Raw genomic sequence first — 144179 nt, 5'->3', positions numbered from 1 at the left:
AAATTTGTGCACAGGAATGCAACTATAAGCCAAAAAGATTACATGTTCCCCCAAGAGCATACGGTTCATTTACTCCCTCATGTGTAGCTCAGTGCAGCAGTAGTTTCAGGACTCCTAGTTTCGGGATGTAACCTTCTTAGCTTAAAGCTTTGCGCAAAGATATTTTTTCGCCTCCACATTTGAGGATGTAGATTAACCCTTTAAAAAAAAAATGCAAAACCATGTATTTTGGATATGCTCAAAAAATAATATCCTAAGATTGAATAGAGACCGTCGAAGAATCGGATGGTCAGGTCTAAGTTTTCATAAACTCAAAATTAATGTTATTTTTGTTTGAAAATTGTCAAATATGCCATTAGTATGTCAAATGGATCCCATAATTCCAAATCCAAAAAGTCAAACAAAAAATTAATGCAAAATCACAGGCATTATGGACATTGCTCAAAAAAATAATATCTTATGATTGAATAGAGACCGTCGAAGAATTGGATCGTCAGATCTAAGTTTTCATAAACTCAAAATCAATATTATTGTTATTTGAAAAGTCATATAGGCCATTCAAAGAGGATTATATCAAATAGATCCCATTGTTTCAATTCCAAAAGTCAACTAGCTCTTTTGCCTCAGGGAGATAGTGCATGTGCACCAACACCTCAGGGAGATGGTGCATGTGCACCAACAAAAGCATGTCATGCATAAAACATATACTCAGTAGTATTTTTTTCTTTCTCCTTTTTTATATTTTTTAATATTTTAACGGTGGGAATGGAGGGTGGGACATTATGTTGACGCATTCGACCAACCCACAGCGCCGGTACCCCAAACCCCAGTGCCAGTGATTCTTCTTTCTTATCAAAGCACTTTTCAAGTGGACATCAAAATGTTTGTTCACTGACTTTTATCATCAGTCTAGAAAGCACTTTCCCACCCAAATGGTACCCCAAAGCCCAGTACCAGTGATTCTTCTTTCTTATCAAAGCACTTTTCAAGTGGACATCAAAATGTTTGTTCACTGACTTTTATCATCAGTCTAGAAAGCACTTGCCCACCCAAATGGTACCCCAAACCCCAGTACCAATGATTCTTCTTTCTTATCAAAGCACTTTTCAAGTGGATATCAAAATGTTTGTTCACTGACTTTTATCATCAGTCTAGAAAGCACTTTTCACCCAAATGGTACCCCAAACCCCAGTACCAGTGATTCTTCTTTCTTATCAAAGCACTTTTCAAGTGGACATCAAAATGTTTGTTCACTGACTTTTATCATCAGTCTAGAAAGCACTTTCCCACCCAAACGGTACCCCAAACCCCAGTACCAGTGATTCTTCTTTCTTATCAAAGCACTTTTCAAGTGGACATAAAAATGTTTGTTCACTGACTTTTATCATCAGTCTAGAAAGCACTTTACGATGTTTTATCACTGTAGATAAGGGTTTTTTCATCTTCTATACTGCTTTCCCCGAACAACATCATGGGAAAGCTATAGTCTAGAAAGAACTTTCCCTGACAAACAAACGTTGACTCCATTGGTGTGACACTTATTCCCAATAAAATATGACGTGTAGAAGTCAAAACTAGAGTGTAACGTCGGTTTGAGTTCTATATAATCACTCCCATATTTCCTATGCCTTTAAGCTATAGTGAATAGCAAGTTATTGAAAACTTGGGCAATTTTTTATTCAAAATATAAATAAAAGAGGCATTTCATCTATTCCTCTTGACAAATTCAATATTTGAAGGAAAAATTTTATATGGAGTCGAGGCTCTAAACCATCAAATTAGGGCCCACAGAAATTTTCACTAGAAGATGTTGTTTTGATGCTCAAATATTCTCAAATTGATTATCTCAATATCAAGATGCACGAACGTGTGAAAAAAATAAATTTCAAGTTTTCAAATAGTGCATCTTGTAACACATTTTTGGACCGTCAATATTCAAGATTTTTAAAGTTCCATAGATCTGCTCGAGCTACACTATTTTTTAAGCTTTAAATTTTATAATTAAAAATAAAAATATATTTTAAGACTATCACAAAGATTTCAAATAGTGCATCTTGTAACACATTTTTGGACCATCAATTTTCAAGATTTTTAAAGTTTCATAGATCTGCTCGATCTACACTATATTTTAAGCTTTAAATTTTATAATCAAAAATAAAAATATATTTTAAGACTATCACAAAGATTTCAAATATTGAAACCACGTTTCTCGATACTATTTGAATGTGCGCTTTGCTTGGATTGTTTAGAGAGTCAGCTCTATACACACCGCACCCATATTTGAAACTTATCACTTTTTACTTTAAATTTTCACTAAACACCTTGTGTGTGCATATCTACGTAGAAAACATGTAAATAAATAAATAAAACATTAGACACGAGATTTACGTGGTTCGCCTTTGGGCTACGTCCACCGAAAATACAAATGATTAATCCACTAAAAAATAATGAAGTAATAACTTTCTTCTAAGAGCAAGCTCTCTCTTGGCTTACAAATCTTTTCTTACATCTTCTAGAAGCTCTATTTGTTTCTGTGGGGTTTTTTTATACGACAGGCTTCTTTTATGTTTTGGGTTATCTCTGCCACTTAAATTTTTCTCTGCGTAAGATGATCTAGATCAACCCATAACAATCTCTCTCTTTCAAAGGATTTGCTCTTCTATCTTAGGTTTTCCCTCTTCGTCTTCTTTTTTAACAATATTCCATCATTTTATCAATGAAAAGAGATTACAATGCAATCAAGTAATCAAAACATCCGAAAGAGGCTTCTTTTATGTTTTGGTTATCTCTCCCACTTAAATTTTTTTCTGCGTAAGATGATCTAGATCAAACCATAACAATCTCTCTCTTTCCAAGGATTTGCTCTTCTATCTTAGATTTTCCCTCTTTTTCTTCTTTTTTAACAATATTCCATCATTTTATCAATGAAAAGAGATTACAATGCAATCAAGTAGTCAAAACATCCGAAACAACCAAATCTTGCATCGCACCTCCTCTTTTAGCTAAAGCATACACGATTTCATTTTCATCTTTATAAACATGTTGGAAGGTCACAGTCATACTCCATTACTTCTATCCATTGCAACCTTAACTTCCAAGGAGGTTTAGAGACACAATTATACCAATTAATAACACTTAGGGTTTTCCCTGTGTAAGATGCATCTTCCCTTCCTAAGAGGCCTTTGTCTCTCTCTTGAAAAGAAAAAAAGATCCCTCTCAACCAAGCACCTAACTTGGGTTTAAATAGGCATCCCAATGACTTGCTCCCCAAGTTATTGGGAACTCATCCCAATACGTTGGGGCTAATGCCTACAGGGTCCCTCCCACATGAGACATGATACCCCAACATGAGAAAGCGGAAGGTCTTGCAGTAATGCATTGGCACCACCTCAGCCTCATTCACTATACATTGATTAGTTGGACTGGACAAAGTAAAAATGCATCTCCCAGTACGGTCTCTTAAAAAAACCATCCATTCTAGTTGGTCTTGTATTGCCAAGTGAGCTTCTATCAAAATTCAAGTTTAAAGCACCTATAGGGGGCAGCATCCATGCATTGGATTAGTATCTTTTACGAATATTACTAGTATGGTCCTTTTTCATATATGCCATTGCATCGAGTGTTATCAAAACTGAATTGGTTACTGAACCAAACAATATTTGGTCTAGTTTAATTAGTGGTTCGGCCATTGATCATACTAGAACCAATGAAAATCAAACAAAACAATATTTGTCCCTTATTAATAAAATTAATGTGCATGAGGTTTATCTTTAAGATCAAAGATTTATGCTGAAAAGTCGGAAACCTATTTTGCATGTTGATTTACACAAGAGCAACAAGATCCCTAGAGCACTAGAGTTGTCTTTCCTTTTAGCAAGACATAATGATATGAAAAATATCTCTATCAGCATTTTGCAGGTATTTGTGCCACCAAACAACATGTATGTCATATAGGTCGCATGCTCCACAAAGAGCTTCCCTCCTTTTGCTTCCCTAAACACAAGGGTAAATGATGTTCCTCTAAGTATAATTGACTCTCACTGGACACAACCATAGAAGGGTAATTTGACGAAAACCAAATTTTTACCAGTTTTTTTAAATAACAAATTTTAGTCAAATCGAGATGGAACAGACTTCTAGTCGATTTTTACATCAAATTTGTGTGTAAACACTATCTCATTTTTATTCTTCAATGTGCGACAAAAAAATCACGTCTCTGCCTAGAATAAGATAATATAGCTTTCACATAACTATAAATTTTTAAAGCCATTATTTTGAAATAACTCCCAGTTTTTCTAGAAGAAAAATAGTGACACCACATGCATAGTGTGCATGGTAAAATGTAATTGGAAATAGTATGGCCATAGGGGGACCATCAATATAGCATCTTTGATAAGAAGTTTGAACAATGATGGTTGAAGAGTGGGTCCCACCAAAACACCTTATAAATTCAAAATGCATGGACTACTCACACTCCATCACCGTCCATTCCATTGATGGAAGGGTGATAATCGTGTCTGCCATATGTTTCCATGACCATTGTCTCATAACTCAGACCAAATGTACATAATATGTAGTGCATAGTGCACTCAACTGGCCAATTGTACCATGAACCATCGGATCTGGTCATCATCGTTCCATTATGGGTTTCCGGGTTTGACGACCATGGAGGAAGTGGGTCCCACCAAGCACGCCACCTAGATCATCAACTTGCCACTGTCCCTTCATTACTATCCAACCCATTTGATCGACACTGATGGTCCATGTGGTCTATCATGCCCTTATGGTCCATACTAAAATGGAAAAGAATTTTGCAAGGTCATGGCTTCTAAAGCTTAATGGAAATTGATGCAAATAAATAATAACATCATAAAAATAAAGGGAAAAGATTGAGAGAATATACATTCTCTCAAGGTCTGCAAGGGAATTCATCTCAAAGTTGAGATAATATACTCTCTCTCACGGTTTGAGAGGGAATCCACTTCAAAAATCGATCAAATTTTATTAACTCATCCACTTTTTTTTTACCATGAAGGAAACCTCCATTTAAATAGACTAAAAAATAAGATAAATATTAACAAAAAAAAAAAACTCTGTACATTTTTCCTATTTTCTCTCTTTTTCCCTATTTTCTCTCTCTTAAAATCCCGTGCTAAATTTTTCCTATCTTCTCTATCTTTAATTCACATGCCAAAAATTAGACTTGTTTCTATTCCACGTTTTGCCAAAAATTCTCCCATTGATTATGGTTGATAAGGATAAACTCTCTCTAAACTTAACCTTATCTTATTTATATTCTTAAACTACCTCCTCTAATTTAACCTTATCTATTTATATTCCAAACTAACTAACCCAAATCAACCAATAACTAATTAACCCAAATCTATAATTAATTAACCCAAATCCATAAATATCCAAAATTCTCCCCAACTTTATCAATCCATAATTAATTAACCCAAATCCATAAATCTCCACGTTTTTCCCAAAAGCAACTTTGATTATTGTTGATAAGGATAAACTCTATCTAAACTTAACCTTATCTTATTTATATTCATAAACTACCTCCCCTAATTTAACCTTATCTATTTATATTCCAAACTAACTAACCCAAATCAATCAATAAATAATTAACCCTAATCCATAAATATCAGCTCACACACAAACTCAATGCCCATAAATATCTTTGCACACCTCCTCTCATATTCTTGAAGAGATAAACTAAAGAATAATACAAAATTAAAATAACACTAATATTATTTGCATCATTCTCCTTGGGTTGGGAGAAATTCGACCTCAAGATCAAAAGTTGGTGATGAAGTCCTACCATGAGCCTCGATACTTTTTCTTCGAGTCTAATGCATGCAACTATGTTCTAAGAGTAATTATTGAATAAAAGCTTGGGCTGATTATTCCTAACCAGGAATGGGTACAGCTCCAAAAAAAACAACCAAGTTCAATCGGTAAACACGCTTGACCATGAAACTTTGGAAGATCGATTTTAATGTCTAAATTTCGTGGTCGTTCTAAAGGACGTGGCGAATTTCATGGTCGTTCTATAGGACGTGGCGGATCTGGCTTCTCTATAGAACATGGCGGATCAGGCTTGTAAATTTCTCTATAGAACATGGCGGATCAGGCTTGTAAATTTCTCTATAGAATAGAGCGGATCTGGCTTGTAAATTTCTTCAATATGCTTAAAATCAACGCCCTGAATTTGTCATGGAACTATTGGTGCAAGATGAATGAGGTTGTGAGTACCTTCTTCACGAGGAAGATTGTTCTCCAACAATCTTCTTGATTCATCTCACGTAAGTTCAAAAATTCGAAAATCCTCTAGGACTTTAGTAAAAATTTCTACCCAACGATAATCCATAGCACGAGTAGGATTAAGATTAGCTTGATTGCTTAGATCTAACTTGCTAGCTTGATTGCTTAGATATAACTTGCTCTCAGGATCTAACTTGATCTGGATCTGACTTGCTCTGATCTAACTTGCTCTTGGGATCTGACTTGCTCTGATCTAACTTACTCTTGGGATCTGACTTGCTCTTATACCAATTAGTGCAAATTGATGCAAAGAAATAATAACACCATAAAAATAGGAAAACGTTTAGAGAGGGAATTCATCCCAAATCTCACTGCTGAAAAGTGGAAATTTGTACTCTAAGAAACCTAAGATCATCTAGAGGTCGACCACCATGGATGTGAAATGAAAGAAGGATTTTAAGCCTTAAATATAGTTTATCCTTAAATGTACTTTTTGGACCATCCATTTCAATTGTTTACATGACCTCCAAAATCTATAATATTTAATAGCTTGAACTTCCATGGCAAATACAAAATAGATTTAAAAGGGCATCACAAGGGTCTTCAGCATCGAAAATTCATCTTCCATGGGATTTTGAAGTATTGTTATTACTTATTAAGATTGGACTAGCCACCAAAAGTAGGGAGGGATCTCATGCACTTCAAACCATTCCGACGACTGGTAGAACCAATTGAATTGGATTTTAGAAAAATAAAACAAAATAAAATAATGAAAAAATATCTTCATATCCCTTAATTTTAAGTTTCATTACTTGATAAACCCAAGGTTACAAAAGATATCTTCCAACCTCCTGGCCCTTTTAAACCTATTTTTTAATCTAAATAAATGTGCGAAATACATGTTTTTTTTAAACCCAATCATTTTTCTCTTTACTTATATACCCTAAACTTTTAACTTTCTCTCTTTTCCTACGTCTCTCACTCCCTCTCTCCTCCCGTGTTTTTCCAAACACCTCTCTCTCTCTCGTCCAGGTAACCTCTCACCTGTCTGAAGCCCTTCTCTCTCTCTCTCTCTCTCTCTCTCTCTAGAAGTTTGGGAGGATGGCTTTTAAAAAAAGCATATCTTTTTATATTTGTTTGGCCTAAAAAACAGGTTTAAATTCGCTTAGGAGATTCGAAAAAATAAAATGTACAATTTTGATGCCCCAAGATATCTTTTAAAACTTTGGGTATATTGTGAAATAAAACCTAAAAATAAGGAGTATGGAAATATTTTCTCTAAAATAATAGTTAAAAATGTAAAAATAGTAAATAAAATAAGAAGAAAAAAATTGCCCAACTTCATTTAGTTGATCAGATTGGTCAAAACCGAGTGGTCTGACTAGCAAAACTGATCAACCATTAATTTTTTAACTAATTTTCTGCTAAACTTGATTTTTACTATGGACCATACCAATCAAAGCACATGCCGCGATCGGACCCATTGATGTTGACTATGTTTTTCAAAGTGCATCTTTATTAAGGGTGGCAATGGACCTAGACCTGATCCGAGACTTGTCTGGTATACCCGACACAGATCCGGATATGGATCGAACATTTGGACCCGGCATGTGGGGTCTGGGTCCAAAACCTGGACTCGAACACTATTCAGGTCCGGGTCTGGATCCAAGTCCGAGTCAGATTAGAACCGCCCCGCACCCATAAATTGTTGGAGATAAAATACTTCAAGCCCTATTCATTTTTGTGTAATAAGAATCTTATACAATAAGAACTCGTAGTCATCTTTAGTTATTAGACAACAAATCAGACTGCTTGAAATCTAATGGTGGGTAATTGTGACTTTGTTGTCATTAATATGGGTAGAAAAATGGCAAAAAAAAAAAAGTTCATAGTGTGGGTGGCAATAGACCCGACTAGAACCGCGATCCAGCAGGATCAACCAAGGACATGATGGGTACAGCAACTTTTAGACCCGACTTGTTGCCACCACAAATCTTTACCAAATATTGTAAAGCCTCAGCCCTAAAACCCACCCTTTCTATGTATTTTCTTCTTGTTGTAAGCTAGGTCCTCTTAAAATTCCCATCCCTATAAATTCTTATATGGGAAATGTTTATATAGAGCTGAAGCTCTAAATAATCAACTACCTAAACAATTTCACTTTGAGAGGTTGTTTTGATGCCCAAATATCTTCAGATTGATCATCTCAACATCAAGATGCATGGACATGAGAAAAAATGGATTTTAAGTTTTGGAAATAGCATATTTTGTAATCCATTTTTGGATCATCAATTTTTTAGATTTTCAAGTTTTAATAGATATGTCGATCTGCACCATTTTATAAGCTTTAAACTTTATAAATAAAAATAAAAATCTATTTTAAGGCTATCACAAAAATTTCCAATACTGAAACCACATTTCTCGATACCAATGGTTTAAAAAACGGATCGGTGACCCGGATCGGGCTTCCAAAAAACCTATCCGGATCGGCGAATCAGCGATCCGGATCAGGAATCGGGTGAATCGGTCAGAATAAAGCTTAAAAAAATTTCGAAAAAATTATTAAAATTCATTATAAATATTGTTTTTTAGGAATTCAATAAAAAATGAGGGTACTCCATTAAGAATTTTCATGTTTTTGAATGAATATACGAATATTGATATGTTCTTTCCCTACATGAACCACCATTCAGCATTTAATTTACAGTATTTCGTGCTCATCCCTACACTGTTGCTGTTGGGACTCGATATGTGAATAATATGGCTGGGATAGGGTGGCCTCAGAATCATCATCTATCTCATTTTCTCTTTGAATAATATGGATTAAAAAAAAAAAGAAACGAATTTTCAAAAAAATCGATCATGGATTAAAAAGAAATCACAAATTTTCAAAAAATTCTATCATGGATTACAAAAAAAAATTCGATCATGGATTAAAAAAAAAAAATCACAAATTTTCAAAAAATTCAATCATGGATTACATAAAATTCGATCATGGATTACATAAAATTCGATCATGGATTACAAAAAATTCGATCATGGTTTACATAAAATTCGATCATGGATTACATAAAATTCGATCATGGATTACAAAAAAAAACAAACAAAAAAAAACAAAAAATTCAATCATGGATTACAAAAAAAGAAAAAAACAGTTCGATCATGGATTACAAAAAATTCAATCATGGATTACAAAAAACTCTATCATGGGTTACAAAAAAAGTAAAAAACAAAAAATTCAATCATGGATTACAAAAAAAAAAACAAACATTTCGATCATGGATTACAAAAAAAAAACAAACATTTCGATCATGTATTACAAAACATTCGATCATGGATTACAAAAAAATCTATCATGGGTTACAAAAAAAAAAAAAAAACAAAAAAATCGATCATGGATTGCAAGAAAAGAAAACAAACATTTCGATCATGGATTACAAAAAATTCTATTATGGGTTACAAAAAACCAAAAAATTCGATCATGGATTACAAAAAAACAAAAACAATTCGATCATGGATTACAAAAAAATCGATCAAGTATTACAAAAAATCTATCATGGATTACAAAAAAAAAAAAAAAAAAATTCCGTACGGGACTCGCCGATTCACTGTTCGGACTCGCCGATTCCGTACCGTGAATCGGCGATTCACTGTACAGAATCGTCCGGTTCTCTCTAGAACCGGATGATTTCCGATTTTTTAGGCGATCCGGTCCCCTTTTCACGATTTTCGAGTCGAACCGGGCGAGTCGGCATTTTTTAAAACACTGCTCGATACTATTTGAAGGAAGGCTCTAATTTGATTGTTTAGAGCCTAAGCTCTATACAAACCGCTTCCTTTTTATATTAATTTACGCTATATGATTTATTTTTTATATTTTTAATTACAATTCGGGTCAATTCGGACCCAATCAACATCGTCCATCTAGCGATCAATGGTGGAAAATCCGCCCCAAACAGATCCCAGTTTCAAAACATTGCGCAAGACTTTTCGATCCTTCCAGGAATTTATTCGATTGCCTCGGCACACGCGGCCGCCATAGTCCCATTTCCTCGCCGACAAACCGCGGTGACAAACCGCCGTCGTAACGGTAAACATTTGTTTCCCCAAAAGGATAAAAAGGCTTGACTTAACGGCGTGACTCCTTTTAAGCAACGAACGGCCACAATCGTTTCCTGTTTATGGAAGGAAATAAGATCCACGTCAGCAATAAACGTTCACGGATTTAATGCAGGTGCGTGAATCGACGTCAGCCGTTACGCTGTGGGCTGGTGACGTCAAATTCCGTCACTGCACGCGTGCTATGTCGCTGAGGATTCCACTCTGGCGATTTAATGGGCATTAATCGCCGGTTTATTGAAGCTTCCTAGGTAGATTTTAATATTGATTACCTAAATTAATGAAATGCATTTAATTGGGTAAATTCAAATTTCAGAAAAATCCCTAAAATTTGAGGTTTTAAATCTTGTCATTTTTGTAATATGAGCCTTCTGTTTAAGTAACAATGAGTCATTCTATGTAATATGAGCCTTCTATGTAATATGAGCCTTCTATTTTTAAAATTTATTTATTTTTTTATACTCATGATTTGTAATTAAATAGTAATTTTTTATGTTACCCCTTTTATTTTAATCTTTATTAAGGAGTTTTTCTCAAGGGAAAAGTTTATATAGAGCCGAAGCTCTAAACAATCAAATTTGAGCCTACCTCAAACATTTCAGTAGAAGAGGTTGTTTTGATGCCCAAATATCTTCAAATTGATCATCTCGGCATCAAAAAGCATGGACATGAGAAAAAAATGGATTTCAAGTTTTTAAAATAGTGTATTTTGTAATGCATGTTTTGACCGTCAAGTTTTAAGATTTTTAAGTTTTCATATATCTGTCGATCTACACTATTTTTTAAGCTTTAAAATTTATAAATAAATATAAATTTATATTTTAAATCTATCACAAAGATTTCCAATATTGAAACCACATTTCCCGATACTATTTGAGGGTAGGTTCTAATTTGATTGTTTAGAGCCTAGGCTCTATACAAACCGCACCCTTTTCTTAAAGTGATTTTTGTAATTAAATAGTATTAATTTATGTCACCCATAATGCCGACATGGTTTTTGACCTTTTCCAATAATGTTTTGGTTCATCTTTATTTGATCAATAAACTTTAGGTTTCCTTCTAAAATCAGCTATTTTCTCAAATTAGTCATATGGTTTTTTCAACAATTTGTGTTACCTAGGATCACTTACCTAGTATGGCAAAAAGTACAAAGATAAATTTCCATTTCTCTTTTCCTTTCAAAGAGCCACTGTTGCTCATAACTTTTGGATAGAGATTGGTTAATTGCACCTTAAATATATCAAACTTTGGGTCACACTTGGGAGAGCCTCCAGCTTTTTCCACAAACCCTAACTAATCCAAATTTAGACCCAATTTGACTTTAGGTGTCTAGTAGAGAAAAAAATTTCTCCATTTTTCAGAGCAAAAGGCAATAATGGGTTGTCTTTGGCAAAATTAGGCCAAGATTTTGCCAAACAATTAGTCAGGAGCACCTTATTATTTTTTTAATTTACCGATCATTATCTAATTCCGTTTGGGTTAGGGATTCCGCATACAAACACAAGTGATTCTTAAGTCCGTATGCATCTAATCATATATGTGCCCCAATAATTAAAGAGGATTTTCAATGCAAGATATAAAAACATAATTAGATGAAAAAAACCCACTATTCTCCTTGAAATTTGAGGTAAAACCCAATAATTGGTCATTTAGATGAAAAATCCCAATTTTTTCCTTAAACTTTTTAGGAAGAATGCAACAACCCCTATTTCTAATTCACTACTATCCAATTTCTCAATCCATAATTAAATTTTCACACATTTATGGAAATTCCTAGCCCAAAAAAATTTGTTAAACAAGCAAATGTTGTAATCACATTCAAATTTCAAAAATTTCCCTTAAATGCAAATTGTGGTCTTCTCAATTACTCTTATTAATTTCCTTTTCTGTAACTCCATGCGCGCATGTTTGAGAAGTGTTAATTGCATGTTTATGTCGGCAAACCCTGAATTTAGAGCCTTTGCTCCAAATTTAGCATTTCATTAAGACAGTAATCATAACAAATGGCCATAGGTGGTAACCTACATTTTAAGTGACAGCTAAGAGGTGCTTTTCCCAACATGACCAAAAAATGCCTCCAAGTTTAGGGACAACTAGGAAACCCTAATTTTCATGGGTGACCTTGTGGTTTAGACCTTTTAGAGATAACTAGAAAGCACACTAGTCTAGAGACAACCCTCCAATTGGGAGACAACTAAAAAAGGCATTCAATTTTAAGAATTTGCTTATTTTGATAAAAGGGAAAGCTTTTTATGTTATGCCTGCAATATAGAAGTTCTATTGTCTTTCTATCATCCAGCCCTTTATTTTTTATATAGAGTGATTCACCGTTTGATCTTAGATCCGACGTCTTAAAGTATTTTATTTTTAGTTTTTTAATACAAATTTTCTGAATATTAAATTTGATATGTGTTATATTCTCATTGGGCGTACTTAGAAAAAATATTAACAATAATTTTTCGATACAAAATAATAACCAAAATACTCCTTAAAACTTTCAGATGTATTTTGGTTATTTTATTTTATTGAAATTTTTTTTTTTATAGTACGAGTTTAATAGAGGAATGGATGCTCAAAATTGGGACAATCTTAGACCTCCATTAAAAAATGGATGGTTGGATAAGGGGGAGGATAGAACTTCTATACTGTAGGAGGAACATAGAAAGCATTTTCTCGATAAAAAACTTCTCGTTCTTTTCCTTCTTTTCTTTTTTTTTCTTTTTTTTTTTTTTATTTTTTTATTAGGGGGGGTAGGGTTTCTACTAAGTTCATTATGATTTCAATTTATTTTTTTTAACCCTTTTTAAAATGCTAAAGTAAATGTTAACCCTTTTTAAAATGCTAAACTAAATGTTAGTACATTGATCTTGGGAACATATGAAAAATGGTGGCTCACTACAATTTCTTTGATACATTTTAAATCCATTGAGGCCAACAATTCAGCAAATACCCTTCCTCCTTTCCCTACCATCGTGATCCGTTTTTGCTCCCAAATTTCCACATAGGCCCCACATTCATTGGTAGGACTTTTGGGCATAAGAAGAGTTCAAATGACTGGTCTGCCCCTTGTCTAGAGGAAAGTGATCTAGCTTCATTGAGGAAATGACAATAGTAACCTTTATCTATTGATTATTGCCAATCAATATATTTGCCAAAATGATAATCATGCCCCTTATATGAAGATAATGATTGTTTATTTTTATAGTTTTTTATTATTCAAATTAATTATTTTCATCATCATCATTCGAGCCTTACCCAAACTATTTAAAATTAATTTATACCACTTATTTGGTAATCGTTTTCCCTGCCCTCATCCATCAATTAGCATTACTTGTTGGCCATGTGCCATTCATATGAATCCCCAAGATGTATCTATGGCCTTTATCAGACAATCACATCTACTTTGTGCCCTAATGTCCTTTTCTTCATGACAACTGTCTTCGGTACATCGATATCATCGTTATTTTATCATGATAAATTCTATTGTCAATTATGACCCATTAATGTTTATGTATAAACAAATTTATTAAACTCTTGATTAAAAAGACAAACACGATAATATGTAATAGAACTCCCAAGGAATGATGATAAATTGTCATGAAGGTCCTTCTGATTATCAAAATAGCAAATTTGCTCCCTTATTGATCAATCAAGAGTCAGTTCTTCTCCATGTATCACTGTTCTTGATTGCCGAAATCACAATTATCTCCCTCATCCGATAATCATAGTGATGCAGTTGAAAATTCAAATCTTCATCTGCATCACATAGTGATTTTGTTTTCTTTAGTGGCTCCAAGCCAATTGCCCCAAATAGCAAGTGTACCCTTATCTATTGATTGTGAGTAGCTTATATGCCACTTGTCATGCCAGCTAATCGATATGATGACAATTGAGTCAGGCCAATCCGGGTTTGGACACTCTCCTGATGGTTAGGTCTACGTAGCACAAAACCAATCTAATTCAAGCCTAGGTCATGGTTTAGATCCAAAACTTCAACTAATCAAAATTGGTTTTGATGTAGGTAGACCCACCCTAGATTATCCTGATTCTATACAATCTAGTGCATCATTGTGTTAGCTAGACCTAGGTCCAGTTCTGAACCCTCAGTCTGGACATTGCAAGTCAAGTTCTTGCCCAAATCTTTTGGACCCAATTAGGTCTAGGTCTGGCTTCAGGTCCTGGTTCAAAAAGTACCATAGAGTCAGAATTAACCTGAGTCAGGCCCGACCTATTTATTGCTAAATTCTTGGATATATGTCATTCTAGTTGGTCATTAAGATGACAAATGTGCCGCGATCCTTTGCAATTTTCCCTCGTGTCATTCGGGAAGATTATTGAAATAGCAATCATGCTCCTTGTCCAGTGATAGAAGTCTATTACTGGCCAAGTGCCTATGGAGCTAACCAAAATGATAATTATGCCCATTATCAAACATTATTGGCCACCGGGATTTTCAGCCTTCTATTATTCCATCCGGTTGCCAAAATAGTAATTACCTTCTTATCAATCAATCATAGTCTTTAATTCGCTAATGCGTTATTTACGTCGATCCCAAATGACTATTTTGCCCCTAACACATTGTTTACCAGACTTTCATGCTATGCGCCATCGGATAGGTGACTCTTCGAAAGATGATAATGCCCCTTATCCATCCACCGAGTCAATAATTTCATAAAAGACATATCCTAAATGCTACAAAATGTGCATAGTTAGAGATTAATTACAAAAAAAAAAAATACCAATTATTGCATCATTGAAATTCATCAAAATCACCAATAATTGGTACGGTGGAAGATAAGATCCTTTCCTTTCTAGTTAGTTACACATGTATCTTCCCTTTGCTAGGGAATAACGTCCTTTTAAACCTAGAAATGCTTATGTTGAAGCACATTGAAGCTTAGGCCACTTTAAAAAGTAGCTCCTTGGACCCCAAACTCTCCACATACTTAAATCTTACTCTATTGATGAATGCCAAAAAGAAAAAAAAAATTGAGGGAAATTAATCAAAACTCACTGATGGGAGATAAACTATTTAATATTTTATTTATATAATTAATTGTAATTTCAAAATACCCCTAAAAAGCGACATGAGTATGTGTTGGAATAGCGACAAATGTGTAAAATGCTAAATAGTACATTTCTATTTCATATTTTGATAAATTTCTCTAAAAATGATAAAAAAAAAACTTGTGTTGAGAGGAAAGGGAAAATAGATATGCTGCTGTTTCAGGTAATTGCAAGTCATTATTTTGGTGGACAGTGGATTTAGGCTTTCAAGAACTCAAACATGATATTTGTTACTAAAGTATTTATTTTCTCAAATAAAATATAGTGTAAAAAATTTCAACCAAAAAAATTTATCTCTAGCCATGTGTTTTTTTTAGTAAGGGCGTGGTTTCTATAAGGTTGCGATCGTAAACAATCCAATTAAGGCGCACCTCCAAATTTTATCATAACGTGCAATTTTGGTGTAAACAAATCTTAGGATATCTAAAAATCTATTTTTATATCTAATTATAAAATTTTAGACTCCAAAAGTGGTTATATCGAGTAGATCTATAACTATATGAAAATTTCAAAAATTGACGGTCTAGATAATTTGTTGCAAGATGCACTATTTATGGGACTTAAAATCTTTTTGTTTTCATATTCATACATCTTGATGTCGAGATGATCAACCTATTTCTATGGATTTTTGAGGTGCATCTGTAATTCTACATTTTACGGTTGCAACCTTATATAAACTTTTTCCTTTTAAAGTTTCTATACTTCCCCTATAGCATAGAAGATCTATGCTTCCTCTACCATCCATCCATCCAATTTTGATCAAGAGAGCCACTCACCGTTTGATCTTAGATCCGACGTCTCAAAGTATTTTATTCTTTATTTTTTTATACAAATTGTATGAATATGAAATTTGGTACGTGTGATCTTCTCATTGGGGCGCACCTATAAAAAATATTAAAAATATTTTTTGATAAAATATAATGATCAAAATACCCCTTGAAACTTTCGAGGTATTTTGGTCATTTTATTTTATTGAAAATATGTTTTTAACATTTTTCGCTAGTGCAAGTTTAATAGAGGATTGGATGTCTAAAATTTGGTGTCAAAATAGTTTATAGAAAAAAATCAAAAATAAAATAATATAGAGAAGTAACATTGTGATTGAGACAATTTTAACCCTCCATTCAAAATGGGTTGGATAAAGAAGAAGATATAAATTTTATGCAGTAAGAGAAGCACAAAAAGCTAAAATAATATGTATTATGAGAAATTTCAGCCAAAAAATCATCTCCAACTCTGTGCTTTGGAATTCTAGCTATGTGACTATAAGCTCAGTGACCTGTAAAATCATTTTCCTCAAATATATTTTTTTAATAAAATATTTGGATTTTTTTTTTTTGACAAATAAAATATTTGGATTAAACTGAACACCCAACTGATGGTGACAGCCACTCTGGCGACGCTCAGGTGACATGGAGCATCTCACTACCCTTTATTTCTTATATTTAATTATTTCAAATTAACAAGCACCAATACCATTATTTTAATTTAATTATTTTTAACTTAGTAAGTAAGAATATCAACATCTGGGTCCAGTGTTTACTAAAGACTTCACCCCCAATTTTGTCACGTGGGCTGCTGGTACCACGTGTCAAGCAGACAACGACTCGTTGATAACACTTATAAAGGTCGTTTACATGGGAATCTTGTTATTTATCGATGTCCACACTTTATATTTTTACCAAAAGATTAGATGTTCCCGTGGGAGCATATTATCATTTACTTTCTCGAGCAAAACCCTATCTAGGGTATTTTCACTGTCTTAAATTAACCCAAGGTTTTAAATAGGTCGATTTGGATTGGGATCACATGATCTAGATTAAAAATTAATGGGATCGGTTTGGTTCCCATTATATATTGGAAACAAGCTGATTCTCACTAGAGAAGTAGTTGGTGGAACTAACCGATCCGGTTCTACTTTTTATTTTTATTTTTTTTGAAATTTTTCTTTTGATCCCATTTTTATCTTTTTATTAGCTAATTTACTATGTCTGGTCGTTATCTGCCTATCCATACCAGTTTTCAGATTAACAATCTAGTTCACTAATCCATTTTTTTAAACACCAATGTAACCTACACAGTTTAACGATCGATCTCAAGAAAGAAAAAATAATTATGAACTCTCTATGCATGCATGATATGGAATAATATCTTAAAATTACATAGGAGCTGTAGGATTTTTTACCAATTTGATCTAGTGTTTTAAAACCTGGTGGTCTGGATTAGAAATTGTTGATCCCGATAGGAATTACTAGGTGAGCGATCCAAATCTCCACTCCCATAACTGTCCAATACTATTATTTTTGCCTATTTATTTTTCTGGCTTATGTGATTCGAATAACTGACATGGAGTGATACAATAGGTGAATCATAATCCAATTCCATATTTTAAAATGCTAATATCATATCTAGTTATTTAGAAACTCAAAATTATTTATATTTATATTTATATTTTTTACTTGTTGATTATCCAGGTGGATCTCAAAAACTTCAGGTCGAAAAATCATCAATTTTACTAGAGTAAGTAAGTTAATAGTTTGCTCCGGTGGGAGTATGCTACAATCACTCTTATCAAATCACGATACTTTTTTACCATATTTTTAAGCTTAGTGCCTTTTTGGGCCAATCAGAGAACGGACGGCTCTTCTATTTTGTAAGAAGATAAATTGTATTATTGGACGGTTTTGATGAAAGGAGCCGATTATATTGACCAACTCAATAATATATAATTGGGACCAACACGTGCGTTAAAAATGACGATGATGATTCCAAAGAAAGCGAAAATGGAAGGTAAAAAAAGGTATTGAGTTTAGCCAATTGAGTCTTGGTGCTGTGAAAAAGTGTTGGAGATTGGTCAATTGACTTCCAAAGAGGATGTTGAGAGAGAGAGAGAGATTGATGTTAGATAGAGAGTTGAGAGAGAGAGATTTATGTTAGATAGAGAGAGAGAGGTGAGAGAGATTTATGTTAGAGAGAGAGGAGAAAGAGATTTATGTTAGAGAGAGAGAAGAGAGATTTATGTTAGAGAGAGAGAGGAGAGAGATATATGTTAGAGAGAGGAGAGAGATATATGTTAGAGAGGGAAGAGATATTTGTGTTTAGAGAGAGGAGAGAGAGATTATGTTAGAGAGAGGAGAGAGAGATTTATGTTAGAGAGAGGAAAGAGGTTTATGTTAGAGAGATTTTTTTGGTTGAGAGAGAAATTTTGGATAAAGGGGATTTTTTTAAGAGGGAGATAGAAAGATTTTGGATAAAAGCCTTTTTTTTTTTTTTTTATAGGGGGGTGATTTTGACTAAAGAGATATTTTGGTCAACACATTTTGGGAGGTAAGAGTGTGTAGAAAGTTAAGTAATTTAGAGAGAGAGAGAGATATTAGCTTTCTTCGTCAATATCTGGGGAAGGCAGAAACCTCATGTGCATGTCAAATAGCAGATGAAACTATTAGTTCATTGACCACTTTCATATGAGAGAGAAATAATTTAGAGAGAGAGAGAATTTAGTTTCCATACCTCACTTAGAGGGAGAGAATGAGAGAATTTAGAGAGAGAGAGAATTTAGTTTCCATACCTCACTTAGAGGGAGAGAATGAGAGAATTTAGAGAGAGAAATTAGGTTTTAGACCTCACTAAAGAGAGATGTGAAGAGTGAATTAAAAGCTAGAGAGAGAGAGTTTGGATTTTCATACCCCACTAAGAGAAAGAGATGTGAGGGGTGAATTAAAGTTTCGAACTATACCCAAAAAAGTTACCATTGATATTCATTGAAATATCCCAAAATTAAGAGAGAGAGAAATTGGATTTTTTTCAACTCGTTCGAATGAATGTGGAGGAGTTAAAATAAGTTTATAAGCCCCCACCAAGACTTTGAAAAGCAAAGCCATAGACCAAAAGTACTCTAAAAATCAAAACTGCAAACCCTATAATACATAACTCTAGAGAAGAAAAAAACACACACACATGCAAAAATCTCCTCCCAAAACTGACGTTATCTTCCCTTTATTTAAAAGGCTAGCTTTTTTTCTCGGACTGCACTTGTTCAGAGGTTTACCTGGCTGTCAAACTAACACAACCATTCTCCTTTCATCATCGATTTAAAAAATTTTATGCACTAAACTATTTTCATTACTGATTTAAAAACTACCCATGCAATTGACAATCACTCAGATCAGCTCTGGATCAGGGGATAGGCAATTTAGGTATGAGAAACCCCATAATGGCCCCACTCCCCGCGTTCTATTTCTTTGTTGACTATTTGCCGTTTCGACTCGGGTATCGCTTGAGTCAAACCCAACAGATAAGGCGGCCCGATTCAACTTTTTTAAACTCTGAAAATGCCAAAGAAAATTTATTTTTCCTCTTACTTACTCTTGAATTATTATTTTTAAAATATTAATCAAATTTTTTAAGTTTTAAAATACCTACTTATTTTACAAACAAATAATATACAAAATATATATATTTTTTTTTTTTTGATAGAGAGAAAAAATTGGAAGTAGATTTTAAATAGAGCAAGTTGAGGGTAGAGAGAGAGGGGGGATAGGGTTTGTGCGGTAGTGGTTGAGCGCAGCCCTCACGCACCCATTATTCAAAGAAAAGACGTGGCCTCCACCCATGCTAATGTGGGTCCCTCTCGCCACGTGGCGCTCGGATAGGTCGCGCACATGCTCGTAACCCGGATGTAAAGTCACTCGATTATACGCGTTTAATAGACTCACCCAAAAAATTTATATTGGTTTTTTTTTATTTTTATTTAAAAAATAATTAAAAACTATTTTATTTTTTATTTTAATTTAGAAATGACTACTTCATTTTACGTAGTTTTTCTTTTTTTGCAGGAGAATTTATCGTAGAAAAAAGTTTATATAAGGTTGCAACCTTAAAGTGTAGAATTAAAAAATGTATCTACAAAATCTATCGAAAAATGTTGTTTTAATATTGAAAAAAAGCATCTAATTGGTCATCTCGGCTTTGAGATGTGTGAATATGGAAAAAAAAAAAAGAATTGAGTTCTAAAAATAATGCATCTTGCAACATATTATATAGACCATTGATTTTCAAGATTTTCATATGTTTATAAATCTACTTGATTTTAACCATTTTTGAAGTTTAAAATTTTATAATTATATATGAAAATAGATTTTGAGATAATCCTAATAATTTTTTATACCAAATTACATGTTATAATAAAATTTGGAGGTGTGCTTGTATTGGATTATTTAAGGTTGCAATCTTATAGAAACCGCACCCTTTATCGTGATATAGATTTCCTTTTTTTCAATTTAGATAAGAAAAAAGTTTATCTAAGGTTACAACTTCATACTATTGAAGTAACGTGTACTTCAAAAATCATATAGTAATTGATCATCTTAACCTTAAGATGAATGAACATGAAGAAAAAAAAGAATTTCAAGTCCAAAAAATAATGTATCTTATAACATGTTATCTAGACCGTCTATTTTCATAATTTTTAAGTATTTATTGATTTGATCGATGTGTACTATTTATTAAATTTTATAACTGAAGATAAAAAGAGATTTTGAAAGCATCATAAGGTTTTCCACGCCAAAACGACATCTCTAAGTAAATTTTATTGGTGTACCATATTTCTACAGTATAAAGAGGCAACCCATATATAAACCTCACTCTTTAGATTATGACATTTTGATATTTACCCTACTTTTTTTGTCCAAGGTGAATTCTTAATGTGGGGTCATGTGTCACTAGAGACCCACAAAGGTCCGAGATGACTCGGGTGATTTCGAGTTTGTCATTTTTGTCGGTTAACTATGCAAAAAAGTTAATTTAACAGGGATTGGTCATCAAAGAAGCTGAAAAAATAACTCTAAAAATGATGTAGGTATGTTTTCAACCTTGAATATTTGAATCAGGAATTACCAATCTAGATCATATCAAATGTCTGGGTACTCCAGGTTCTACACCCCCCCCTCCCCACAACCCAAAACGAGCTTTCATTGGTTATATTGATCCATATTGTCGTTCCGGCTAATCCAACTTGCTATTGTGGGTTTGTGGATCCAAATCCAATTTATGGTTCCAAAACATCGGGTCAAAATATTGGATGGCTCAATATTTGTTTTCATACCTTGTAGTGAGTAGTGAAATTAAAAATAGAGCTGGCAATGGGTTGGAAATTAAAAATAGAGCTAGCAATGGGTTGGGTTTGGGTCGGGCCAAACGTGCCACTAGCCTAGTCCTATGCCCCGAAAGGCCAGCTTAGGTCTGGACTTGGCCCTATCAGAGTTAGGCTTAGCCGTGTAAAATTAAAAAAAACAATGAAAAATTAATCACAAATTATTTTGATGCTTAAAAACCTTCAAATTGATTATCTCCATGTCAAATAATGCCAATTTGTTAAGGAAGTGGTGTTGGGGCATTGGTGGCTAGGGGGATTGATGCCTCAATATAACGTCTCATTACTGTTAACATGTCAAAAAAAATATAAATAATGTGAGGGACTTCGGTGGCTTATCAAGCCACATATCCCAATCTTTTAATAATACGTTTTTTATGCGGCCAACCCGCATATGTAGAAGTGCGAGCCTCTTGATAAATCTACTTTTGAGATGGATTTTAAGACTTAATTTTTAAGAACATGTAATCTCTAACATGGAGATCATTAATATAAAAAAACTAAATAAATTTTAAAAATTAAAAACGATAATTTTAATAAAAAAAATATTTAGACAGTTTGTTTTCATTATTTTTAGATGAAGTACCTATTTGCATCGACCTTTAAAATGAATGCTTGATACTTTCTAAACCGCATACGTGAAAATGTGGTTTAGCGCACATGAAACAATTTTCTCTCTTAATAAGGTAGAACAAACTTTTAGGGGCATTTTCGTCTTTTACCGGCTGGCATCCCAGAATATTCCTCAAACTATAGGGACAAAATAGTAAATTCGCTCCAAAACCCCATTAAGCTAATCGAGTTCACCGCCACCAAGGGTAAAATGGTCATTTTCCACTCCTCTATCTAAAAGGGCATCCAAGTAATTTGCAACGTAGGATAAGGTTTTTTGGTCATTAAGGAAAGTGAACCGCTGCGTTTCCAGGAAGCGAGGGCAAGGATTTACGCGATAAGGACTCGATTTAACCACGGTTAATAAGCATTAATGGCTCGGACTTAACCACGGTTAAATCTAACCCCCGACCGTGGTTACCGGTGGTATCGTTTTTTTAACTTTCAGATCACCACCAATGGACCGGTCTTGGACTCACTTTCCCCTCTCTCTCTCTCTCTAAAAAAAACTTCTCGCTCTTCGTTTTCTCCCTCTTTCTCTCTCTAGTTTCAGAGCTTGACAGGAGCTTCAATGGCGAAACCTCTGAGGGAAGTTCCAAATCCAAGGCAAGTTAGGGCGCTCCATGGATTTCCTTTCATCTCTTTCTCTCTCTCTTCACTCCTTTTTGCTTCTGTGATTTATTGCAATGTGTATTTGTTTGAGAAGCTCCGAATCAAAGGCAATTTTGAGAACTCCTTGGATTTCCTTTAATTTTATTTCCTTTAATTTTGGCCTCCTCTTTGTCTCTGTGTTTTTCCTCTCTCTCTCTGCTGATTTCATACACTGCGTATGTGGGAAGCTCCTATCTATAGCAAGTGTGAGCGCTCCATGGATTTCATTTCATTTCTCACTCCATTTGCTCTCGGTTTTTTTGCTCTCTCTCGCTCCTTTTGATTTTTCAAATTTCACAGACACTTTGTGCTTCTTTCTTATCTCCTTCATTTCTCACTCTATTGATTCCATCACTTCAACACTTCGTTTGTCGTTTTCACTCAATTTCCTTGTTTCTGGTCTCTCTCTCTCTCCTTTCTCTCACTGAATTCCTCAGCTCTATTTCTTTATTTTCGATTTCCTTTGCTCGATTCCGTGTTCTTAATTTTCTTCGTGCTCTACACATCTCTATTTGATTTCCTTCATTCGATGTTGTTCTCTTTTTTATTCTGTTCAGTCTCTGTTTCTTTCTTTTTCTGTCTGCTGTTTTGTCACTTGGTTTCCTTTTTCCTATTTACTGTTTCCTATATTTCTTTCCTTTTTTGCTCGATTTTTAATTTTTATGTACCTTTTTTTCTCTTTGATCTCTCTCTGTGTCAGTTTAAGGGTAGATATGGTGGAGAAGTGTTCATTTCCATTGATTTTCAGGTGATATCTGTTTTTTTTTTCTGACACTGTAAAAGCTTAGGACTTTCAAATTTTTATTATTACAATGGGATTTTTTTTGAAAAAAGGGAAACACTTTATTAGAAGGTGAAGTATTTTTCTTTTCTTTTCTTTTTCTAAGTTTTAATGATTTCTATTATGTTTCCTCTCTTATTATTTCTCAGTTTTTTTTTTTAAAAAAAAATGGTTTCAAAGCATATGACTCCCGATATCCAGCAAAGGACTGGAATTTTCCAGAGAAGATCGGACCTTTTATGGCTCTCTATCTCTTATTGTTGCTGGGGATAGTCTCTCTCTCTCTCTCTTTATCTTATTTTGGGATCTTTCTCTTTCAGTGAAGGTAAATTTTATCACGTTTTTCTGGGGATATTATGACATAATCTGGAGCTTTTAATTCACTCTTCGCATTACTTCTCGCGTTTAGGTGTCAGATTTTCTGTTTTTTCAGTGAAGTCAATTTTATTCGAGCATTTTAGGCGGATATGTGACATTCTTTGTTTCTTTCTCCTCTTCAAATATCATGGTTCATGGTTTTCTCTCTCTATCCATTGCCGGTCATAATCTCTCTCTGTCTCTCATTCATTTGGGGATCTTTCAGTGAAGATAGCATTTTTGCCTCTTTTGGATATCTAGACATAATCCAGACCTTTTAATTCACTCCTCACATTTCTCCCCTCCTCTCTCTCTCTCTAGGTGTCAGATTTTCCAATATTTCAGTGAAGATCAATTTTGGAGAATTTTTCTGGATTTTGGACATCTTTGTATCTCTCTCCTCTTTAAACATTTTCTTACGTGGTTTAAGGATCCATTGGTTCTGCAAATTTCTCGGACTTTGTCGGAAATCTGGCATTTTCTTTTAGTTGCTAATTATTACTTAGTCTATGAAGAAGTGTTCTATGTCTGGTTTTTTTTTTTTCTCTTTTACGTTTATGAGTCTTTATTTTTTTGGATAAAGATTCAAGTTTCCGGTGTATTCATAACTTTTCTGGCCAATCTTTGACGGAATCTGGCACATTTTCCAGGGCTTTGGTTTATTTGGTTTTTTCTTTCAGCTTCTTTAGGGGAATAATAAGAAAAAATAGTAAATTTGATTTTGAAACGGGTGACGTTTTTATTCATATTAGCATTTGAGACCAAGTTATTAAAATTGAAAAAAAAAAAAGAAAAGAAAAGAAAAAAAAAAAGGAAGCATTATGACCGGTTTCTATCTCTTTTGAATTTCTTGTAAAAATATTATTTTTCTTATGCCTTCTTACTAATAATTACATAATCTTCTGTTTTTCTAGTGACTTTTCTTGTCTTTTAAGACTATTTGTTGGTGTTCCCTGCACAAGTTTTAAGTGAAATTCAGGTCCCTTTTTTAGATTCATGAAAAAAAATAGGTTTTTTCTTAGGTTTTGTTGGTTTTATGCAAGCATTATGGCTCTTCCTTAGGGTTTTGTTGTTTCAAGCAAAGACTGAAGGCTTTCTCTTTCGAATTTTGTGTAAAAGTTTAGGCTTTTCCTTGGGCTTATGCTATTCCATGAGAAGTTTAGGCCTTCCATTATGGTGCAGCGGTTTCATGCCCAAAAAAAAAAAAGTCTGTTTTTTTTTTTTTTTTTTTTTTCGAGATCCCATAAGATTTCTCGTGTTTTTTTTTTTCTTTTTCAAAAATTTCTATATTTTTGTTTAATGGAACTTCTGAAAATGCATTTATAGCTGTTTAGTATATAGATCTATTGTTGTACTTGACAGATAAGGAAGAAATTTGTGTGCTTAGTCTCTTTTAATTACACATGCCATTTTTTTCCTGCCAAGATTCTGCAGAAAGTACATGTTGATGACAAAAAGTTAAGATCTATAAGAATCTGGTATAAGGTCATCCAAGTACCAAAAAGAATACTCAAATTGAAGGAAATAAGAGGAGAAATGATTAAAAAAGAAAAGGATCCTTTGGGTCTTTAGTGAGAAACATGGTTTTCATGCTAAAAGGTTGCGGAGTAGAAGAAATGCAAAACCCGCTCTTTGACAACTATTTACGTTCTTTTTTTTTTTTTGCTTTGTATTTTTCGTGGTATTCATAAGTTGTTCTTTTTCTATTTTATAATTTAAGTAACATAATTCTTTGTCTTTTTCTAAATTTGGCTGTCCTGTTTGTTTTCCTGTGATTGCAGTGTGGATTCATTACTGAGCTGAGATTATGTCTTCTACCCCTTAAACCAGAGGCTCTTGTTAAGATCTCTCACCAATCATAGCATCTCCTCATCAAACCCAGATTGAAAGCAAGGCTTTCTCAATCCAAATTCCCCCCCTTCTAAAGGAGAAAATTGGTGGTGACTTGTAATATTTACTTGTTGCAATAATTCCAAATTTCCTCTAGTGCTTAGTAGAGATCTACTTGTTGCAATTGTTACCTACAAATTTAGAAAGAGAAGCACTCTTCTCATTATATATCAAGTGGGAGTTGGTTGCCATTGCTTGTCCCATTACTGAAGGTAAAGAGAGAAGCACAGTATTCTCTTCGCATCTGAAGAAGTACTTTTCATTGCTGTGTTTCTATGGGGATTTACGAGGAGATGGGTTTTCCCTGCAATTTCGACATAATGCCCCAACCCACCGAGGTCGATCCAACGGTCGAGAACGAGGGGGAGGCGGCTATGATCCAAGATGATGATGATAGCGAGGATGAGATGATCGACGTTGATGAGCTTGAGAGGAGAATGTGGCGTGACAAACTGAGGCTCCGTCGCCTCAAAGAGCAAAGCAAAGGCAAAGAGGCCATGGGTGGCGACCTGGCCAAGCAAAGGCAATCGCAGGAGCAAGCTCGGAGGAAGAAAATGTCGAGAGCCCAAGATGGTATCCTCAAATACATGCTGAAAATGATGGAGGTTTGCAAAGCTCAAGGCTTCGTCTATGGCATAATACCCGAGAAGGGTAAACCAGTGAGTGGGGCCTCTGATAACCTTCGAGCTTGGTGGAAGGAGAAAGTGAGATTTGATCGGAATGGGCCAGCCGCCATTGCCAAGTACCAAGCTGACAACGCAATCCCTGGCATAAGTGATGAGAATTCGGGTATGGCTTCTACCCCACATACTTTGCAAGAGCTCCAAGATACTACATTGGGCTCTTTGTTGTCAGCTCTTATGCAACACTGTGACCCTCCACAAAGGAGGTACCCATTAGAGAAAGGAATTGCTCCTCCATGGTGGCCTACTGGTAATGAGGAATGGTGGCCTCAATTGGGGCTCCCTAAAGGTCAGGGTCCCCCACCTTACAAGAAGCCCCATGATCTCAAGAAAGCATGGAAAGTTAGTGTCTTGACTGCTGTTATCAAGCACATGTCTCCTGATATTGCAAAGATAAGGAAGCTAGTGAGGCAATCAAAGTGTTTGCAAGATAAGATGACTGCAAAAGAGAGTGCGACTTGGCTCGCTGTTGTGAACCAAGAGGAGGCTCTCTCACGCCAACAAAACCCAGATGCTTGTCCCCCTTCTTCCTCCTCTAATGGGAATGGGGCTCTCACTTTTAGCAGCACCAGTGAGTACGATGTCGAGGGCTTTGATGATGAAGCGACAATGGAGGTTCAAGAGATCAAACCTGATGTTGATCTATTCAACTTGGGTATGGGGAAAGAGAGGCTCTTGCCTCCTATCAAGAGCGAAACCGCTGATTTCGTGCGAAAGAGGAAGCTCCCGACTGAGGTAATTGTTGTGGATCAGAAGATATACACATGTGACAATGTTCAATGCCCGTCGCATCAGTATCAGTTGGGTTTTTTGGACAAAAATTCGAAGAACAATCATCAGTCTAATTGTCCATTTGCTTCGGAGATCCATCAAGGGATGGGGCTTCCATTGCCTAGGCCTGATATTGGCAAGGAAAAACCAGTTTTCCCTCTCCCCAACTTCACTCAACCCCTGCAAGCAATGAGTGGAAATGGAAATGGGTTTTTGGGGAATGACAGTAACAAGTTTTTGACTGGGAATGATGGCAGTAACAACATGACAGCCATGACTCCAGCCATTGTCAACAACTCTGATGATTTACCTGATCTGGGTCTTCCTTTGGATGGCCAGAAAAGGATAAAAGACATCCTTGATTCCTATAACTTCAACCCTTCTTTGCAGCCAAACAGGAACAACCCAAATCATGGTACAGGCATGGAGATCCATAATCAGAGGACCCTTATCGATATAAACATGGATCTCGTGAATCCACCTATTAATGGATTCAGGCCTGCAAATGAAGAGAACATGTTTGGGCATGGAGCTATGATGGGAGGTAACCACAATGGCTTCGATATCTACTTCAGAGACGATCTGCCTCTGGATCCATGTAAGGTGTTTGATCAGGGTTATGAGCAGAACTCGCACGATGTGAATGCTGAATTCAAGTTCGGGGCCCCTTATAACGTGGGAATGGATTTTGGCATTCCTTTTATGAAAACTCCAGAGGCGTTGCGGAAGCCAGAGGCGCCGATCTGGTATTTTACAGGGCCATGAAATTGGCTTGATCCTTCAACAAGGACTTCCTCTGTGATTTAAGGAAGGGCTTCCCTTGCGTTTGGGGAACATACTTTGTTGCAGTTGGGGTTTACATATTAGGACTCCCTTCTTGTTGGGGTTTACAATATCGTTAGGTTGAGTTTCTCTCTCTCTTTCTCTCTCTCTCTCTGCGTGTTTGTGTGTGGTTTTGTTTTTCGGTGGGAGGGTTGGGGTTGGGGTTGGGAGTCTACGTATCAGGACTCTCATGGCAGTCGCATCATTATAATTCACTAGTAAGGGGCTTTCTTTGTGTGGGTCTGTGTTCCTCTCTCTCTCTCTCTTCAGTTCGGAGTCCTGCATACTGGGACTCTCATGGGTTGGTGTTTGCACGTCATTAGATTTCATTAGTAGTGGGTCTTCTCTTCGCCTGTGTGTGCGTGTGTTAGTCTGCTATCAGGGATTAAAATCAGGACCCTCGGGCTGTAGGGGTTTTAAATGTCAGTAGATCTCTCTCTCTCTTTGCCTTTGGGGTGGACATAACTTTACTCTCTTGTAGTTTGGGTTAACATATCTTTAGATTTCATTAGTAGTGACTCCTCTCTCTCCCTCTCTCCCTCCCTCTCTGTGCCTGCCATTGGGATTGAAATATTAGGACTCTCCTGCAGTTGGGGTTTACACATCATTAGATTTCAGTAGTAGGGGAGCTTCTCTCTCTCCCTCTCTCTGGTGTTTTTATGGAGGGGGTTGCCATTAACTGGCCTGGTTAACTTATGATAGATGTTGTTTCCATTCCCTTTATATATTGATATTTAAAAAATTTGGGGTCTCTCTCTCACTCTCTCTACCGTCTTTGTACATATAGGACTCTCTGGTCTCTCCTGAATTGGCTCCTCTCTCTCTCACTCTGCACTCTGTTAGGGATTTGGGTCTCTCTCTCTCTAGAAATTGGGTCTCTCTCTGGGGCAAGTGGGTCACCTTTTCTAGGATTTATGGTGCTGGATCCAATTAGGAAACAAGGAGGAAGAAGGATTCTAGCTGATAAGCCCACTGTTCTTTGAACTTTATTTGCGGTTGTAGCAATAAAACGTATAATATAAATTTTCTTTTTCTCTCTCTTTCTCTGTCTTCATTCATTCTCTCTCTCAGTCTTTATGAGCTTCAGATACAATTGAATATGGATGTCCTTTGATGAATACATTTGTACCTTAGACCTGATGTATGCCCTCAAGTTTTTGAGAATTTGAAGTCAGATGTTTGTGTTGAGAAAGTTCTATCATCTTAGTCATTATTTTTCTTTACCAAAACACACACTCTCTCTCTCTACCCACCAATAACTGCTAGTTTCTCTCTCTACCAATAACTGCTAGTTTCTCTCTCATATTCATTTATTGTCCTTTTTACTGTGTTTTTATAATCAGTTTGGTTTGCACGTGATCAATATATAAATATTGAAGATAGATTCCCTCATATCGTTAATCTTTTCGGTCATTGTTTCTAGGAAAAAGTTTATCTAAAGTTAGAACTATGGATGCACCTCAAAAATTTATTGGAAAAGGTAGTTTTAACGTTGAAAAATCATCTCGAACATCTGACCATGAAAAATAAAAAGATTTTAAATCTAAAAGATAGTACATTTTACAAAATATTATTTACATTGTCAAATCTCAAGATTTTTATATAGATTTACTTGATTTTAATTATTTTTTAAATTTAAAATTTTATAATTAAATATAAAATTAGATTTTGAGATAATATTAAGAATAGTTTACATCAAAATTATATACCATGATAAAATTTGAAGGTACATTTTACCTCTACAGCTACGGATGCATCCGTATGCCAATTGCACCGTTGTTTCTATTTGCTGTTTGATTATTGGGGTTGGTTTTTTGCACATGTTTTATATGAAAATTTAAACTTCATATTATTATATTCTATTCAAGAGAAATATTTTAGCAAATAAGGGCTTTAAACTTCAGATTATTATATTCTATTCAACTTCAGATTATTATATTCTATTCAAGAGAAATATTTTAGCAAATAAGGGCTTAGTGGTTAACAGAAATGGTTGATCAAGAAACAAACAATAATAAAAAATACTAATAACAAAATGGAGATGGGAGCTTGAAATTGTGAGAGTAGTTTGGATGTGACGGGTCAAGAATAAAAGAAGAGGGAAAAATCATTTTAAAGGTCTGGGTAGGTTTTAAAGAGGAATTTAGTTAAAAGGAAAATGGTTTGATAGGGCTGTAGCTCTATCAAAATAAATAAATCTTCCCCTTATACAAGTTCAAGCATTGGAAAACCTCTACATTCATCATCTCTACTTGAACATTATGGTTATGTAAAAAATATTTAAATTTCAAGATCTAAATATTGTTATGGTAACAAATTATTTAGGCTGTTCATTTTACTCTAAAAATAAGTGTTTTCATAACCGTAATATCTGTATGATATTTTTTAGTTTCAAAATTTATTATCGTCTTGAAAAATTGATTTTAAAGCCTATAGTAGAGATTTTTAGGATTTGAGGTGAAGTTTTTTATTTTGTTTTCACAAAACCCAGGTCTTATAAAAACCTCATCATATTGAAGGGGCAGATATTTGAAGACACTTGGATCATTGAGATAGGTTAAAGGGAAGATGTCCCACAAACTGATGGATAGCTGTCCTCTGTAATTATAGCGAATAATGGAACTGTACAACTTCCAATTCTTAGAAAGTGATCTCAGGCTTCTTGAGTTCTGACTCCTAACATCCCTCCCTCTCTCTCTCTCTCTCTCTCTCTCTCACACTAGACATTTGAGCTCTCTCTCTCTCTCTCTAGATAGACATTTGAGCTCTCTCTCTCTCAAGAAAAGAGGCTTTTCATTAAAAGAAGGCTTTTTGAGTTCTCTCTCTCTCTCAAAGGAGACGTTTGAGCTCGCTCTTTCTCCCACACAAAAAAAAGGGCTTTTGAGGGAAAAAAGGGCTTTTAAGGGAAAAAATGGCTTTTGAGTTCTCTCTCTCAAAAAGAGACATTTCATCTCTCTCTCTCAAAAAAAAAAAAAAGAGGAAACATTGCTTTTGAAATCACTCTCTCGAAAGAGACATTTGAGCTTGTTGGCTAGCTCTCTAAAAATTGGCTCTTAACACTTATCTTTCTTTCAAAAAAAGAAAAAAAAAAAAAAAAAAAGCAAGCTTTTTATGCTTCTCCTACCACATAAAATTTATATTCTTCCTCTTATCTAACTGTCCATTTTAATGGAGGACTAAAATTGTTCCTCTTATCTAACCGTCTATTTTGATGGAGGGCTAAAATTATTCCAATCACAATGTCACGTCTCTAAACTATTTTTATTTTTTTCTATTAACTATTTTAACACCAAATTTTGTGCGTTCAACCCTCTATTAAACTCGCACTAGAGAAAAATATAAAAAAAATAAGATTTTCAATAATATAAAATGATCAAAATACCTTTAAGAGTTTCAAAAGGTATTTTGATCATTATATCTTATCGAAAAATTACATTTAATATTTTTATAGGCGCGTGCCCCAATGAATGGATAACATGTACCCAATTTCATATTCATACAATTTTTATAAAAAAGTAAAAAAATAAAATAATTTAAAACATCATATCTAAGATAAAAAAGTGAGTGACTCACTTGATCAAAATTGGACAGCTGGATGGTAAGAGAAAGGGAAGTACAAAAACCTTTCCCAAAAAAAAAAAAAGTAATGATCTTGAGCTCTCTCTCTATAAAGAAAGTTTTTTAGACCTATCCTCTCTCTCGCCCTTTTTGTCTTGGGAAAAGACTTTTTTGAACCCGACCGTCTCTCTCACTAGTTCGGCAAAGGGGAAGCGATAAAAGTTTCTGGTTTGATAAGAGAAATAGCATGTCATGACTTTACCTCTCTCAAAATCAAAATCAAACGTATCAATCAAAAAAGTATGACAGCATCCAGAATCATGTAATCTTCGATCAAGATGCCTTTTTTTTTTTTTTTCTTTGTCCTTGTCTATGTTGGTCTTTTCTCTTAAATATCTTGAACTACGTTATCTGATGAAATTTATCCCTGCTCTTAATCAGCCCAAAAACCATCTCTCTCTCTCTCCCTTGAACAACCTTAAACTAAATTATCTAATGAATTTTTTTTTTTCACAATTATCTAATGAAAATTATCACTGCACTTAATCAACCCAAAAACCGTCTCTCTCTCTCTCTCTAAAATGCCATATTTATCAATTTGGTCTATGTTAATGTTTTATCTTTTCCCTTAAAGAAGAAAAAGTTTATCTAGAGCTAAGCTTCTAAACAATCAAATTAGAGCCCACCTAAAACCTTTTACTAGAAAAGATTGTTTTGATGTCCAAATATCCTCAAATTGATCATCTCAACATCAAGATGTATGAACATAAGAAAAAAATAGATTTCAAGTTTTAGAAATAATGCATCTTGCAATGTATTTTTGAATCGTCAATTTGCAAGATTTTTAAGTTTTTCATATATATGCTTGACCTACACTATTTTTTAAGCTTTACATTTTGTAATTAAAGATGAAAATATATTTTAAAGCTACTACAAAGATTTTCAGTATGGAAACCACATTTGTTTTTGACAATGAAGGCATGCTTTAGTTTGATTGTTTAGAGCCTCGGTTCTGTACAAACTGCACCCCTAAACTAAGTTATCTAATCAACTTTATCCTACTCGAAAACCATTTCCTCTCTCTCTCAATTACTCAAAAAACCATTTCCTCTCTTCTCTAAGCTTGAAACATGACATCTCTCTCTCTCTCTAGCAAAGCTTGAAACATGACATCTCTCTCTCTCTAGCAAAGCTTGAAACATGACATCTCTCTCTCTCTAGCAAAGCTTGAAACATGACATCTCTCTCTCACACACACACACCCACAAACACACAGTTCACATTCATCTCTCTCTCACACACACATACACCCGCAAACACAGTTCACTGCACATTTCACAACTACAAAGCCCAGAATTGAGCCAATATCAAGAAAAACAAATTCCTCAATTATCCTTGCAAATATGAAAAAAATTTCAGCCAAATCCATGATCATATTTTAAATCTATACAGGGTTGAATAACAAAAATATAAAGAATTACTTTCTTTTCTTTTATTTCTTATTTTATATCAAAACCAAAACGGTTTTTCTTTTATAGAACATGAACCTTTTGTGTTCATTTCTAAACTTCGCAAAGAATTCAAAAATTACATCAATATCGAAGATCTTTGTTTCTTTCTCAGAAGAAACCGCAAAAAATGCACAAAAAAGAGATAATTGGTAATTTCGCTCATCTTTTGATCAATAGGAAAAACAAAACAAAAGAAAATAAGTAATTTTACCTCTGTAACTTGTGCGCCCATCTTAATTAAATCTTCGTATAATGTTGTATACTCAGTATGTTATTTTGTATATTTCAAAAAACAAATCCACCAATTTCGCATTTAATACCTGAAAAATGGAAGACCCAAAAAAATCTATAATCAAATAAAGGGTGTAATTCAATATGGCACCAAAGTTAAGAACATAACATGATTTTCAATACAATTTAAAGGGCATATGGGATTGTATACTAGGAGACCCATTTATTTTTGGTACATGGAGGTCACAATCACAATTAGTCATTAGATGTGAAATCCAATATATTAAAGTGTGTTACAACAATCGAGAAATTTGTGCCTAAGCATTGACACATCTTCAACCACCCCATTTTAGTCAATGATGATTATGCCTCCTTGATCAAAAGTAAATGGTCCCATTGTATACATTTCCTTATGAAGTTCTTCTTTTGAACAATGAATGGAAGTCAAAGAGTTGTATATGAAAGATGGGAAATGAAAATTCCCCAAAGAGTAGAGAAGGAGCCATATAATAAAAATGGGAAATACAAATTCTCAATTGACCTTGAGTGAGACAGAGTATGATGTAGTGAAGTCCTTGGGTAAATGGTGTGATAGTGTATGATGTAGTGAAGTCCTTGTGTAGATGGTGTGATAGAGTATGATGTAGTTAAATCCTTGTGTAAATGGTGTGGTTAAGAGAGTTCTGTATAGATTTCCCATTGTAGAAATTGTACTATAGAATGACTAGCTACCTTTGTAAAATTTTCTCATAAATTAATACAACAGCTGGGTTTCCCATGCAACCCCCGTGAGCTTAACAATAAATTTTTTTTCAACAATATGCAGATTCCAAAACAGGCATAACACTGTCATTTTGTGAATTCAGTATCCCATGCATGGGCACATGTGCTAAATAAAGCACATGAGTGAGCAAAGCACACAGGTTTTGGTCCATCATGGAAAATCTCCCTCTGCCTGCGCACACACAGGCATAAATGGGGTTCGAGTGCATGCATAAACACGCACAAATGAGCTCTCACATGTGTGTGGCTTGTTCAAGTAGTAAGAGAATACTTACAAAGTCAAGTTCTTGAGGGCATAGTATCTAGGAGAGGGACACAAGAGCTCTTCTGAATCAAGTCTAGAAGGGGCAGAGATGAGCAAGCTTCTCTGTGATCTGAGATCAGACACCTCAACGTCTACCGTGAATACCGCACACACTGGCCTGTGGTCAGAGAAGCGAGACTCACAACGAACATACGACAACTGTCCTATCCCATCACCATGCCATAAAATCCTATCACACCTGAAGCAAGGGGAAAAGCATTCCTTCAACTGGAGCAATAAGAGGAAAAGTCTACAATAAGACCACTTGCCTTTAGTATGAAAAAGTCACAATCACTCCTAGCTGCTAGCTGTGAAATAGGTAGCTAGGGGTGTACCATCGACCGTGCCCAAAATTTGAGAAATTTTTTCTGTGACTTTGTGCAGAGAAATGACATTCCAGCCATCCAGCTTTATATCTGAGAGCTTAGGGTGTTTGTGACCTTTGTTTGTGAAAGGGAATGGTCTTATTTTTATACTTCACTCAAAACAAATAATAGTCCATTGAAACTTGCTTTTAAGATTAGTATTGCTGACAAGTTAGAGTAGAATCCGCAACATCTGCTATGATAAATATGGATACACCAACAATAAATATTACATCTCAACATGGTATATAATTTAGGGATGGTATAAAATAAGATCATTACTTATCATATACAATGGACACAAATACCTAAATCCATATGTGTAAAATCACATGTCTGGAGCGTCTCATTTCTTCACACAAAGTTCGAGGAATTTTTTTTTTTTGTTTTTTTTTTGCACTTTCAGCATGTTCAATGGATGGTATGCACCCAGCCTCCCAAATACAGTGGGGAATGTGACCTTTATGTAAGGTAAACAGTCTTGTTTTAGTAATTGCTTTACTAGAGAATATGACCATAATGGTGAACCCCATTCTCTCCATCACCATCCATCATTACACACTGATGAGACTGTCGCTTATGGGCACACCATAATTCACTGGATCTTCATAACTAGATTGCTTTACTTATTTCTCTTCTCTCTTCTACAACACTCAAACCTTGACGCTTCAACTCAACCAAAAATTATAGAACATACCATGCAGGAGTTCTTCGCTTTTTCTTTGAAATCAAAGTTTCTCCAAAGTAAGCATCAGAATTGTTTGAGTACTTGTAAGTGGGAGCAAAGAAGATTTTCCCCTCCTTCCATCCCTTGAAAACTCGCCCAGCTTCTCGCTCAATCTTGAGCTATCATAAAACCAAGGGCTCAGTCATGAGTACATAAAGTAATCAAAGATCAAGAGAAACAACTGAATATGCTGTCGTTTAGACATTTCAATAGGCATATCTACATGATTTATTTGAATTTTAGAATTTCTTGAGACACAAACAGCAAATAGTAACAAGGAGAAAGTAGCAAATAATTATTCCGAATTATGTTTCATGTATTAATTCATGAATGATGCACAGGCACTACTCGGTATGTGGTCATCACTTTTGGATACAAGTAGCAATTACTCTTCCACAACGGTTACCATGCAAGAAACATGGTGCACCTGGAGCGCTTAAGCCACCAGTCACTCAAGGATATCTGATGAACTCTAGGATCCTGCTAGCTAATTATAGATGTCCTAGACTTGCTCTCTAAATGGTCATGCATGGTTGGTTAGCTCATTTTAGGATATTCAGTAGCACAATCTATTGACAAGCTACAATTCTAGCATAGAAAGTACAGGCGCATCAGTTCAGAATGTGCAAGGCCCAAATAGTGTTAGGAAAGGTAAAAACCTCATTTGAAGCCCCCGTTTGACTGCCCAAGTATACTGATTGAGAAGAAAAAGAGAAGTACAAGAGAACTCCTATAATGCGAACCTTTTGAAGCTAAATGTATCTTGAAAGCAAACATGTGTAAAGATTTTGGGGATGAATGAAAAACTCTCATATGTTTCATTTCATCACTAAGAGGATACATAAAGGAGCCCTCATTATAGATAATGTACAATAGAACCTTTGAAAATGAAATGCCAAACAATAGCATATACATATTTACATCAAATGTATTTTATAAATATCATTACACTACTCCTCAAGCTGAGTGGTCACATGGAAAGCTTGTCTATCTTAATATTTGCAAATTGATTTGAAAAGTGTACATGCTTTACAGAAATTTAATTATCACAAACCATATCTCTTATGTAGTCATGATCAACACACAAATGTATGATCTTCCCATGTTTTACTGAAATATTAGACATCTTGATGCCATTTTTGTTATCGCAATACACACTGGCTGGCTTCTTTAAATAGATACTCATTTCTGAGAATATGCACGTTGGCTCACTTCTTTAAATGGATACTCATTCCTGAGAATATATGGGATGACCTTGTAACTTCTAAAGTTGCACTAGATATAGATCTACACTCTACTTCAGGAATTGATTTAGCCATATTTTTTTGCTTTTCTTGACTACATGATACAAGATTCTTCCTAAGAATATACAAAAGGCCTCAAATGATCTTCCATCATCAAGAGAGCTTGCCCAATGAGTATCAGAAAAAGTTGTTGATTTTAGTCCACCTTGTGAGACAAAGGACAACCGGTGCTTGGTGTTCCATTGACATGTGTCAATATTCTCTTTGCAGCCCCAATATGTGGCTTTCTTCCATAAATTGGCATACTTATTGATTGCATGAGCAATGAAGGTCAAGTATTGAAAACCTCCAACTAAACTTCCATAGAGTAGAATTTGGAAGTATCTCCCCTTGTGTGGCTAGGAGTGTTGGATTTACTTGAGCTGGGTTTCCCATTAGTTTGCGGTCCAACATGCAAATTTCACAAGCAATTCTATTGCACATTTTGTTGAGATAGAACCAAACTTGAGAATTTATGCACTTTCTAAGATCTTAACCTTCCAAGGTCCCTCATGTAACTTTGTTTTTAGTTTCACATATCCAACTTCTTAATCATCATGTCATCAACCTATAAGAGTATGAGGTTTATATGTGATCACCATTTGTTGATGAAGGGAGAATTATGCTCAGAACTTTGAATGAACCCCTCTGTTTTGATGACTTAGGGATTTATCAGACCAAGCTCTTAGAGCTTGTTTAGTTCCATTTTTTTTTTTCTTGGTCCACATACGTGGTGGGTAATTTGTTATCAACAAAATCAACAGGTCGTGACATATAGACTACTTCCATTAATGTTTCATGCATAAATGCATGTTTGACATCCATATGGTTGAGCTCCCATACATTTATGGCCACCACAACAATAGCAGCCCTTATGGTTGCAGTTTTGATTATAAAACTAAAAACGTTTGTTGTAGTGTGTAATCCATACTATCCTGGGGTTACCAAAGCGTGCAGTGAATCTTTCTACACTTCCATCTTGTTTAACTTTTATTTTATAAACCAATACAGAATCCACATATTTATTTGGACATACTAGAACTAGCTCCCATGTTTCATTTCGTTATATGGCATCAATTTCTTCCTCCATAGCATTCCCCAATTGCTGATCTTAAATTGCTAATTTGTCTAACATGAGTTCTTATACTCTTAATGCCTATCATAAAATTCCATCATCATCATCTGTATCTTATCCTAACTATTTGGGTCGGCTACACGAACCTATTCCATTATTCCACTCTATCAAGGGTCATACCCTTAGTCAGACCGTAAGCCAGCATATTTCTTTTCACTACTTCCATCCATATCCTTTTGGGCCTTCCCCTTGCCCTCTTAGAGCCTTTCACTTGAACCAAATTGCCCTTCCGAATCGGTGATGTTCTAGGTTAATTGAGTCACCCCTAAGTCCACTTTCTAATCATCTTATCGCCTAATTGAGTCACCCCTAAGTTCCCTCGGATGTATTCATTACAAATTCTATCCTTGCTTATCTTGTCACTCATCCATGACAACATCATCATCTCAGCTACACTCATTATATGGATAACATGATTATAAGAGAAATTAGCAAAGGAGACATATCAATCCACTGGATAACATCAACTAAGGTGTCGAGTATGATCTGAGCTCGTGAGGCAGACAAGTGAAGAAGGCATTGATGTGGAGATGCAAGGAGTTGGTATATTGTTGTCTAAGGTAGGTTCTTGTCTGACATCTTGACTCCCTTATATATGACCCTTTGATATATAAATCGAATAGGAGTAGGACTAGGATGTCTCTTCGGTGGTGCATGGCTTGCATTAGTAGAAACCATTGAGGCATCAAAATCAGACCTCTTTGGTGGTGAGGTGCTTGCCTTCATTGGGATATGGCTGCGGTATATGTCTCTACAATAGGAAGAGGTTAAAGAGGTTCTGGTACTCATCTTTCCATATTCTCCCCTTGCACAAGAGCCTCTACATGTTGAAATCAATCATTCAATAAGAAATAAGTCCAAGTTAGTATCAACAAAATAGTATGGATCCCTTGCACAAGAGCCTCTACATTTTGAAATCAATCATTAAAAAAGAAATAAGTCCAAATTAGTATCAACAAAATAGTATGGATTAGCCTCATCAAAGGTAACATGGCGCAAAGTAATCAATTAGGAAATATAACATCTGTAAGCGTTCATTATCATCATTAAAATCCTTTTCCCAACTAATTGGGGTCGGGAACATGAATCCTATTCGGACATTCTGCTCTATTAAGGCCCATACCCTCAGTGAGGCTATAAGTCCCCATATCTTCTCTCACTACTTCCAACCATGTCCTTTTGGGCCTACCCCTTGCCTTTTTTTAGCATTCCACTTGAACTAACTGGTACCTTGTAATAGGTGTTGTAATAGGTATGCACCATACATCACCTGCCTACTTAAGTCTACTTTCTCTCATCTTATCGCCTATTAGTGCCACACCTAAATTCTCCCGAATGTGTTCATTTTTTATTTTATCCCTTCTTGTCTTGTCACTCATCCATCTCAATATCCTTGTCTCTCTATTATTTTTGGTATTTCTTAGCTGTCAATCTTAACTACCTTCCGCGTCTCTACTCCTATTAGTAAACTTGCATTCAATTTACTATGTCTTAGTTCAGTTAATTTTAAAACATTTAAATTCTAAAGCATTCTTTCGAAGTTCTAACATTGTGTTGACATTATTTTGGGTCTCATCTGTTAGAGAAAATTGTGTCTCCAAATATTTACAAAATAAGGGCCCAAAAAATTTAATTTACTTATTTACTTTTCTACCCTACTTAATCCTAATTAAAATATATTTTAAGATAAGCTAGTGCTTTGTGTAGAGAATAAGAAAGACTCATGTGAAGAGAGGGACAAGTGGCTATTGAAAGGCAACACTTGTCATTTCACTCTACATGTGTCTCTCTATTTTTTCCTTTTTTGTAGCTATATTTATGGAAATGGGTTTTGGGAAGCTGAGCACTAAGCACGAGCTCTCTTTATCTCCCTAAAACCTCTTGCTCTCCCTAAAACCTCTTTCTCTCTCTTATGCTTCCTTGTGAGCTAGGTACAAAGGACGTGCCTCCTATCTCTGTGAGAGCCCTCTAGTGTCACAGGATCAATTCCAACACCGTGTTGCATCTCGAAGAAGTTTTTTCTCTTTAGATTATTTGTTAACAACTATTTTGTAGGAAACTTGTGTTCTATTTTGTGCTATATATTGCTGAAAACTCATTTTCAGCCACATTCTCTCTCTAGAAAAGCTATCAAACTGTGCCTACAAATTCATACGAATTTGGTGAGTTTGTTCCAACTTTCTTCTTCATCTTTTGCATCTATAAATACTACAAGAACGTTGGGAAATATTGTTTGAGGAAGGGAAAAGGTATTGGGCATTGCCTTTTATTGTTGGAATAGTTTATGATGGGTTTTTGATGAGTGCATGCTTGCTGGAAATTCTATTGGGATTGCTTAGAAGAGCTTATCAATAGTTGCAATTGATTTTTGGTTGAGATTCTTTAGTGGGTTACAAAGTTAGTGATATTTGTACATCCTCTTGAGTTCCAAATAATTTACAGCAACTTTTTGTGGGTATTTTGATAAGAGTTGCATGCCATATGTTTGTGGATATTTTTTATTGAGTTCAAAACCCATCTTGCATGTTGATATAGCTCTATTTACTTCTGGAAATCTTAAAGATCCACTGGATTTGGGCTTACATCATCAATCAAACTTATGTCATCCGAAAACAACATGCACCACAACACCTCATCTTGTAGGTGCCTAACAAAAATTTCATAACTAAGACAAAGAGGTAGGGGCTCAATGTTGTCCCTGATATAGATCTAGGGTTACTGAAAAATCACTCGTCTCGCCACTAGTTGTTTGTATACTAGTTAGTGCTCCCTTGTACATCTCTCACCAAGTCGATGTAGTGCCTTGAGACTCATTTCTTTTCCAACACCCACCAAATCAAACATCTAGGTACTTTATCATAAGCTTTCTCTAGATCAATAAAAACCATGTAGAGGTCTTTTCCCTTCTCCCTAAACTTCTCAATCAGTTGTCTAAGTAGGAAAATAGCCTCGGTTGTTGACCTCCCTAGCACAAAACTGAATTGGTTTTTTGATACACTCGTTTCATGCCTTAATCGTTGCTCAGTCACTCTCTCCCACAACTTCATAGTGTGGCTTATAAGTTATTAAGTTTGATCCCTTGATAGTTCGCACAATTCTGTATGTGTTCTTTGTTCTTGTAAATCAGTATCACAATACTTTTCCTCCATTCGTTTGGCGTTTTCTTTGTTCTCAGCACCTTGTTGAACAACTTGGTCAGCCAGTCAATGCCAATCTCCCCCATGCACTTTCAAACCTCAATCGGAATACCATCTGGTCCTAAAGCATTTCCCATCTTCATCCTCTTCAAAGCTTCTTTCACTTCCAATATACTAGTCTTACTAATGTATTTATGACCTCTGTCCTCATTTATGCCAATGATTTCTTCTACAACTATATTCTCATTGTGTTCGTCATTTAATAATCTTTGAAAATAAACACTGTACTTGTCATTGACCTCTTCATCCTTCACCAAGACCTTTGATCCTCACTCTAGACTTTCTCTCTCTTTTTTACTAATTTGAAGTCATCTTTTCTTGTTCCCAGTAAATGCATTGGAAGACCGAATATCTTGTAGAGTATATACACACATCAATTGTAAATATTATGACCAAGGCTCTCACTAGTAAGAAACTCTCTCATGACATAGACAAGCTTCCAATCATACCATGATGGCTTAAGGGATAAGGGTGAGAAATGACCCAATCCGGATCCGAAACCCAGATTTCGGACCCTATTCGGATTTGAGAATAGACCCAAAATTTGGATCAAAAATCTGGATCCGGATCCAAAAGTCAAGTCCGAAATTGAAATTAGGATCAGATCCGGGTACAGGTGGATCTGACCTGGATGCAGATCCAGATCCAACTTGGCCTTTTTTAAATAGTAAATTTTTATTTTATATATATATAATTTTTTTAAATAGTATATATCTAGAATAATCTGGATCTAGATCCGGATCTAAATATCCAGGATCTAGTTTGGACTCGGATCCGGATCTGGTCGGATCCGACCCCGATCTGACCCATTCTCACCCCTATTAAGGGGGAGTGTTAGCATACATGCATGTGATGAAATATGTAGAAGCTATTGTTTGGCATTGTATGACTTCTTTAAAGGGTCTTATTTTACGTTCTCACAATGGGCTCCATTTTGTATCCAAAAGTGGTGAAATGAAAGTGACAAGACTATACCGTTCTTCCCTAAAAATTTGAGAAGATGTCAAATTGAGTTCTCGGGTTTTTGAAAGTAGTTGGCCTATTTATATGAAGAAGGAAAGTATAAAGAAAACTTCATGAGCAAAGAGATTCAAGGCATTAGATAGATAGAGAATAAATTTCTAGAGAGAAAAAATCTTGGAAGTGGACATTGTCACACCTTCTGAAAGCCAATCTTAGGGTTTGTATTTTGTACTGAAATTTCACAGACACAATTGAATCTCTTATTTTAGGGAATGCCTCTTCAAAATAAAACAATATAGGGCTTTTGCTTCTTGCAGGTAGGGAGTTGAATCTTCTTGAGAATCCGGTTTAAAGTTCTAAACAATGGATAGAGAGGGAGAGATATTTCATTCTTCTTGGTAGAGGATTGATGATAGAAATGGAGGGTTGGATATTCAGTTGTTGCTACTTTATGGTTTTGTTTCATCCCTGGACATTGATCCCATGTAACGTTTTGGAGAAGAATGAGAAAATTCTCCTTCACTTTATCACTTCGAGAATACATAAAGGAGCCCCATTAACAGTAACAGACAATAACACAATGCCAAAAAATAGCACACATATTTAAATCAAATGTTTTTTAAGTACATTCTAACAGTATGTAACAAAACTATGTGGAATAAAAGAAAGTAAATATGGAATAATGAAATGAAAGGAGCCAATCAAAGGCATCATCCCCTAACTAGATGCTATGCCCTTTCAGGCGATCATATTTTAAGGTATAACTAACCCAAGCTCTAAAACCAACAAAATCTAATGGGTTCACAAATTCAGACATATTCCCATGAGTCTTAATGTAGCGTTGTTGGAAGTTGAGAGTTATTTCTCCATAGATATCCTAGTTCTTTGTTGGATGAAAATCATTCACTTGTTTGTTTCTCTATATCATTATCAGTATATTGTTTTTCATCCATTTGTCTGCTTTTCTATCTCCAATATTTGCAAGGATTTTGTACTGTTTGGGCCAAAGTCCCCAGCCAACTTTTAAGCCATTAACCCAAGTTTTAATTTCCAAATCTAGCTTTTCCTTTCCTTGTAGTTTTATTGTACATTTTGCCCATCAAATACTAACAATAAAATAAAAAATAAACCATGGCTCCACATTTCAATTCCAGGCTAACTGCACAAGCTTAGATCTCAAATAAATATATATAAACAAATAACAAGTAGTAATATGGAGGCACCTGATCCTTCTCAAGAAGAGCATCCCACTTGTATTCCTCGAGCAGTTTCCTCGTCTCCATATAGCTCAAGGCGATTCGGTAGTTCAAGTCCCCGAACCATATGACACGACTACTCATCCAATATTTATCCAACAAATCAAAAAAGGAAACTTAATCATGGTTGCAAAAATACCCATAACACAAAGCTTGCATAGAGACCTGATTATTTAAATAGCTATCCAAAATATAGACACACATTTGAAATCAGCAAATATAATCAGGGGGAAGGAATAGAAACAATGTTATGTCTTTGCTGAGACGTATCTTTGACAAAACTTTAAAACATCCCAACTTTTCATATACGAGCAGTATTGATTTTCCTATTTCTATTTTTTTGGTGGAGTGGTGGGGATAGGTTAGCGGAGCTTGGGTTCATACCTATAACCTGAAGGTGCAGCAAGTGCCTTGCAGTTGAGTTATGGCTTCAACCATTGTAATTGAAGCTAAGGCTGGGTAGTTACCTCCAAATTATATTAATGAACACTAAAATTTTCCCATGAGAATTGATTTATAGTTAACTTAAAAGCAATAGTTTGAAACTTTAAGGAGTTTTAGGACTCCACACGATGCCAAGCCGTATCATATCGAGATGACTCTTCATAAGATTCGGTTGAGTCTCTTAGGAAGGAGTTGGCCGGATATAAAACAGCCAATATATGGGAGGATTCAGAGGTAAAGTATCCAATATTCCTTCTGGGTGTAGTACGACATACTCATATTGGTCATCCACCATCAATACATATCAATGGATGTGGAGGTGAGACTTTGTCCAAGCTTTTAGCCTGTCATGTTTGTCTGCAGATCCCCAAATAGTTGGGAGAAGGCTTAGATGATGAAGATGTTTGTTGGCAGACCAGCTGCTCTTCTCCACCATCCGTTGATATGTATGAATGGTCTATGTCCGGGATGACTACATTACACTACATTCTACAAGTATATAGTATAAAATCCTGATTATAAATCCTTATAATCCCATATCACCAAGGATTCCGTCACTCTGCACCAGAAGCTTCAATGTCCATGGTTATCTAAAGATGGTCATTGAATAATGAGAAAATACAAGTCCCATAAAATCCTTCATACCGAGATTTCATTCTTTCTTGTTATTGGGCCTTATTATTCGTTCATATTTTCATTGTCATTTATCTAATTTTGGCATCCAACTCACTTTGTCAACTTTTGTTTATATCTTTTTTCCGTTCAGATACCAAATTCTATCATTAGTTTTTTAGCAAAGCACATCACAAGAGGACCAATTCTAACCTACATTGAACGATACAGAGTTCATGAAGTACACCCTCAAGCTTCTTGCACTTGTAACCATAGTTTCTCTATGTCATGAGCTAGTAGGTATGACTATCCAACCTGAAATCTAGTTGAAGAGATCAATACAACAAGGGTAAAGCAATTAATCCCTCTTTTTCCCATGTTTAAGCTTTTGCACACGTCTCTTGTTTTTCAGATTTCAGAAACACTTGTGGAACTATAACTATTAAAACAATACATCTGAAAGAAGAAAGAGTTCTAGTTTCAAAATTGTGGGGAAATCTTTTTTTTTTTTGGGTTAAAAATGTGGGAAAGTTTGTCTTTCCAAGTTGCATATTATTTTCTTAAAGGGTAGGGCTTAGGTGCATCCAGGGGCACACCTATTGCAATGAGTCTGCCCTTCCAAAGTCCATCTCCAAGATGGATCCAAGTTCCAAAATTTTAGAGGTTTATCAGCTCAACCCACTAGTACCATGAATCTGGAAAAAAGTGAATTTTGAGCCTTAAAAAGGTCTATTTTCTTCCTCTCTTTTTTTTGACTGTATAACCCAACTCCTCAACGATCATCAGATCTTTTGGAGCTCCAAATTCATGGATCTGAGATGGAAATGCTTTTATAGTGAGTTGGGATGTGTTTCGGGTTTCCTAAATCCCTTGAAAATGAGGGCAGACAAATGAATCAGCTGACTCACCAAAACTTTGCCATTCATCTGGGCATTGAAGAGAAACACACATAGGTGAAAGCAAAAATTTAGCTGAACAAAGAAAAAGCCAAAGAAGGAAGAACTATGGAGAAAGAGATGATTACTCGTGCTGGAGAATTTTCTCAGGAATCCTATGCCCAGGAACCTTGCATATCTTTGGGAATTGGGTATTTTTAAGTATCTCTATTACATCAGAGTTCCTCCTAAGTTCGTCCCCATCCTTCTCCCCAGAAGCCAAATGACTACACACGAAACAAAAGCTGGTCTGATACAAAGACATGCTCACAGATATACACCCCTGGAAACAGAAGATAACAATCAAAACAAGTAGAAAGAGATACCACTTTCAGAAAAAATGTAAAACAAAGTAGAACAAAAGAAAATGAAACTAAACCCAATAGCATAGGTAGTTTGTATGCATAAGTAGAGAGGAAGTTATCCTATGTAAGAAACTAAAACCTGAAAGTGTAAGATAAGAAATTTACTTAATAGAACAAAACAAGGAGAACAGCAAGATACAAAAACATAATTCATGTGTATTTTAAAAGAAAGTTTCTGCATGATAACCGACAGAGAACATTTCACCTGTCTTGCATGTGTTGTGTACGATTATATCAAGGCTGCTATTTCTGCATAAGGACACAAATTTTCTAATCTATCCAACCAAAATACTATGCCCTTCATCAAACTCAACTCTGTTGTGGTTCGTGCATACACACAGGCTTGGCAAGGAACTCATTTCTTGAGGACAAATACTCATTGACAAGGTTCACCCTTTGAAACAAAAGAGCACTTAGAAATGGGAATAAATGGAAATATATAGTAATGTTTGGAAATCAAGGGATACCAAGAAAATAGTAAACTAAAATGGATGTGAGATAAGACAATTATGAGTCCCATTGCACTCCTGCGCAAACTCCAGGCCATGACGGTTGGGCAATAACTTGTAGTGGAAAAATTCTAATCATAAGATGTACATGTAACATTCTATGGACAAATATATTTCTCAGAGAGGCTACTAAAATGTAAAATACCGTCACAGGCCCTCTCCCCACCAAATCAGGGGCGATGTACCTCTTGAGTAAAATTTGACGATTTCATCTGAAAATTACCCATAGATCTTCCAACCAAGTTAAGTTTGTTCCTCCTCATACAGCCACCTTGCAGAATTGTGCTCTTTACATTTTTGGGGTCTTTACCAACCATAGTTAACCATATCCTAACCACCTGTTTTAACGAAGTTTCAATCGAAATGTTCCTTCAACTCAATGGTTCCATACCTACTAGAGTGGTCGCCTTATCCCTCCAACTGAAGCCCTCATTGGGGCATTGAGTTACATTTTTGTATTAACAATTTGTGGAAAAAAAAAAGGTATTACATTTCCTATTAAATTAAACAACTGTTCCATAAAATCTAAATCTCTCTAAGCCTCTGTAACTTCTTTCAATCAAGTGGTCCCTTTTCAGTGGGGCATCCCCCCAGACAAGGGGGTAACATGTACTGTAGGAAAGAGCTTGAAGCCTTAAACGAAGTGGATATTTGAGCATACCTAAAGGGAAAAGGCATTGTGAGTATTGTTATGTCTGCAAGGCCAAAGTGAATGCAGATGGTCCATTGCATTGGAATGACAAATTAGGCCTGTAGCCAAGGACCATGCCAGTATGGCAGTAACTTGGAGGAGACCATAGCACCTATTGCCAAAATGAAAGCCTAATGATGAGTAAGTTGGTGATTGTAATCAACAACTGGTTTCTGTGTAACTTTTTAAATATGGTTTCTAGGTCAAAGCTACTTTATTTAAAAAAACATCTTGGTTGCATCAAGAATGGGAGTAAACACAATGAGTTGATGAACTTGACGAATGGATTTCCTCCTCAAAAAAACACAATGATTTCTCCTAGTTCAGAGGAAAACATGATTCAGAAACCCCGTCCAAGAGTGAGAATAACACAGATTTTGATAATGATAGCAAGGAAGGAAGCACTAAGGATGTTGGTGACTTAGCGTAGGACAAAAACAAACTTAAACTTCTAGGCTGCATCAGACAGGCAAGAACATTAAAAAAAGTTCGGTTAAGTGTCTCCCTTACCTTAAGGGAAATGCGCAAAATTGCTTCTCTAGTCCTTAGATAAGTGACTGTAAAACATTTTTCAAGCAGTTAGACACACATTAACGATGACAAAAATAATTTTCCTGCGATCACAATTGTTGGAAGAATTAAGTTTTCTAACCATTCTACTTCCAAGCTTAGCAAGAGCAATAGAGTGTGTGTGGTTTACTTCCAAGATAACCCATGAAAACAGAAACAGATAAAGAGGTATGTATCTTCTACAGTATATAACAGAGAGAAAGAAAGAAATGCATGACGCATAGTAGAACGACAGATATAACCCAAATAGTATAAAAAGAAAACAAATCGAAAAGAGAGAAATTACCTTGTTTCCTAGGCAGCCCATGATCCCACGCCCCATGCAAGACACTCTCAAGTGGGTAATATGCTGCACCAATTCCTTCCTCACCCAAACACTAACAAATATCCCCACCATCTGCTTGCTTGCTATTAGATAATAACCATTGTTGTTATTGTTATTTACCACATTCATTTCTCTCTCTAAAAATCCATTCCCATCCAATTCCTCCTCTTCTGTGAAGGAGTTATCATCCTTAGCAGAAGCTTGCTGACATCTAAAACATGTATCAACCTTCCTCTTCTCTGCCTCATGAGAGCTGTTGCAGGTCTTGAGGTGCTTTCCACACTCTGGTGATCTAAAGTTTTTGCTTACAGCCTTTAGAGAGGTTTTCTGGAAGAAGAGCAATCCACTAGTGGTTCTTGCATTGTAGGGTCTATGACCTGCATCAACTAATGGTGGTTTGTTCAGGGCTTGGTTAATGAGATGCAACCACTTTGCAGCTGGTTCGTTGTCCTCTATAACCAGCACATTGCCCGCATTCAAAGGAACTATTTCCTGGAACCTGAAGAAACAAAAAGCAGAATAAAGGAATATGAGAGAGAGAGAGAGAGAGAGAGAGAGAGAGTCCATTCATACTGCTCAATTCAGAAAAGGTGGGGGGGTGGGGGAAGGAATTGCTAAGCCTGGAGAGTGCCTACAGTGAACACATTCAGTTGTGCTTACCCAGAACCACAGCAGGAAAAGAATAATAGTGAGAAGTAGAGAAGAAAGAGAGACGCACAAATACTAAAGAAATAATTAGTATAAAGAGGAAAATATAAACATTCACACTAAGCCACCACCAAAGAGAGAGGTCCGGTTATAATTGGAGAGAAAGGAAACAAACCAGTTGTACCCGTCAGGATGCGTGATACTGTGCTTAGTGGCTCCAAAGTTCAGAGCTTTGTATAAAATTGGCTAAAAGAAATTAAGACAATGTTCACAATGGGGATGAAATTATTGAAAACATTATGCTGCAATCTCAATACCGACTTTGGGTAGTCAGTTCCCAAAATATTGTCAGAACAATAATCAACAAAATATTACTGCAAAGAGAAAAACATGTACAAAACTAATATCCATTGTTCCAATTTTTGGGTGAAGGTTTTATATTTTAGTTTGAAACAACAATATTTCAGGAAGGTATCAATGGAAAGTAAAAAGTTTTGGCAAGGTTTTATGTTGGCTGCCTACCTAACACAACCCACCTCTTTTACCCGGGCTTGAGACGGGTTAAGGAAAGTTTAAGGTTCTCACCCTTCTTAGACCATTCAAGAAGATATCAATATCAACTAAATACCCAATAGACAGGAGAACAAGCAATAAACCATATCTATCTATAAAGCATTAAAGAACTAAAATCCATAGATGTGACGGGATGTAGGATGATGATCATGAATTGAAATTTCACGCAGCATTTTTCCTTTTTAGCTACATATGAAAAAACAATGGCGCAACAACGTATCCACTAATTCAAAAGTTAATATAGCAGCAGAACAAATATTTTGAACTAAAAATGGATTAAGATTTGGAAAGCCATCCAAATTTTCCAGTTAAAACACAGAACATAAAACCAATTGTTGATAATTAGAGCATGAATCCTGCCTCCAAAAACCAAAAACTGTTCAAACTTTGCCAAACTTTAAAACATTGTTTGAGATATCGCTACCAAGCCTATGATACCTATCAATATTTAGAAAATAAGGATTGTTTTGAGTGTTTAACAAAAGTCACCAAGCTAAGTTAACCACAAAAGTCAGGGAAATTTAAGTAACTTCTTCAGCATAATTTAAATAAATCATCTCAAAAAAAAATTGATGAAAGAGAGCATACCCAAGAACATATATATCAGCTGGTTCATCAACTCTCAGAAAACTGTCTAGACTAAACCCATTGTGTGGGGGCTTTCCTCCCACATTCCATGTAACCACAAAGATCCTGGAAATAGAATACGAACATAAAAATTCATAATTTTATCAGAGATAGAGATGCGAAGGGCTAAAGATACTCAGAAGAGAGAGAGAGAGAGAGAGAGAGAGAGAGAGAGAGAGGGAGAGAGAGAGGCCCCAAAGACAGACAGAGATCTATGCAGCCAATTTTCAAGCTTTGGGCTTTATTCGAAACCAAACTCAGAAAACAGTGGAAAAAAGTCTACTTATCAATCTAAACAACCCAATTTCAAGAAATTATAAATTTATAGGCATTACCGGAAAGTCTGGCTGTCGATCATTTGAGGGGTGGCAGGTTGGGGTCCGTTCAAATTGACAGGACTAAGTACTACTGGAGTAGTACTCTGTGTCTCTGCATACCAGATGCTCCATGAAAGAAAGTCATATGAGAAAAATCAGAATTCATCCTCAAAGGTAGGCATAACCAACAGGATACTATGCAAAATTTCAGCAAATGTATTTTAACTATAGCACAGTGTGTGGGTGTTTGTGTTGGGGTAAGTGTACGTGTCAAGAGAGAGAGAGAGTTTGTCAATTGTATCACAATTGATAGAAACACACACACGCACAGTGCAGAGAGAGACTTCTCTCCCTAAACAACATCAACCTATACCCCTGCCCTGTGAGGGGAGAGAGAGAGAGTCTATTCCTTTCTAAACAAGAGAGAGAGAGAGAGGGGGAGACTATTCCTTTCTAAACACCAGAAGGCAATAACCCTGTGAAAAGAGAGAGAGAGAGAGGCACATCCTTTCAATACCATAGCAAACTATAACAAAAAATGGATAGAGAGAGAGAGAGAGAGAGAGCGAGGTTATTTTTTGCACCTGGAAAGCTTGTCTGGATCAATTGGGGCGTTTCCAAAAATACAGAACCATATGAAGAGCTCTTCTCATTCTCATTGTCTGTTTCAATTTAGCACAATTAGTAGAAGAAAGATTAAGAAGAAGTATTACCAAAAGCTCCTTATAACAGCATCTAACCAATAGCTTCCTATAACAGATACAGCATCTCTCTCTCTCTCTCTCTCTCTCTCTCTCTCTCTCTTAAAAATAAGAACACAAGTTGCTAGATAAAGTTGAATTCAGAGGAAATGCAGAGAAAATTAAAACAAAAACAATACAAAGATGAGAGAGAAAATAAGATATTCAAAGGTGATTTAAACCATTTTGCTTATGGGGTAAGATAGCGTGTGATGACAAACCTGAGGCATCGAATAAATTACTTCTCCGATGTCTCCCTTTCGACCCAAAGATTCTTGGAACAAATGGCTGAAAAATCCAGAAACCAGAATAACAAATCTTAGAGAAAGAAAGACCACATTTTTCACTTTCAATAATTTAGTGAGAGATTAAACAAAATGATGGAATTCCATGCATAAGCAGAGGGATCCCAAACACACAGACACAGAGAGAGAGAGAGAGAGAGAGAGAGAGAGAGATTCTATCTTGTCCAAAGCTCGGAAAATAATGATCAGAAAAGGTACTTTTCACCATGAAAGAAATCATTCAGAGAATCATACTATCCTCTAATATTTATCGATGAAAATGGCTAAAGATTTGATATTTGAAATTTCACAGAGATTCAGAAATAGAAAATTTGAACTATTTCCAAATAACCATTGGAAAGATTCAAAACTCAAAAATTAATGAATTGCTAAAGGCTAAAGCTATGAAGTTTGGGAATTTTACAGGGATGAGAACCAGAAAGTTTCAAACAATTTTTCAAGAACCATTGGAAAAAAGAAAAATAAAAAATATATTTAGCCCTTAAATCCCTAAAATTTCAGTTTTATTTTACAGATAATTAAACTAATTGTATCAGTGAATAAGAAACCAGAAATAATAAAAATGTTTACAATTCCTCACTATAAACAGCACCAAAGAAAACCGAAAACACAGACAAAGAAATAGAAAAAAAAAAAACCTGTAAATACCAATGCGATGAAACGATGATAGTAATTGCTCTCTCTCTCTCTCTCTCTCCGAAAAACACAGAGAAAGAACTAGCAAAAAAGAAAAAGAAAATAAAAAGCCTGTAAAGACCAAAGCGATGAAACGATGATAAGAAATTCTCTCTCTCTCTCTCTCTCTCTCTCTCTCTCTCTAACACATCGGCAAGACATTGTGCCCTCTCTCTCGAACACATCAACCAGACATTTTGCTCTCTCTCTCTCTCATCAAGAAGACATTTTACTCTCTCTCATAGGAAGCCATTTTACTCTCTCTCACAAAACATCAAGAAGATATCTCTCTCTCTAACATATCAAGAAGTTTTACTCTCTCTCATCAAGAAGCCATTTTACTCTCCCTCACACAAACACATCAAGAAAACATTTTCACTCTCTCTCTCACATCAAGAAGATGTTTTACTCTCTCTCTCTAAAACACATCAAGAAGACATTTTACTCTCTCTCACATCAAGAAGATATTTTACTCTCTTTCTCTAAAACACATCAAGAAGATATTTTCACTCTGAATACAAAAGAGTTCAATGGACAGGACACCAGAAAAGGTTTACATTTCAAACCTTCTTCTTCTTTTTATTCCCAGTAGTCATCTCTCTGAACCTTGCAGCTCGCTCACTTGAGGAAGAGAGAGAAACACCCAATAAACCTCCTCCTGTCTCATATCAAAAGCTCTCTCTCTCTCTGCGGATCAAGAAACATCTCTCTCTCTCTACGCTCTTCAAATGTTCTCTCTCTCTACATATCACATGAACTTTCTCTCTCTACATATCACATGAACTTTCTCTCTCTACGTTCTTCAAATTGCATGGGAAGAAGATTTACATCAAATTCGTAACAGAGGTTGCAGAGGATAAAAGAAATGGATTTTCTAACCCTCCTTAGTGGATTGAAAATATAAAAGGACGGATTTGCCCCTAGATTTTCACTTAATGACACAAAACCATGGACTTTTCAAGTTTTATCATTTACCATCATAGCCTTTGTCATGGCAAGTTTATAAATAATTAGGTGTGGCAATGGACCCGGACTCGCCCCGGGACCCGAGGGAAAAACCCGATCCGGGTCTGGAAATAGGTCTAAATATTGGACCCGGTAGGTCAGGTCTGGATTCAAAATTTAGAGTCAAATACTATTCGGGTTCAGATCGAGTCAAATACGGGTCCATGTCAAGTAAAAGTTTTTGGGTCTCAATTTATGAAATATATTTAAATATAGGTAAATAAATAGATATTTTAATTTTTGGATTGAGTTCGATCGAGTCTGGTTAGGTTCAGTTGGGTTTGGATCCGGTTTTACCCGACATGTTGCCACTCCTAGTTTATATAATGTTGCAATCTTAAGAGGTAGAATTTAGGTGCACCAAAAAAACATTGAAAAATGTTGTTTTAATGTTAGAAAAACCTCTAACTATTTATCCAAAAAAAGAAAAACCTCTAATTGATCATCTCAACATCGAAATGTATAAATATGAAAACAAAAAAGATTTTTGAGTCCTAAAAATAATACATTTTGCAATAAATTATATATACTGTCTATTTTTTAGATTTTCATATGCTCACATATCTACTTGATTTGAGGAATTTTGGAGTTTAAACTTTTATATTTAGATATAAAATTGAATTCTTATACTATCCTAATAATTTTTTGCATCTAAATTACATCTTATGATAAATTTTGGATGTGTGTCTTACTTTAATTGTTTAAGGTTACAACCTCGTGCGAACCACACCTTGGATGTATTTTCCACTTTTTTGGGTGGGGTTTTAGTAAGGCCGAGGCTAAATCTAGATTTCATAAGGTTAGTGAATTACCATGTTTGGCAAATCCACATGTACAACCTTACTAGAAAGTGAAGTTTTCTATACAATATTTGCTCCTTATTGACGTAGATTAGCAAAAGGCACCCAACGTTTATTTTTGTTGAAAAATGAGGTTGAGGTTCTAGACGATATTTGCTCTTTTTAAATATAAACCAGCAGAGGCTCTCAATGTGAGTGTCCTAGCTGAAAAATGAGTAATATATGTTAATGTTTTTATTGGAAAAATGAGATTAAGGTTTTAGACAATACTTGCCCCTTACTAATATAACTCAGTAAAGGTAGCTATTATGAGTGTCCTTGCCGAAAAATGAGACATATATTTCAAATGATATATAATTTGGAAATAGCACTTAGTATTTTTTCATAACAAAATACAACAACGAAAACTTTTGTTATGGCATACAAGTCTATTTTTCACCTCCCAATTGTTAGACTTGAAACTTGAACAATGCGTAAATCTCGTGCACTTATGCTTGCTCAAATAGATCATCCAAAAATTACATTGCAAGATGGACCATTTTTAAGACTTGATATCACCTTAAGATGATCAATGTCTGAGGTTTTCAGCCTTCGAGCTGCATTTTGCAATGATATTTGAGATTGCACTTTATAAAGTTGCAATTCTACAAAATAGTTCCCTTTAGAACGACAGTTGAATCAGTGATGTGTCTTGTCCAATTATATTGATTCGACCACCAGTCGAACCACTAGAATCATATTTAAAAAAAATAAATGAAAAACAAGTGCGCATCATTTTTTGGCCAATCTAACTGTTCAAAACCAATTGGTCTGACCAGCAAAAACTATTCAAACATTTATTTTCATGAGTTTTCGACCAAATTCAATTTTTCTTTGAACCAAACCAGCCTAGGCCCTAATTAGCAATCCGGTCCGATCTTGATAACTATGTATAGCATAGTTTTGTGAAAAATATAAATAAGGCACCATTAGAAATCAATTTTGGCTAATCTCCTGGGTAGTGCATGTGAGTGGTTTGCAACAATTTTCAATACATTTTTTAAATTATAGAATTGGAAGAGTTTGTTTGGCTAACCTACTTAGAAGTAAGTGTTTGTCAAACCAACCAAACAACCACATATAGTGAGGGCCACAACTGCATTTTAAGGCAATAATTTTGGTGCTACTTTTAAACAAAAACCGTAAAAAACACTTTCATGTTCATTACACAAGTAGGTGATTGTCAAGGGTCCTCAAATATAAATAAGGGTGAGGTTTATATAAGGTGTCAACTTTATACTATTAAAGTAAGGGTGCATTTGGTATACGGATGCATCCGTAGATGTAGACGTAAGGTGCACCTTCAAATTTTATCATGGTATATAATTTTGATGTAAATTATTATTAGGATTATCTCAAAATCTATTTTTATATCTAATTATGAATTTTAAAATTCAAAAATGGCTAAAATCAAGTATATCTATAAACATATGAAAATCTTGAAAATGGACGGTGTAGATAATATGTTGTAAAATGCACTATTTTTTAGACTTCAAATCTTTTTATTTTTCATGGTCATACATCTTGATGTCGAGATGATCAATCAAAGGATTTTTCAACATTCAAACTACCTTTTCCAATAGATTTTTGAAGTGCATCCATAGCTATAGAGGTATGGTTGCAACCTTATATAAACTTATTCCTTAAAAGTAAAGCGCATTTTCAAGACGACACTAAATATACATTTTTTATACCGAAAAGGTTTCTAATGCCACCAAAATCAATTGTCACCTTTTAATTGTGAAATTTAAAGCTCTAAACATGATGCAAATCAAGCAAATCCATATACTATTAAAATCTTTTGAAAATGAATGGTCTAGACAATGCATTACACGATGCATTACAATATGCACTATTTTCATAACTTGGATTTTGATCTATATCTCAAGATTGAGATAATAAACTTGAGCATTTTCTAATATTAAAACAACCTTCTTATGGGGTTTTTGAGGAGCGCATTACTTCAATAGTATAAAATTAACACCTTGTATGAACTTTTTTTTCCTATAAATAAATAAAAAAGGCATCTAAGATGAAGCTTCGAATAAGAATTCTAAGATCCAAAAAATAAAAAATAAAAATAAAAAAATAAAATAACCCCAAAATATTTGACATAGGCTTTGGCTCCTTGCTTCCTTTTGTCATCAAGACTCTGCCGTAATATAGGATGGGGCTTCGACTAAGGCCTTAAAAACATTAATGAAAATGGTAAGGGTATATTAGGTAAAGATATCGAAAGTTTATATGATTCGGCCGAAACATTCGTCTTTCCTGCACACGAGGCTCTTGTATAGTGCCACGTGGCAGGAAGAGGTTAACCGTGTGGGGAATTTTTCGTTGGAGAACACGTACGTCGTCTCGATCCCCTCGTTTGCTTCGCTTCCTTTTTACTCTCTTTTCTGATAGGCCTGCAGCCCTATCAAATTATTAAGTCCTCGCTTCATGACTTATCCAAAATTTCAAATCCAAAAATATTTACATCCATCTTCTCTATTTTTAAGGAAAAAGTTTGTGGATGCAGTTGGCATACGGATGCTATCTTATGATGTAGAATTACAAATCCCCTCAAAAATCCATTGATAAATGTAGTTTTAATGTTGACAAACCTTTTGATTAATCAGAAATAATGCATTTTACAACATATTATCTGCACCATCTATTTTCAAAATTTTCATATATTTATAGGTCTACTTGATTTTAATTATTTTTAAAATTTAAAATTTTATAATTGGATATAAAAATAGATTTTGAGATAATCCTAAAAATATTTTACATTAAAATTATATACCATGATAAAACTTGAAGGTGCACCTTACCTCTATACTTATGGATGCATCCGTATGCCAACTGCACCCTAAAAAGATTGTCTAAAAGTTTAGCTTTTTTTTTCTTGGGTAATTCAATAAGAAAGATGTGTCCATACTCTTTTTTTTTTTTTAGTAGATTAGTAGTTAACTTTTTTTTTTAAGGTGTTAATAGTGTGGTGTTAGTGGTATTAAAAGTTCACCTCCTAATTTATGTTTCGACAAATCGTTGAGTCAACTTGAAAGTGATGCCAACTTGGAAGTGATGCGGAATTGGTCAAAGTTTGAAGCAATAGTTTTCTACAAATTTTATTGGTCCTATTTTTTCAATAGAGGAATCATTAGAGAATCGATAAGTAAGCTTGGGCAATTTCGAGTCGGCTCAAAACTAGTGGGTGGCTGATTATAACTCACTAGTCGCTTCTTAGAAAACTATTTGAGAATGTCACCCATCCCTATCAAATTTAAGTTTTATTATTTTCAATTGAAAAAAGCCGTCTTGAACCGTTTTGAGTATGCTCAAAACCAATGTTATCAAGTCCCGCCACTGAACTAATAAGCGGTCTAATCAAAATTGGTCTGACTCTCAATGAAATCAATTAGACCAGATTTTAAAAACATAAAAGAAACATTGACCGGATTTAAAAATACTAACAATAATAATTTAAGAATATGCAATGTATTAAAAAAAAGTTGTCCACTTGGTTTGGATGATTTAAGGGGTCAAAACTAACCAGTCGAACTGGCCAAAATTATTCAAATACTAATTTTTATTGGGTTTGATCAAACTTAGTTTTTACTCTAGACAAGACTGAACAATAATTTGACCACTCAAACTGCTAATCCGTTACTCGGGTCCGGTCTTGATAACTATGCTTGAAACCAGTAGGTAACTGGGTTGACCAAGTGGCCCTATTTCAACATAAGGATCTTATTTCTAGACCCACCTTTTATTGTCTTCTCTCTCTTTGTTCTCTCTCTAAAACCAAAGGGTGCTATTTCCAGCCTCCTTTCTATTTCTTCACCTCTATGTATAATGTCGGACTGCTATTTGAAACTTAAACTTTTTGCTATTGTTTCTCTATTTAGAGATCCTTGCTATTATATCTCTCTCTATTTAGAGCGTTTATTGATATTTTCTCCCATGAGATGGCATTTAGGTGAAGAATCTTAGTTATGGTAGACAAGCTGGCTTCCAATCTACAGAGAACAAATCAGCCAACAACAGTAAATAAGAGGGCAACAAATTAGTATCAATTTTATACTAATTTTATACTTTTTATTTTTATTTTTATACTCTTTTTATTTTTAATGTTAACTGTTAGTAATGGGTTAGCTATAATCATTAGTAGTTTTCAAAAGGGGTTAACATTGATAAGAATGGAAACTGATGCCACTACCTTGATTTCTCTATACTAATTAGTATCAATTGGCATGTTTCAAAATCAAAACTAGTACCAATTTAGTTTTGGTCTAGAGAGATAGTAGGCCAAATTTTATATAGTAGCACAACTTTTAATATTTTCAAGGAAAAAAATATGATTAATTTGGATTTGACTAAAAAAGTCAACTAAAAATAAATATACATGTGTATATTTTTTTTGCAAATTTTGTCGAGATAGAATCAGCATAATACTAAAAAAAGAAGAAGAAAAAAAAGTTCATAATTTGTATAATTAAATCCTAATCCATTGGGAAAGGGGTAAATCCAATGGGGAAGACATGCCCCTACCCCGTTTTTCAAATAGATTAGGAGTTACTTTTTGGCACTGCGAATAGAAACCACACCATAACGTGGTGATTGAGGTGTGGGGGTGCTATAACCACGACCACAACCCCAACCCCTTTCCCAATTGTGCCTTACTTCAATAGAATATGGTTGCCCCCTTCTAAAAAGGGATTTATACTATGAGGCCATTTATTCTTAATACGAGAAAGTCACAGTCACTTTTAGTTATTGGATACGACAATAGATGAAAGCGTGTTACAACATTCGAAAAATTTTGGTTTAGATTTTATATGTACACAACGATAGATCCTCAACTGATATAATAATCAACAATGATTGTTACCTCATTGCATCAAAAGTACATTATTTATTTCTATATATACAATTGTTTCCTTACAAAAGTATGATTTTTTTTTTTCGGACACTTTGAACATCATTTCTTCTAAAATATTTATCAGAGGCTTTGTATTTATGGATTTGTTTTAAAAAGAATTTTGCCCGCCGTGGCCAAAGCCTCAAAGCAAATAAAACACAAACTTTAATGTAGTGTACTGTGTCCGACAAAAAAGAAGGGTGATAATTTATTATTAGGGGTGGCAACGGGTCGGGTCGGATCAGGTCCGCCCCAGGCAGGACCCAGACCCAAAAAAATTTAATGGGACTCGGACTGGACTAGATTGGACCTAAAGTCATCAAACACGACCAAATTCGACGGGACTTGAACCCTATCCAAATATATATATATATATATATATATATATATATATATATATATATATATATATATATATATATATATATATATATATATATATATATATATATATATATATAAATATTATTAAGATATTATACATTAAATATTATTTATATAATAACACTATCCGGGTCGGGGTCAGGTCCACATAGACCCGAACCTAAATAATATTCAGCCCCAATATTTGGACCCATACTCAAACCGAGGTTGGGTCTGGTCGTCGGGTCCTGAGTCCATTGCAGCCCCTAAATATTATTATGAGCTATGGAAATTAGAAATGGCAATGAAATCAGGGAGGATATATTATCTTTCTCTAAGGGCCTGTTTGGCTCATTAGATTTAGATTTCCAGGAGTCACTTTTTTAAAAAAAGCTGGGCCAATCGTGTTTGGTTCGCTTAGAATTAACATTTCCGTTGGAATCGAGATTTTCATGGGATTCTTGAAAACTCATTTTAAGCCTAAATTTTGGAAATCTCAACATTTTATGGAAATAATCCGTTTTGTTGTTGAAGAACAAAAAAAATATTAAAATTTTAGAGAGAGAAACTATATCAAATTTTAAAGAGAGAAAACATATTAACATTTTAGAGAGGGAAATTGTATCAAATTTAAGAGAGAGAAAGTGTATGATTTTTTTTACAGAGAGAAAATATACAATTTCTTTTAGTGAGAGAAATTATCTCAAAGTTTAGAGAGATAAACTATCTCAAATTTAAAGTATTAGGGAGACTATATTAAAATTTCTGAGACAGAAACTATCTCAAATATTAAATTTTAGAGAGAATAAGTATCTTGAAATTTTAGAGAGATGAACTATTTAAATTTTTTTAGAAAGAAATATTTCAAAATATTTGTAGAGATAAATTATCTCAAATTTAAAGTTTTAGAGAGAGAAAGAGCATATTAAAATTTAAGAGATTAAAAACTATATCAAATTTTAGATAGAGAAACTACCAGAAAATTTATAGAGAGAGAAACTACCTCAAATTTTAAATTTTAGATAGGAAAAATATCTTAAAACTTTAGAGAGTGAAACTATATAAAATTTACATAGAGAAAGTACTTGAAATATTTACAGTTTAAAAAACAAAATAGATAGAGAAACTATTTCAAATTTTAAGTCTTAGAGAGAGAGAAAATATATTAAAATTTTACAGAGAGAAACAACTAGAAAACTTTAGAGGGAGAAACTATGTCAAAATTTAAGTTTTACAGAGAGAAAATTAACTTAAAACTTTAGAGAGAGAAACTATATCAAATTTTAAATAGAGAAATTACCTAAAATTTTTAGAGAGAATAACTATCTGAAAAATTTTAGATAGAAAAACTATCTCAAATTTTAAATTTTAGTGAGAGAACGTATATTAAAATTTTAGAGAGAGAAACTACCTAAAACCTTTAGAGTTCTAGAGAGAGTAACTATATCAAATTTTAGAATAAGAAAGTACCTAAAATTTCTTAGAGAGTGAAACTATCTTAAAATTTTTAGAAAGAAACTATCTCAATTTTTAAGTTTTACATATAGAAAGTACTTTAAAATTTTAGAGAGAGAAACTATATCATATTTTAGAGAGAGAAACTACCTGAAATTGTTTTGAAAGATAAACTATCTGAAATTGTTTAAACTGAGAAACTGTCTCAAAATTTTCATAGAGAGAAACTATCTAAAATTTTAAGTTTTAGAGAGAGAAAGTATATCAAATTTTTCATAGAGAGAAACTATCTAAAATTTTAAGTTTTAGGGAGAGAAAGTATCTCAAACTTTTAAAGAGATAAACTTTATCAACTTTTAGAGAGATAAAGTATATAAAATTTTTAGAGATAGGAACTATCTCAAAATTTTTAGAGAGAGAAACTATTTCAAAGTTTAAGTTTTTGAAAGAAATTATTAAAATTTTAGAGAGAGAAACTATCTCAAAAAATTTAAAGAGAGAGATAATTTGCATTTCCAAAAAAAAGATATTCCAAACAAGGAATTTGTATTTTCTTGATTTCTATTAGATGTGTTCCAACCAGGGAATTGACATTTCCATTAAATCTCAATTCCATAAAATCTCAATTTCAAGATTGACTTGCTTAGGATTGAAAAATCCAGGGATCCAAACAGGCCCCAAGAGGAAAAATTAAAGTTTTACAATTCAGTGTCTCAGTCGATAAGATAACCTACATTTTAACCTATACAAAATGAGTAATGATCCTATAAGACCCTTCCCCACCCATGTGTGTAGGACTTCAAAGGATCACCATTAAATTTGGTACGGATCCCTATAAACGTTATCATATAGGTGTGAGACTTGATTTTTTTAGAGATCCGAGCTAAATTTAATGGTGATCATTTGGGTCCTACACACATGGGTAGGAAAAGGTCCTATAGGATCATTTCTCATACTAAATATATGAGAGTTGGATTAATAGTCATATAACATAAATAGTTGGACATTCATGTGTAGGCCCCGTGTTGCAAAAAATATTACCTTAGAGCTCCAGTATATGGATATGAACCAACGATTTTCATCCTAAGTTAAAAAAAAAGGTTAAAATATTAAAAATTTTATTAAAAGATTAAATGTTAAGGAAATCACCATGTTTGTCCAATTCCGGTCGATAATTTACGATTCAAATCACCCAATTCTCTGACAAAATCTCATGATTCTTAAATAAATTAGCATGTTTGTCCAATCTAGGTTGATAATTTACGATTCGAATCACCCGGTTCTCTAACAAAATCTTAAGATTCTATTCAAATTGATTTTTGTTATTATGCAAGGGAATCAGCGTTTCGTACATGCCAGTTTTATTTTATTTTTTTATTTTTATTTTTATTTTTTGTGCGCAATTTGAACCACTGAAAACAAATAAATCTTATGAAAAAGGTAAAGATGTAACTCACATTTTACCAAAAATTATAGTTCTTGCATAAAAAATCATCAAATTGATCATCTCATCATTGACAATTGGATGTGAAGAAAAAAAAAAGAATTTCAAGCCCTAAATATAGATATTATAACATAGCATCTAGACCGTCCATTTTCAAATGCTTGTAAATCCGCAAGTTTTATATAAGCTACAAATTTCATAGCCAATTGTGGAAATGGATTTTACAACTATTGGTGTTTTCCTTACTATATATGCTTTTTGGATGAGGTGAAGCTTTTTTTTTCATAGGGCCCAGGCGTTATAGAAATTGCATCAAGTAAATAAATAGATATGCATAATAATTATTGGGAATGTGAAAAATATGAAAATAAGCCCCAAAATAAATAAAGATAAATCTTCACTAATATCCCTAATCTTTATGTATTAAAAAAAATATCTAACATTTTATATTTTATGCTCATATTCTTTTCTCTCTTTTTTTTTGACAATTTTTTTTTTTTTTTTGTCCGTAAATCAGAACTCCAAGTTCGGACTAAATTGCCTTTTTTTTTTTTTGCAAACATTTTGTTAACAACATCAAGTTCTGAACTACTTTATATCTAAAAAAAAAGTGGCTACACACTTGAGGTTCCGAATAGATATCTCGGCCAGAAAACAAAATACCTTTCATTCGGAATTTGAAGTGCCAGACCGATGAATTTTGTTAAAAGTAGAAAAAAAAATAAATGTACACAAACGCAAAATGTTAAAAATTAGAGATACTTTTTAAATACAGCTAAACATTTAAGAATATTGAAAGTTTTTCCATAACAATTAAATGTCAAAAACCATTTAATGCTTACGAATGTAAAAAGGCAAGAACCCCATCACAAAAGGAAAAGCCTTCTATGTTTCCCTTATAACATAGAAGTTCTATCCTCCCCCTTATCCAACCGTCTATTTTTGAATGGAGGGTTAAGATTGCCCCAATCATAATGTCACATCTCTACACTGTTTTATTTTTAATTTTCTTTCTATAAGCTGTTTTGACACCATATTTTGGATGTTTATTCCTCTATTAAACTCACACTAACGAAAATATATTAAAAAAATATTTTCAATAAAATAAAATGACCAAAATACGCCTGAAAGTTTCAAGGGGTGTTTTGGTCATTAGTTTTATCAAAAATTATTGTTAATATGTTTTATAGGTGCGCCCCAATGAGAAGATGACATGTACCAAATTTCATATTCATAAAAATTGTATTAAATTTTTTTAAAAAAATACTTTGAGGCGTCGGATCTAAGATCAAACGGTGAATGACTTTCTTGATAAAAAATGGATGGCTAGATGGTAGGGGGAGGATAGAACTTCTACGTCGTAGGGGAAACATAGAAAGCTTTCCCATCACAAAAAGGGAAGGAAGATGACTCACCTATCTTCTTACATGATCATAACCTTTCGTTCTAGGCTTTCCGATATGAATCCAACCATGTGGACCGTTCATTTTGGATGGTTTACGTAGTGTTTAAAGCAATGGATTGGTGACCTAGATCATTTATCCAAAAAATTGATATGGAATGATGGATTGGCGATCCAGCAGGGAGAATCGGCCAATGAAAAATAAAAAACATGGAATAAAATAAAGAATTAAAAAATAATAAAAAGTAAAAAGTGGGGCCCGATCTGCCAGTTCCTCGACAAAACATGTAGGTTTTATTAGAGAACCAGCCAGTTCTCGACATATGCTGGGAACCGAACAGGTCCCACGACATATGCTGGGAACCGAACAGGTCCCACTGACTCTCAATCCAGATCGACTTGTTTTAAAACCCTAAAGTTATGTGTTATTTTGTCACATAAAACCAAAGTTATCAATATTATACCAAACAAGTAGCCCAAGCGGTAGGACCACCCAACCTTTGGTCAATTTGATCCAAGGTTAAATCAAAAGACATAACAAAGACGGTATATCTATACAGCTATGTTTCCATAAAAACGAGTGCAGTAGATATTGGTCAAGGAAAAAAATACCGAAGTCCACTCTTGCAACAAGATTTCCAGTAGTGTGTGGTCTGGATTGACTCATTCTGTTTTGTATAGTCTCATAAACGTCAGGTATACATTTCCATACAAAAACAAATTAAAAAAAACAATATGCAAAAAAATGAAAATAATAAATTGGACCATCCATTTCATGCCACTTTCCTTTCCCTCCCTTTGACTAACTATATTCAATGCAAGGCATTCCACTATCGCACCAATATTTCCAATTTTGTGATTCTTCAAGAGGAATTTTTAGACCAATAGTTGACCTAGAAAATCATGTTCCCCCCCCCCCCCCCCCCCCCCCCCCCCCCCCCCCCCCCCCCCCCCCCCTATAGGCCTAGACAAAGCAGTTGAGTCATTTTTTTATTTACCCAACAACCTGAGATAACACAATATATGTTACATATTGTACTATACTTGAATCAACGGCTCTCATTGCGATTTGTGTAAATTGATGGCTTTGATCCACTTCTTGGACTTTTTCAGAGTCAATGGTAAATTATTTAGATAGAACTATTAGAAGTAGATATCATGCTCTCAACATAATGTCCCACCCTAAATACATAAAGGAAAACATAGACCATTTACCATTGATACAAGATGGTCACAATTAATCTTGGCAATTATATGTGAAATTGGGTGGCAACATTTATTCTATTGACCAAACTCAAAGTTCAAAATAAATTTTATTGAACTTTGTGACACAACAAACCTATCATATTTCATATCGAATGGTTTTAAATAATTGTGACCTCTTTGTATCAAAGGTAAATGGTCTCATTGTATGCAATCCTTATATATAAAAGTAGATATCATACATGAAAAAGTGGGCAAGGGGTAGGCCCAAAATGACGTGGTTAGAAGTAGTCGAAAAAGATAAGGGGACTTGTGACAAGGGGTGGCAATGGACCCGGACCCGACCCATACCTGCCAGGTATACCCTACATGGGTCAGGGTATGAGTCCAAGTTTTGGACCCACGAGTAGGGTCCAAGTCCAATAAAAGATACCCGAATAGTCCCGGGTCTGGGTACGGGTCCTCCTATACCCGACCCAACAGGTACTCGGACCCAAATTTTTAGTTTTCCCAAAGGTCAAAGCCCCAACCTTAGAATCGTTTCAAAACTTTTTGTCTTCCCTTGGTTCCCCAAACGGCCAAACCCTCGCCATCCTCCTTCTCTGCAATTCTCCCTCTTTCAGTTTCTTGGAGACGTAGCTCTCTCTATAGATCTCAAATCTCTCTCTCTTTTTTTTCTCTCTCTCTCTCACACACACACACACACATCTCCCACTCTAAAAAATTAGTTTTTTGTTGTTCACCATTGTAGGTTACAAAAAAGGAAGCTCATGTGAGGGTGACAATGGACCCGACCAAAACCTGACGGTTACGGGTATGGGTCCAACTTTTAAACGCGATAGGTCAGGTCTGGGTCCAAAACTTGGACCCGAATATATTCGACCATTGCCACCCCTACTCATGGCCTCACTAAGGATATGGCCTTTAATAGAGCAAAATGGAAAATCAAAATTCATGTAGCCAATCCCAATTAATTGGGAAAAAGCTAAAATGATGATGATGGTAGTGAGATATCATAAATGAAAAATATAAGAGAAAACTACGTAGAAATCCGTTATACTTTATGTTATTACGGATATACCAAATACTTTTCGTTATTACACTTGTGTCCGTTTTTTATCTTCTGTAACGCTATTTTTTAAAAAAGACAACTTTACCACTTTTCGGATGTTCAACATTCGAATCTTTGTGTTTTGCGGACGTTCAACATCCAAAACTAGCTGCAGCTCTTGTTGCGTAGTTTCCTATTTTCGAATGTTCAACATCCGGATTTTTGTGCTTTTCAGATGTTGAACATTCGAAAACAGCGGGATATCTAAAACTTTCATATTTTTCTTTTCGGTTATTGAACAACGGGAAAAATGTTGAATTCGGTTATTCAACAACAGAAAACTTTCGCGCTAAGTTTTCTTGTCTCGACAGAAAGTTTATTTTTTTTCCTTTTATAAAGTTGGAGAAAACGAACAAGATACAATATTTTTGGCGCATCATACCCTCTTTACTATATCCTAATACAGGAACCCACAAGTTGAAGAGATTGACTCACTATTTGGACGTGATTGGTACCATTCCTACACTTGTGTTGATTAATTTATGTTTATTTTCGGGTTGTTTTATACGATATTATATTTTTTTATTAATATTTGTTGTGTATTGTTGATTAATAAAAAAAATTGATTAATATTGATGAAGTTGTTTGTTTTATATAGTTATTTGTTGTTTGTATTATGTTGATACATTGAATTCCTTGTTTTGGCTAAATATTGTTCTACTTGTTTGTTTATATTTAAATTTGTTGTTTTTTTTGTGTTTATGTGAGTATTTGTTGTTTTCTTTTGTTTATTGTTTACTAATCACATTTTTAGTAGGACACTATTTCAATCGATTATGGAATACTCAGATTGTAGGAACCCTAACGTAGTTAGAAATATCCCAATTTTTTATATTCCTTGTTTTGGCTAATATTGTTCAATTTATTGTTTGTATTAAAATTTGTTGTTTATTTTGTTTTTATGTAAGTATTTGTTTTTTCCTTTTGTTATTGTTTACTATTCACATTTTTAGCCGTACACTATTTCAATCTATTATGTAATACTCAGATTTTATGAACCCTAAAGTAGTTAGAAATATCCCAATTTTTGGTATTTCTTATTGTACTGAATTTTTGTAACACAAAATTTGCTATTCATTTAATACAGTAGCATTGACAATGACTATCAAGGGAGTGCAACTGGTATTCCGGTATGGCCGGTCATTTGAGACGAAAGCAGATGATGGACGTGTTACTTATAAAGGCGGAAAATTGAAGGTCACCAACTATAATGGATATAGTTTCTTGGAGGAACTAAAAAGTCATTTTGGTAATTTAACAAAGTGTGATCCAAACAAATTAGCTATTATGTACCACAACACAAGTCTATCTAGTGGGCTTGATTTGATTGATGTAAGTGATGATATAGATGTATCTTTTATGTTGGGAGGGGAAACTTCGAGATTTGTAGTATATATTGCCACTGCAATGCAGCCACAACAGGAATCTGTTGTTGACGGCCCATCTTCAAGGAATAAGTATATCTATAGTTTATTTTTTCATCTATAAATTGCTTTATTTTAATCTTATACACGCAAAAATTGTTGCTTCATCTTACACTTTATCTTGTCAACAGTCGGTGTAACATTTTACCTAATCAAGATCAAAACATTCAAGTGGCACCCAACCCTGAGCTTGCACCAGAGCGTGATATAGAGGATATTGAACAACTAGATAGTCCATGTAGAGGAGTTGGTAACAAGGTTTAATTGAATGTTGGACAATTTTTTTAAAATGTTAATGAATGCCGGCATCATCTAGTTGATTTTGTAATCCGCAACAATTTTGTTCTAAAGTTTGACAAAAGTGATTTGGGATGGGTGTGAGCAAGTTGCAAGTTAGAGGATGCACATGACAATTGCGGTGCTAATGAGTTGGCAATACCACATACTTTAAAGTGAAGTCTATGGCTAATGAGCACACATGTAGTGGTTCAATGGATATGGTCCATCAGCCACTAGCTCGTAGTGATTGGGTGGCAAAAAAGATTAAAGGCCAACTTATTGACCAACAAAATTTAAAGCAAAAGACATCGTAAAAGATATCCAAGGTGATCACGGGGTTAGGCTTTCCTACATGCATGCTTGGCGGGAAAAAGAGGTTGCTAGAGAGATGATAGATGGATCACATGGATAACAATACCATGACCTCCCCCTATATATGGATAAGATCCGAAGAACCAACTTGAGAACCGAAGTTCGCATCCACACAGATGAAAGCAGGTTCAAACGACTATTTATTGCTTATCGTCCATGCATTATGGGTTTTGTTAATGATGCGGGCCATTAATTGGTATTGATGTGACATTCTTAAAAGAAAAGTATCAATGCATATTATTGTGCGTCATCGCGCTAGCTGCAAATAATGGGCTATTCCCATTGGCATTTGCAATGGTTGAGACGAAGAACTACTAGAGTTGGTATTGGTTCTTAAGTATATTGAGTAAGCTATTTAAGGAGTATCATAATCTGCTTGCCTTAACAATTATATCAAATCGATAAAAAAGCTTATTAGAAGCAATAAAGAAATGATTTCCTACATGTTTTTCATCATTCTGCATGCGACATATGGGAGAGAACTTGAAGAGCTTTATGAAGAAGTTAGCAAATACTGAAGTATTATTGATGCTGTTTTGGAAGACTGCCCGTAAAGCGACCATTGGTGGGTTTGAAAAAGTAATGTTTGATATACAGTGTGCTGACCCAGATGCACATGAGTGGATTAAGAATATCCCCCCCAAATTTTGGGCAGATACCTATTTTCCAAGGTCTAAATACATATATCTTACCTCTAACATGGCTGAGTCTTTCAATGCTTGGATTTTATCTGCTCAAGAGAAACCAATCATTACAATGTGTAAAGAAATAACGGTACAGTTGATGACCAGGTCTGAAGAAAATAAGGAGTTAGGTAACACTTGAAGTGGCATGCTAGTACCGAAGGCCCAAAAATTACTCGACTTGCGAAAGATGAAGGCTCGATATCCATCATGGACACGCAGTTTGAGATCCACTATCTTGGGAAGAAGTACGATGTCGATTTAAAGTGTTGGACATGCAATTGTAGAAAATGACAACTCAGTAGCATTCCGTGTGCTCATGCCATTGCGGCTATTAACCATATGCAATTGGACCCCACTGCATACTGCCTTAAGTATTTCACAGTAAAATATTTTAAAAAGGCATTTCAAACTCCCCTTGGGCCTGTCCCAGATGATATTGAGTTGACGGTATGTTCAATCGGACAGTGTTGCCACTAAGGACTACACGTATTCCCGGAAGGCCAAAGAAGCAACGAAAAATATCTGAGACCGAATAGCCGATCATCAGGCCTTTGAAGTGCAAATGATGCGATGCAGTGGGTCATAATAGGAGAACATGCAGAGAACCGATAGAGTGAATTACTTATTGTCAATATTGTGCTTTTTAGATTGCAAATAGGCTATGTTAATTTGTAAAGGCTTCATTCAAAAGTGAAAAAGTTGCATATATATGAGAAATGCAGAGCATTCGTTGCCAATCTTTATGTCGAGAAAGATGATTTCAATATTGGAAATATTTGTGATAGCCTTATAAATTTTCATCTTCACTTATAAAATTTAAGGCTTAAAAAATATTTGTGATAGCCTTAAGGTAGGCTCTAATTTGATTTTTTTAGAGCCAAGGCTCGAATGTAGGCTCTAAGGTAGGCTTTTTTAGAGCCAAGGCTCGAATGTAGGCTCTAAGGTAGGCTCTAAATTGATTTTTTTATAGCCAAGGCTCGAATGTAGGCTCTAAGGTAGGCTCTAATTTGATTACCTTCTAATAATATATATTTTCGAATGTTGGAAATCCGAAATAGTTTTCAGATATTGAACATCCGAAAAAGTAATATTTTCGGATGTGAAACATCCGAAAATATGACTGCTAAAATCCAAGAAGTTCCTGGATTTTGACAATGATAATATCACTTTTTCGGATGTTGGACATCCAAAATAAACATCCGAAAATTTGATATTTTCGGATGTTTCGAAAATATCACTTTTTCATATGTCCAACATCCGAAAATTATTTCGACAGTCCAACATCCGAAAATATCACTTTTTCGGATGTCCAACATCTGAAAATTTGATATTTTCGGATGTGGAACATCCGAAAATATCACTATCAAAACCCAGTTAAAAAAAACCTTTCTCAAACTTCATGACAAATGCTCTGTACCATCTAATATGACATCTAATGACTAGGGGTGCATGTGATCTCCTTGTAACAAAGATAAATGGTCTCGTATTATACAATCTGCTATCTAATGCCATTAAGAAATTGTAGTTACCATATCAGTAAGGAAGTATAAAGCAACCATCTTAAAGATGGATGCAAGTAGGTGTTCCATCTAAAAATAATGGAAACTAACATGCATCAGTTGTGTAAACGGGCATCTCTATCATGAATTCTGATCCAATATTATATGCTTATATATGAACTTATTTGTTGAATAGAGTTTTATTTGGGTTGATAATTGTCTGATCTAAACTTGTTATGGAAACACTGCCTCCAGTAGTAACCTGGTTTAGTAGTAGATTATAGTGAGAATTATCATTTTCTAGTGAGATAGAATTAAGAAGATAGAGTTACTTTAAAATTCATCCACATTTCGCAAATTGTGGAGCCATGCTGCTCTTTGTGTATCTTAGATTCATATATTTAGTGAGAAGTGCAAAGAAGTCAAGATGTTAGATTAACTCGATTAATCTGTAGAGGCTCAAACAAAAGTAGAAAGACTAAACCAAATTCTATATAACAAAATTCATTCAACAAATTGGGTGGGTCAAAATGACCAATACGTTACAATGGTCAAAATGACTAAGTGTTCCAATACATTACAAGGGTCAAAACCCTATTTCAATGGTCGCATTCTCTTAGACTGATATTGTTTCTTTCGTGTGTTATATCTTATGGGTTCCTCAACTGCAGGTTGTGTGGATAGAGCTAGGTCTTTCATAGCCCGACTACTTTCATCCACATCATCATCTCCAGCCTCGTCAGGTACACCTTCGTCATTATATTCACATTGTAAATTTTCCATCATGGCTTCTACGTCATCCATATCCACAGGCACAAACTTAGACAACGTTTTAAACACGTTGTTAATGCAATTATAAACTTCAGGATATCACTTTTGTCTAAGTGTAAGTGCCTCTGCTAACATGATTGTAGAAGCCTGAACTGCACTAACCAGCAAAAATAAGATAGGTAATTAATATATTTAAATAATTTCATGAAACTAATAGCTAAGTACAAGACTATAAGAATTTATAGGTCAATATAAACATACCAATTGGTCCCTGTAACCTCGAGGTCTCATTATATACTGTGGTTCATGAGTAAGAACCACATATTCTTCTTCCTGGTTATGAGGTTGCAATATATCTTTTGGTGGGTTAGCGATATTATGGATTATAGTATGGGACACTAGGTTGTACCATGCCTTGTACTCCTTTAAGGACAACTCATTGTCAGTATCTTCTTTAATATCAGGCATCATGCGTTCTTGGTGAGTCAACCAGGGCATGATTTTGTCTGCATTCACATTTCGCTAATCGCACTGTCCACTTTGGCTGCTAGACCTCTTACCAACAGCCAAGGGATTTATAAGAATGCGTTGTTTAGCTCCAAAATGCCAACATACACGATGTGACATGTACGGCTTGGCAATATCGTCAAATATAAGCATCGTTATGCACATTGCAGTTTGATATACCTCTTGCCTGTCATTTGAAATGACATCATTAGGCTTGAAATAGGGATTCCATATTACCTATAATATGATATGCAATCAGTCAATAAAAATAATTACAAATACATAAATACATTTAAAAATAATCAATATCAAATTACACACTATCCTCATTAGGTTGAAGGTTATGAAATTCTTGTATGATGGGAGGCATTAGGTTATGTGGATTGCCATAATAAATCTTCGGTGGCTCCCATCTTTTGGCCCTAGGCATATTTAGAGAGATACTGTGCGATATGGGCCTCATATGCATAATATGTTCATACGACTAGTACTGCAATAAATTAAGATATGATAAATATTAAATATTTTAAGAAAGCAGTCTAAACTATTACGCATATGTCATATACTAAAAAAAAAGGTTACCTACATGAGAGTGGTTGAACCACTAAAATGTTTTCGCTTAAAAGTACAAGCTTTTCCAAGGGAGAGATAGAGGAATACCCAAGCATATATGTTGGCTCCCTCAATATCTTAAAAAAAATTTCAAGTACCTTGTTGGCACATTTGAAACTGATGCATCAGCGAATATGATGACGCTGATGAAGAAGATCAGATGTGCTCGAGTATATTTATAAACTTAAGCAGTGGTTGCATCAGGTGGCAATTCTCTAAAATTCTCCTTCAACCATGTATGCTTCAGGACTGTCAAGTTGTTATCAGGGACTATACCCAAATTGTCTTCTATATACTATTGCAGGTCATTGATATGACGACATGTAACTGGCTCGCCATCCACAGCCAGTTATAATATCTCATATACATCAAATAGCGTTGGTGTCATCTCACCAATATGAATGTTGAAATGAAATGTATTGGTCTGAGAATGCCACTTCTCTACATTAGCTGAGACCAAAGGATGATCAATTTGACCTGACCGAATAATAGATAGCGGACCCAACCCAGACACATTTATTAATTGAACATGCTCTTCTGTTAGATTCTATTCGTTTAATTGATAAGTCTTCTCATCAATTCTAATTTCTTGTCTCTCTTGAAATACAACAAATAGACAACATATTAGTCCCAATACATATACATGTACTTCTCATAGAATGTTTGAACCTGACTACAATTTATTGAAAAATAACAAATTAATAGAAATAACAGATGAATATATGCATATACATGTCCTTTGCATATAAAATATGATGCATGTTCAAGATGAAGTTGTAGCAAACTAGGATCCTGAGGATCTCCTGGATATCCTCCATCGGGATATAAACGATTCATATTCACTGAAATCCCATATGATCACCATGTTAATCATAAGATTACATATACAGAAATTAACTAGATAATAAACAAACAAGAATGACATGCTATAGACATAGTATCATAGACTATAACCTAATACTACTCTATCAAAAGAACATGATAATACAATGGAATTAAATACAATGATCAAATTATTCACCATAACCTAATACTGCTCTAGTCACAAATTATTCTATCCAAAATATAAATCACATACAATGATCAAATTAGATTTGGTGTGAAACATTTATGTGTACAAATCCATTATGCAATGAAGATTTGGGGGGGGGGGGGGGGGGGGGGGGGGGAAGAGCATAGTAGAGGAATAGTTTGCATATACAAAATAATATTTATATGTAAACAGTGCCTTGTGCAAGAGTTTTCCAATCCTGCTTTTTCCCATGTTTGTTTCACATGTCTGAAATTCCTATGTACCCAATTTCTAATGTTTGGTAATCCATTGGTAAACTCTCTCCCATAATCTGGATTAATACCTATTTTTAACCGTTCAATTGCATATATCAGGTTAACCACTTTACTTCAATTCTCCAATCTTTAGGGATGTTAGGTGTCCTACTCTAAGCTTGCTTTTCTCTTAAGAAGTTTTCTCCTTTTCAGCAATTTCAAAATTGCCATAGCATTACCAGTACAAATCCCATTTTGAGGCAACACAAACTCGATGAATAATCAAACTGTAATCCATACATACAAATTACGAGCAATAAGCATTCAAAAGAGGAGCAATAAGCATTCAAAAGAAGACACAAATTTCAAAAGAAGAGCAATAAGCATTCAAAAGAAAATCTAATGACAGGACTAAAGAAAATCATATAATAGAGCTATAGAACATCAATAAGCATTCAAAAGAAGACACGAATTACACCAACACAAATCCTCACTAATTGGGCAACCATACATTTCATAAAATTGATATAATTGATAAATTGATCAAATGCAACTAAAAGAGACCAATATTATATAGAAAAAGTGAATAAACAATTAAGAAATTGACACCCAAAATCATGCCACTCTTTGAATTAGCTATGAGCCTCCATAGAACACGAAAAATGCAATTTTTCAAATATTCAAGGGCCAGCTCCACTTGATCATTATTCATTGACCAATTCAAAAAAAAAAAAAATACAAAGTGGGTATTCAATGGATTACTAGAAAAAAAAAAAGCCAGGAAAATAAAACAGATAAACCCATGCCCAAGTTTTTTACAGATTAAAATAGAGCTTCTGTACCCAACAAAAAATAAAAAAGAAGCAAACAAAATAAAATAAAAAACTTCTAAAAATACAAGAACAAACTAGAAAATACCAAAAAAAAAAAAAAAAACGGTACCCTTTCTACATAGCAATTGTAACTTCTATACTGATGTATTTTTAAGGATGCATCATATACCCAACAAAAAAACTAAAAGAAAACCTAGTAAAAAATAAAAAAACCAATAGTAAAATAAAGGACTATTAGATGCAAACTAGAGCAGAATGATTTATTTTCAATAAAAAAAGAAGTAGGAAAAACCAACAAAAAAATAAAAATCTTACCTTGTTGAATCAGATGAAGAGGTTGAAGATGATGAGACTTCGAAAGTGATTCTCGTTTGAGAGAGAGCATAATAATATGGAAGAGGGAAGAACAAAGTTAAGGGAGGGGAGGGGTTTAAGGGGGTGAGAGAGAGTAAGGACGTTTTGAAGGGCTTTTGCTTTGTTCAAACTATCAGTTATTTTCGAATATTCAACATCCGAATTACGAAATTTCATGTCTTCAGCTACGGCTAGTTTTGGATGTTCAACATCCGAAAAACTCAGAGATTCGGATGTTGAGCATTTGAAAGGGATAAAGTTGTCTTTTTTAAAAAATAGCGTTATAGAAGACAAAAAACGGACATAAGTATAATAACGGAAAGTATTTGGTAGATCCGTAATAATGCAAAGTATAACGGATTTCTATGTAATTTTCTCAAAATATTATATGAGCCAACCAGCCTATAGCGCACTATTTATTGGATCCATATGTGATTATTATTCTGTATATTGCTGCAGTTGAAATTGAGCATTTTAGTAAGAGAGAGAGAGAGAGAGAGATAGAGAGAGAGAGAGAGAATTTGGATTGTTATTTATTGATTCATGACCCATGAGGATGTAATCACATATTTCTATCACCTAATAAATTTATTTTTTGGAGGCTTTTACTCGTATTAAATTTTAAATTTTAGCATGCATGCATGTCATCATATGTAATAAAGATGTTGATTTTATCTATTCAATAATAATTATTATAGTTTTTCTATTTTAGTGTAAACGGATCCCTCTTTGCAATTAGATTTTTTATTTCAAAATTGGGCAATGATTTCATGCAACTGTTGTATAGTAATATGATGCAACAACTTTAAAAAATATCTTATGGCCATTTGTTTGATCTAAATTTTGAAATATACACTCTTTTCATTCTAATGAACAATCACAAAAAAGGAAAATTTGAAAACACAGCTTAGAAAGTATTTTTTTAGTCCAATTAACTTAGGCCGTTCATTTTGGTAAAATGCTTAGATCTAGGCCTTAGAAGGATTTTTTCATTTTCAAATTTTTTGGATACCTTTATTATCATTAGATGAATAATGTTAAAAAGATAAAAAAATGATTTTGAATTTACAAAGGCTAAGATCTTGAAATTCCCAAAATGAATAGTCTAGATTCATTTTTGGAGGGGACTCATTTTGACCATATCTAAGGTTCAAATTGAACTTTTTTTTTTGGGAATTGATTATTGAGATGAAGAAAGTGTGTGTACAAAATTTGAGGTCATACAAATACCACAAACGTAGTTTTCTAGAAGTGTCGTCACATTATAATATGATACAACCATTGCATTAGATCATTGCTCTTCAAAATTATTGCAAAGCTGCTCTCTCTAATTTCACCTTGGTAAGGTTTCCTTGCCTTATCTAATATTTTTTTTTTTTTAAAAAAATCATTAAAATTTTAACAGTAAAATATAATATTTTTAATACACAATTTTATTTTTTATATTTATTATTAAAATTCAGAATTTCTAAAAGCAAGTTATCTTAATAAATGAAGTTTCCTTCCATAATCGATAAATTTAAATTCACAATCAATAAGAATTCCTTTAATTCCTCATCTTCGGATAGAAATTGGGAAAATAAACATTTTTTTCGTGAATAAGTATATAAAGAAACCATTTATTTTTAGTACAAGGAGGTCATGATTATTCTTGTTATTTAGATTTCAAATCGGGTGGTTGTGACTATGTTATTGACAATATCATTATTGTCATTTAGATTTCAAATTGGGTGGTTGTGACTATGTTATTAACAAGACTCAAAGTTCTAAATAATATTTCTTGAACTTTGTAACACACCCAAAGCCATTAAATTTAACATCTAATGACTAGGAGTAATCGTGATCTCCTTGTATGAAAGGTAGATGGTCTCAGTATAGAATCTCTTTGTTTATTCATATATTTGTTTTTAAACGTATTTATTTTAATAAGGGAAAAGTTTATATAGAGCCGAGGCTCTAAACAATCACATTGGAGCCTACCACAAAAAATTCACTAAAAGAGGTTGTTTTGATGCCCAAATATCCTCAAATTGATCATCTCGACATCAAGTTATATGAACATAGAAAACAATGGATTTAAAATTTTGGAAATAGTATATTTTGTAACACATTTTTGGATTGACAATTTTCAAGATTTTCAAGTTTTCATAGATCTGTCAATCTACACTATTTTTTAAGCTCTAAACTTTATAAATAAAGATGAAAATATATTTTAAGGCTATCACAAAGATTTCCAGTATTGAAACAACATTTCTCGACATGATTTGAAAGTTAGCACTAATTTGATTGTTTAGAGCCTAATCCCTATACAAACCGCACCCTTTTAATAAAGGAAAAAAATTTATATAAGTTCGAGGCTCTAAACAATCAATTCAGGGTGCACGTCAAAAATTTCACTAGAAGAGATTGTTTTGATGCCCAAATATCCTCAAATTGAACATCTCGGCCTCAAGATGCATGGACATGAGAAAAAAAAGGATTTCAAGTTTTGGAAATAGCGCATATTGTAATACATTTTTGGACCATAAAATTTCAAGATTTTCATAGATCTGCTTGATCTACACTATTTTTTAAGCTTTAAATTTTACAATTATATATGATAATATATTTTAAGGCTATCACAAAGATTTACATTATTGAACCACATTTGTCAACACTATTTGAAGGGGCGCTTTACTTTGATTGTTTAACTACAACAAATAGTTTTTGGTTGGCCACACCCGTGCATTGAACATATTAAACTTATATTCTTCCTTTCAAGTGTTACTGAAATTTAGTGTTTTTATGATAACATTTAGAAATATTAACATCTTTATCTTTATTGATAAGTTAATTCATGTTACCTAAAAGTTGTATATAGATTATTCTTTTATAGTTTTGAAAAAATATAATGAAAAAGTATTTTGTACAGTAAAAACTTTCATATAGGCATAAAAAAAACTTGCAAATCCATCATCTCTGTCTTGGCAATCATTGATCTAGAAAAAATAAATATCTTAGGAAGTTTATTTCTTTCAAGTATTCATGAATATCAGTTTTGCACTATTTTCATCTTCAAATTCCACTTTCACAAGCATAATATGGAATTGAATGCTACCACATAGCCTTTTCAACTTTGGTCATGTGCTCACAGCTAAATTTGCATCTATCTTTTTTTTCCCCATAAACTCAACATGTACACATAGAAGAATGTAAAAATTCAATGGCATTCTTTCTCCTTCACACACAATGCACAAAAAAAAAAAAAAAATCCCAAAAATCAAAATCTTATTAGATACACATATTTTAAAAAATCGACAAATTTGAATGGGAATCGCACTATCCGGATTGAGAATCATCAAAGCGGAACCGATTCTCGTAGAATATCGGGAACCAACCCATTCTACTGGTCAAAACAACCTCCACTTTTTTCTTTTTCTCATTTTCTATCGTTTTTTAATATTCAGTTTGAGAATCTGGATCATTGATTGGCTGAACCATATCAAAATTTTGGAGGGGTGATCCGAAGCACTGAACTGTGTTTTTAAACCTTGTAAGTTGTTACAAACCAAGTAGAGTTGGGCACCCACTTTCTCTAAATTATGTGACATTGCATTGCTTTATCTAGAAACTTGGGTGCAAGCAACCTCTTTGTTGCTAACCAAATCTATGATTTCTAGCGGTGGCAATAGGTCGAGTCATGTCCGGGTCCGGATGGATCCAAACTCGGACCCGAACAAAATTATGGGACCTGGACTGGACCTAGACCCGCCCGGACCTAAAATTAAAATAAAAAAATTATATATTTAAATATATTTAAATGTTATTTTAAATATATACATATATTATTTAAATATTATAACAAAAAAAATATAGTGATATTTATTTAAAGGATATGGTTTGTATAGAGCCGAGGCACTAAACAATTCAAATAAAATAGATATTCAAATAGTAAGGATAAATATAGTTTCAATACTGGAAATCTTTGTGATAGCATTAAAGTATACTTTCATATTTAATTATCTATAGATTCTCTACAACGTTATTAAGCAAAAGTTAAGGGGTGGACACGTGTCACAAAAATAAGAAGGGGCCCTAATTCATTAGAGGTTGTAGGAAACATTCCCACCTTTAAGGAAAGAGAGAGAAAGATAGCAATCTCCAAAAAAAAATGCGTGCAAGAGAGTGAGAAAAAAAGCTATGAATCTCTTCAAAATAGAGAGAGATCGATGATAGATAGGAACTTAAAAATAGAGAGATATCGATGATAGATAGGAAATAGTGCATGCTATAGATTTTAAGATAAGAGAGAGAATAATGCATGTTATAGATTTTAAGGTAAGAGAGAGAAAAAGATAGCAATCTCTTCAAAATCGAGAGAGAGTGCTTGTTAAAGATTATAATGGAAGAGAGAGAAAAATATAGCAATGTCTTAAAATAAGAGAGAGCGTGCATGCTATAGATTTTAAAAGAAGTGAGAGAGAGAAAGAGATCAATCTCAATCTCTAAAAAATAATGTGTGCCCTAGATTTTAAGGGAAGAGAGATAAGGATAGCAATCACTTTAAATAAAGAGAGATATGTGTGCGCTAAGAGAGAGAGAGGGGACACTTACCATATTCTATCTTAATTATTAGAATTAAGTTAGTTACTATGGAGGAGTAGATATGGAAAGTGAGAGCTAAAGTGAAACTCCTATTTTCAAAGGAGTTAAAGATTTGATTAGACAGATATGGACTCATGATTCAAGTTGGGGATAGAGAAGGAGAGACTATTTTCCATTTAGAGAAACCTAAGAGATAGAATCTATATCCTAATTAGAGAGAGATATATAGATATATATCTAAGATAGATAATCAAGAGGGATATAATATATTCTATCATTATCTTAACATACCATATTCTATATAAAAGAAAGACAAATGTGATATTACCAGGGGATATATTTTTTTTATTTTCTTCTTTTCGCCCATTTTTTTTGGCAAAGATCACTTACAAGTAGTCTTATTACAATAACTCTTGCTTCAAATAAAATAAAACTAACAAATTAAATATCTTAAAAACCTTGATGTTACTAAACCAATTTTTTTTTAACAAAAAAAATATCCTCAATTCTTATGTTTCAGAATATAAATACAATATAATTAAATATAATAATAAACTCCACACCGAGTCATCATCCGATGGCGCGGGATCAACTATCAACCTTCAATCTCAACTGAGAAAGATAGTTTTGGCCAAACCCTCTAATGGAACAATGAACTCCCTTATCACAAATCTCAAACCCTTAGGTGAATCATCTTAACAACTTAGTTTGAGATATATGTTTATATATCTACCACAATCCTGTAGTCTAAAACCCCAATGAGAGATGAGATATCCTAAAACCTTAATGAGAGATGAGAGATTATGCGAGAGTTGAGAGAACCACCATGAGAAGATATCAAAGATAAGAGAATGGAGCATGCCCCTTTGGGCCTCTTGAGTGAGAGATATTCTAAGTGAGACGTGCCCCTTTTGTGGGATATGAGAAAGAGATCAACTTTTTATGAGAGAGAGATAAACTAAGTTGGGTGTGCCCCCTTGTATGTGATGTGAGAGAGATATGAGAATTAGGTGAAAGAGATAAGGTGTAGAGATTTGGGTAGGGATCATTCCTCTTTTTATATTGCTTGAACAAGATTAGGATTTTTTAGGGTTTTTGTTGGCTTGCCTCCTCTTGTGAGATTGACTACGAACCATTAATATTGGGTGATTTGTGGGGTGAGAGATTTGAGCCCTCAATTTCATAGATGGATCATCAACATCATGAAAGGTGCTAGAACATTTATCCCTTATTAGTAAACTATTTTCCCATCAATAGAAATTAAATAAAATAATTTCATTCATAATATAGTGCTTACCAAAATTATACACAAGCCTTCTCATGCTTTCCAAAAATCCTTTCAAAGCATCATCAAGCCAAAATCTTTTCCAAACACTTCAAAGCTTTCTCTTCAAGCCAAAACTTAAACTAACACAAGGAAAAATTTATTAGGGTGGGGTATGGCACCTTAGGTGGTACTTCATGGGCCCCACCCACATGCAATGGTAGACCAATTAATATATTAAGCCTCCTAAGCAATATTGAAATTATTAAAATTAATTATATGATTTTTATAAACCCGTAAAATCAAATTTGAATATTTAAATCAATATAAAATTAATTTTTCTATTTTTATAAATCTAAATTTGATAAATAAAATATCCAGATATTTAGAAAAATTTAAATAATAATTCTAAAAATCATATATCATTAAAACAAACATAATTAAATTCATTACATGGGAAAATGATCTATATGGTGTAAAGATTAAATAAATAAACGTTGGGGCACTCCACCTTTAACTGTGGCCTACGGTCCATACTTGCTTTATCAAACCGACCCAGTGTTTCCCATGCCCTACCATCCATGCAATGGCTCATTAGTGGGTTACCAAAGTCTAGTCGATGAGTCAAGGGGTCGTAATCCTAGTTTGTGAATTTAAGGTTCTCCCTTAGAGATGTACTAAAGTCACCTAGACCAGATGCGACCACAGCTCCTATGGTGCATAGAGGTATCTCTCGCACGTGTATAAGCTTCAATCTGAAAGGTGATTTGCTTTTCCGAAATGACTATCATTTATGTATGTTGTGTGATGGCTTGTGGATGAGGCTTTGGCCCCTATTTCTGAAGGGCACCATCACGCACAAAGGTTACACAGTCTTTCGGCTCACTCATCCGGGTATACTCCGACCTCATCAAGGGATTACGTATTATATCGTTTATCAGATAATTTTTTATGCCCAAGTAACATATGTTTTTTCCAACCGACTGGCCTAGCTTGTCAAGCTCAGTTAAGTATCAACAAACATCAATGGTCCACGATAGACCACTCTCCCATTGAGTTTATGTTCTATTTTATCAAAATATTTATTACAAACACTCATGAGGCCTTTAATGATCACACTCACCCAACAATATATCATAATTAAAGAGAGACAAATAGACTATATTGTATTGCTTTTATATTCTTACCATCTGAAAAAAAAAAGTGTGCTTTATGATTTCCTCATATATATATATATATATATATATATATATATATATATATATATATATATATATATATATATATATATATATATATATATATATATATATCGGTTCGTCATGTTTGTGGTTTTCTTATATATTGGCTCATCATGTTTTTGGATTTTCAATATTACCTAATTTGACTTTTTTGAGGTAATGGTTCCCCCTTTCATGCTTTATGGTTTTGTTATGTTATATTGGTTAAATTTTACTAAAATTGGTGTTTTCATCATTATGTATTTGTTCTTCATGCTTTTGTGTGACTTTGGATTTCCAATATGTATAGATAGTTTTTCTTTGAGGTAATGGTTTCTCCCTTCATACTCTATGGTTTTGTTATGTTATATTGGTTCTGTTTCGTTAAATTTTATGTTTTCATTAGATAGTTTTACTGTTACCCGATTTTGGATTTCCAATATGCAAAGTTATTAGATAAAAGAGATAGATAGAGGATTATTGGGTAAGTAATTTTTGGATTTTGAATTGATGATTAAGAAACAAGTCCTTAGGGTTTTAGAAATGAAGTTTTAGCTCCATCTCAATCTCTCAATTACTCTTTCAACGAAAGAGTAAAGAATGTTGGGTTTGTTGCATAAGTAAGGAGCAATAGAGATGGATAAGTGCAGGAAGGTATGCTCCTCTCTTTGTTTCTCTTTCTGTCTCTTAAATATTAGTTTTATTTACCTTTGTTTTGTTCTTTGAAATCATTTGTTAGAGGGAGTTATTGCCTATGTCAATCATTTGTTTGGAGCTGAGGGCACTCATTGTACCTCCATAATTAGTGTGTAGGGAAATATGCGTGGTCATTTGTGGGATCTTTTTGTTTTTGTCTAGGAAAGCATAGGGTACATAGAGAGAAAAGGCTACTGGGGTATGGTAGAGATAAATTTTAGATAGAAGGGAGACAAAGAGTATGTGTTAGAGATAGGTGGCGTGAAGTAAAGAGAAAAAGACAAGATTTTTTAGAATTATAGTACCTGTTATCACAACTCCTAATTGCTAATAAATTTCATGTTCCAAATGATTTCATGAATTTGAAATGCTATACTCTAAACCCGAAATGATTTAATGAATTTAAAATCCTATACTCTAAACCCGAAACCCTTTATAGCATAATATTATAAAATATCTATATAGTCACCTATTAACTAATTTTACATTCGAATAGCCACAAGTCATAAAAAAACAAAGTCCAAATTACAAAATTTTGGTGGATGTCATTGAGATGAGCAATTGTGCGCGAAAATTTCAGATTTCGCAAATCCACCTTATTTTTGTTATAGTTTTCAATGCTAGAGTGTGGACCCAGATCCGAAATTTCGGCCGCTGAATTTCTTCCATTTAATTTTTATTTAAAATATTCACAAAATTCAGTGAATCTCAACTGTCCATTAGGGATTCCAATACAAATCGAACCCCTTTATATGGGAACAGTTCTGTTTCCTTAGGATAATCTCGCCCGTACATTAATTCCTCGCTACGCCACGCTAGTAGATCACAACCGTCCATTATAAGAGGTCACTTTAGATAATTGATCATAGAAGACAAGCATTTTAGAGATAGGACGCCATTAAACCCCGTTGAGTTTTGAAGTTTTATTGCTACTCCTATAGAATTCTATAGAAAGATAGAATTCTATAGAAAAAATACAAATTTATTACAAAATCCAAAACATACAAAACAAATATTTACAAATACAAATACTGTACAAATATTCAAATTCATATTTCATATTCATTAATAAGAAATTAATAATAAATAAGAATTTACTGAACATTCATAATAAATGTACTGAATTAACGAAGGTTAAATTTCACGGTTCGATGATATCAAGGTTTAGTTTAGGTTTAAGCAAAAATGTTCATGCTCCCGCGGGAACACTATGTACATTTACTCTATTGGGCAGATGGGAGTATTTATATGAACCAGACTTCTGGGATAAACCTCTTCAACCTATGCAAAACTGCAAACTAATAGCAAAAATAAAGTTTGATCACTCTATATATAATTTAAACTTTATGTAAAAAAATTAAAAGATTATTTATTATAAGACCATTTATTTTTATTACAAGGAGATTGTGTCAAATTGGATGGCTTGAAAGTTTGACAAAGATTTTTTTTTTAACATTGAGTTTAGTTAATGATACTCTTACAACCATTTAATTTGAAATCTGATTGACAAGAGGAATTGTAACCTATGAAAATTGAATGGTCTCTTTATATACTTTTCCAAAAACTAAAAGGTGCGGTTTGTATAGAGCCTAGGCTCTAAACAATCAAATTAGAGCCTACCTTCAAATAGTGTTGAGAAATGTGGTCTCAATATTGAAAATCTTTGTCATAGCCTTAAAATACATTTTCATATTTATTTATAAAGTTTAAAGATTAAAAAATAGTGTAGATCGACATATCTATGAAAACTCAAAAATCTTGAAAATTGACGGTCCAAAAATACATTACAAAATACACTATTTTCAAAACTTGAGATCCATTTTTTTCTCATGTCCATGCATCTTGATATTGAGATGATCAATTTGAAGATATTTCGGCATCAAAACAACCTCTTCTAGTATAATTTTTGAAGTAGGCTCAAATTTGATTGTTTAGAGCCTCGGCTCTATATAAACTTTTCCCAAAACTAAATGGCACGGCCATGGCTTGTAAAGCATTTAAGACGTAGAATCTAACTCAAATTATTGCTAATCCATCTCCACATCCATAAATTTTGTGTTTCAAAATTATGTAGAATGATTAAAATTAACAAAAAATAAAAAATATATTTTGATGCTAAAAACTCTTTCTTTTTTTTTTTCTTTCAAAATTGTTATCACGGTGGTTTAGATGATAGGCCTGCAAAACTTGAATTTCATCTCCAATGTAACTTTTGGGAGGGTGGAGCCACTATACATGATCTCTCCAAAAAGTATTGTCCTAGTATTGAATACATACTGCTTAATTTTGATGTTAAGATATTAGAGTTAAAAAATCAACATTTTTTTTATATTTTTTAAAAATTTAACAAAACACACTTGATTTATCGACCATTTAACATTCTACGTTTTTTTTTAAAAAATTTGTTTTAATTTTTAACATTTTACCCATTTCCCTCTTTTCAAAATGATGGTCATGTGTATTTTGGTGAACTTTTTGAAATAAAATAAAAAATAGATAAAATATTAAATAGTTTATTTATTATGATAAATCTTGCTTATTTCTTCGAAAACACACTCAGCATTGACCGTAGGATGGATACCAATCTTTTAGACCAAAATAATCTTCTAAGTAGGTCGACTGGTATATACACAGTGTGCTCCTGCATGACTACGCTATAGGTCCTAATCTCATATCTTTATTTCTCAACCAATTTAACCATGAAAAATTGTTTGGGGGGACGTATTCCTTCACCTATTTATCTTCAAATAGCATTGAGAAATGTGGTTTTAATATTGAAAATCTTTTTGATAGCCTTAATATATATATATACATATATATATATTTGTTAACTATAAAATTTAAAGCTTCAAAAATATCGTAGAGCAAATGGATTTATGAAAACTTGAATTTTGAAAATTGATGGCCCAAAAATTAGTTACAATAAGCATTATTTCCAAAGCTTGGAGTCAATTTTTTTCTTATGTCCATGCATCTTGATGTCAAGATGATCAATTTGAGGATATTTGAGCATCAAAACAAAGTTTTCTAATGAAATTTTTTAGGTAGACTCTAATTTAATTGTTTAGAGTCTCGACTCTATACAAACTTTTTCCAAGGCATAAACATCCATCTTAAAGTGGGTTACAAATAGGTGGTCCTTTAAAAAAATTAAAAACAATAGTCTAAATATTTTATTCATAAGAATATTATTTTCATTTCTAAAATTTTCCTTTTTTATTTACATATTAATGATTTCCATAGAGATTATATATTTTTGTAAAAAATTAAGTAAAAAAATCTATCTCAAAAATAAAATTTTAGGAGAGGGCTCATTTCTACATATGAGTCCTCGGTCTTGTAGGAGCCGTGTTCTTTAACCTAAGGTAATATTGAAAATTTTAACCCCGGTTAATAAAAGCCGCTAACCCCGGTTAGTCACCAGATAACCGAGGTGAAGCCCTCCTTGACGCCCTACTTTGACGCCCCCTTGATTGTCTGACGTGTTTTGACGCACGCGCGTTTTCCAGCAAAGGGAAATAAGATCCGGCTGCCGGAAAATGTTCGTTTCCCCGTCAAAGAATTTATTTTACGGCCAAATCTCGGGGCCAAGCCCTATATAAACCCCCTCGAACTCTCGTTCTTTGGTCATTCAATTTAGAGAAAGAAAGAGATGGAGAGAGAGAAACGTTTTAGTGGAGCTTCGGGTTCTCTTGTTATAAGGTAAGTTTTAATGGAAAATGGCTATTTATCTTTTTATTTTTTATTTTTATTTTTTTGGTTTAGTTTTAAGAGTAGTCTTGTTTTCTTAGTTTATTTCCTGTGTATTTATGGTGATGGAATGTTTGGTAGGACAGGTAGTAGGTTTGTGTCATTCTTCTTGCGAGGAGCTTTTCTATGAGTTAGGGATTCTGGTTTTGTCATGGAGATTGGAACAAATTAGGTTTTTGTGGATGAACTAGAGGAAGTTAGGGTTTTATTTTGAATGGAGCTTTGGTAGACGGGTTTTGGCTGTCAGGGTGTATTGTCTCTGGGATTTTTTGGTGTCTGGATTGACAAATGGGCGTTTCGGTATGGGGTTTTGATAACGAGGGTGATTTTTGGTTTCTGTTCATCTGTTGTGAGATTGGATCTTTTTTTTCCTTTTTTTTCTTTTCGGTTTTAGATCACAGGTTTTCTGGTTTGTGAGGTTGAGATATTACCTTATTTATTTGAGTACATGCCTGTCAATTCTCTGAGTTTTTACTAGTCTGGGTAATGCAATCAAGGAGAGGGGTTGATGTAGATGCTGCTATTGCTTTGGAGTTGGATAGCTCTGAAATGTCTGATATATTGCTCTCTAGCTTCAGTATTGACTCTCGCTGGCTTTCACCAGGCAATGGTGATTGGAGTTGGGTGTCTAGGATTTGGTTTTATTTCACTCTATAGGTCTTGGTTCCTTATCAATATTTTGTTCTCTATCAGTTATTTAGTCTTCTATTGGCTTTCTTATTTTAGCTTGTAGTTTAGTCGATTGAATACAACCTGGTTTACTCACCTCAAAGAAAAATGCAGATGTACGCATTAGAGTTCTATAGTTAAAAACATAGTACCTGAGAGTATTGATTATCAACATGGAAATGTTTCTCGTGCACATTACTTTGGATACTGATTTGGTTTTATTTTCAAGTGTGTATGTTTCTTACCCACATCACTTGTTTTCTCTGCACCTTTTTTCACTATATTTCCATGTTGTTCCTCGCTTGAGTCTTTCATCTGTTGCCTCTATTATGTGGTTACTGCGTGCTCTGAGTTTTCATATGTACTCTAGGAGTAACATATTTCTTTTAATTCCATTTGTTTTTTTTTCTGTTTTTAACAATGTTTTCCTCCATTACTTTGTTCCCCTTTTTATTTTAGTTTTTTTTCAAAATTGGATACACACATAAGCTCATCACATCCATAGAGATAGACATGCACATGCCCAAATTCACATATACATATATTAGGTAAGCTCATGTAGGTACCTGTTTGCACACATGTCTCTATATGCACTTGGATAACATATCCTCACACCCCAAACAAAATGAATTCTACATCGATGCACCCATGTGTGCGAGGCATCTCACCCCGCATCGACTTTATAATCAACTCCTATGCCATGACATTGTACAAGCTCCATTACAAGCTGTTTGTTTTGATGTCCTGGCTATCTTTTATCTTTGCATTCATTTTCCAATTAACCCACATGGGGATTTTGCATTTGGTTTTAGTGTTTGTGTTTTATAACTGGGAACTTTACTGCATAAACCTACTACATGTTTTGTATTTTCTGATTGATTATTTCACTGAATAATCAACAAAGGAATGCTGCATGTTTTTTTCAATTGCAAATTACTACCTATTCTCTCTCTCTCTCTTTTTAAACCTCCTCTCACTCTCTCTAGAGAGTTATGGGTTCATACTTCTATATTTGATGCTTAATTGTCTCATACTTTCATATGAGGTTTAAAGCATGCACGCCATTGATTTGCTGCCTTAATCTATTATTCTTGACTTTCTACTATTGTGCTGAGCCCCAAATTTTCTTCTGCAGTGCTACAGTTGCATAGTGTATCACAGCGTCAATTCCAGTGTGCAGTATTCAATGATTATTGGCTGATGTGATTGTGTGAGGGGCAGCCGATAAGGATATAAATAATCGAGTTGTTGACTGAGCAGGTTCTTTTGTTTACCTGTGGGAATTTGGACTTCTTTCTCCTGGAGATTGTTCTTTTATTGACCTTTTTCTGGGTTGCCTTATTTGGAAATATTGTGATACTTAGCACAACCTCCTTTGAGAGGTCTCTTGGCATGGTCCTCTTTCTAGTTGTTATTAGTGTCTTTCTTTACTAACTATAAGATTCCCATTCCTACGGGTTTTCCTGAAGTTCATCAACAGGACCAATTGGTCAACAGGTGATTAAAAGGGCTTTGGTATCATGAAGGTTCTGTTTTTCCTGGGTGTGGCATACATCTTATTTTTATTTTTTCAATTTGTAAACCTAGAAAGAATTTCGTTTGATTCTTTGCAGCTACTGTGAGTTTTCACTAACATCAAATTTTCGCAAATATGGGTTCCCGTGGAAGACCATTATTTGATCTAAATGAACCCCCTGGTGAAGAAGAGGAAGTTTATGAAACTTTACCTGATCTCCTTGTTCAAGTAGGAAATCAGGGGATTGTAGATATTCATGGTGGTTCTCATACATCATCTGTTTCAGACTCCCAAACTGTTGCCAAAGATAACCCAAAAGGCTGCACTGCAAAGAATGATAAAGAAAATAACCAAGGAGAATCACTGATCCCATCTTCTAGTAAGTCCAGTGCCCAGGTTTTGCCAGTTCAATGTGATTCTAAGAATCAGAATTTATCACACTTGATCTCTCCATCATTTTCTTTATTTAGCAGAGAAGATGAAATTAATGCAACTCCATTTGTTGCTCCTAAACACTGTCGGAGATTGCGTTCAAGGGTGGCTTCAACATCTCACAAACAGAACACTAAATGTCCAAAGAAAGAAACTTCAGAAAGGGAGGAGGGTGAATACCCGGTGATGTGGGATGTAGCAAATGCTTTAGGGAGCAGCCATGGAACAAAATTCATGGCAATTCCAAAACAGAAAGTTGAAAATCCATTTTCTAAAGGTCATGGGGGGCTTGAGGATATTTCCATAGATTCTAATTCCGAGGTCAAATCTGAAAAGAAGATCATCTCTGCTCTTAGGGATGGAAATGAAAGTGCCCATATGGGGGGAGGGTTTACGAGTGGTATATCAGATGATAAGTGTCAAAGCCTTTCTAGATCAGATTCCACTCTTTTTGATGTTGTAAATAGCATCAGTGGGAATCATGAAGAGAGTAGTAAAGGAGATGCACATATTGGTAATAGTTTGGAGGAGCCTGCAGGCAGCACAGCCACAGTGCCTAAAGATTCAAAGGTACTACCAAAGGATCGTCCTGTAATGAAGTGTCCTCCTATTGGCAAGAAGCATACTCTTGACCAAAAGAAGGAGGCGATGTTGGGTAAGAAGCGAGCCCGACAAACAATGTTTCTTAATTTAGAGGATGTCAAGCAAGCTAGTGCAGTAAAAACCTCAACCCCAAAGAGGGTAAATTCCCTCACATCGCCCTTAACTAGTCGTGCAGGCAAAGAGACTCTGCGTGGTTCACGTGCTCCAGTTGAACGCATGGGGGATAGGCAAGGGCAACCCATAACAAAAGATCAGAAGCAAGCAGATTTGTTGAGCAATGAGAGATATACTGCTTCAGAAGTTAATGATAAGCAGAAGACTGACTGGAGTGGTGATGAGAACTTTGGAGATCAAGCATCAAATGATGAAAGCTCAGGAAAGGGCCAAATAGCGATGTTCCCTAAGAGGTTGTCAAATAATTCTGAAACACCATTGGATCCCATTCCTCCTCATGTTTCGAGACAAAGTTCATGGAAGCACATCATGGAATCACGACAGTCTTCACAGCCTTTTAATTGGGATCAAGGTCGGGATGTTCGAGATTCAAGGGTAACAAACAAGAAGCATTTACCATCGAAGAAGAATCAATCTTCTAGTACATCATATCAAGATACATCTGTGGAACGTCTACATCGAGAGGTGACTAATGACAAATTTTGGCACCATCCAGGTTAGACTTTTAGAATCCTCAAAATTTCCCTCAACTTTTTAGTTGTTATTTTCTTTCAGGTTTTTCATTATGTTGCTTGTGCATGACATGTGATAAGTATGGCCTTATGCATACTGACTTTAAATATGATTTGTACAGCACTTCGTAGTGTAGTTGTCCTTGCATTTTGTGATAGTGTTTCACTTTCCTTGCTTGGATTTTAAATTTTATCTTGACTGAAATGGTATAGTTCACCCACTCGCGGAGTCAGTTTGTGACTTCACCAAGCATGTCCTTAGTTGACCTCAGAAAGAAACCGAGTAAAATAAGCCTCGGCTTCGGCAACTTGGAATCATATGTTGCACGGGTAAGTCACAAAGGGAATTGTTAAAATTCAAAAACTAAAAATTGGAAACTGCAAAATATTATGTTATAAAATAGGGAAGTTACTGTTTTGTTATAAATTAAGGAAGTTATAGGCAGGGCCAAGGCCCTTCCCACTTTATAGTGTTTTGCTTGTTTGCCTTTTTTTCCCCCTCCTGATCTGGTACTAAAGCTTCACATGGTAGAGCACATGTGGTGTGGAGTGGGTTATGTGAAAGAAATACAAATGTAGGAATGATGGGAAATAAAATCCCAATTGACCTTAATTGAGATAGTGGACTTTTAGTGAGGTCTTAATGTATATAGAGAGACAGATACTTTTAGTGAGGTCTTATCACACAAGGTCTATTTACCTCTTGTAAATTTTCATCCATATTAAAACAAAAGGTGTGGTACTCACACAAACATTCAAAATAAATATTCACATGGCTATGATAGTCGTCCCTCCTTTACCCATAGTCTTCCCAACTTTATGTGTATTGTGACTAAATGGTTTTCCTTTGTACTTGTGATATGATTGTGCAAAGGCTGTATTATAAAATATGTTTGTTTGAGCGAGAAAAGAGTGCAAATTTAGAGAAATTGGAAGCTGGAGGGAAAAAATAGTGGAGCAACACCATACAATGATGGTGATATTGTATGACCTTGCCCTAAACATGGGCTGGCTCTTATTTATGAGGCTGGCCGCTGGAGTTTCTGATAACCCCTAACTGATGCCATAGGGTTAAACTATATTTTCTTCATATATGTTATTACTTTCTTGCCAGATAACAAATAATAGTTGGTTATTCAGTTTGCTGATTAATGTCTAAAAGTGCATGAAATTATGGGCTTATCCCTTGCATGACTCAATGGTTTGACTTGTATAAGTTACCAGATGATTTGGTCGCGCTCCATTTCGGCATTGAGTTCTTTGTTGGCAAATATGCTAGATAGTTTGCTAGATAGTGCATGCTTGGAGTTGCCTGCTGCTAATAGTGGTCTCATCTGATGGTTTTACTGAACAATCTATGCTAGGCATTCGTGATTACAGTGCAGTATTTGACATTATTCAGATATTCTACCAGGACATGATCAGCTTCTGGAAGCTGCATTGGTCCTTCAGTGCACCTTGAACATGGAAATTTTTGCGTCCTAATTGATTGCAAGCCTGCCTGCTTACATTCTCGATTGGTAAGCTTGGGATGCAGTCAGGTCTTCCTGCTGGGTATTCTATTTTATGTCGTCAATTATTGCTCAAGTTGACATATGCTGCTATTTATCTATGGGGCTTACTGGCACTTAAGTAATTGTCATATGTTGAACAGTTCTACTTGATATTGACAATGATCAATTCTAGGGGTTTGACTGGTAGTAATATAGTGGGTGATGACTATATCTCCGGCAGACACATGTATGAACTGTGAAGTTTGAGCAAGTTATTTAGTTGTCTAGTATAGTTTTTTGTCATGTAAGACGGTGTTTCATGGAACAGTGCTTTTATCATTATCCTTCTACTTAGGCTTGTTTCATCCTTATCTTATCTTAGGCTTTCACACTGTACTATATCTTTTGCCAAATAATTTTTGAAAGAGTCACATACAAGAACTTAAATTGTATCAGCCAAAACAGAGGAGGCTCCTTGGAGACGCTTTTCCAAAGTATCTTAGTCTTGAATCTGGAATCCCTTTTAGGTGATTTTACTCCATTTTCTGATTGACTGGCTCAGATATCTATTTATTACATTAAAATATACTGGCCAACTATCAGAAAAAAATTATGGCCACCTTCTTAGGGCTCACTTCCTGCTTGACAGTGCAGAGACCTTGATGGTCAAATAATCCATTGAGAACCTAGGGATATTTGGATTTCAGTATCCTAATTAATCTCAAAATTTGTGGATAGAAATTATTGATGAAGGATTGAAGAGTGCAAATTGTAACTATCTTGGTGTTCCCGTCTGCAGCTTCTTTGTAAGTTGTTTTCACATGTTATAAGCCACAGTGACGCAGAACATAGCTTTTGAAAAGCAGCTTGCTAGGGTATTCCATGAATCTTATAATGTGGTTTTGAAGTATATGAAGGTGGAAATACAAATTACTCTTGTACCTAAAGTAGCTTTTTAAAAGCAGCTGGATTTATTTTTCCATTGTCACATTTAACATGTGTGACCTTTTTTCTACTCTCTTTACGCTTTTAGTTTACTTCTTTGATGAATAATTTCATTTTCCTTTTATCTAGATGTGACGTTCTAAGTTGTCTTCCTAAAACATGAATGGGACTGTTATTTGAATACTTCTGCTGAAGTGATATTACATTTCTGTGTAATTGGTCTGTTGCTGTACTATTTTTTTTTTTAATGTTGTCTTGACTTTTAGTAAGGATTTAATAAATAATAAGGGCGGTATTTATCTTTGTTGAGAGTCAAAACTGACTCTTTTTGGACCCACTTGTGGTGCACAAGGAAGCACGCTCTGTATGAATCAATTTCGGAACCCAGGCAAGAAGATGATGGTATCTACTTATTGGCAACAAATCGGCCATGTTTCACTCTCCTTGAGGATATTCTGTAATGCGGTCATATAGATTTGGCATCTCCTGGCACTAGACAGCAACATCTGGTAGTGATACCCTTTCCCCTGGTGTATCAGGAGACACCATTTCTACTGATGCGGCATTGAAAATGGCTCATGGGCAACCTGATGGTTGCAGGAAGAAACTAGACAGGAATTCCAAGTTGAAAGCTACAGTTAGAGTTTGTTACATGTCTTTGTCATCATTTATTTATGTTGAATTTTTGTACTTTTTGATTGTGGGGTGAATTCATACTGGGATGGTTTCATTTGGACTTTGGTAAGTTGGAATTCTTAAAACACAAAGATAAGAAATTTTCATAAAAGAAAACCACAGTCACAATATAGTCTATTTACTTGATTTTTCATGTTTTCTGACTCATTGAATGGTTGGCAGAACCATAGGATTGGATATTGACTTACTACTTTTGTATTTGATATATAATTAGCTAAGGATCTTCTTGTAGTTTTTGGTCAGAGTCCCATATGGTTTTCTATTTGGGGAAATTGTGGATGCTTTCTTCACATAGAACCATTTAACATGTGACTGGTAATGATGATATCAGAGGTCGCGGAGCTTCAAAGTGTACCTGGTCGATTTGAATCTGTTGAAGAATATGTTAGAGTTTTCGAGCCTTTGCTTTTTGAGGAGTGCCGTGCTCAATTATACAGTACTTGGGAAGAACTTTCTGAAACAGGTCCAAGGGATGCCCATACTATGGTTCGTGTAAAAAATGTAGAGAGACGTGAAAGAGGTATGCAATTTCTGCACTTAATTCTTTTGTACTCGTTAATATTGTGCATTGAATATGAATCATTGGCCATATTATTCTGTTTTTATACTAAAAATATTTACTGCTAATGTAGAGGAGTTCACCGAGCATAGTGAATGGTTTACGTACATTAGGAGAAGTTCTTATTTTTCTCAAAAAAAATAAGTGAAGCTCTTCCATACCGTTATTCCATTGATACCCTGTTTTGAACCAGGGCATCCACCAAGTCATTAGCTTGCTTATGTAAATTGAGGAAGGAGACATCCTGTAAACTAGTTATCAATTTTCTCTATTACCTTGCAATCATTTTCATGCCAAGATATATCAGTTTGCCCATCCTGGCAAGACATTATCCTTGCGCGATCAAGTGTTTGGTGAACAACCATGTTTGTCTGACTAAAGAGCTTGGCTTTTGACTTTGAGATTGTTGGGTCTGCTAACTCAGGGGACCTGCAACTGCTTTTTTGACCTCATCGATTTCATCCCAGTAACCCCATTTTGATTGCAAAATGAACCTTAATCGAACTTTGAGTTTTAGAACACCTTTTGAAGGTCTGTCTTACCTCTCTGCCATCATTTCGTTCTTTGTTTACTCCCATGAAAACTCAGTTACTCTTCCCTGTCTCCATTATCTTAAATGTTTAAAAATATTGAACTCTATGAGGGCCTTCATCATCTGCAAACTTAACAATGCAGCAGTTGGCTGAATGTGCTCTGTGCTAATAAGTGCTATTGGACTCCCACAGCAAGTTTGCCATGGATATTTTCCTTCCGTTAATATGATCTCTTTTACTTCTTTGCGCATTACTCGTCCATGAAGAAGTTTGAGACCCTCATACTGGCGATGGTTCTTGATAATAATTTAACCTGACAAGCAGCCAATTAAAAAATTGCGCTCTTTGCAGGAATGTTGACCGTCAAACCAAGATACATGTGAACTTACTATTCTTGGTTCAGCTCAGAACTCTTACCAAAAACCTAACTGAGAGAAAGGCCCAAGGCCTGAACTTCAGACCATCCTATGCACTCATCTATGTGGAACTAGTAATATGTTTTAGCTTATATTGTGAACCTGTCATCCAAATTCCAAAACAATTCCCCTGCCTCAAACCTCCCTAGATCTTAACTTTACAATAAATTGCAATGCATTTAGAGTTGCGCAAAGGAATTACTTCACCCGTATCTGATGTTTGTATCTCTGTCGAACTTAGGATGGTATGATGTAATTGTTCTCCCATTACATGAGTGCAAGTGGACCTTTAAAGAGGGTGATGTTGCTGTGCTGTCATCATCAAAACCTGAAACAGGTCAGGAGTTGCACTTCCTTCCCTTTGTTCCCCTTTTCCAACCATCCTTTTTCTTATTGTTCTCTGCATTGCTGTTTCATTTTCAATCAAAGATTTGGATTTGAATTGATTGTCTCTGTGAGCAGTGAGACTGAGGAGGACCAAGGTTAACAGTGGGACAAATGAAGATGAAGTGGAGTCTGAGGCTGCAGGAAGGGTGGCTGGTACAGTTAGGAGATTTTCACCAGTGGATACTCGTGAACCTCCAGGAGCAATACTCCATTTCTATGTTGGAGACAAATATGATGCAAACAGGTATTGCTCAGTTTCAATTGGCTTTCTCTTTTTCTATAGTTGTTCCAATTGGCTTTCTCTTTTATAGTTGCTCCAATTGGCTTTCTTAATTCTCTAGTTTGACTTTTGGTGTTGTACCATATTGGCAGATTAATGCTGCTGAATCAGCGGTATATATGTCATTACCGCAAGTTCAGTGAACTGAAGCTTTCCTTTTATGCTGATCTTGCTTGAAATAGGTTGTTTTTTTGGTGAATCGAAACTTTGGCAAATTGTTGGATTCTGATCCTCTGTCTAGAAATACGACCCATGGTGATTGTTCATTTTGTATTCCAACTGAAGTCTGGAATGGTTGGGGTTATTTTAGACCATTGAACATAAAATTTATCTATTGCAATAATTGAAAAACAGAGAAATTTATACAGAGGGTTCATGTCATTTCAATAACCAATTTTGATAAAAAATCTCAATTCTGGACAGTAGTTTCCTGATAATTGAAATGTAAAGTTTTTGCTATGTATTTTGATTTAGGGTAATGAGATTCTAATTTATTGATTTATTTGATGTCATTATTTATGTGGCGGTTTGTATTGTTTATTATTTAGGGAAGGTATACATAAAGACCATTTACTTCTACGACAATGATGTCACAATCACTTTTGTCCGTCAGATTTTAAATCAGGTGGTTGTAAGTGTCATTGAGTAGACTCAAATTTCTAAAAGAAAATTATCAAACTTCGTGACACTACCCAAGTCATCTGATTTGATATCTAATGTCTAGGTGTGATTGTGACCTCCTTGTAACAATGGGAAATAGTCTCATAGTATACACTTCCTATTATTTATAGACACGGTTTCTATGCAGCCAGCCCGCATATTGTAGAAATGCGGGCTTGGCAATAAATATATTTTTAAAATATAATTTAATCCTAATTTTTAGAAAATATATACTCTTTAACATGGAAATCATGAATATGATTTTTTTTTTTTTAAAACTAGAAACAATAATTATATTAAGAAAACATTTGGACCATTGGTTACACTTGTTTTTAGATGGATCACCTATTTGCATCCATCTTTAAGTTGGATGCTTTGTACCTCCGGACTGCATATTGTAGAAATGCAGTCCAGCCTGCATGAAACAATTTTCCATTAGTTATTATGTTATTTGGGTGTAAAATATGAGTTGGTATCTTCGAGATACTTCAATACATAAGAAAATTTTTATTAATTTATTTTGGTGTAAAATATGACTTGATATCTTTGAGATACTTGAGTACGTAATATAAATTATTGAGTACATAATATAAATTGTATTTGATTATTATTTATTTCTACTGTTTCTTCTCTGGTGAGAAACTATGTTAGTCATGCATTTGATATTCTTGTATATCTAGTTTTTCTGTGTTATTCTGAATACAAATGTCTGAATGTCTGTTACATTCAGAAACCTGCTTTTGTGGTCATTTTTTATATTGGCTGAATTGGCCAATGTGCCGTTGGAATTGGATGTCAGCATGTGTGGCTCTACCAGCATTGATGGCATATGAACTTGTCCAATATAGATTCTTTTTTTCTTTAATTTAACTTCTTTTGTTTGGTTAATCCTTTTCTAGGATCGTATTTACAGTTGTAGTCTCATTTGGCTCAGTAATTGGCTCCTTTTTACTGCTGCTCCTAAATTTTGTTGGTTGGATTCACAGTAAGATGGATGAGGATCCTTCCCTCTTGAAGAATTTACAGCAGAGAGGCACTTGGTATCTAACTGTTCTTGGAACGCTTGCAACAACCCAGAGGGAATATTTAGCGTTGCATGCATTCCGTCGGCTCAACCATCAGGTAAGTTGGAAGTTGCAAACACATGCGAAATACTTCCAAATATGGAGGATAAATGCATTATTAGGCTTTAAGTATGCTGTTAACGGTCTACTCTTCGATACCGTCTTACTATAATCCAATGGTGTATGAAAGACCATAGTCCACTGGGGTCATCACATTCTGCCGAGATGATGGACAATGATGTAGAGAATGGGATCGGCTTTCGACGGTCTTCTCCTCTACTCTTGGATCCTGTTCTCAAGTGTACAATACACTTAGGCAACATGACCCATGGACGATAGGTAAATTTTTCCAAATTTAATACTTCAATATGCATTCTCCATTTTTCAGATGCAAAATGCAATCCTGCAACCCAGTCCAGAGCACTTCCCGAAATATGAGGAGCAACCCCCTGCAATGCCTGAATGCTTCACCCAAAACTTTGTGGATCACCTCCACCGGACCTTCAACGGGCCTCAGTTAGCCGCTATCCAATGGGCTGCAATGCACACAGCCGCTGGAACCAGTAGTCTTGGATCATCCAAGAGACAAGACCCATGGCCCTTCACCCTGGTTCAAGGGCCTCCTGGTACTGGAAAGACCCACACAGTGTGGGGTATGCTAAATGTTATCCATCTTGTCCACTACCAACACTATTATGCGGCTCTTCTGAAGAAACTTGCGCCTGAAAGCTATAAACAACCTACCGAAACAAGCTCGGAAAGTGTGTGTTCTGGTTCTATAGATGAGGTCCTTCAAAGCATGGACAAAAACCTCTTAAGAACCCTACCCAAGCTTTGCCCCAAGCCCCGAATGCTAGTTTGTGCACCATCCAATGCGGCAACAGATGAGCTCCTTTCTCGAGTCCTGGACCGAGGGTTTATTGATGGGGAAATGAAGGTTTATAGGCCCGATGTGGCTCGAGTTGGGGTTGATACACAAACCCGAGCTGCGCAGGCTGTGTCAGTAGAGAGAAGAACTGAGCAACTCTTAACAAAAAGTAGGGAAGAAATCATTAGCTGGATGCACCAGTTAAAGCTTCGTGAGGCCCAATTCTCTCAACAGATAGCTGCTCTCCAAAGAGAACTGAATGTTGCAGCTGCAGCTGTGCGTTCACAAGGGAGCATGGGGGTGGACCCTGAGGTGCTCATGGCTCGAGACCACAATAGGGACTCTCTTTTACAAAACCTTGCGGCTGTTGTGGAGGGAAGAGACAAAGTTTTGGTAGAAATGTCAAGATTGGTTATATTGGAGAGCCAGTTTAGGGCAGGTGGGGGTTTTAACACTGATGAGGCTCGAGCAAGCCTTGAAGCAAGCTTTGCGAATGAAGCTGAGATTGTGTTCACTACTCTCTCTAGCAGTGGGCGCAAGCTATTCTCGAGGCTAACACATGGGTTTGATATGGTGGTCATTGATGAGGCAGCGCAGGCGAGTGAGGTTGGGGTCCTCCCTCCTCTTGCATTAGGTGCAGCGAGGTGCGTGCTTGTCGGAGATCCTCAGCAGCTCCCTGCTACTGTTATCAGCCAGGCAGCGGGCACTCTTCTCTATAGCCGTAGTCTTTTTGAGAGGTTTCAGCAAGCAGGATGCCCAACCATACTTTTGTCAGTGCAGTATCGAATGCATCCTCAGATTCGTGAATTCCCTTCCAGGTATTTCTTTCATCTGCTTTACTTACAAGTTTGTTTTATTATGGGTGATAAGAAACCGTGAATTTATCCACAAGCTTGTCATAGGGAGAGTGGTACTGTAGTAGCTGTAAAAACTCAGTTCAAGGACATACTAAAAGATTATGTGAAATACCTTCTAGAGCTACAGAAGGAATTGGGATAAAAAGGTGGTTAGTGTTTGCAGCTACATTTCTAGTGACTGCACTTGTCCCTCCATTTCACCCTTTCTATCTGACAGGTGAGTTGTGCCTTCTGGGTCCGACTTGTATGGATGGGTGTAGTTATTATGATGTTGGGTTCAGAATGTCAGATGAAACTTTGATTTTGGAACATAATTGTAAGATAGGAGAAAAATGACTTTAGGTTGAAATTTGAGAAAGCTCCAAGAATAACCATATTGAGAAAGGGAATTGGTCCAATAAAATGAGATTCTGTTGTGCCTTGAGTTAAGAATGTTTTCTGGGATTAACTTATAGGAGGTCCACCACAGGAGAAATCAAGGAGTATTAAAGAAACTTGCTGAAGCCTAATTAGTCTTGGCTGAACCCTTAATAGTAAATATTTAATCCCAGAGATTGCAAGTAACCATCCTATACCAAATTCTCAAACCTATGCTAAGGCTATTCATGTTATTGCAGATATTTCTACCAGGGACGCCTAACTGACAGTGAAAGCGTTCTGAACTTACCTGATGAAGTTTATTACAGAGATCCTCTCTTGAGGCCCTACAATTTCTACGATATCATGCATGGGAGAGAGTCCCACAGGGGTGGGTCTGCCTCTTATCAGAATGTGCATGAGGCCCAATTTGCCCTGAAGCTTTATGAGCATCTCCAAAAGATTGTTAAAGCTTCAGGTGGCGGTAAGGTAACAGTGGGGATCATCACTCCATACAAGCTTCAGTTGAAGTGTTTGCAAAGGGAGTTTCAGGAGGTTTTGGCTTCGGAAGAAGGGAAGGGCTTGTACATCAACACAGTGGATGCATTTCAAGGCCAGGAGCGGGATGTGATTATCATGTCATGTGTCCGGGCATCCAACCACGGTGTGGGTTTTGTGGCTGATATAAGGCGAATGAATGTCGCCCTCACACGTGCTAGGAGAGCACTTTGGGTGCGTGTTTTGATAATCTTTTGCTACTCTTTCAAGAGGGGTGTGTGTGTGCATGTTATATACATGAGAGAGAGAGAGAGAGAGAGAGAGAGAGAGAGAGAGAGAGAGAGAGAGAGAGTGTCTGGAAAAAAATGCTTTATTTATGGTAAGGTCAAAATGATAAAAGTCTTCTTTGAAAAACATACGTTTTCCTATGTTGTAAATAAGAGAAAAATGGTTTCTGAAAGACTTGGCATTGGACTGATCATTTCATGAGGTTTGAGACTCTTGGAATTTGACGTTTGCATGCTTAAAGTTGGTTTTTAAAATTTCAGCTGACGGATCAATCAGTTTTGTTGTTTATTTTGAAATCCTTGAATTTGACCGATTTTGGTTCCGGTTAACAGCATATAAATCATCATAAAAAAGTTCAAAGGTGTCTTTAGTCTTAATGTTGGAAGATCTCTTTACTCTTTTCTAGCGTCAGTCTTTTGATTGATTCCCCTGCTATGTCTTAATATTTATTTTGATAGTAACTAATGGCATTTTTTTTTGTTTTACCCAGGTTATGGGTAATGCAGCCGCTTTGATTCAGTCAGAGGACTGGGCTGCCCTTATTGCTGATGCCAAGGGTAGGGGTTGCTTTGTTGACATGGAGTCCATACCTAAAGAGTTCACCATCTCTAAACCACCAATATATAACCCAATGCCTAACAATAGGTTTCCAGTTAATTCGCGGATGCCTAGAATGATGGTTGGACCAAAACACCGGCATCCTGGCATGTTTGCTGAGCCCAAATCTCTCTCTCTCCCAAATGGTGAAGAGAAACCCGACTCATCGGTTCCCAGTAATGGCACATACAGAGCAGCCGTATGAGAAGAATTTGTTTGGTCCTGGGCCACGGGACTGCCCCACACTATTGAGGGTGATTGATGCAGAGAAGTGGGTTGGTTCTGAAACAGTGGAGTCTGCCCCCAGAAATGTGGGAGGACAAATGGTTAGAACCATTCAGGCCTAACTGTGGTCTACTGGTTGGAGTCCTTTAAAGGATGAGAAATGAGCCATTTGCGGGTCTTTATCCGAGTTCGAATGCTTGGTTAAGAGTGCAGTACCCCGAACTTTTAACTAAAATCGATGGAGATTTTTGTTCTTCCAAAGGGTGCAATAGGGTGTGAAGCCTATTGCCCTTGAGAAATTTTGTGCTAACCCAAGAAAGATTCTGAAGAAATGCTGGTTTTTTGGATCCATTTGGTAGAAGATTTGTTGTGATGGATGCCTTCGGTTCATGTGCTTGATAATTCTTGTACATAATCATAGCTCCTGGATGAAGAGCTGTATTATAGTAAATAGATACACTTGCCCATTATGTTTGTTTTGGGCACACGATTCAGGGTTATGTAAGGGGAAACATCGATAGAAGCTTTTGGGGACTATCTCACAGAGGTCGGAGATTTTGGGGACTGGGATGATTGCTCACGTGGCTCTGTAAATTCTCTCTGTAAAGGATGGCTGTTTGTATATGATCCTGGATACGGAGAAAAGGTAAAGTACCTCACCGATCTGTACATTTTGATTCGAAATAAAATTATTCTTTTTATGCAATGTCATACTTCACTTCTCCTAGCTCATTTATCTACTGTCTACTTGGAGATACTTGTGTTCCAACTATTCTCTTGTGCACTTTGCCTCTTTTTTTGTTGACAGCTTTCTTTTTGTGTGCGTGAGAGAGAGTGAGAGAGAGAGAGAATATGCTGAAGTAGTTCTGGTGTGTGAATAAGTCAGCCACCTTCATACCTTTCCATATCTCCTTGTTTCTTGCATATTATGGTTCTGCATTCGTAAGTAAGACTCTCTACCCTTGAAACTCTTTCTCATTGGAGCTCGTGCAATAAAGCTGGTTGTGATGCTTTCTCTCACTCCGACACGCTCGATCCCCAGCTGAGGTTTTTGCCTATTACCTCCGATATCCCCAACACATGGAAGGTTGCGAATTTCAACTGTATATTGAACACTAGGTGACTGGTGAAATAGTTTGAAGACAACTGTTTTGCAGTTGTATTCTATTTGTGCATTTTAACATGGATATAATTACAGGAAAATTTTGACCAGGCGTCCTATTATTTGCTTTCACTTATATGGTTCATTTTCATGACCAATGACCTTTATATTAGGGTCTTACATGATTTTTTATTGTACTTCCACCCAAATTGATGGATATTCAAATATTTCAAAGTGGAAATAGCCTCCAAGAAGTCCAACACTAGTGTTCAATCAGGTGGTGTATTATGTAGAGATCGATCGACCTTCATGTCTTTTGAATAGCATCTATCAGAGTTGCTTCATTCCTTGGCAAGTATGGAAGGGCAATTATTGTCATGAAATCTGGGTTGTAATTGTACAAGTGAGGGACAGTATACCATATAATATTGGCAGTAATGCAGAAGGTATGCTTCCCTATAAATGTCCATAGGAGCATTATGTATTACATTCTTGAACTTAAAAGTAAAGGTGCGATGGCTGATCAGAAGATCTTTTCACCATCTCCACTTTGGCTTGGGTGCTCCCTGACCAGGATTTCGATTGAAGAAAGGGCGAATTGGGCTTCTGACTTCATGGAGGGCAGGAAAATTCCTGACCACCGATGATCTTCGTATTCTTTTGCACGATAAGTTGGCTGTCATTACTCTCATGCTCTCTTTCAATTCTTTCTTAGCAGTCAGCACCTATCTTAAGTTTTTTAGGTGTTCCTTACAGGCCCATGAAATTTTCATCATTTCTGATTGGAAATAATATGAAATAGTAGTGGAAAATCTTTAACAGAAAACTATTGAATAGTAATGAATCCTTGATGAATTTGAAATATATGCTAAAGAAAAAGAGATGGATCTTGAATTCTCGAAATGTGGTTATGGTAAATTGGCTCCTCATAACAATCTTTGTTTTAATTTTAGTTGTTTAATTAAGTTCTTGAATTCTAAGATGCATAATCATTCAATGTCTTTTTCCAATTAATTGGGATCAGTTAAACAAATTTTGGTCTGCCATTTGCTATATTAAGGGCTATATTCTCTGCGAGGCTATAAATCTTCATATTTTTTCTAGATATTTTCAACCATGTCTTTTTGGGTTTATCACTTGTCTTTTTTGAGCCTTCCATTTGACTAACTCGCACCCCCTAACAGGTGATGTATTGGGTTTGTGTTATAAATGGTCAGCCCACTTAAGTTACTTTCTGTTTCTCTTTCATTTTATCATCTATTGGTGTCCCAGTTAAATTTTTTCGAATGTATTCATTCGGAATGTTATCATTTTTTATCTTACCACTCATCCATCTCAACATACTCATTAAATATTTATGAAAAAAATTATGTACGGACCATATTGGAGGGGTTTAATTATAAAATGAGAACATGTTGCTCCCAAATTACAGGCAGCACCCCCTTTCTTCGGCATTTTTTCCCCTAAATTACCTCCCCTGTCCGGTAAACCAAATACCAGACGTGGTTTTTCTACGTTTAAATGAAAAGTTCTCCGGTGTTCGAAATATCGGAAAACTCTTAAGTTTTTTAAATTTAAAATTTGTTGTCCAGTTTTCAGTATATCGGGTGTCTTCTTTTGCTCTCTAAACATCCAAACTCCCCTTCGTTCCCCTCTTTTTCTCTTTCACCATCTCTCTGTTCAAGAGAATTATCCAACATGCGCTCTTTCTCTCTCGTCTCTCTACCCTTCTCGCTCCCTTCATTCATGACTCCATCCTCTTATCCAAGATCGAGCCAAGACACCGTGCAATCTTTTTCCCTCCTCCATCTCTCTTGGTTCAATTTTTTTTTCCCTTATTCAACGTAGGGCTTTCTATCTTGCAATGGTGCAACCATGTCTGAAGAAATTAGCTTTTCAGAGTGTCTAGAATCAATACAGGGAGGGAAAGGGAGAGTGGCTGATCTGGTTCTTATGTGATGGAGCCTGAGTGATGAGGCCATTAATAAAGACGAAGGGTAAATCTCAGCACCCACATGCTTCTTCGAATGGGTACTAGAGGGATCTTCCTAAACTTACTGTGCAACTTTTTAGCCTACATTTGAAGGTCCTTTCCTCTTTTTTTTTCTTTGGCGCCCCATTTTCTTTTCTTACAACTCCATTTTCATTTTTTGAAACCCCATTTTCAATTGCACTTTCTCCATTGGTGTCTTCAGGGGATGCCATTGATGCCATTGGTTTCGAAGAGAGAGAGAAAGGGATAGAGATTAGAGAGAGAGAGGGGGGGCCCCAAAGATGATGATGTAGGGTTCTGATCGTTTAAATGCAAAAAAAACCATCAGTCCGGTGTTCGGTTTATTGGTTGCGTATCTTCTCTTCATCTATCCAGTTCTAATAATTATGTATGCCATCTTCCCAATCTCTCCATTTTTATGGAGTGTGAAAAGAATGAAGCAAGGGTGTATTCCACTATTTCATGGACTGGAAACGGGTTTGTCCTAAGTGTTACTGTGACATATGGCCATTGGCCCCATATTTGAGGACACATTTCGGTACGTTGACATGTGGAGATAGGTGAATGTTATATCATCATCATCATCCGAGTTTTATCGCAACAATCTAGGTTCGGCTACTCATAGGTATGTGGTAGAAGATTTTCGTTGGCTGATAGCCTAACACAACCCTCTTCCTTCTCATCTGGGATTTTGGGATTAGCAATGGTGAAGTTAAATCTTTTAATTTTATAATAGTTATTTATCAAAATAAATGTAGCCATATCGCTTTATGGACATTAGGGACACTCATAGCTAGTGGCACTCATAGACAGTGACTCCCTTGGTGGTGTCTGTGTAACACTGGGTGTCCCATGTCTCCATTTCTATTTATAGTATCACTGTAATCCTTACCTACCTTGAGTTTCTTGCCACTGGTTTTGGTCTTTTTTGGTATGGGTTTTGGCTACTTGGCTTATTTTTTTCCCTTAGTAGTTAATGCACTAGATGTGGCAGGTTAGAGAAAAGCTATGGCATTAATTTTTCTCCATTAATTTGAGAGGTTAAGCTTCAATTTGGAAGGGTATCTATCAATAAAAAATGGAGAAATAAAACTTTTAAATTTGGGTGTGGTTTGTACAAGGTTGTATCCTTAAACAATCAAAGTAAGGTGCACCTCCAAATTTTATTATAGATGTAATTTTGGTGTAAAATTTTTTTAGGATGGTTTGAGAATCCATTTTCATATCTAATTATAAAATTCTGAACTACAAAATTACTTTAAATCAAGTAGATCTATAAACATATGAAAATATTGAAAATAGACAACCCATATAATGTGTTTTAAGATGCAATACTTATGGGATTCAAAAATCTTTTTTTGTTTTTATATTCATACATCTCGATGTCGAGATGATCAATTAAAAGTCTTTCTAACATCAAAATGACATTTTCTTATATTTTAAAATTGCGACCTTATAAAGTCCCAAAACTTGTCTCTTAAGGCGGACATGCACACCACCCAAAACTAGGACCCATGATTGAATACCTCCATACTCTCATTGTACATTACAATACTAACATTCCTCTCCCCCCTTCCCTTCAACTCTCTCTCTCTCTCTTTTTCTAATGCCATTAATGTGTTTCATGTGAGTGACATCACACTCCATATCGATGGTGTTATACTCCTCTTAATGATAAAAAATACCATTATTAAAAAAATGCTACTTGTATAAAACAAAAGTTTAAAAGTGCTCAAAATTTGTTGAGTACAATGATAAATTACTCTATAATGTGAACCCTCTAACATATATATATATATATATATATATATATATATATATATATATATATATATATATATATATATATATATATATATATAAGTATTTTGGTCATTTTATTTTTTACGGATAATTTTCTTTTTAAAATTTTTATTAGGTTGATGAGAAGAACACACTCTTAAAATTTCAAGTGATTTAGATTTGTAGAAAGAAAAACTAAAATTCAAACACTACCAGACATCCGTGGTCGTTAGATAAGCCCAGAATCAATCTCGAACGTTGGGCTCATATGTTCATATAAGCAAGTGGGCTAATCCCATATTTTTTCATATATATATATATATATATATATATATATATATATATATATGGGATAATCTAAACTTGACAACCCTTCAAATTACAAAAGTTAAGATATAATAAGTTGTGAAGGGTTTATTTACTAACTTTGTGGTCTATTTTTTTAAAAAAGTTACTTTTTGTGATGTCTTGTTCACTAAGTAAGGGTATTTTTTTTAAATATATTATGACAAGATGTATTTTTGTCATTTATATAAAAGCTAAAATTGAAATTTTTATTAAAAGTCAAGGGCACTATACAAATAAAATTACAGGATGTTACCTTGCAAAATACCATTGTACTTTTATAAAAGTTTCAAATTTGTCATTGTATAGTGGTTAAGTTACATATTAAAATAATTTTTTAAACAAAAAATAATAATCATTTTGATAAATACACCCATTAAATCTTATATATATATATATATATATATATATATATATATATATATATATATATATATATAATACAACCCAAAAACAACCGGCTAGTTTCTAGTTCATAAGGTCCATATGTAACCCATTTTACAAAAGTCAAATCTTGTGTAACATCTCTCTCTCCGTCTCAAAGAGAGAGAGTAACCATTTTGTGCTCACGGGAATATAATGTATCTTTTTTTTTTTTTTTTTTAATCTTAAATAAATAAAATCAGCCATAATAATAAAAAAATGTTGCTATAATTTGAACCCAAGAAAAGAAATTTTTTTTTTCATAAAATAAAATTCATTATAATAACATAAACCATCCAAAATTTGACGTCCAGTTTTTATAACCCTATGAAACCTTAAAGATTAGCTAGAGAACCAAGTAAATGTTTAAGACTCTGAAATACCCTTTAGCAATACTGAATTTTAAAAATACTCTATGAATAATAAATTGGTAAACAATACCCCTGAACAATAATTATGAACAGTAAATAGTAAATAGTAAATAAAAATAAGAAAAGCCAAGCATTACTAAAAGTGTAAAACCTTAAAACTAAATCCTAAAACTATAACTAAAATATACATCCTTTGAAATTGAATAAAAATTGAAAACAAGAAATTTTTTGTCCTGCATCATTCTTTATAGTTAGAGAAAACTCGTGCTCGAGTTTTGAAGTGTGCTAAGATGAATTTAGTATTAAAACCATCTTCTTCAATTTTTTTATTTTTTGTTAGCTCAAATATTATTCGTGTTAAAAAAGAATTCCTTAAGAAATATATATATATATATATATATATATAGGGAAAAGATGGGATTAGCCCACTAGCTCATATGAACGTATGAGCCCAACGTACCAGATTGAATTTGGGCCGATCAGACGATTACGGAGGTCAAGTAGTGTTTGAATTTTAGTTTTTTTTTTTTCTAGAAATCCAAATCATTTGAAATTTTAGGCATGTGTTCATCAAAAATAGGTGAATCTTCGAAAAATATCAAAAAAATATTTTACATGAAAAATTGGATCAAAATACCTCCAAAATATTTCAGGGGGTATTTTGGTCGTTTTAGTTTTCATGGATAATTTTTTTTATATTTTTATTAGGTGTGCTTTGATGAGAATAACACATACGTCAAATTTCAAATGATTTGGATATGTAGAAAAATAAATAAAATTCAAGCACTACCAGACATCTGTGATCGTCAGATCGACCAATATTCAATTTGGGCCGTTGGACTCATATGTTCATATCAACTAGTGGGCTAATCCCATCTTTTTCCTATATATATATATATATATATATATATATATATATATATATATATATATATATATATATATATATATATAGTTCGATGAATCGATGCAAATTTATCAAACTTGGCTATTCTTGAACTCATATTGAAAATTACGTAGGAAGAATCAAACTCAATTTTTTGGTCTTTAGAGCTTTTCTTGACATTTATTTTATTACTCTCTTAATCCGGGGCTACAATTTGCATATTTTGAATCAGCCTTGCTTCTACTGCACAACTCTAATTTTATTGCCCTGAATCTCGTATATGTTTTAGCACTTTGATACCCTTAAAATTTTCATCTTTTTCTTCGTCAAAGATCAGCGCACCCACAAATTGTTTTCTTTATCATAGATTAGATATATTGCAAGATATTGTTTTTCATCTAAGCATGCGTCGAAGATTGGAGGTGAATCTCAATCTACAACTTGCTAATTTTGGATGCAACTTGCATCAAAATCATTGTTATCCTTATTCAAATAAAAAATCCTAGAGTGATGCCCACTACTTATGGGTGTTCTATTACCTTCTTAATCACTCGACTCTTCACGTGGAGCACAAAGGTGAAAAGGGTTGTATTCTATATCTTCTTCAAAATTATGCTCTTGTCGAGTCATTGCACATCAAATCTATCTATGTAGTTTGACACATCATCATTCCGTTCTCACTCTAGGTCGGATGGACCTAATTCGCACCCCCCGTGATTTTGATTTATTCATGTTAATTCCTCTTTGTTAAGGGCAAGTTGTTGCTGGCTTCGCTTACGCAACAATAGTTTTGTAACCCTCTCTGACAAGTTGTTGACTTTGTTGCGCAGTTGGATTAGATCAGCATTCCCACGCCTAAGATCTCTATAAGCATCAAACGTACTTTAATTTTAGTTTTAGGATTTATTTTTACGGGTTTTAATTTTTTTAGTAATTCTACGATTTTTTATATTTTTTATTTACTATTCACTTGTTATTATTCATAGTTACTATTCACACACTATTATTCAGAAGGATATTTTTATAATTTAGGTATTGTTAAGGGGTATTTTCAAGTGTTAAATGTTTACTTAGGTCTCAAGATAATTTTTAGGGGTTTCATAGGCTTATAAAAGGTTGGATGTCAAATTTTTCTTAATTTACAACTATATTGACACACACAATCCAATTAAACCGCACTTCCAAATTTTATCATAACATGTAATTTTGGTGTAAAGAATTATTAAAATTATCTCAAAATCGATTTTTATATCTAATTATAAAATTTTAAACACCAAAAATGGTAAAAACAAGTAGATCTATAAACATATGAAAATCTCGAAAATGGACGATCTAGATAACGTGTTGCAGGAAGCACTATCTCTGAGAATCAAAATCTTTTTTTTTTTTTTCATATTCATTCATCTCGTTGTCGAGATGATCAATTAGAGGGCTTTCCAACATTAAAACAACCTTTTTTAATAGATTTTAGAAGTGTATCTGTAATTTTACATTTTAAGGTTGGAACCTTATATAGCGTTGAGGTTAGCCCACTAGCTAAAAGCTACAGTGTTAGGTCAAATTCACGAGATCGAAAGTGAAGAATTGGATGTAATACAATAACAAAGGAAATTTAAAGCAAATGGATCAAATATTTGATATTTGAGAAAGGATACCGAGTAAACTTGAAAGAAAAGAACGTGTTAATGGATTTTGAGGATTAAATTCTTGGATTCTTGGGGATAGGTAAAGGATGTTTTAAACGGGTGAGATTATATCTCATTCTATCAGTGGTGATTGTGCTTTGTACAAATGATTTTGTATGTTTTAGTTATTCTATTTATTTTATGATTCTACATAGATGTCAATTATTTTATGTTTTATTTATTTGGTGTAATGGGATTTGTGTGGCCGACCTCAAATAATTGAGATAAGAATGATGACATATCTATCAATCCGAAATAGTCTTATTGTATATTTTACCTATATTATCTATATCATGATTGATGTTTCTATTCACTATTCTATTTTTTTCCACTAATTTTGTGAGTGGCTATTTGATCTCTTAGCCAAATCACAATTTGAGCCCATTCATTAACTTGTCAATAGATATTCGGAGATGTTTGATTCGCAAATTTGAATTGATTTCCAATTATAGTTGGCCCCTATGTATAATTTTTTTTACAAAACACTATCATAAATTAGGCCTTAACTATCCATGTTCACAAATTATTGATTTCCACCATTATTGGTATCCACCTTAGGATGCATAGAGAGAGGAGGCCACTACTTAATAAAATGCACTTCCATTATTCCCCTTGAAAACTTTATTTGCGATTTCTTTGTATTGAGAGAGGGTAAGAGAAAGACCTGATCGGTCGGCCGGATATGCTTGGCTCCGGTTATAGATAGCATAGCGGCACATAAGTCATGTCAAACTTTATGAGGAGTAGTTACCATTTTGCGAGTCGTCCCGATAAACAAATGGGCAGGATTTGACCGTTACTGTTTCCTTGAAAAAACAACACTTCCATTAGTCATCTTTAAAACCAGTTGCCATTTCTTCAATGTATTGAGATTTGAGAGAGAGAGAGAGGGGAGTGGCACATCTTCCATTTGAAACACACATGATAAACACACTTAAAAATAAATAGTTCCAAACCGGTTTTTTACAAATTGTTCACACGTACACGCACACACATACCAGCCCTTCCGAGCCCACATGCACCCACACCTACACTCAACACCCCACACTGCCGAGCCCAACCTAATGCGTTGCTAGAGCTCGGGAAAAGTGCTCAGACGGGGACCTAGCTAGCATCCTCCTATCCATTATCCCATTTACGTGAGCTGAGGGATCGGTGATGCAAACCTCTTGGACCCTGACCAAGCCCATGCCTCGATCCAGGTGGGCTCGGTCAGGTCCACCCTTGATGGGTTGGGGCACTACATTCACTGCTTTTTCACACTTGCACCATAGTAACCCGCTTTTGCTCTTGTTCTTGCTCTTGTGGCTAGCGCCTATGGCTCTGGTGTCGCTATATCCTCTTACTCCAAAAACCTTAGGATCCCCGCATTCCGTGGGGGCGGCCGAAAAATTACCGATACTGACCCTCTCGAGCCCGTCGACAGTGAAATTACTGATACTACCCCTGTCGAACCCCTCGGCTGTGGTCACACTCCACTCCACACTTGCCTCACTTGGCTCATAACAGTCACTCAGAGCTGATGGGGTGACTGCCTCCTCATGGGGCCCCTGCCGGAAAAATGACGCATTTGGGTTTGTGGGGAGCCTTCTTGCTGGAAATTCACTTCCGGTGCAGCTCGAGAGCTCATCAAGTGAATCCCTCATGTTGTATAGACTTGAGGTGATCCCAGTTGAGAAGCTCTCGATCTCGAAAAGGTCAGAGCTTGAGTCACTCCCGGCATCGTCCCTCTCGTTATCCAGCAAGCCCCTTGCCGGAAATCCAAAACTCCGACGTAGCCCCTCACCAGAAATTCTGAATTCTGGCGGGCCGTGCAACTCTTTAGATGGTTGGAAAACCTCTATTGAGTCTCGGGGTTTATCGTCGATCCTCTTCTCCGGCAATCCATTCGGTTTTCCGGCGAATTTTCCGGCCATAGGGTTGAGTATCGGAAATGAGAATCCTGCATCAGGATTCATTTTCCGCCGACCGATCTCCGCCCGGAAATGGATTTCCGGCGATTGAGCCTCCCAATTTCCGGCAGGCTTCACCTTTCCGGCGACCACCTTTGTTTCTCTCCCTCTAGCTTGTGTCATCTCTCTCTCACTAGCATGTGACATCTCCGTCTCACTAGCCTGTGACTTCTCTCTCTCACTAGCATGTGAATTTGAATTCTCATTGGGGCCTAGTGTCTTCCTAGAGCTTGAAGGGCTTCCCTCCGTCGAAGCAGCCATGGAAGAAGCTTCATTTCTTGTTTCTGACTTTCTCTCTCGAACCCCAACTGATTTCTTGCCATAACAGGGGCACCTGCAGCTAAAACTCCATTTGCTAGCCCCTTTCCTTTGCGGTTTTACAGGTAAGTTTCTCACCGTAACAGAGATAGAACCAGGGGGATTACATAAAAGCCCGGATTGGCTATTCCAACTCGCCTCTGAGGAAGAAGTTGGGGTAGCATGGAAAGAAACAGACCTGTAATTCCGGCTGAACCCATCTGCAGAAGAGGCTGATGAATCTCGAGGGATCGAAAAATTCAGGTTTTCTCCATTGGTTTTGGGCCTCGAAAGCTCTGAAACTAAGCCCTTTTCAGGAATTCTCTCGAGGCTTGTGCCGTTGAAGTATTTCTCTGCATCAAAAATGCTTATCTCTGAGTAGTTGGTTCTTGTTCGGCCGACGTTCCCTGGTTTTCGTAGGGACGCCGGGATGGGGTTTTCAAGAGTGAGATTGTTTGGATTGTTAATGAGTTTTGGGTTCTGGGAAAATTCAGAGTGTGGGTCTTCCAGAGAGAAGCTGTTTGGCTGGATGGTCAGCTTTGGTTTTGAAAAGAATTCATTAGGTGGGTTTTGTAGAGAGAGGTTGTTTGAATTGATAGTGAGTTTTGGGGTCTGAGAGGATTCATTAACTGGGTTTTCTAGAGAGATGTTTGAACTGATGGTGAGTTTTGGGATCTGAGAGAATTCAGAGAGTGGGTTTTCTAAAGAAAGGTTATTTGGGCTGATATGGAGTTTTGGGTCAGGTGGGTTGGAGATATAAGAAGAGAAAGAAGCATCTCTGAGATGGGTTGTGCTTTGGGAGAATGGGAATTCTCCATTCAAAGATGCTGAAACTGTGTATCTTTCCATTCTGATATCTGCAAAAGCAGGGCCTGTAACTCCTCTCAGAGCAGAGCAGGCTCAGTTTAAGTAGAGTTTTCAGGGTGCTGAGGCTGGCAGGGTTTAAGTGTACATTCAATTCCAAAAAGAATTTAAGAAAGAGAAATAAAAATTTGAGAGAGAGAGAGAGAGAGAGAGAAAAAAAAACTAAGGAAAAAGAGAGAAAAGGGATAGGAAGAGGAAAAATCTTCACAGCAAATGTGAGCTCACAGGTTTTGCAACTTGGCCCTAAAGCCAACATATATGCTTATTTATTCCCTCACTCTGCTCCAAAAAGCCTAGGGTTCACCCATGACTTTTAGTGCTCTCTCTCTCTCTCTCCTGTGCAGAAGTCTTGGTACCTTTTGTTTATCAGAAGAAAAAAACAACTCTCTGTGTCTCTTTGATGTACTATTTTTGTTGCTGTTTTTGGTTTTTCACAAGAAAAAAACAAGATGGTCTCCCAAATTTTGCCTCATTTTCTCTGAATAATTAAAATAGCTTCTTGTTTTCTTCTCAGTTCTTATGACTCAAGAGTAAAAATCAAATGCGTGGTCATGAATTTTTCTTTTTGATGCTAGAAATACAAACAATGTTTCAAAGATCGAAATCCCGCCCTGAATTGCCTCGAGTCCAATTCTGATTTGCAAGGTCCAACTCAAGAAATCTAGTATAAAAAGGATTGTATGCTATGAGATCGTATACCATTGCTATATGGAGGTCACAAATCACTCCTAGTCATTAGATGTCAAATTTGATGGCTTGGAGTATGTTACAAGAGCAAGAATATTTTTTTTAACTGAGTCTAGTCAATGGCACATTTGTGACGACCTGATTTAAAATCTGTCGAGAAAGAGCAATTGTGACTTCCTTATACTAAAAATAAATAATTTTTTTGTATACTTTTTTTAATAAAAAAAAAAAACTACAAAACTACAAAAAAAAATAAAAATTGAGTTATTCTAGGAGTTTTTTCCTATCTCACGATCCTAAACTGTCCTTGGCGATCTCAAGTCGGCTCGACAATTTTTAATTCATTGTTAGAGACCCGCATTCTTCTTCTTGTCACTTCACACTTAATTGTGATATTGCTACTATTGTCTAGTCTTTTATCTCAATATTTAATGGAATATTCTACAACTTCCACCGGCTTTAAAATTACCAATCTCCCCTTTCTATTACAGGCAGTTGGTTTGTCCAAAAGTAGGAAACAGTGTTTGTGACATTGATGGTTTGATGCAGCTCCAAAGACCATAATTTTCAGTCTTTGTCAATCATAAAAGTAAAGAGGATTTTCATTCTCTCAACACCAAAAGAGATGTGATATCATTAGAGAAAGGTAATATCCATGAGTGAAATCTTGAGAGCATCATGATGTCTTCACTTGTTTCACCTGCTGTATTTCTGTTGATGTTTTTCACTTGTTTCACCTGCTGTATTTCCGTGTTTGTGAAATAGGGAAAAAGTTTATTTAAGGATGCAACCTTATAATGTAGAACTATGGATGCACCTCAAAAATCCATCGGAAAAGTTAGTTTTAAAGTTGAAAATTTGATTGATCATCTCTACATCGAGATGTATGACGATGAAAAATAAAAGGATTTAAAGTCTTGAAAAATAGTGCATTTTACAATATATTATTTATACCGTAATTTTCAAGATTTCCATATGTTTATAGATCTACTTGATTTTAACTATTTTGGAAACTTAAAATTTTATAATTAGATATAAAAATAGATTTTGAGATAATCCTTAAAACATTTTACATCAAAATTATATATCATGATAAAATTTGAAAGTGCACCTGACCTCTACAGCTACGGATGCATCCGTATGCCAACTGCACCAGAGAGAGAGAAAGTGCACCTGACCTCTATAGCTACGGATGCATCCGTATGCCAACTACACCAGAGAGAGAGAGAGAGAGAGAGAGAGAGGGGGAGGGGAGGGGGGGAAGGGTGGGGGAAGAGTAATAATATATGGAAAATTGACTCAATGGGGGCTGGACCGCATGACTACATATGCGGTCCATAAAGTGTAAAGCATCCAATTTAAAGATGGATGCAAGTAGGTGTTCCATCAAAAAACATTGGAAACTAATGATCCAAATGTTTTCTTGCTAGAATTATTATTTATAGTTTTTAAAATTTATTTATTTTTTTATATTCATGATATCCATGTTAGAGATTACATATCTTTAAAAATTAAGTCCAAAAATCCATCTCAAAAATAGATTTATTAATAGGATTGCATTTCTACATATACGTAAAAACCAGGTCCTTAATATATATCAGTGATTTAAAAAACGGATCAATGACTCAGATCTGGCACCTCAGAAATCGGTCTGGATTGCCAATCCAGGTCGTCATTTTACTTTAGAGAATCGTTGTTCTATTGTGCAGAACTGTCAATTCCTTTCTAGACTCTGCTATTTTTCTATATATATATGTAGAATCAGAATGGGGTGACTTTTTTTTGGTCTGATCGAGCAATTCCATACCGACCCAACATTTTTTAAATTATTTACATATATGATTTTTCCTCATGCAGCTAGAGGTTATTTATGGATGATTTTCCCTCATGAAAGCTAGAGATTATTTACGGTTTCTTGCACTTCTTTTGACTGACTTTAACATACCATGAGAGCAAGATAGATTAAAAAGTCATGAGTGGACAGGGAGCTGCCACATAGGATACGCATGTTTGAGCAAGAGATTATGGAATGTGCAGAGCCCAGTATGTAATTGTGGGTTCCATATGAATTCCTTAAATAAATCCACATATGAAGGAAATATAATATAAAAAACCCCAATGAAGAAGTAAAAAGCACAAGAAAAAGAGGTGTCAAAAAATCAGTACATCCTGAATTATTTGGAGTGAGCTTTGCCAGATCACAGATGTGGCTAAGGGTGTGGAAAAATTATCACACTATCATGCATCTTGTCCCTTTCTTCTCATGCGCCTTTCTGTTTTCAAATTTATTCATTATTTTATTTTTTTGTTTTAATTATATATATCTTTTGTTTTGATTATTATTTTTTTGTTTTAATTATTTATTCTGACAAATTCCCTTTGATTTGGTGAGGTTCATGGCTTAAATACCCTAAATCCTAATTTAGATTTTCCCCAAATCCATCCAACATTCATAATTATGATACAACCAAATTGGGACTAATAAACAAAAAGGGTTCATCCAAAGTTGGGTTTCATGATCACTTTTGGATTGATTAAGGTTGCTTTTTTTTTTTACTTTTAAATTAATTAATAAGTTAATGATTATAACAATTTCTAACCAATGAGAGCATGTATTTAAGAAATAAAACCAAATTCAAAAGATTCTACACTCCCCATGGAGCATGCTGTCCATTTACTACTCGGGTAAGACCTAGTCCTGTAGTATCTCTATAACCCTAATTTTAGGGATATAACCTCTTCAACATAGCAATTAGGTGAAAAAAGTAAAAGAAATTTAAATCACACCCTATATGTGCCTTAAAAGAATAACGTCCCAAGATTGAATCAACCTAATATGTGGAGGATGAGATCTAAATGTTGAAGAACTCGAAATTCTTTTTTTTTTTGAAAAGAATGGTGCTTCTTAGGTTGATCCCAAATTTTGAGATTAAAAAAGTCCTCCCAATACCTAAGGTTCAATCGCCCAAGATTGTATACTACAAGATCTATTTTATAAAAGTACGACACAATCACCCGAGATCAGCCAGTTTGGAGTAGTTGTTTCTCTACACTTGAGAACGAATGTTTTTGAACTTCAAACATCATTAATGGCATATTCCAGCCATTTGATCTTACATTTGATAACTAAAAGTCATTGTGACCTAATATGAAAGGTAAACAACATTAATAAATTGATTTTGTGGACCATATGTTGCTCAAATCTCTTCAAAGGTTATGCTTAATTACTGGATAAGGATCTTTTGTAGTTATATTTGCTTTGTACTTATGATTGGTTGGTGACAAGTAGCTTTCTTGTTATTCATAACATAGATCCGGATCAGAACTTGTTCATGACCGTGTCGAAAATAAATGTAAATTAATTCTATCACAGTTCTATGAATTTGAAGCTTAAAATAATGTAGATGACTATTGCAGCATGGATGAGGTTTCGATTAGACCTAGGCTTTATGAAAACAAAAGAAGGCCACACCTCAAATCCTCGTCCATAAAACACTTGTGACTATAGAAATATCCATGATGGCTCTAAAATCAATTGGAAAATTATTTCATGTGGGCTGGGCCGCATTTCTACATATGAGGTCCAGAAAGTGTAAAGCATCAATCTTAAAGATGGATGCAAGTAGGTGTTCCATCTAAAAACAATGGAAACTAATGGTCCAAATGTTTTCTTAATAGAATTGTTATTTCTAGTTTTTAAAATTTATTTATTTATTTATATTCATGATCTCCATGTTAGAGATTACATGTCCTTAAAAATCAAGTCCTTAAATCCATCTCAAAAATAGATTTATTAAGAGGCCCACATTTATACATATGCGGGTCTGGCCGCATAGAAATCGGCTCCAAATCAATTTCCAACACTGATAATGAAATATGAAAACTAAAAAAATGGTACAGATCTTACGGATTTATGAATACTTATTTTCAGGGCGAAATGAACAGCCTAGATAATTTGTTACGATGACCATATTTTTAGAGTTTAAAATCTTTTTTTTTTTCACAACCATAATGTTCAAGCCAAGATGATCGATGTTCTATAAAGTTAGGCTTTACTTATTTTGATAGGGTTGCAGCCCTATTGAACCATTTTCCTTGTTGAATTCCTATGAATGGTCTGAATAAAGTACAAAATAGGTCAATTTTGAGGATCATATTTCATTTTTTTCCCCTTCAGGTTCATGGTCATTGTGGCCTAGAAGATAGTCATGCAAAATTTTAGATGTGGATTTTGGGAAGGGTGGATATACTATAATAGGTACTTATCCAGACACTACACCTAACTTAAAGGATTGCATATTTTAGTATTACTTTACAAGAAGGTCACAATTAAGTGTGCCATTTCTCTGTATAAAAGTTGGTGATTGTGACTTTTTCTACGAAGATAATTGGTCTTGTTATAGATTTCTGCCCACGATAGTCCCGTGGGAGCATATGCTACAGTATTGGTCCGGCAAGGAATTTTTCAATATGAAATTTTGGAATCTACCTTTTCAAAATACAAATAAAATAACTAGATTTTGACTTCTTTAGCACCTAGATCACACTGTCCAAAAATCGGAAAATCTTCAATCTTGAGACATTATTATTTTCAAGAACATGCAGAGTGCCGTTCTGGAATTAAACAAAAGAGTTCAAATTTACAAAATTTGGAATCCGAAAAAAAATACTTAGATTGGATTTTATCCAAAGGAGTAAATATAAAAAAAGTAAGGTTTCTATATGATTGCAATCTTAAACAATCCAAGTATGGTGTACCACCAAACTTTGTCATAAGATGCAATTTTGGTGTCAAATTTTTTTAAGATAGTCTGAAAATATATTTTCATCTTGAATTATAAAATTTTAAACCTCAAACATAGTTCAAATCAAACAGATCTATAAATACATGAAAATAGACGGTTTAAATAATATATTGTAAGATGTACCATTTTTGGGACTTAAATTTTATTTTATTTTTTTTCATATCTATAGTTTTTGATGTCAAGATAATCAATTAGATGATTTCTCAACATCAAAATATCATTTTCTAATGGATTTTTGATGTGCTACTTAATTCTATAATTTAAGATGTCAAACCTTATATAAACCTTTTCCATGGGACAAATGCTAACATGAAAGCATAGAATAACTCAAAGCTAATAATCATGGCACAATATCAATAAATATTGATGGGAGAGAGAGAGTGTGTGTGTGTTCTATCCAAGACCCTACAAACTTTGGGGAGGGGGAGAGAGCCCTCTCCATAACCCCGAAATTTTGGTAGGCACCGAAACTTTCAAAATTTCGGAACATTTCAGTAACATTTCGTATGAATTATGAAATGAAGGAATTGGTGGTTGTATTTGGGACACCGCCACAAATTGCTTATGGCCACCCATCTACCAACACAACGCATGTGTCATGTCGGTCAAGCTCCGCCCCATAGTAACGGCCGTTATATATAAAAATAACGGCTGCTCTCCCCAAAATAACGGTCACAACTTTAGGTTCTAGTATGAGGAGAGCATAGTATGGTGCATGTGATGACAGACTGCTGATCGTCTTCCATGGGCCGTGATGGAGAGAGTCAAATTAACCGGTCATGGTGGGGCTAGTCTTTCTCCATCACCCCCCCATCTGTTGATTGGATGGTGATGACAATATGATTGTAGTTTTTCTGTCATCACATAAATCACAATATATTTTGTCGTTATTCAATCCAATCGTGGTTTTTTTTGTCTCGTGGTTGCATAACCGTTTTACAAGTCTTCGTACCTAAGTTTGATGTAACAATTAAGAGTGAGTCAATAACAATGTTACATAGTAGTTATTATTTAATAATAATAATTAATGTGGGGTTGCCACATTATTGTTAAAATGAATATTTGCTCACTTCAAACCATAAAATTAAATAGCTGGAAGTAGGTTGAGAACAATATACACATTAATTACCACCTGATAAAAAATAGATGGCGTTACTCTATTGTATTGTTTTTGGCTCACTCCGAGTCATTGTCATTTCGTTGGTAGCCAACCGTGGAAAATTTGACAATTGTTGATAGGAAAGTTTTGGTAATGTTTTACCTTTGATGCTTATTTAGCATAACCCATCTCCTTTACTCGAGCTTGAGGACATGTTAAGAGAGAGTTTAAGGTCCTCAAACGTTTTAGACCAAGGGTTTCCCATTTATAAAACATTGAGATGACGACCTTTAGATGCAAATATAGTGACTATGTTAACTTGTTTGGGAGATGATCATAGTACTATTGGTTTAGGAGAAGTTTGCAAGAGTCTATTTTCTCTTCTCTTGAAGAAGTTTTTGTGGTTTATTATGTGTACCAATTAGAATAGAAATAGAAGAGCTCAAGACTATAATTCAATGGATGCAGTTTATGTAATGTGACAACCTTACTTATAGAAATAAGGTTATAATGTTCAATACTGTCTATTTTAGTTGAACGGTATAACTTTGACAGATCTTTCAAGATGATATCAAAAAGCTATACGTCGTTTAAAATAATATTAGATCTACTCTATCTAAATAAATTAAACAATATGCACTCATGCAACTTTACTTTTACAAGTAAGGTTAAAATCATTTATTTTTAGTATAAGAATATCACAATCACTCTTGACCATTATCTTTGAAATTGATTGATCATAAGCACGTAATTGATCTAGTTTAAAATTCAAAAGAAAATTTCTAAATCTTTGTGACAATTCTATGTCGTAAGATTTAATATTTGACAACTATAGGTGATTATAAATTATAGTTTTTACAAAAAAAATATCTTCAAACGCACGTACTCCACTATTGCATATTCTGTACAAAATTCATACGTGCACATTCGTACAACACGCATGGGCTTGGTTGTGAATCCCTAAACATGTAAGAATTCTTAGCGCCCTTTTGTTAGCTTGGGGAGTCTCTTTCTACATGGGGGGCATAAGGTCAGTTTGGTAGACCTCAAATCTCAATCATGAATTCATAATGCCATAATAATAAGGGGGTTGGCACCTTTGTCCTATACTTTGACTTGACTGTCCGTGCACCCCCGGGAGTATATTTTAAACTCACTTCCTTTGGTAAAAGAGATTTTTTTCTTTTTTTTCACTTGAAATTTTGAGATGGAGTTTTAAATTACTAGATGAGCATTTTTAAAATAAATAAAATAGAATAAAATTTCATAAACACTTAGCCGAAAAATTAGGCATGCTAATGTGAAACGGGAATTTTTTTTTTTGGTTTTTTTTTTTTTTTTATTTTATTTGAGCAGGTTGCATCCCAAACTACTGTGAGGTCCTTAAGTTATTCTTAGTCACGATTTCACCTGAGGTAGGGAATGGACTGCATGCTTACATGTGTAAAGAGCTACTGAGTGGGATAGACTCTAGAATCGCCATATGAATATTTTAAAAATAAAAGGATAATTTTTGAGTTTTTAAACATTTATATTTGAGTGCCTAAAATATTGAACAAGCAAATCTGAAGCAGCATATAGTTTAGGTTTTTTTTTTTTTGGCATTTCGATTTTGCTAGTGGCTACATTGTGTTGCATTGAGGAGGTTATATCATTGAAGCCAAAATGTTTCCTACGAGTATACTATCTCCCTTGGTCAAAACTCATCTTAGGAATATGTTTTAGATCTCAAATTTTGGGATGTAATCTCTAGAACCCAATGACCAACCTCAAAAAAAAAAAGAAAAAAAAAAAAAAAAAAAAAGCCATTTTTTAGATGAAAAGATCTAGATGTTCAAGAGCTGAAAATCTTTTTTTTTTTTTCCTTTAAAACGAGGAAAATTATTTCATCCAGGCTGGAAAATCTATCTTAAATATATATGCAAGTAGGTGTTCCATCTAAAAACAATAGAAACTAACGGTCCGAATGTTTTTTTTACTAAAAGTATTATTTTTAGTTTTTAAAATTTATTTATTTATTCATAATTATGATCGACGTGTCCTTAAAAATTAAATCATAAAATCCATATAAAAAAAAATAGATTTATTAAGAACGCATTTCTACATATGCGAGCTTGGCCGCATAGAAACCGGGTCCTTAAAACAATCATCTATTGATACTTATCTGGATCCCAAAAGTTTGAAAGAAAATATTCGAAGTTTGAATAAAAAAATTCTCCCGAAATAGCAATTTTACCCGAGGGAGTTTTTGTACAATATTCTCTCGCGGGAACATTCTATATGCACACAATCTTGAAATCTAGGATCTTCGATATGGTTTTAGGCAGTGACTAGACTTTATGCTCCCGCGGGAGCATGCAATTTTTGTCTGGAGCCAAGTAGAAGTTTTATGGTGAACGTAATCTGTTGTCCCACGTGTGTTTGTTTGGTAATGGTGGGAGGTCAGGTCATGTACCAATCAATAGGATCTCCCACACACGTACACATGGCCTGCCTACTCTCTCTCTCTCCCTCTTTCTCTCTCTACACTACTCCCTTGTCTCTCTCTCTACAAGTACCTCAAGGTTATTCCTCAGCTGAGGTCTCTCTCTCTCCCTCTTTCTCTCTCTACACTACTCCCTTGTCTCTCTCTCTACAAGTACCTCAAGTTTATTCCTCAGCTGAGGTCTCTCTCTCTCCCTCTTTCTCTCTCTACACTACTCCCTTGTCTCTCTCTCTTTACAAGTACCTCAAGTTTATTCCTCAGCTGAGGTCTCTCTCTCTCCCTATTTCTCTCTCTACACTACTCCCTTGTCTCTCTCTCTACAAGCACGTCAAGTTTATTCCTCAGCTGAGGTCTCTCTCTCTCCTCTACTCCCATGTCTCTCTCTCTACACTACTCCCTTGTCTCTCTCTACAAGTACCTCATGTTTATTCCTCAGCTGACGTCTCTCTCTCTCTAAGTACCGACACATGTACAGCCTGGCCTGCCTACTCTCTCTCTCTCCCTCTTTCTCTCTCTACACTACTCCCTTGTCTCTCTCCCTCTTTCTCTCTCTACACTACTCCCTTGTCTCTCTCCCTCTACAAGTACCTCAAGTTTAACCCTAAGCTGAGGTCTCTCTCTCTCTAAGTACCTCAACTCTAGTCCTCTTATTCCTTGTTCCTTGACTAGGTCTCTCTCTTCTCTCTCTTATAGCCAATGCCTCCACTTTAGTCATCTTATCCTTCAATCTTGGCTAGGGTTGTCACTCTCATTTCTCGACTAGGGTTTTCTTTTTCTAGGATTTAATTGTCTTTTTAAATGTGAAAACACCAATCTCAAAAGTTAGATTTCATTAAGATCATTTACTTATTCAGCTAGAAACAAAATAAAAGAGAACACGAACCATAATACGAAAAATAAATTATGAAACACTCACAACAAGAACATAACGATTTACATGGTTTAACCTAAGAAGGCTACATTTACGTACATGACAAACTGAAATCCACTATACCAATGAAAGTTACATCTATTATACCAATGAAAGTCATATAAAAAAATTTTGGGACGTAAAATTATTTCTCTAACCCTAGATAAAACCCAATTGAGTAAATCCTTTGAGATCCGCTTTAGGAAGAGATTCATCTCCAGATAAATTGTTGTCCAGGAAGAAATCCTTGAAAGCAACCGAGCTTCTCTCACTAAAAAGGAAAACCACCTAAAATCTTAATGAAAACTGCTTCTCTACAAAAAAACTAGCCTCTCAATCTATAAGAGGTACATCTATCGTGTTAGCCTCTCAATCTATAAGAGGCACATCCATGTTGTTTCTCTCTATAGAAAGCAATCTTCTCTCTGAAAGGAAGGTCCGACCTCTAATACAGAGGAAGCCCTGTCTCTCTTTTTTAAGGAAAGCTACATTTCTCATATGATGACCTAAATAGGGCACACCTATTATCTCGTCTTTTATCTCTTATATATAAAATTAAGAGTCCACACTATGTAGAAAGCTTTCTATATATGTTACATATATTTTAAGAATCAAGAGATATATCCCAGAATCTTAATCATTTTGAATTTTTATTTCTATTAGAAAACTCATCAATATCAATCCTAATTCTATATAATATGAAATTTTCTTATATTGGTGATTTTTTGATATTATCATATCCAACATCTATTCTTTTCATTCTTTGACTAGCTCTCTCTCTCTATATATATCCCCACCCCAACCCCTAAACCAAAGGTCCTAAGTTTAATTTTTTTATTTTCACTCCCTTTATTGAGTCTCTCTCTCTACAAGTATCTCAACTTTAGTCCTCATCTTCGTTCCTTAACTGGGGTTCAGCACAGCCAAGAAACAGACTGACTAGCTTTACCGAGGCCGTATCATTTCTATATATGCTCTCACATCTTTTTTTTTTTTTTCTTTTATCGGAAGAAGAAGTTGTTTTGATGTTGAAAATCACTCAACTTTGATCATCTCGATTTTGAGATATGTAATCCACCTTGTAGGGTTACGGGCATAACGTTGGTTAGATAAGTAGAAGTCCACTATCTCAATGAAGATCACAATTTTGGATTATAAGAGATACCTTTAAATATCGACAAAAACCTCAACAATCTTCCACTTCAAAACCCAATCTACCCAACAATCTTCCCTGCAAAACCTCAACCCAGAACTCTATGCGCTCTTTAAGAGGCTAACCCTGTCCTTGAAGATCAATTTACCTCAACTATAGTCCTCTAATTTTTCATTTCTTCACTGAGTTCCTTTCTCTCTCTTTGAACTTTAGTACTAGGGTCCCCTCCCCCCCCCCTTCCCCCCTCTCTCCCTCTCTATGGTGCAAGGTGGAAATAGAGCTGAGGTTGAGTCAGATCAGGTTCGGATATAAAAAATTATTTTACATACTTATTTTGTATTCATAAAATAATATATATAAAAATGCTATATAATATATATGTATATCATCCTCATCATATATAAAATAGCATATAATATTTTAATAATTGGGTTGGATCCGAATCAAATCCACCTATATCTAGTTTCAAATTGAATTACTGTTCAAATCTAAATTTGGATCCAGATCCAACCCGACGGATTCAAATCTTGGACCATACTTAGATCCAGAGAGTATCCGGTAAAATTGTCAGCCTTAGGTGGAAAGTATTCTTATAACTGAATGTGCAAGGAGAGATGGAACACAATAACCAATATAGGTAGCATAGTCCATGGACACGTTAAGAAAAAGGGTGCAGTTGGCGTACGGATGCATCCGTAGCTTTAGCGGTAAGGTGACTTTCGAAATTTATCATGGTACATAATTTTTGATGTAAAGTGTTATTAGAATTATCTTAAAATTTATTTTTATATCTAATTATAAAATCTTAAATTTTAAAAATGGTTAAAATCAAGTAGATCTTTACACAAATGAAAATCTTGAAAATGGATGGTGTAGATAATATGTTGTAAAATGCAGTATTTCTGAGACTTAAAATCTTTTAATTTTTCAAGATCATACATCTCGATGTGGAGATGATCAGTCAAAGGGTTTTTAAATATTAAAACTACCTTTTCCAATGGATTTTGAAGTGCATCCGTAGTTCCACATTATACGGTCGCATCCTTATATAAACTTTTTCCTAAGAAAAATCAGTGCACTTTGTACAATTATTTTTTGAGATAAATATTGGGATCTGCTTTGAAACTACTAGATGAGTATTGCTTTTTAAAGAAATGACACGGTTTCTATGAATCCACGTAGAAATGAGTCACCTCTTAAAAATCTATTTTTGAGATGGATTTTTGGATTTAATTTTTTAAGGATATGTAAAAACTAAAATGGAGATCATGAATGTGAAAAAATAAATACATTTTGAAAATTAGAAATAATAGTTTTTTTAGAAAAGCATTTGAATTGTTAGTTTCAATTGTTTTTAGATGGACCGTCTATTTACATTCTTCTTTAAGATTGATGCCTTATACATCGGGGACTGCAAATATAGTAATGTGGTTCTTGCTGCATGAAAGAATTTTCCTTAAAAAAAAGACACAATTTTACAAAATATATTAAAAAATAAGTATTTAAAAAAATTAAAATTTGAATTCTTAAACATTTCGGTTGACTGTGTGTTCAATTTTTTTTCCCTTTTTTAAAGTTGGTGAGGAGGTTACATCCCTAAAAATGAGGTGCCTCAAATTGCTCTAGATAGAGTTTTATCCTAGGGAGCAAATGAACTATTTGATCTCATGAAAAGAAACAAATTGCAAGCATTTGAGATCTGCCAAATGAAATATATATACGCAAAACTATTTTGAGAAATGTGGTTTATGTAAAATGCACTTGGGAAAGGGGTTGATATCGTGGCGGTAACACACCCCATACCTCAGTTGCAAGTTGTGGTTTTTATTCTCATTGCCAACTTCAAAAACCTCTAACTAATTCAAAAATGGGTAGGGGCTTGTAATCCCCATTGAATTACGGACAATAAGAAGAAGTAAATTGCATTTCCAAACCCGTAGGAAGGTGTACTTCCAATGCCAAAAACCTCTAATGATGGTCAAAAAATTTAATTGTACTCCTGATTATGAATTTTGCCATTACCAAGCTACCGCTTCCTCAATCACCACCATTTTGAAACTTTGCCACCCCCAAGCTCCAACCAAAGATCAAACCTATTTCTGGCTAGATCTATCTACTAGCAAGCTAGATGCAGCTTCTTTAAGGGCACATCCAACCTTTTTTCTGCCGATCCAGCCACCTGCAACCAACTTTTGACTAATGAGTCTCTCCCCTTGCTTGCTTCCCCTCTTCCCTCTCTCTTATTTTCATTTCTCCTCTCCCTCAGCCTCTCCTCCTTCAGCTCTTAGGTATGTTTTGGTTGATGTTCTCTTTTTATTTTTATTTATTTATTTATTTTAGTTTCATACACCAATTTTTTTAGTCGGTCTCCTAATTTTTTTCCTAGAGAGAGAGGTCCCTAGATTGGGGAGGAAGGGGGATTTTTCCCCCTCTCCTCCCTCACTCCCCTCCCTTTGTGCGCTCTTTCATCCCCTATTTCCACCACTTTCGCCCTTCATCTTATGTCTCTGCCCATTCTTGCCCACCCTTCGCTTTCGTCTGAGACCTATTCTTTTGCTTTCGGCCTTCACCATCTTCTCCAACTCTGAACTCTCCATGCTTGGGTTAACGTCTAAAATAGGGATAACTTTGTGTCAGCCACCTTGTTGCTAGACTTTGTTGGCCCTTCAGGGCTTGGAGGACATCGAGGTCTATTGTATCTTGCCCGAGGCTAATGCCGTATATAGGGGATGGTCAATTGTTGACCTTGGTGAACCCTGTGTAATGTGGTAAATTACTATGATTTGGAGAGTTTTCTGAGTTTGGTCTCCTCTTTCGTTGCACTTTAGTTTTTCTTTCAGTTCTCTCGTAGCTAATCCGTAGGCTCCTTTCTATTCGGCTTTTCTTCTCATCCACCTCTTTCTTACCCCTTTTTAGCCACGATTTCGGCCGCTGGTTGTGCCCAAATCCCCACAGTGACATTGCCATGTTTTGGTCGATCTCCTCATGGGCACCGCTATCCTGTGCAAGTTGGCACTTTCTTCCAACCCCGGCTTGCGAGGATATTGATATATGGATTGGTCTTTATTGAGGGTTTTGATTTGTGGTTTGGTTGGCTTGCGAGGTTATTGATATATAGGTTGTTCTTTATCGATGGTTTTGATATATGGTTTGGTTTGGTTGAGATGTCTAGGAGACCGTCGCCTGTGGAAGCAGCTTCATTTGGATTAGTTGGGTTACTGAGGTTGCTAGTGATTTTGGGTCCTTGTGTTGAGTTGTAAGTGTTTTGTTGGTTTAGTATAAATCATTTTAGGGAATGAGAGCTTAGTTTTTTTATTTCTTCATCCCTTCCTTCTATTGTAATCTTGAGTCCTACTCTTTATATTAATGAAAGTAATTGTTAACATTCAAAAAAAAAAAAAAAAGGATTACTTAGCATTTATGATACTTTATACTATAAATAAATTCTACTTTTAGGTAATTGATCAACATTAAATTAAAATTTTTATGATGATAAGTATTTATCAACTATTGTAGGGAATGACATCACCCATATACGATGATGCTATCAACACGAATATGCTATCACAAAGATGATAAATTTATTATTTTTAATAAATAATAACATATCATTGTCTCCTTCACAAAATATTTAATCTACCTTTACTAATCCCAAAAAATGCCTTGCTTAAGAAAATTTATATCAACAGATAAGAATATTGAGTGTCCAATTAAAATTTAGCAAGGTACTCTACAAAAGAGTAGCCTGATTAAACCAATTAAATAGCAAAGTCTATTCACCACCTTATATGAGTTTTAAACTAAAAGATTTTGTGCTCCCTTGGGAACATAATGTATGTTTACTACCTAGTTACAAACATTTTTAAGATCTAAAATTTGGGTACATAACCTCCTCAACTTAGCAAAAAACCTAACAAATTGCTATATAATATGTATCTCCCGAATACAAAAGAGGGAAAAAGTTTATATGAGGCCCTATACAATCAAATTAAGGCACACCACAAAAATTCATTATAAAAGGTTATTTCAATGCTGAAAAATCCTCAATTCAATCATCTTAACCTCAAGATGTATGGACATGAGAAAAAATAGATTTCAGTATTGATAATTATGCATCTTGTAATGTATTATCTAGACTATCAATTTTAAAGTTTTTCAAGTGTTCATAGATCTACTTGATCTACATTATTTTTAAACTTTAATTTCATAATTAGAGATGAAAATAAAATTTTAAGCCATCATACAAAATTACTGATATTGAAACGACATATTTCGGCACCATTTGAAGATGCACCCTATTTTGATTGTTTGATTGTTTAGGGCCTTGGCTTTATACAAACCACACCCACCAAAAAATAACAGTTTCTAGTTGAACAAAAGATGATCAGATCTGGATGTTAAGAAATTTACATTTTTACTGAAAATACTAGTGATGATTTTATAGGTATCCAAAAAGTTTCAAATAGAAAGGATCTTTTAAGATCCATCATCCTTTCTCTCTCTAGATTTGTTTATTGAAAAAAAAACAATCCCTCATCTTTTCTCTCTCTACACAGATCCAAGGAAATCACTTTGAAACTACAAAGTGAAAGGGCATGACTAGATACATAGTCCTAGAAATGGATAAAAAGTTTATATGGATATGTTTTGTTTCTCTTTATTCAAACATCCTGACTCACTTTTTCTCTCTAACCTTTTTTTTTTTTCCACCAATTGGATTTGTATAATTTTGGCTTGAGAAATTGCAATAGTATTTTTCATGTTGGTTCTTTTCTTTTTGGTGCTTTTATGGTTGGTTCTTGTGACTCTTCATCTATTTTCTCTAGTGAACATCGTAAGGTTCTCCTTTATACTATTAAGAATTAAGGGAGATATATTATATTTTCTTCTTTATAATGAACCACTATAAGGAAAAGCAATGTTAATAAAAAGTAGGTGCAGTTTTTTTAAGGCTGAGGCCCTAAACAATCAAAGAGAGGGACACCTTAAAACAATGTTGAAAGATGTTATTTCAATACTAGAATGGCTTGAAAACTTATTTTCATCCTTAATTATAAAATTTAAAGCTTCAAACATAGTGTAGATCAAGCAGATCTATGAACACTTGATGATCTTGAAAATTGATATTTCATAAATACATTATAGGATGCACTATCTCCAAGACTTGACATCCATTTTTCCTTATGTTGCTACATCTTGAGATTGAGATAATCGATTTGAGGATTTTTGGGCTTCGAAACAACCTCTTCTAGTAAATTCTTGAGGTGTGCCTTTATTTGATTATTTGCAGCCTCATCCTTATATAAACATGTTCCTAAAATGAATATTATAAAGAAAAGTATTGAGATTACAAATCTGATCATTGGATATGAAATCAGATTGTGTGTTATATCAGGCTCAAAGTTAAAAATTATTTTTTTTGAATTTTGTGAAACACCCAAAATAGTTAGATTTTAGGGAAATTATCGCTAATATACTTAAAATTTAACAAAATTGGAAAAAAAAACCCCAAACTTCTCAAAAACTCACCCACATCTTTTTTCCCAATTTTCGTGATTTTTTTGACCAAAATGCCATTTACGGTAGTCTTTCTACCGTAATGGCATGATAGAATTACGGTACTTTAAGTGCCGTAATACTCGTTACGGTACTCTTAGTACCGTAATGCTCCTTAAGATCATTACGGTCATAAAAAGACCATAATGGTCCAAAGCATTATGGTCTTTTTATGACTGTAATGAAGTTTAAGTGCATTATAGTACTAAGAGTACTGTAATGAGTATCATGGTACTCTTAGTACCGTAATGCTCTTAAACTTCTTTCAAAATTGGAATTGGCTCAATTTGCAGAGTTAGAAGCCTTTGCACAATTCGCTTCTAATCTCGTTTAAGCTACTTAAAATCAATTGGTAAGAGGTCAACGATGACGTGAGTTGCTCAAACAATCCCAAGCAGCCCCTCTCGCGGTGGAAGAACAAATAATTACTATTTATACAGGAGCGAATGGATATCTTGATCCATTAGAAATTGGATAGGTGAAGAAATTTATCGTTCAGTTACATACTTATTTAAAACAAATAAGCCTATGTTCCAAGAAATCATATCTTCTACCCAGACATTCACTGAGGAAGAAGAAGTTTGGACCATTATGGTATTTTTATGACCGTGAAAAAATTTAAGAGCATTACGATACTAAGAGTATCGTAATGCTCATTATGGTACTCTTAGTACCGTAATGCTCCTTAAGACCATTATGGTCATAAAGGACCGTAATGGTCCAAAATCCACAGGAATTCCAACGAACTTTAAACCATTACGGTCTGACCGTAAAGAAGTTTAAGAGCATCACGGTACTAAGAGTAGCGTAATGCTCATTACAGTAAAAAAAAGATTACAGTAAATGTCATTTTCGTCCAAAAAATCGTGAAAATTGAGAAAAAAGGTGTGGGCGAGGTTTTGGGAAGTTTGGGTTTTTTTTTTCCAATTTTGTTAAATTAAGGTATATTAGCTATAATTTCCCTAGATTTTACATCTGACACTTATGAGTGAGGCCAAAAGTAGGAAAAGAGCCTGGGCTTAATTGGTTAGTGCTTGACGATTTGCAACGCTACGTCTTAGGCTCAATTCCTACCAAGGATAGGGGCCCTCTCCGCACTGACTCACCCAAAAAAACAAGAGAGAGTGATGCCAAAAATAGTATTATAGAATACGATCCCGTAGTGTAGAACAACCAATGTTCAACGACATTTTCTATACATGGGTCCCAAAAGAGATTGACAAAAATATAAATCAGTTGCTAACAGTGAGAGAGAGAGAGATTCTCATAGAAATGGATGGCTAGGATTTCATGTATCATATCTACACCACGGTGCACACTGCAAAGTGTTACGTAGTACAATCCTTTCAAATCCAATATACTAATCAGTGTTTTAAAACCTAGAAATTTTCAATTTGGATCACCGATCTTGATAAGAATTTGTCGGGAATGGGTTTTGGGATAGTATGTTCCCTGCCCAATTCCTTCCTAAAACCTCCCCTTTTATTTTTTCTTTTCCTTTTTTTTGAGTTTGTCTGATGTCTTTTTAGGTCCCCTTAAATCCCCATTCCATAAACACCTATTTGTATTTTTTTTGGAAGCACCTATATAGAGCAATGCATACCCAATCCAGATCGCCGATCCAACGAATCGACCCCTATTTATAAATGAACAATCCACCCCACCGATCTAAGCTTTGAAACACTGCTACTAATGCAAAATATCAAGGGAAAGTCTAGGGTCTAGGCTTTATAAAGCCGCACCTCATATCTCATAATAAATGAAATTGAGTTGATCAACTCACATCCTTGTACAATCATGAACATAAAATAAAAATAAAAATGTAGGTATTAAAATTTTTCCATCGTGTAACAAGTATTTTAAACTATCTATCTCTAACTGCAAACAAATATGTCAGATCTACACTATTTTTTGAGATTCAGCAACAAGATTTGTAGGCCATGGCAAGGGTTTCCGGACACTGGAGCAGCATTCCCTACTTTTAAGCTATAAATATTTGTTTAAAATACGTAATAAAAGTGTTAATAATGAATAAAGCCAAAAATTTTTGGAAGCCTTTCATATATGTTATCCATATTAAATATCTTATCCTTTTTGTCATTTCTCTATCCAGAAGCAAAAATGAACTATCATAAAGTCAAGGAATAAAGGAAAAAGAAATTATTTAAATGGGTAAAACAAATTAGAAAAACATAAGCTCATAAAAGTGGGTAAAAGTGAAGAAAAAGTTATTACAAGATTGTAAAGTAGGGCACCCATCATTCCATGTGCCCTGGCTTTTCAATGAATAGGCCCCTGTACTTCTTTTTAAGTGGAACACAATAAAAATAGGAGGTTCCCATGATATGAATAAATGCTCCCATTTTCAATTATGAAATGGATAAAAAATTAAGTAATTTTGGTCAACTTTTCTTAAAATAAATAAATAATCAATTAATTTATTCGTGATAAAACTATGGATTCGAACCACCAACCAAATGATTGAGAAAATGAGCTCCGTACCACTATGTTGCATGGGTTGATCTAATTTTACTTTTTTTGTTAATATTTTCCCTTTTCTTTTTTGAAAGGAAAAATTTTATGCAAAGTACCTACCCTATATTATAGAGAGTAAGACACATCTCAAATACCATATGGAAAAGGTTGTTCTTGTGTTAGGAAATACTCTAATTGATCATCTGGACCTCGAGATACTTAGATGTGAAAATATGATTTTAAATCTAAAAAATAATGCATCTTGTAATACATTATCTGAATTATTTATTTTTCAAGATTTTCAAGCGTTTATAAATCTACTCAATCTTAATTTGATTGTTTAATGTTGATACTTTATATAAATCACACCCTTTTTTAATAGTTTTTATTATGATTTTTTTAGCGGGGTAATCGTTTTCCTTATTACAAGTTGGTAAATTTTAGTTTATTATATTGTTTGAAAGGAAATTTCTCAAATTACCTAAAGAGCTTGTAAAGATAGTTTATTACAATATACTATAGTTTTAGAGCTTGAATTTTTTTTGTTTTTTTTCACAGCCATAAAGTTAAAGCTAAGTGATCGATTTAAAGGTTTTGATAGGGCTGTAGCTTTATTAAACCATTTCCTAAATACCAAGTACTTCAGAGAACGTTATGAACCTTGGGATTTAAAAACAAAGAAAATTTTTGCATAAGGTGTACTTTTTTTTTCGGTAATATGTTAATGGTAAGAATAGAGTGTGGGATGTTTTGTTGAGGCATTATCCCCCCGACGCCCCAACCCCATTCCCAATAAAAAGTATCAAACTTATACTGTAGAAGAATGCCCACTTCAAAAACCCCTGAGAAAAGGTTGTTTTGAAGCTAGAATGCCCTTTAATTGATCATCTCGACTGCAAGTTATGTGGTTATGAAGAAAAGAAAAAGAAAGATTTCAAATCTTAAAAATAATGTATCTCCTAACACAATTTGTAGATTGTCGTTTTCAAGATTTTCACGAGTTTATAGATTTACTCGGTACCATTTTCAAGCGTTAAATTTCATAAATAAGAATAAAAGTAGATTTTTCAAGTCATTGTAAGATTCCAACGTCAGAACTGCATCTTTCAATAGAGTTTGAATGTGTGCCTTACTTTGATTATTTAACGTAGAAGCACACTTTCAAGAATGAAAAAAGTTTGCAACTTTATGTAAAGCATCAAACTTATACTAGGAAATGTATACAATGATACTGTTTATTTTTTATACAAGGAGGTCACAATCATTGTTGACCATTAGATTTAAAATCAAGTGATTGATGACGTATCATTGTTCAGGCAGAAAGTCTAAAATAAAATTTATTGAATGTTGTGACATATTTTCATCTATAAGATTTCACATTCAATGGCTAAAAATAATTGTGAAATCTTTATACCAAAAATAAATGGTATCATATTATACAATTCCCTTAGACTATAAAAATAAGATTTATTAACCAAACTTAAATCTGGTTGAGGTTCACCAAAGGGTATGCTGGTAATAAAATAATCTATGAGAATAAGTGAACTTAGAAGTGATCATATTCCTAGCATCAAGCTATGGCCCTTTCTACCTAGAAAATCTCTTCTATACGAGCTGTAAGTGATAAAATATAGGGGTGGCAATGGGTCAGGTTCAAGGCTGGACCAGGGCTTGGACTCCGACCCAAAAATATAGTATGGGTCTTCTACCTGATTGGACCCAAACTAAAAATTAAAATATCTATGTATTTAACTATATTTAAATATTTTGAGACCCAAACAATATTACCAGATACAGACCTAGATCCGAATAGTATTCGGGTCCAAGATTTAGACCTAAAACAAGCCTGTTGGGTCTAATTTTTAAACCTATACTCGGACCCAGATCAGGTCTACCCTTCAGGTCCTGGTTCGGGTCCGGGTCCAAGTCCATTGCCACCCTTAATAAAATAATTGTTATTATATTATAGAGGGAAATTATACAATAAGAGCATTCATCTTTGATACATAAAGGTATCACCTTATTGTCGGATGTGAAATCTTAGAGTTGAGGATGTCTTTGAATTGCACTCAAAGTCAGGTAAAAATTTTCCTGCACTTTGGGCAAAGAAGTCAAGCATACCAACCACCTTCGCATCTGACAATAATGAGAGTGTAACCTTTTTGTACCAAAATTAATATACAATTGTAACCCTTTTGGCGATGGATTTTGGATCCACAATTTGTAGACCACCATAATCATAAATTTGAAAATTAATAAAATTTGAGATTGAAAATAAATTATGTATATTTTTTCTCTATTATTCATCTTAATTCTTCAAAGGTTATCAGATATTTAATTCTTCAAAGGTTATCAGATATGCACTATTTTTAGAGCTCCAAATTCATAAATTTGTGGCTGTAATATTTTTAGAGATTTGAATTTATAAATCTGAGGCAAATTTTTTTTTCAATGATTGGAATGTATTGATGGTGCCAAAAAAGCTGCAGTTTTTGCGGAGGCCGCCGTTTGGTGCTCCATGCCTCCAGATTTTCTTAACTTTCTTTTACTTTATGGAGTGACACAATTAACGTGCTGTAGGGTTGTAAACTAATATGATGTAATTTTTTTTATCTTTTATTAATGAAAGCCAGGTAGAGGGCTTTCTCTCTCACTAATTTATCCTAAAAAAAAAATAGAAAAAGAACGTGTTGATGGTCCTAAATTCATTGAAGACCAAGCAGACTTACCAAATACTTTTCCATTATTAATTTTGTACTCCATTGTTTTCTGTTATGAACATGTATCGTTGGATCATACTATATACTAACTCCCTATGGTAGGTGAGACACTTAGGAGGAGATTTTTTATCTTGAATTTTGAGATCTATTTTAGAATCACCGTATGAGTATTTTCAAAAAAGAAAAAAGATAAGTCTTTGAGTTTCATAAATATTTAAATTTGACCATCCAAGAATTAGACGACTGTTTATTCTTATGATGTTATTTTTCTCAAGTACATGTAGAGTAGGATGTTATTTTGTCAAGTACATGGAGAGAGAGTTCCAAAAGTAGCATACATGAACATTAACTGGGCAATTAAATAACTGATTTATTTTTTCCTCATTCCTTTTCTTCTTGAAGGGTACACCCTTGATTGCCAAAACATGAGAAAGAGAGAGAGAAGAGAGAGATAATTTGACACTTAGAGAGAGAAAAGAGAGAGATAATTTGACACTTAGAGAGAGAGAAGAGAGAGATAATTTGATACTTAGAGAGAGAGAAGAGAGAGATAATTGGACACTTAGAGAGAGAGAAGAGAGATAATTTGACACTTAGAAAGAGATAAGAGAGATAATTTAACACTTAGAGAGAGATTTTAGCCAAGAGAGAGAGACTTTAGGCCTTCATGGGCCTTCCAATGTGAACGAGCATTTGACTCCCTTTTTTTTGACATCAGAGAGAGAGAGGCTTGACATCAAGAGGAGAGAAAGAGAAAGAGGCTTGACATCAAGAAGAGGAGAGAGAGAAGCTTGACATGAAGAGGAGAGAGAGAGGCTTGACATCATTAGGAGAGAGAAAGAGAGAGTGAGAGAGAAAGGGCACCCCAATGAGAGGGAGAGAGTGAGAATAGTCCTTTATTGCTTTCCAATATCCATAAACATGAATGAGAGAGAGATTATTATTATTATTATGATTAAACAGTAGAGAGAGAGATTATTATTATTATTGAACAGTAGAGAGAGAGAGAGGTTATTCAAGGGCATTTGGGTCCCCCTCTCTTGGTCTTCCAATTAGCATAACAAGGGCAGAGTTGCTTGTTGCCATAAGTTCCAGGGGGTACACACTTGCACTTGAAGCAGCACTTTTGACAATAAAGCATGCATGGCTTATGATAAGCAGTCTCTGAACATCTATAAGAGCATGCTCTAGGGCACTCTAGAAATTTCACAAAAATAAATCAGAATATTTTATTTTTACATAAAAGAAAATATATAATGAGACCATTTACCTTTGATACATGATAGTCACAATTAATCTTGACCATTGGATGTGAAATTAGGTGATTGCATTTATTTCATTAACCAAGCTTAAAGTTCAAAAAAAAATTTCTCGAACTTTATGACACACCCAAGCTATCATATTTCATATTAGATGGCTGTAAGTAATTGTAAACTCCCTGTACTTAAGGTTGGTCTTCTTGTATACACACCCCATACATAAACTTTAATTGTAAGGGGATTATATATAATGAGATCATTTACCTTTAGTACAAGGTAGTCACCATTATTTATAATCATCCGATGTGAAATATGATAGCTTGGATGTGTCACAAAATTCAATAAAATTTCTTTTGAAGTTTGAGTTTGGTCGATATAATAAATGCAGCGGCCCAATTTTACATCCAATAGCTAAGATTAATTGTGACCACTGTATACTAAAGATAAATGGTCTCATTACCTATGTTTCTAATTGTAAGTTCCCTTTTTTCTTTGGAAAAAAACAAAAAGAAGGAATTTACAAGCAAATTCCTTTCGTTAGGTAAGATGGCTTTATTTTGTATAGGGTGCAATGTATATCAGGTGGCCAACTTATAAAAGTAAGGTTGTGATTTCAACATTGCCTGTTTTAGTTGGACAATGTAGATTTAACATATAAGACAATGTCAAAATTAGATACTCTTTTATGATAGTACAAGCCGAATTAAATAGATGAGGTACTGGAGATTACCACTTCTACAAGTAAGGTTGTCATTTTATATAAGAAAAAAACCTAAAAAATACCTATAGGTAAAATGCTACAGCGTTTCGCCACTGCTACAGACTTACTATATATGTGGCAGTTTATTGAACGGACTTGTAATAGACATACGCCGTCCATTGCAGTTCTGCGTGAATTTTTGTCCGTCACAGACTTAGTATATCCATAACAATACCGCCACAGACATGCTAGGTCGGTAGAGGTCAAAAAATGCACGCCACCAGATTTTTTTGAATGGTGAAGAGACTATGGGAAAAAGGTGAAAATACTGTTCATTTTCACCCATAGATATCGTATAGATGCTTCCCTTATATAAACTTCTTTTTTTTTATCTACGAGACTTGTGTCTAATGAGATTGACTCCTTTTTTTTAGTACACAAAAGTCCCACCAACATCAGTCATATGCCAAAAAAGGGCTTTTGGGATGTGTGGTTTTTTAACAAAATTTAGCAAAAAAAATTGTTCGCTATTAATGGAACACCTTTAATCGCCCAATTTCACATCTAACCATCAGGGTTGATTGTAACCTTTTGGTACAAAAAATGATCATCTGTATTCTCAATGAAAATTAGAGGGGTAAAAGGTCCTCTTACTAAAATGAGATGGGTTATCGGAATGTTTAAAAAATGAGAATTAGCCTTGACTCAGGATAGTTCTGATTCTCGTTCTCCTAGCCCGACTCAGACCACCCTCAGTTAGACTACATGGTAAAATTTTAAATAAAAAACTAAAAAACTAGGAAAATCGAGCTATTCCTAAAATTTTCCATCTAAGACTTGTCCACCACTTAGTTCTAATCTGAATCGACGATTTTTTAATCAATGGGTCAATATACTTGTGCCAAGCAAGTACCTATATGATCAATGTGCCCTATTTTTATGATCATATATAAGAACTAACCATATAAAGCGACTCTGTAAGTAAACTCGTCATCTATCACCGTTATCCATTTGATTAGACGGTGATAATCGACAACGAAGTAGGAATATATATATATATATATATATATATATTTTAAAGAATTGTATCAAATTTAATGGTGATCTTTTGAGGTCCTACACATAGTGTGGGAGGGTCTCATAGGATCATTACTTATATATAGATTTCTAGAAATTTGTGTCAAATTTAATGGTGATCCTTTAGGTCCTGCACATAGTGTGAGAAGGCTCATAGGATCATTACTTTTATATATATATATATATATATATATATATATATATATATATATATATATATATATATATATATATATATATATATATATATATATATATATATATATATATATATATATATATATATATATATATATATATATATATATATATATAGAGGAAAACGATTGGGTAAGCCCAGATTGAATCTGGACCGATCTGATGGCTGAGAGTGTTTGAATTTTAATTTTTTTTCTACAATTTCAAATCACTTGAAATTTTAGATAAATATTATTCTCATCAAGCCGTACCAAATACAAATATAAAAACAATAATCTGTAAAATAAAAAATGACAAAAATACCCCCAAAAACTTCTGGGGTATTTTGGTCATTTATTTTCATATAAAATATTTTTTTAATATTTTTCGAATATTTACCTATTTTTTATCAACACACGTCTAAATTTTAAGTGATTTAGATTTATAAAAGAAAAAAATTAAAATTCAAACACTATCGGACATCCCTTATCGTTAGATTGGCCCAGATTCAATCTAAACCGTTGGGCTTTTTTTTTTTTTGAGCTAGTAGGCTCACCCTAGTATATATATATATATATATATATATATATATCACAGGTTGATCCTGACCCAGACCTATTGCAACTTAATTAGGTCTGTTTAGACCAGAACTACTCAAGTTCAGGTCAAGTGGATCCGAACCCGGACCTAAACCACCAGGTCCACCTGTGTCCAGATCCAACCCCACCAAGTCCACCTGACGAGTCCATATCCAAATCTAAATCGGATCAACCCTCAGGGTCGTGGGCCAACTTAACCCTAACATCACCTCTCTCTCTCTCTCTCTCTCTCGCTCTCTCTCTCTCTCTCAGATAAGAAGCATGAAAGATTGGATAAGCCAGTACCTGCTTGAGAAAATCCAGAATGCCTGTGGTGGTGCTGAAAAATAAGAAAAGTAACATGAAAAATAAGACTGAGAAACATAAGCATAAAAGCCCATTCTTTCTTCTCTTACTAATTTGTAATAAGGAATAAATTGAAAAGAAAATGCCCGTCTCTCAAAAAAAAGAAATAATGAAAAACAACTCATTGCCCAGTCTCAAATAAATGAAAAAAATACATATATATCTTTCAAAACATTACCCGAGCAGCAAATGCATAAATTGTAAATGAATCAATAAATACAAGAAAAAGGCAAAATATTTGCAGAGCTGATCTCCTCATTTTGCTTGATGTGAAGACCACTGAGGTTCATTGCCATATTTATAGGGTTAGAAAAAAGATTATTTGGTTCACAAAAATTGAAAGACATATAAAAAATTTACCGACCATTTATTTATACTTGTGTGTATATTTATTATTCTTATTGCTTTTTAGGTTGGGTGCAGTTTGTCTAGAGGCGAGGCTCTAAACAATCAAATTAGATCCCCCTATCAAATAGTATCCAGAAAAGTGGTTTCAATACTGAAAATCATTGTAATAGCCTTAAAATATATTTTCATCTTTAATTATAAAATTTAAAGCTTTCAGAAATAGTGTAGATCGAGCATATTATGAAAAAAACATAAAAATTGACGGTCCAAAAATGCGTTACAAGATGCACTATTTCCAAAACTCGAAATCCATTTTTTTCTCATGTCCATGCATCTTGATGTGGAGATGATCAACTTGAAGATATTTGGGCATCAAAACAATCTCTTATAATGAAATTTTGTGGTGGGCTCCAATTTGATTGTTTAAAACCTCGGCTCTATATATAAACTCATACCTTTTAGGTTAGAATGAGGAGAGATGCAGCTTTATGGGTGGGACTTTTAATTGGTTGGTTGAATTCTAAAGGTTTAGTGAGTTCGTGAGGAGAGACAACGAAATAAATGTTTAGTGGGAACAATAAAATACACCCCATAAGTGGACGTAAAAGTATTTATTAAGGCAGAACCTCCGTTAATAGGGTTAGCTATGGAGAGCTTGGCCCTAAAAAAACTAGGGCTTGGCCAAAATGTGGCCCAAGGGTTGGGCCATGGCCCTGCCACCACAGCCCAATGGACTTGCTTAGGGCGGGCTTCGCCAGCTCTGATTTTCCCTTATTTTTGTTTTTTTTTAAAGCTTGGGGCACTACCCTACTAATGAAAATATTAAAAAAAAACTAAAAAGAAAAATCAAAATTTTAGTCGACCGTGAGGTAATTTTGAAATAATTAAAAAAAGTGAATTGACCGACCATCTTTGTAATTTCTGCCTATAAACGAGGCATTTTGTATTTTACCTAAAATTTTAGAGTCGGTACATAAATCACTCTTAAAAAATATAGGCTTAGCCTGGTTAGGACGACAGCCAGAGTGAGTGGTCCGTGCCAAGTCGGACCTTAGGTTGGGCTCGGACCAAGCCCAGCCCTCTGCCAACACAATTGATGTCATGAATGTGAATATGAATATGAAAAAAAAAAAAAAAACATGATTTCAAGCGTTATTTCAGACCTTGAACTCTTATAATATTTTTTATAGACCTTTATTTTAAATTTTCACAAATCTATCGAATTTGCACCATTTATTGAACTTCAAATTTTGCATTCAGGGGCAAAATTGGATTTGCAAACTAGCAAAAGGTTTTCTGGTATCAGATGACTCCTTCTGGTGGGATGTTGAGGGAGGTGTGCCCTTTCGGGTGAGGTTTATATAAGGTGTCAACCTTAAACAATCACGATAAGGTGCACGTCAAAATCTCGTTACAAGATGTATTTTCGGTGCTGAGACTCTCATCATGGCCTAAGAGTCTAATTTTCACCGCTATTATGAAATTGAAAGCTCTAAAGATAGTGTAGATTTAGCAAATCTATGAACATTTGAAAATCTTAAAAATGAAGGGACTAGATAGTGTGTTACAAGATTTACTATTTCTAAGACCTAAAATTCATTTATTCTTTCATTTCAATACATATCGAGGTCAAGATGATCAATTGGAGAATTTTCTTGCAACGAAACAACATTCTGTGATGGTTTTTGAGGTGCACCTTACTTCTACAGTATATAAGGTTGACACTTTATATAAACTTTTTCCTCAATATAATGTTTAAATATATTTATGTATGGGTGCGGTTTGTGTAGAACCGAGGTTCTAAACAATCAAAGTAAAGCGCACATTCAAATAGTATCAAGAAATGTGGTTTCAATACTAAAAATATTCTAAAATATATTTTCATCTCTAATTATAAAATTTAAAGCTTCAAAACTAATGTAGATCGAGTAGATCTATGAACACTTGCAAATCTTGAAAATTGACAGAACAAAAATGTATTACAAGATGCATTATTTCCAAAACTAGAAATCCATTTTATTCTCATGTCCATGTATCTTGATGTTCAGATGATCAATTTGAGGATATTTGGACATCAAAGCAACCTCTTCTAACGAGATGATTCGTGACTCATGTTTTATTATGTCCTTAAATGGAGATGACTCATTACTCATGCTTATTATGTCCTTAAATGGAACAACAACTCATATCTACCATCCATTGAATGATTGGTATATGGCTAGTATGTTTATCCGAATTCCATACATATCCTATGTTGGTGCATGTGTGGCCATGGGACCTCATATGTGCCAAATAACTTTTTTGCTATTTATCTAATTAATGTTTTTCTAAAAATATTATGTATTAATTATTATTTATTATTAAAATATTTTTAGATAGAGAAAACTTATTTTCCAAAGGATAGTAGATAATTTCCCTATCTCTTTGATATTAAAGGCCACTTCCACAAAGGAAAGCCCAAAGTTGGAGAATGACCTCCTCGCATCACTCTATAAAACAGGGTTTCATGGTCATGGGAAAAGATAGAGAGAAAGAAAAACTATTCACAATCATTTTGGAAAAACGTTGACTCTCTGTGATATACAGTCCAACGATGCTGCCCATCAATATCTGGGATTTTTGGTGGTTTTTTCATCTTTTTCTTCCAATATCCTATGTGTTGCATGCAAAGTGTAAACTAAAAATTAAAGGGGGATTTGGAGGTGTGGTGAGAGATTAGATTGTAGTAGTGATTTTTTCTTATGCTGGACCTTTGGGTGTTAAAATTGCTACTTGTGCAGAGACGATGACTCTTTTTCATGGGCTCAAATTGTCCGCGGCTAGAAATTTTGGCATGCATTTTATGGTGGAAGGTGATTCTCTTAATGTCATAAAGTAGTGTAAGTTGGAGCAAAAACCACCTTGGGAACTCCGGTCTCTTTTGTTGGAAATTTTGGACTTAACTAAACCTCTCCTTTGCTCCTTTGATCATGTCTTTCATGAAGCCAACGGTTTGGCAGATTCTCTTGCCAAATGTGGAACCACTGTATTTGAGATTTTAGTCTCTAACTCTGTAATTTTTTTTAGTTCCTTATCAATAAAGCTTTGAACTTCTATCAAAAAAAAAAAAATTTAAAGGGGCAAGTATATCATCTATATCATGTGGACGCTTGAAAGGTGCGGAATACCTTTTCAATGGTTCAAATTGGATTTGGGCCCATCCAAGTATTACAAATAAATGTTGTTTTTATCTTTTCTATAAACTATATTCACGTGAAATTTGCAGTATGCATGCATCCCTACATAGCACAACAAATAAAAATAAAACCAAATAATTTAAATAAAAATAATCAAAATACCCTTGAATGTGTTTAAAGATTTTTTTATTATTTTTTATTTAAATTATTTGCCCTTTATTTTTATTGCGTGTGCCGAGTAGAGATTCATGCATCCCCCAATTTTCATGTGAATCTAATGTATAAAAAATAAAACTGATTTATAACCCTTGAATAAGCCCAGATCCAATCTGAACCGTTGGAAAGTACTTGCGCATTACTATCCCCGAATCTAAGATGGGCCAGTCTCTTCAGTTTTATTAAATTATCATCCCTTTGTTATTCACAACAAAGAATTATACTTTGTCACTTTTGTTTTTTTTACTTGCAGTGTTATTATTGCATTCGGTGAATAGGTTGAATACTGGGAACGACTATTGCGGTGCATTGATTTGTCGAGAAATAACCAGCAGTTGTTATTGAAGTTCTTTGGTGGGTGGGGACGGTGGATAAGAGACTTTTTGGAATAAGGCTAGATAGTAAATATGTAGGGTTGGCAGCGGGTCGGGTTGCGTCGTGTCTGTGTCAGTGTCGGTATCGGTGTTTGTGTCTGTGTCTGTATTTGGTCGGACCTAAATAGTGTTCGGGTCCAAGATTTGAACGTGGATCTGACCTATCGGGTCTCACTTTTGGACCCATACCCAGACTTGGATAGGGTCTACTCCTCAGTTTCTGGGTCGGGTCCGTGTCTGACCAGACCTAAATAGTATTCGGGTCCAAGATTTGAACCCGGACCCGACCTACAGGGTCTAACTTTTGGACCCATACCCAAACTTGGATAGGGCTACTCCTCAGGTCCTGGGTCGGGTCCAAGTCCATTGCCACCCCTATAAACAAGCAAACCATGAGGAGCATGTGGGTGTGAGGCACTACTTAGATGTCTTGTTTTCTCGTAACAACAGGACTATGGTTATCAAGACCAGATTAGCCTGGCTGGTTTAGTCGGTCGGGTCGTTAATTGTTGTCTTGGCCAATTTAGTTTAAAGTAAAAACCGGTATTAGTTGAAAAACTGGACAAATCCAATATTTGATTGGTTTTCACTAGACCGACCCACTTCATTTGATTGGTTCGACCAACCAAATAAATATTGGCAATTTTTTTGATGAAAACAGTATATATAGGGTTCCAACCTAAAAATGTCGAATCAAAGTACACCTCAAAAATCCATCAAAAATTGTCGTTTTAATGTTGAAAGCCCCTCTAATTGATCATCTCAACATTGCGATACATTGGGTCCCAAAAATAGTGTATCATCTCAACATCGAGATATATCGGGTTCCAAAAATAGTGTATCTTACAACACATTATCTGGACCGTACATTTTCAAGATTTTAATATGTTTATAGATTTACTTGATTTGAACCATTTTTGAAGTTTAAAATTTTATAATTAAAGATGAAAATAGGCTTTCAAACCACTCTAAGAATTTTGGACACCAAAATTACTTGTTACAATAAAATATAGACATGAACTTTAATTTGATTGTTTAGTGTGGCAACCTTATGCAAACCACTCTTTTTTAATATATCTATAATTTTACAATAATATTTTTATTTTTATTATTTTAAATTTGATCCAACCGGTTCAACTAGTAGTTAAATAGGACCAAACCCTTACCAGTTTGGTGGCTAGTCCAATCCTAATAACTTTAGATAAAACTCCCTTAAAGTCGTCCCAAATTAAGCGGTGTCCCAACTTGAGATGCCATTATTAATAAGTGTACTTTACTTTTATCGTATAAAGATGCCTTGTACAATTATGAGATTGTCTACAAAGAGACCATTTATCTTTTGTACATGGTGGTCACAATCATTCCCACTCATTAGATGTCAAAGTAGATGGCTTAGGATGAGTCACGCAGTCAGAGATTTTTTTTTGAACTTTTTATCTACTCAATGACACTCGTACAACCACCCATTTTGAAATTTAAGGGGCAATAATGATTGTAACCTTCATGTATAAAGGATAAATGGTCTCTTCGTAAATAATCTCCATAATTATTTTCTTTTTCTTAATGCCCCTCTTTATCCTTATCTCTCTAGTTTTGTAATGTTTATCTTTTTTTCTAATTATATTTTCTTGGGATTGTCTACGAAGAGATCATTTATCTTTTGTACATGGAGGTCACAATCATTCTTGTCCCTTAAATTTCAAAATAGGTGGTTGTAAGAGTGTCATTGAATAGACACAGTTTAAAAAAAATGTTCGCAGACTTCGTAACTCACCCCAAGATATCCAATTTGACATCTAAGAGACAAGAATAACTGTGACCTCCATGTACAAAAGATAAATGATCATTTTGATAATAATCCCTAATTTCTTTGGTGTTAGAAAACATTCTCAATTCTCTCTTTTCCTTTAAAAAGTTGTATTTTTTCACTCTAAAATGGAGGAGAAAAGAATGAAGAGCAAGAAAGAGGGAGACATCAGAAAGGGGGTGGTGCCCGTTAAAAGATTGGAGAGATGGAAAAAATG

The 144179-nt window shown here is 34.7% G+C and overlaps 4 protein-coding genes and 1 long non-coding RNA gene across 18 annotated transcripts; 2 read left to right on the top strand and 3 right to left on the bottom strand.

Annotated features, from left to right (window-relative positions):
* Positions 1–22681: 22681 nt before the first annotated feature.
* LOC18425219 (ETHYLENE INSENSITIVE 3-like 1 protein) lies at positions 22682–29211 on the top strand. Its single transcript, XM_088870868.1, has 2 exons — positions 22682–22822; positions 25787–29211. Exon 2 carries the CDS (start codon positions 26171–26173, stop codon positions 28112–28114), a length of 1944 nt encoding a protein of 647 aa, XP_088726994.1. The 5' UTR covers positions 22682–22822; positions 25787–26170; the 3' UTR covers positions 28115–29211.
* Positions 29212–33199: 3988 nt separating this feature from the next.
* On the bottom strand, positions 33200–52687 carry LOC18425218 (type I inositol polyphosphate 5-phosphatase 10). Of its 12 annotated transcripts, none has more exons than XM_088870418.1 (11): positions 52378–52687; positions 51062–51128; positions 50685–50762; positions 50119–50212; positions 49745–49849; positions 47897–48434; positions 45565–45758; positions 43452–43560; positions 35621–35769; positions 34530–34757; positions 33200–33586 (listed from the first exon to the last, which is right to left on the bottom strand). In XM_088870418.1, the coding sequence occupies exons 4-11, from the start codon at positions 50139–50141 to the stop codon at positions 33526–33528; spliced, it is 1407 nt and encodes a 468-aa protein (XP_088726544.1). In that variant the 5' UTR covers positions 50142–50212; positions 50685–50762; positions 51062–51128; positions 52378–52687; the 3' UTR covers positions 33200–33525. The 12 variants fall into 12 exon arrangements, 10 of the variants coding, with proteins under 10 accessions (XP_088726544.1, XP_088726654.1, XP_088726470.1 ...); XM_088870528.1 differs by having other exon boundaries at positions 33200–33560; XM_088870344.1 differs by having other exon boundaries at positions 52387–52687.
* Positions 52688–85390: 32703 nt separating this feature from the next.
* LOC18425215 (P-loop containing nucleoside triphosphate hydrolases superfamily protein) lies at positions 85391–101000 on the top strand. Of its 3 annotated transcripts, XM_006829781.4 has the most exons (9): positions 85391–85617; positions 87470–89555; positions 93037–93225; positions 94455–94550; positions 94676–94844; positions 96527–96662; positions 96993–98290; positions 98947–99418; positions 99963–101000. In XM_006829781.4, exons 2-9 carry the CDS (start codon positions 87986–87988, stop codon positions 100272–100274), a joined length of 4242 nt encoding a protein of 1413 aa, XP_006829844.3. In that variant the 5' UTR covers positions 85391–85617; positions 87470–87985; the 3' UTR covers positions 100275–101000. The 3 variants fall into 3 exon arrangements, with proteins under 3 accessions (XP_006829844.3, XP_088726359.1, XP_088726393.1); XM_088870233.1 differs by lacking the exons at positions 85391–85617; positions 87470–89555 and adding an exon at positions 90986–91091; XM_088870267.1 differs by lacking the exons at positions 85391–85617; positions 87470–89555 and adding an exon at positions 92526–92652.
* Positions 101001–109790: 8790 nt separating this feature from the next.
* LOC18425214 (uncharacterized) lies at positions 109791–112017 on the bottom strand. The gene has a single exon (XM_006829780.4). The coding sequence runs from the start codon at positions 111977–111979 to the stop codon at positions 109943–109945; it is 2037 nt and encodes a 678-aa protein (XP_006829843.1). The 5' UTR covers positions 111980–112017; the 3' UTR covers positions 109791–109942.
* A 22747-nt stretch (positions 112018–134764) lies between these two features.
* On the bottom strand, positions 134765–138335 carry LOC105421896 (uncharacterized). The gene is made up of 3 exons (XR_016058032.1): positions 138220–138335; positions 137982–138015; positions 134765–135081 (listed from the first exon to the last, which is right to left on the bottom strand). It is a non-coding gene; the product is annotated as an uncharacterized LOC105421896 (long non-coding RNA).
* Between the last annotated feature and the right edge of the window lie 5844 nt (positions 138336–144179).

Source organism: Amborella trichopoda, chromosome 1 (assembly GCF_054954075.1).
Source record: "Amborella trichopoda isolate Santa Cruz 75 chromosome 1, AtrichopodaSantaCruz75HAP2 v2.0, whole genome shotgun sequence".
NCBI lineage: Eukaryota > Viridiplantae > Streptophyta > Magnoliopsida > Amborellales > Amborellaceae > Amborella > Amborella trichopoda.
This window is presented reverse-complemented; position numbering and strand designations above follow the sequence as displayed.

What these genes read in the sequence shown, in the direction of transcription:
- LOC18425219 (XM_088870868.1), top strand. Translation starts at nt 26,171, where the DNA reads ATGGGGATTTACGAGGAGATGGGTTTTCCCTGCAATTTCGACATAATG.
- LOC18425218 (XM_088870344.1), bottom strand. Translation starts at nt 52,416, where the DNA reads ATGACTACTGGGAATAAAAAGAAGAAGAAG. An exon ending in GATCCAGACAAGCTTTCCAG is followed by an intron (nt 50,213 to 50,684) that starts GTGCAAAAAATA and finishes TCTGGTATGCAG; the next exon opens with AGACACAGAGTACTACTCCA. An exon ending in TGGGCTGCCTAGGAAACAAG is followed by an intron (nt 45,759 to 47,896) that starts GTAATTTCTCTC and finishes TTCTGTTTCCAG; the next exon opens with GGGTGTATATCTGTGAGCAT.
- LOC18425215 (XM_006829781.4), top strand. Translation starts at nt 87,986, where the DNA reads ATGGGTTCCCGTGGAAGACCATTATTTGATCTAAATGAACCCCCTGGT. An exon ending in TGTAGAGAGACGTGAAAGAG is followed by an intron (nt 93,226 to 94,454) that starts GTATGCAATTTC and finishes TGTCGAACTTAG; the next exon opens with GATGGTATGATGTAATTGTT. An exon ending in ATCATCAAAACCTGAAACAG is followed by an intron (nt 94,551 to 94,675) that starts GTCAGGAGTTGC and finishes CTCTGTGAGCAG; the next exon opens with TGAGACTGAGGAGGACCAAG.
- LOC18425214 (XM_006829780.4), bottom strand. Translation starts at nt 111,979, where the DNA reads ATGGAAAGATACACAGTTTCAGCATCTTTGAATGGAGAATTCCCATTC.